Raw genomic sequence first — 139,750 nt, forward strand, 5'->3', positions numbered from 1 at the left:
ATCCAAATAATCAGGTCTTCCAATCACTTCCATAGCCACAGGTGTATAAAATCAAGCACCTAGGCATGCAGACTTCTTTCTACTTCTTTCTTCTTTCTTTCTTTCTACAAACATTTGTGAAAGAACTGATCACTCTCAGGAGCTCAGTGAATTCCAGCGCGAAACTGTTAGGATGCCACCTTTGCAACAAATCCAGTTGTGAAATTTCCTCGCCCTAAATATTCCACAGTCAACTGCCAGCTGTACTATAAGAACAACATATTATGCAAGTGTTTGAGAAGGACAGCAACTTAGCCACAAAGTGGGAGGTCACGTAAACTGAAGGAGCGGGGTCAGCAGGGGCAACAGCGTCTGAGACACATAGTGCAAAGAGGTTCCCAACTTTCTGCAGTCAATCGGTATAGACTTCCAAACTTCATGTGGCCTTCAGATTTGCTAAAGAAAAGTGCTCAGAGAGTTTCATAGAATGGGTTTCCATGGCCAAGCAGCTGCCTCCAAGCCACACATCACTGAGTCCAATGCAAGGCGTTGGATGGAGTGGTGTAAAACAAACCACCACTGGACTCCAGAGCAGTGGAGACGCATTCTCTGGAGTCAAAAATCGTGCTTCTCCATCTGGCAATCTGATGGATGAGTCTGGGTTTGGCAGTTGCCAGGAGAAAGGTGCTTGTCTGACTGCATTGTTCTAAGTGTGAAGTTTGGTGGACGGGGGATTATGGTGTGGGCTTGTTTTTCCGGAGCTGGGCTTGGCCTCTTAGGTCCAGTGAAAGGTACTCTGAAAGCCTCAGCATACCAAGACATTTTGGACAATTCCATGCTCCCAGCATGGATGAAAGAGTCTGGCGTGGATGAACTTGACTGGCCTGCACAGAGTCCTGACCTCAACCCCATAGAACACCCTTGGGATGGATCAGAGCATAGATTGAGAGCCTAGATTACTTCTTGTCCAACATCAGCGTGTGACCTCACAAATGCGCTTCTGGAAGAATGGTCAAAAGTTCTCACAAACACACTCCTGACCATTGTGGACAGCCTTCCCAGAGGAGTTGAAGCTGTTATAGCTGCAAAGGGTGGACTGAAATCATATTGAACCCTATGGACTAGAAATGGGAAGTCACTTAAGTTCATACGCGAGTCTAGGCACATGAGCGAATACTTTTGGCCATATTGTGTATGCAATTTGGCACCTATGACTTTCAAACTGGATCGTTCAAGGCCAGGGTTGACAGAAATTGCCACTGGTGCATAGTACCTACCTTCAGGGTACCAGTTGCGATTGGGCTACTGTGAGTTGGAAAGGAGAGGAAGAAGGCGAGTTCAGAAGCCGAGAGAATAAAAAGGAGGGGCAAGAATTGGTTGACATGCCGAGAGAGAAGGTGGATATACTGTGTGTCCAGGAAGTCCAGCTCGGGAGATGGCAATGCCAGAAACTTTTGGGCTGGTTTTAAGTTGCCATGGTATTAAAAGAAAGAGAAATGGAGTAGAAGTGATCTTGAAGGACCAATTGTCAGGACAGTTAGCTGGAAATGGAGGCCAAGGAAAATTCCAATGTGAGTTAGGTGACATGGTGCACAATATCTCCAGGGGTGAAAGAGTGGTGAACAGTGCCGTTTTCACCGGACATGTTGGTGCAGGCAATAGAGGTGATAAAGAAGTGATGGGTAGGTTTAGTATCCAGGATAGGTATCTAAAGGGACAAATCCTGTTGGAGTTTGCAAAAAACTCTGGACCATGCTGGTGATGGAGATGTCCTCTTGGGCGTGGATTTAGATGTTTTCTTGGGTGGGGTTGGATTGAAGGATGACCACCTGCTGCCTCATTGGGCGTTTCCACCTTTTATCACAGTACACCATCAACTGAGGGTGGCCAACCGCTGCCTTGGACCTGAGCATGTGTTACTCTGGAGGCACCATGAAGTAATTTGGCTGGCTGTCCATACCGTCTCCCTCAGTTTTAGCCACAGCCAGTGACTACTTCTTTCACTTGAATTCTCAAGCTTCTTAATTGTCCTCTGTTGAGCCAACCTCGTTCAGTAGCCTTGCTAGCGAAAAAGAGACTAAGAGACTGTCAGCTCCATGATGAAAACTCATTTGAAGTGTTTGGACCAGAGGACCAGGTCTGGATGCAGGTTGGTCACTGCAATTTTGGGTGGAAAAGTGAACTTCTGACTCAAGTCTACTTGCATTTCCCAGTCCCGGCCTGCATTCAGAGGGCATGAGTCTTGATGCGAACAGTTGGTTGTCCTTTTCTCCCCTTCCTGGATGAAGGTTGTAGGTTTCCAGGAGGTAGTCTTGTCTTCTAGGGGCATGGCACTGCTGGTTACCCACTTATTCTCCAATGCAGCAGCCAGGCACCTCAGCAGGACATCATATGTGGCTCTGGTGGTAAAGCTCAGTGTTTTGGCCTCCATGTTCCACATCTCGCTTCAAGCTATCTTGCTCTTTTCTACACCATCCCATCCCATCCAGCAGCCTTGCTTGGCTTGGAACACAGCTCTGGCACATCTGTGGCATTCAACCTCTACCACCAAGCATCAGCATTCAGCTTTCAGCCATGTGGTTGTTGTTGTTCCCACACCTCTGTCCCCTCTACCATGTTGGACCTGGCCCACTATTTCCCAGTGTCTCAAGGCAGACTTTGCCAGTGCCGTTGCTGTACCTGGCCTCCCTCTTGGCCCTGTGGCTAGTAGAAGTCGCACCTCTGATGAAGGGATCCCAGGACTCTGTGAGGGTCATCTGAAGTCTTGCTTTGGAACACTTATAGATATTGGCAGGGAGAGGGCTCCATTGCCATATAGTCCTAAGCTGGGTGGTCCAAGCCATTTCCTCACCTGCACGTTCACAAATTGCTCCAGCCAGCCAGGGTGGCCCTTAGCGGTAAAATGGCCAGGTGGGGCAGCAGGTCAAGCTGAAGTCACCAGAGCTTCAGCTCTCCTGCGAGAGCCGTGCTGTTGATCTACTTGAGGGAGCCCTTTAATGGTATCCTGCCTTAGTCGTGCCATCCGTTCAGAGTCTTTTAGCTGTGTGGTGTACCCCTGGCTTAGGTCTTTAATGAACTTTTGTAGGATTGGCGGAATCGGTTCACTGTTTATGTGGAACCCCTCATTGGTGAGACGCCCCCTGACAATGGAGACACTACAGGATTTGGTGGGTGTGTATTATAATCTCAGTTTCGTTCCCGTCCGATGTTTCCCTGAGTTTGTGCAGCTGATGTTTGGTGCATGCTTTGGTGCTGGTTGTTATTGTCACCATGTCCATATCCATACACGCCCTGATTGGAGGAAGCCGACGCTCGCCTCCAACCACTCATTGCGATGCTTCGATAATTGACTCCATTGCCATGGTGAGGGCCAGTGGGGAGATGATGCAGCCTAGCTCCAAGTGCTGCCAGACGGCTGACCTAGCCTGAGTTGTGACACAGAACTAAAGGTCCTGAAAATAGGCTTTGACCAGCCTTGTGATGCTCTCTGGGACTTGGAAGAAGTTGAAAGCTGTCCACAGTACCTCATGAGGCACTGACCCCAAGTCACTGGCAAGATCTAAGAATACCAAACACAGATCTTTCTTTTTCTGCTTGGTAGTTTGTACCTGATGCCAGATGATGGATGCATGTACCAAGAACCTGGAAAACCACTATCCCTGCCCTCTGTACTTCGGTGTCGATGTAGTTGTTCCTCTGCAGAAATCCTGAATCTTTGGCCCACAGCACTGCAGAAAATCTTTCCTTCCAGATTCAGTTAACTGTTCTACCAATGTTCTGGAAAGAATAAGGAATGGGTCCCATCAAAGGGGTGGCACATACTAGTTGTTTTAGTCAGAGAGGCCAGACCGAGAAGGTTTGAAGATGATACAGATGGTACAGAGTAGAGGTAGTGATTATGTGGGAAGAATGATGCTGAGGTTGAAGCTGTCAGGGAGCAGGCAAATGGAAGACCAAAGACCAGATTTATTGAAGGAGTGAAAGAGGACATGAAATTAGTTGGTGTGAGAGAAGAGGATACAGAGAGAGTAAGGTCAGATGGAGAAAGATGATTCGCTGTTGTGACCTATGCAACCGAAAGAGGATTGTTTATGCATCAAGAATTTCTTATTTTTTAAATTAATATTTTCCTTTTTCCTTCTTCTGACATTGATTTTTTCTCATCTTCTTGGTAATTTTCTTGTTAATTTTGGTAATTTGTTGCTTATTCTTGGGTTATGTCTGGAGTAAACAAAGAGTCAATGGTGGTCAAAGGCTGGTCAAGATCTGGTCCCTGAAAATACCTGAAATGGTTAAAGTCTGTGGAGCGCTGGAGTCATTTCAGGATCAACTTGATGGAAACAGTATGTGGCCTGGATGGTGGAGGCTCACAACTGCATTGTTTTGTGTCTTCGCCCCTTTTGAGCAACTAAGTGACCACATTTGACATCGAAGTTGACCAGGGCTGAATTTGTACAGTCCAATATCTAATCTGTCAGCTACATTTTCTCCTGATGAGAAACTTTAATTTCACATGAACAACTCACTTAGGATCCATCGGTCATCCAATCAATCGGCCCATCAAATTGGCTTTCAGCAAAAGGAGCTCAGTAGTTGGTGTGTAACTGCGTGTCAATTTGTGTGTGTGTGTGTGTGTGTGTGTGTGTGTGCCCCTGTGTGCTGAGTCAGCATGGTAGATGAAGGCTTCCTGAACCACAGCCTGGCTCCACTCCGCCGCAGTAGACTGATGTCCGCCTGCAGAGAAACATTAAACCCAGACTGAATCACCGCAGCAGTGCTGGTGCACAGGCTGATATTTATACCACCACATCTTCATTTCCCTGGGGGTTGATGCACACAATCAACATTCATCTATCAACACACACACACACTCAAACACAAATATACACAGATAGAGATTTAAGGTACTATGAAGAGGGAGTGGTTGGTTGGTAGGTTACAGTGAGATAGTATGTTAAGGTCAAAAACATCAGAGCTGGTAGGTTTAGATAAGATAACATAGGTAATAGGTAGGTTGAGGGACTGATTGAGGTAAGACAATGGGAAGGATTGATAGTTAAAATGAAATGTTATTCCAGGTTAAGCGTGGATGATAGGTCAAGATTAGATTCAGTGATGGACTGGTCAGATAAGAAAGATTACATTCCTAGGTTAGTAGGAGGGCATTTTGGTAGTAAGGCATGATGGTAGTCAAATAGGTAGAGAGGGTTGTATCTTGGTACCGTATGAGCAAAGAGTGTGCAGTAGCTGCCACTCCCTGAATTCCAATACCAACATGTACTGCATCGTCTACTGTCTCTTCACTGCAGAGAAAATCCTTTGAGGAGGGAGACAGTGTTTAACCATTGTCATGGTAAAAACTCAAAAATACTACAAAAACAAAAACAAGCGATTTTCAACCTTCATCAGGCTGCAAGATTTCGTATTTCTGTTTGATGTGACTGGATTCTGAGGTAAATAAGGCCACATTTTCACTTTATGAACTTCAGAGCTTCTCCATTCTCTGAGCTCGTTGCATCTTTTTACCGCAGTACCTTTATCCAACAGCACAGGCACTGCTGACTTTCAACATCATGGTTTTTGTTGTCTTGTATTTATATGTTTCTGCCGTTCAAACCACCAGATAGAAACAGAGTGGGAGGTTATTATATGAAACATCTGACAGAGTTGCATTTACATTTTACTTTTCATCACTCAGTATTGATCTTCGGTGCTGCTGATCCACTTAAAACGAGGGATTGTATTGCTCTTGTTTTTTTCAAATGACCCCAAATGAATTTTCATCTCAGGTTTTGACTGTTGGTGATGGAACTGTAGAAGCACCCCGATTTGTCTTTCCAGTTTGCACTGTCATCCTTACTGCAACAGCACATCTGCATTTCTAATGCATGGGCACCAGAGTGCAGTATAGACTTCCATTTGAGACTTCAGCCCAACTTGCACCGAGTCTACCAGATGTGTTGCCTCCAACCAGCTTTTAAGCAGTTTTGCCCCTTTGGATTTTTGGATGGAATATTGTCCAACACTATCTGATTATTGGTATCCACCAGGAGCTCTGTGATATGAAACATATATATTTAAAACTTAATAATGATATTACTGATAATGGATATAATTCTAGAGTACTTTTCATCTAAGTGCTGAACAAATGAGAAGGGTTAAGAGTAGGACACTAATGAAATGAACATCACACATTCAATAAATTTATTCCTATCCTTATCTTAATGTACTTAAGTACATTAAGTCAGTTTCAAAACATATCCATACTGGTCTGAGAGACAGATATAGAAGTATAATTAGTAAACTATCATGTAACTTTATGAATATTTATTGTGTTCCTATTTTTAGATAATTATAGGAAATCATTTTTGCTATTTGTTGATAATTCTGCAGTGATTTTAGAAATTTGTTTCCTGAAATTTTGTTCTTATTTTTCTTGCTGATTTGGGAGTAATTTCTATCTAATTTTACATAATCTGATTTTTTAAGGGTACACAGATATGATTTATCAGTGGCAATTTGCAGAATCTGAATTATTCAATAAATGTTGCATAAAAAAGGTCAGATAAGATATTACTTTAATAGTCCCAAAGTGGGGAAATTCATGGTCAACAGCAGCAAGGACAGTAAGAGCTGAAGCACGTTAGTGTCCACAAGATTTTTCAATTCAGTGGCGGTGCATTGACAACTATGAGTAGGCATGATTACAGAGACTGAGTTTACAGAAAAAAAAAATCACGTAGCATCCATGTATGTGCAAGGTATGGTTTTCAGTGTCAGTAATGTACCGTAAAATAATCTCCATCCGCAATTTTGACTTAAGTGGTTCTAAGGATGGGATATGATGTTCTGTGTTGACGATATCAGCCAGAATGTATATAAAATAGATTTTATATTTACAGTTTAATCAGTGATTGTGTATACTGGAGACAGCAATCGTCATATTTCTCATGGAACGAGAACCATTGTTGTCTACTGAGAACAGTGCTGGTTCATATGGTCTAACAGCAGCAGGGAGGAACAATACCGCTCCCTCTGACATTTTGGATGTTTCAGTCTGTTGCTGAAGGAGCTGCCCAGTGTGGCGACAGTGCCTTGCAGTGGGTGGGGCAGGTGGTCCAGCAGAGATATGATAGCTTGGCTATCATTTTCCTCTCTCCAACCACCTCCATCCCTGGTCTGAGCTGGCTTTCCTTATCAATCTGTCTGGCCTCTGTCCGCTGGTGGCATACACAGACTTTAATTTAGTTGCTTTGTACAAAATTATAAAATTGATTTCTTCAGTAGTCAAGAAATCTACAATTTAATATAACAAATCAGCAATAATCCATAGCTACTGATATATTGGCAAGCTCTACAGTCAGATAAAGAAATTGTTCACTGCTTTTTGACCATTCCTGTTCTGAATCAACCAGAGCCACCTGATGGGAAATATAATATCTGGAGAACTTTTCATACATTTAAAAAACAATAGTAAAGCCCAGGGCTGAACCATATTTTGACCCATACAAGGAGAACTCAGTAGCAGGTCACCTGACCTGCATGGACCCTGTCCAGTCTGGAGATCTAACCTCTAGCCACTGCTCAAAGCAGGCGGCATGGAACACTGGACACTAGATATTGTTTTTTTCAAAATCACCTCAAGCTGTGCTGAGTCATGGAGAGACAGAGACTCCCCAAAGCTGACGTCCACCCAGAAACACAGGGAGTGACTGAAAGCTTCGTATCTGATCTGCTAATGCAGAAAGGAGGCAAACGTGAGGCTTGTTGCTAATTTCTGTTTTACATTCATTCACATGAACAAAACACTCCATAAAATAAATTTCATCACTCATATAGTATCAATAAGAGGATATTTGGAAACCAAAATAAACTTTTCTCCATGTTCATGTTCTTAATGATTGTAAACACTTGTTTCATATATAGCACGCAAATTGGAAGTAAAATAATCCATTTTAACAAGGTAGGACACTGCTAATGCAAAAATACCCGTTTGAGGACATTGGGACTAGCCTGGATCCATGCTCTGGCCCGTTACATGAGTTTGGGGGAAAAAACAAAACAAACACTGTAATACTTAACCTACTTAACAATAACCTGCCCCTGTGTAACAGCACAAATGACTTCATGTGCAAACACAGTGTTTTGTTTTTATACTCAATAAGGTCCTACTGATACTAGATATCAGAGAAGTAGAAGAAATTCAAAATAACAAACAAAAGCGAGGGGTCTCAGGAGTTTAACTTGATCTCATTTCATTTTCACAGAAGGAGGTGAATCTGTCTTATCCCAACAGAAGACTGTTGCTATGGTAACCAGCAGCCCAAACCCTAAGAGCTTTTCATTCAAATTTTGCTCTGTGTGCATCTGAAGACAGTGACCCAAAGAAAAAAGCAGTGTTTAAGACCAGTGTGTTGCATCTGCTGACCTGGTACGGTGATTATAATGTTTCTCATCTGGCTTTCCAAACTACACTGGTCAGAAGCGTGCCTGTTATTACCCTATTCTTGTTGAAAATTAGGCTAAACAAAGTATTTCTAGGCACAGCCAGGGCGTCTAGGTGATCTGGTTTGGTGGCCATAGGATCGAGTCAATGCTTTTTTCAGATGGCGTGGTTCTGTTGGCTTCTTCGGGCCACAATCTCCTGCTCTAACTGGAGCAGCTAGCAAACGAATGTGAAGCGGCCGGGGCGAGGATCAGAACCCCCAAATCCGAGAGCATGGTGCTCAACCGGAGACGGGTAGAATCCCCAGTCCAAGTTGGGAAAGAGGTCCTGCCCCAAGTGGAAGAGTTCAAGTATCCTGGGGTCTTGTTCACGAGTGAGGGAAGGATGGAGCGGGAGATTGACAGGTGAATCGGTGGTGCAGACTCTGTATCTGTCTGCCATGGTGAAGACGCAGCTGAGCCAGAAGGCGAAGCTCTCAATTTACCAGTTGATCTACATCCCTACCCCCACCTATGGTCATGAGCTAAGGGTAGTGACCGAAAGAACGAGTTTGCAGATACAAGCGGCCGAAATGAGTTTTCTCTGCAGGTTGGCCAGACTCTCCCTTCGAGATAGGGTGAGAAGTTTGGCCATCCGGGAAGAACTCGGGAGTAGAGTCACTGCTTCTCCGTATAGTGAGGAGTCAGATGAGGTGTCTCGGGCATTCGGTCAGGATGCCTCCCAGGGAAGGTATTCTGGGCATGTCCATCTGGGAGGAGGCTATGAGGAAGGCTCTGGACACGCTGGGGAAACTATAATGTCGAGGCTTGCCTGGGAACGCCTTGGGATCCCTCCAAAAGAGCTGGACCATGGAGCTGGGGAGGGGGAAGTCTGGGCTTCTCTGCTCCGGCTGCTGCCCGACTTCGGATAAGCGTCAGAAGATAGATGGATGGATAATAATAACAACCTCAGAAAAAAACTGTAAAAAAGATGAAAAAAGATATATGACTCGTCTGTCAAGTTAAAGCCGAACCTCAAAAAAGACCCAGCACATTTTGGACTATTTGATCCCATTATTAACTGGAGTAATATTTGGGTTCAGTTACAGTCTGTCCACAAAGTAGAAATATTTTCCCCAAAAGTACTGTTTGTACTCCCGTACAAGATCAGAGTACTGCACTCAGCACAGGATAAAGGCGACACAAACAGCTTTTTACCAGGTTATGTAACAAACTGCTACAGGAACAAGCAAGAAACACACAGAGCACATGAAAGAGTATTTTACTGTATTGTTGAATAAAATCTATAAAATATTACACAAAAAATACATTATTTTCCTTCACTTATACTGATGTAATAATCATATCAGCAGACAGTTTGTGCTTTGTAGATCCTATAAACGCTCTTTCATACATTTATAAATAACAATGCAGTGTTTTTATCTGCTTGTTCTCTTTAGTCCAGTCCAAGAGATTACATTAAATCAAAGAAAAACAAGTGGTCTGTTTTTGTTTTTGTTTTTTTTTTCTTTTTACGTCTCAGCTGAAACCCAACAGCTTCTCACTGCTTCTGTCTCTGCGGGAGGGCGGAAAACAAGTCGCTGTCGAAGTGGCAGCACGCTCCTTGTACACCTAGTGCGATTGGTCGCCGGTCGGAGTCTGGAGCAAAACAAGCACTAAGCCACTCCCGTTCGACAAGTGACGCAAGAGACTTCGTCCCCTTTCCCCTCCCCCTCTTACTTTCCCTCCCAGCCCTGACTGCCACCTCCTCCCTCAGCTAGTTTGCTGTCAGGATACATTAAGCTCATATGTCAGTTGTGTTCACTGAACACAGGAGGGAAAAAATGGCAGAGGAGAGGAAAGGAACTTTTTTTTCCGCAAATCAGTGAAGCTCGGGTGAGGCTGACAGTTCAAAAGTAAGGCACAGTGTCGACACCTGACGAGGACGGACTGCTTCAGCCGTGTGTCGGACGTGTCAGCAGAAGCGTTGGATTGTCAGCTGAGATCTGACGGTGTAATAAATAGGAGATTGTTTGGATCAGCTCGCGGAAAATGGGAGTGTCTGAGTAAACAGACGTCAGGAGGTAGAACAGGAGTTAAACACATAGGGTGGGAAACACCTTCAGTGGCTGAATCTCGCATACTGTCAGGGGTTCTCACAAATACCCCCTCATCCACCCAAGCCAGGGTGGCTCTCAACAAGTCCCGGCTCCAGTTTAAAGTGATTTCGCTCCAAGTTGGACAATGACATCTGCAGATGTTGTTGACATTCAGGTGACTCTCACCTGCAGTTAAACACAAGAAACCTGATCCAGCATCAGCCTGAAATAAACCATTAATAATTAACTGCAGCATTTTGTTGTTTTTCTGGTCGTCTCTAGATGACTTTTTTTATTTAAAATAAGCTACATGTAAATTGCATTTTGTAGTTGCAGAATAACACTTTTTAATCCAGTGGATTAATATAAATGGCCTTACTTTTAGAATTGAATTAAGAATTGTGAACATTGATTCAGACAGTATTGACAAATAATAAAAGGTGTTAAAATTTGACATCTAACGGGGAGATTGTTGCTGCTGGGTTCAGTTTCTTTTGCTTAAATGCAATTGAATAAACATAATGAACAATTTCCCATTTTACCGGGAGAATACACTTTTAGAACCCCACTCCTCCTACTGGACAGGAGGCGATAGTTTCAGGTATAAACACATATAAAGCTGTAAAAACGAAAACACTTCTTATCATTGCAGTAAAAAATTATACATCATCAAGGCCTTAAAAATACATCTGCTTTACAATTCTGAGACATGGCAAGGATATCATATCCTGGTCCAAGTTTGGGTCCAGGGCTGGGCAGGGATTACATTACTATTAAAGTACATGTACTCTGCTGCTGCTGCTGCTGCTGCTGCTATGTTCAGGTTGTGTAGGATTCACCATAAATACAAGCTGCCAGTTAGGAAGCGAGGTGTCCTCTTGACAGTCCAAGGTTGCAGAGATCTGAATCATAAGTTACACTCAGGCCACAGCGGCCAGTGACCTACTGCGGTTTTCATTCATAAATAATAATAACAATAATAATAATAATAGTAGTGAACAATTCCAAATGACAACCTTTCCTCTGTTTCCTGCTTCATCAACATGGCATCTATCTGTAGAATTCGGGATTCGGCTCCGCAAACTTGGGTTCTCTAACTAGCCGGCCCTCCTCAAGACAAAGATGAATTCAGTTCCTCTGACAGGAGCCTCTCAGTCTTGACGCTGACAGGAAACCCAGGCCTTTGACCATCCAGGCTGCCTGGACTGGAACTCTGTCCTCTTTAAGTACTTAAATGGATTTCAATTAATAATCAACTCGGCTTTGATTCCTGCAGTCTGAGTGACGTGCCAACTCCGACAGATCAGATTCTATATTCATTGGGACTCCAACAGACACCAGAAATGAACGGCATTCCAGTGTGAGGTCAGATATAGAAGGTTCCATCTGCTTTGACGCTTCTACCCAAACGTTACCTTCGGGAGTTCTCAGACTCTTGTCAACCTGCCTCCTTATCCGTTACTCGCAACACACAATCTGCAGTGACTCCCCCTAGTTGTTGTTGTCTCAGGGCGTGTTTTAAAGTGGTTTCTCAAAAGCAGTAAAGTCCCTGGACGCAGCTGGCAGCTCGCATTGGATTATGGTCTAAATAACGACTCATAGCACCTCATTCTGTAAAAAGGAAACAGATCGACTAAAGGACAACAGGTAATCATGTCTCGTCCCATGCGGGTCCAGATTCTTCACAAGGACAGAAGAGTAAACAAACGTCATAAGAATCCAATTCTGGCTTGCCAGTTTTCAACGCGGCGGCGTCGATGTCACAAAATCTCTTAACGGCAGACAAAATTTCTATCCTTGAGGGTTGTAAAGTGCCATGTGCTCAACACTACAGTAATGAATATTTGATTCGATGACAAGCAGTTCCCTGTACCATGGATATCTGCTAAAATTACACACAGCGATGGAGGCAGGGTTTTCCACTCATCTACATGAAGAGCTGCTCAGTGTCAAGACGCAAATAACGGCTGGGCATCTTGCCCTAGTCTTTTTGGTGGTGGATCCACAGAGCAAGAAAACTCTGGATGCGTGCTTCTAACATCTGCTCTTTTACTACATAAAATGCAATCGAATTAGGATGGTTAAATTGGCTCAAAAAGAAAAAGTAGCGTCTTCTTCCTTAATGTCAAATCTGCAGAGAACCGTGCTGCGCTTGCAGTTCCAGGTTTTGGCCACTATCAACATCCAGCATCTCCTGTGTCCAGCTTCACTGATCATTTCATGATGTGCTGGTATTTTTTTTTTTGGTCAGATGGAACCTTGAAATATCTAACACCACGTGAATGTTGAGCCTGTGTTCCCTGTACTCTGTTCAACAGGAGCCCGTGTTTTGGATCAGGACTTCACTAGAATCTCCATGATGTGGTCCAGCTCATTCAGGTCCATCAGACACGACTGGAGGCTTCCTGTGGAGCCATGGCCAGCAGGGCGCACCTTCACGTCCTCCTCTGCCCACAGCGACACACTGACAGGCCACAGGGAACCTGCCGCCCATGCTGTCGGCAGGTCCGATGACTCGTACATGGACGTATCAATGTCCTCGAAAATGTCGTCCAGAGCGAGGTCACTGAGGTAGCCCATGGTGTTTACTGCGTCACTACAAACATTGATTGTCGCAGCAGGAAGAGGTTTCTGCGGGTCTGGCGAGCTGCTGGCCTCCTGAGAGGAAAACTCTGGGGGCGGCGACGGGTTTTCCAGGTCATCTTCTGCACAGCCTGGACAGGTGACCGACACGTTTCCCCTGATGGTGTCCCGGAGAAGACACGGGTCAGGATGCACGCTGTTGAGGAGCAGGTCCTGGCCGCAGGTCCCCTCCACATCGCTCTGCATGTCCTCCTGGATCTGCCGCAGTGTGTTAACAAGCAGCACCGACCGACGCAGACTGAGCTCCATCCCAGCCTGGTAACGCTGTAGTTTCTGAAGGCAGAGGCTGAGCACCAGCTGCCGCTGCTGCAGGTGGTTCATGTCCCCAGGAGCTACCGGGAGATCTCCCTCCACCGCTGCCTCCTCCTCTTCCTCCTCCTGCGCATTCTGCTCCTTCTCCTCCTTCACGGCTTGTAGCTCCTCCACACAGCTCCACTTCCGCTTCACTCCACGACCCAACATCGGCCTACAGACAAACACACAGGTCAGATACACCCGTCTGCACCAGCAGGTCTTCAGTGCCATTGCCTTTTATCAGTTTGTTTACTTCTTCCTTTATTTTAGTAAATCATGTTTGTTTTAAGAGAATTCCTTTTCAGTGACCAGGTCAGAACCTGCAGATGTTGGGATTTTTTGCTGGTCAAAATTGAATCTTAATATTAAACATTAAATGAAACCAAGAGTAGAGGTATTTCAGGAACTATTAACCGGATTCAACATAAAATCTTATGGCCCACAGTGTGTTTTATCATGTTTTCGTTATCCCCTGCCCGGAAAACAAAGACGTCCATATTTCACTCCATAATAACAGCTCTTTATAGTGTTTTCTTTCGGGGTGAATTCATGTCAGATTATCAAACGCTCTTCTTTTGTATCAACAGACAAACACCCACAGCTCCCTGCAGAGAGGTTTAAGTCGTGTGAATGGCAACCATAGTGAACGGGTCAAATATCATCTGATAATTATGTGGAAAAATTCTACGGCTACAATAAACATAGCTGTCAGCCTGAAAAAGGCTCCAAACTTTCGCTCAAATGCTGAAGAAAGGCTTCGCCAAAGAAATAAGTCACACATGATAGCGGGGATCTTACATTTATAGTTGTGTCAGTACACCTTTACAAGCTTTTCTGATTGCTGACTGCAAACTTTTAAGTCTTTAATTTAAGTCATTTCTAGGAGCTTCTTGGGTGAATACCTGGTTAATTAATACTCGTCTCATTTGTCTCAATTGGTTTTCCCCCTAATGTTTCCAGGTACCTACTCACCAGTATATTTTTGTTCTTTTGATATATTTTGGTTTGTTTCTCTGTTTTTTTTTTTCATATCATTCAGTTATAACTTGCTGACTTTGACTTTAATTCTGTAATTTCTTGCAGCTTCGTATTTCATCTTGAGGTAACTTCTTGCACATTTTTGGATGACACACACACACACACACGCATACACACACGCAGATTTTTTTGCAAGTATTTAACGAACTTTCAGGATTTTTAGGTAATTTATTGTCAAATAAATCAACGATTAGGTGAAAAAAAAAGCGAAATTATCATATGTTATTACTAAACGCGTCCGTGACGTCAGAGCCTGTCAGATCCCGTCCAACGCCATCCCGTTTACGTAACGCGGCCAACATGGCCGGTTACTCCTGCACTCTCTCACTCCCAACAGTTACAAACAATGCAAAAACACCTACCATGCCGGCTTCAGGAATCTAGCTTCGACTCGCCGGGCTATTTTTTAACAAGTTTTTTTCACCCCCATTTTAAACTTGGTCGTTTGGTGAGTCAGTGCGGGATGTCATAGACTTTACTCATCCCCATACGCACACAAGAACAGAAGGAGAGAGACATATAGACACGGGTGGAGGGGAGACAACGTCGATCGGTTGATGCCAAAACTGACCAGGTTAGACAAACTACGGGGAGTTGAAGGGGGCGTCATTTTGGTAGACCCCCCCCCCTTTCCACACCTCCCCGGACGAGTCTGTGGGCTTTAAAACCTCCTCGGTGTGACCGCGAACCGGGTCGAAGCGGTACTATTTGTTTCCGTTCAAAGTAGTTCCGATGTGAGACGCGACCCCACAGCCGAGGCGCCTCTCCGATCCGGGACCCCGGAGGGAGGGAGACCCTCAGCGGGCGGTCAGTCGGTAGCGGTAACTTTAGTGGGGGTAGGGGTGAGGGGGGGGGGCTTCGAGAGGTTTAAATCAAATATAAAGGCGGTTTTAAAACAACCTTACGTGTCCGTGGAAAGTGTCATGCGGCGTGTGAATCCGTGGGGTTTTTCTCCGGGTTTCGCCCGCGTTCCTCCGCTGTCGCGTCCGCGGGGATGAAGAACGTTCGCTCGGTCCGCCGCAGCGGCAGCCGGGGATAGGCGGGGCGTCCGCCCTCGGCGGCGTTTGATTGGTCGCCTCGCCTGCCACTCATCCATCCGCCTCCGCCACTCACGGGGCAGCGAATGTGCGGCCGCTTGTTCCGGCGGAGAGCTCCTGCTGCGTTCAGGATCCCCTCGGAAATTCAACAACCCAAACGGTCAACACGTGAGTGGGGCCACGGTGGTTTATCAAACCAGGAAAATCATTGTTTTTTTTTTTGTTTTTTTTTTGACGATTCGCTGCATCGTAAAAGTCGAGATTACATCTGATGATGGTGTTAGACATTGATTGCTCAGCAGAAGGAACAACAAAACATTAGACTCTTTGACTTTCTGTCTTCCTGGAAAATGAGGCTCAGTCCAAACCATATGGAAATATTTATCCATTTACTTGGATTTCTCCTACTCTCCACATCAAATATGAGAGTTGGTCAGCAGCTTACTTTGTCGTTTCAGTTTGGAAAAAGCTCCGATAAGGATGGTCACAGGATTTTAATGCCGGTCTCCCTATTTTGAACAAAGTGCTGTCCACCCCTCTGAACCAGTGGGTCGGTGTTGTATCCCCGAAAAAACAAATGGCCCTGCTCTCCACCTCTTCCACACATCGGGTCATATATACTATCGGAGATACTGGCAACCCCGTATTACAGCCATGTTTCCGTTCGAAGGAAAAACAATTGCTGTTTTTGCTGTATTTTGGTTGTTTGGAGGCAGAAATCTGGCAGATGTATGATGTCAAGTGAGTCCTGTAGGCCGGGGTGTTCTCATTTAGTGGTCAGTTTTTCACTATTGTGAACACAAACAATGCAGGAAAGCATGTGAACAGAGGTGTTGTGTCGCGATTGATTGAATTGATGCTTCTCGGGACTGGTCCCAGAGGGCCTCGTGTATCTTTGGTAGTCCACGGATGCATGGCACAGCCTCTCATCGGATCAGGAACTTATAGAGTGGTCTGTGTGTTATTTTGAGTAGATTGGACAATTCCTCTTTTCAAACTTTGATATTTTAAATATTCAAGGGTTTAGTCTGAGGGTCAGAGTTGCATCGGAGGGCGGAAATGAGGGTTCGAGTCAGATGCCCTGCTGAAATGACATTTTTAAAGTGTAAAACTTTAGTTGTGTTTTGGCCCTTTAATATTTGTATTTGTTTATACAATACATACAGTTGTGGGTCCCTGCTCCTTTCCATCATCAGCTTGGGGATTCTTGTCCTTAGCCAGAAAAATGTTAAAGAACTGTACTCTATATGGAGTGAACTTTGATCTCTAGTGCAAGATATTAACTTAGGACTTCTATGCAACTGGAAAACTCAGCAACAATCTAAAGGTATTTGGATTTCACTTGAACATTTTCACATTTTTCTACTTTCTACTTCATTACAAACTTTGTGGGTTAGGGGGTAAATTTTCCTTTCTACTGTATTCATTAATTCCTGGTTTTGGAATATTTTAGATAAAAATGTTGCGCACAATGATATATTTTTTATACTTTCAGATTTTAAATCATACCTATTTCTTTTTCAATATGTCATGCATTTTTTGAGGAAGACTCTTTCACGAACCAAAAAATATATAATGCATTGTGTAGCGAGTCACAAATTTTGGCGTTTATATTGATGCTTGTTTTCTGTATGATTTTGGGTTGCTGGGACTTTATGAATGTGGTGTGGCCTGCAAAGAATTCTGTTTTTTTTTTTTTTTACCTGGAATTCAGCAGGAACAGTCAGTTGTATTGCAGGCTTGTGTGGCCAACAACAGCTACCGCTTATTAAACGGACGTTTTACCGTCAAGCGGGTGTTTTCCCTGACTAAAACGCTACAATATAATGCAATGCCAAACTTTGTCTGGCGTTGCAAAATAGGAATTTTCTTCTAATTTTTGAAACAAATCATCCATAAATCAAAAAGAAATTGTCTGTCAAGTATGAAAGAAGTTGCTATGTTCAAGGACTTTGCCAAGAAAAACTTGAAAAGAAAAATAAAGAAAATAATCATCGCTAATGCTTCAATTCAAACAAGCAAGCAATTGGAATTGCCTTAATGATTACTCTCATGCCTTTTTATTGTTTTATTGAACAGTGAATATTTTAAAATCTCAATATTTACCTTTTCAAAAAAGCTGAGTGCAACAACAATGAGATACACACACCAATGACCATGCAGGGAGATATTTAAAGAAACTGTATATTAAAATCTGAACCTCATGACATATCAGCGTCCTTAGAATGAGTTTTTACAATTCCAGAGATGCCTGAACGCAGCGTTTTAAAGGGACAGATGGCTCAGAGGGGAAGAGGAAAGACGTGACCGGAAAGGCAACCACCAAATAAGGAGTGGCTTCGTTCACGTTTCTCTCTTCCTATCCTGGTTCTCTTTTTTTCTCTCTCTCTCTCTCTGGGCTGCACTTTAGATTCTTCTTCCTTCTCCTTTTCCTCTCCTTCCGTGTCTAAACTCATAGTAAACAGTCACAAACAAACAAACAAAAAAAATCATCTGATCTAGATTCCCTTAGGTTCGACAAAAGAACTCACTTCAGGCCTGCATTGTTGAGGGTTTGCGGCAGCCCTGAGGCAAAGGTTCAAAAATGGTGAGAATTAGACAAAGTGGAAAAGGAAAGAACCTTTAATTGGAAGAGCAGAAGTTTGAGCGAAATAACCGGTTTTCCAGATGCTGCTTAAGTCAGTAATGTGTCCACAGTCTTGTTTCCCCTTCACGAACTCAGTCCAGGTATATTTTTTTTAAATCCACTAATGGATTTGGCTCCATTACATTTTTTTCTTTCTGGTTTGCATGTCATTTTCGATCAGATCTTTTTTTATTTACTTCTTCTTTCACTCCTTTCTTCTGCTGATTTTTGACATTTTCCCTGTTATAATTGGACAATTTTCCAATGTGTGTGTGTGTGTGTGTGTGTGTGTGTGTGTGTGTATGCTAGAGTGTGAGCTTTGCCCTCCCCCTGTGACTCACTGGAGTCGCTGCACTTTAGGGCTCGATCTTTCTCCCTCTCTGATGATTCCACTCTCCTCGGGCAGTCTTTCTGCTGAGTCACCGGGAATCCATTAATCTTTAACCAGATAGTAGCTACACAGGGCAGCTGGCCAGCAGGCGCAGGATGCTTTACTCTCAACACCTTCCTTTTGTTTTCAGATAAGACCCCTTTTTTTTTGGGGGGGGGGGGGGGGTTCCAATTTTAAAATGCAAGAATACGCGGCCTACCTCCACACGATGGGGGAGCGGCGCTCATTAATAATGGAGGAGATCGAGACACACGAGACGCCCCTGTGGTCCACTCCATGTTCTGAGCTGCAGACAATAGTCCTGCTCTCTTCACTGTCACACAAACTGTATCTAATGCAAAATCTCACGCTTGTCATGTGAGAGCATGTGAGCATAAAGGCTTCGACCACCGCCGTTGGGGCCACTTCTCAGTCAAGCGCAAGTGTTTTTGTGTTATTGTCACAAAAAAACAACTCAAATCTGAACATAAAAAATTGCAAGTTTCACACATCCCCTCGACAGGATTAACACCAGTGTTCAGATCGAATCTGATCAACTGAATCCACAGCTGGATCGAGCAGTTTCAGTCTCTGCAGCATCCCGAGTGTGCAGCTGAAAAACAGTTCAGTCAACCAAATTCATCGAGGCAGGAAACTGCCATACGCCAGCAAAAAAACAAAACATCGTCTGCTTAAAATATTATCTAGGGTTTTCAAAGCAACCCTCAAAGTCTGAGATAGGTGACAATTTTAGCACAACCTTTGCCAAAAACTAGAAAGAAAAGTCAACAAGACAATCAGCCGGATCTCAGTTTACAGTTTTGATAATCTTTTCAGCAATAACTATTATTAACCTTTTAGTAAAGGCGTTTAAACACTTATTAGGGAAATGAAAGTTGGTTTTCAATTTTATTTCTTTTTTGGTAAACTAGGAGCTACTAGTTGTAATTTTGAAGATGTAATTGAGACATGATTATTTTCATTCTGTCAGAAAAAAAAATGTGACAGCCATCAAAAAGGATTGGTTACCCCAATGAAGAGGGTAACCAACCAAATAACCCACCAAAAGGGCCCATCAACTTTCAACTTTTTTTTCAAATGTTTTAATTTTTACAGTTGATGTTACATTTTGTGACGATCCTTGGGAAAGAAGGCACTTCTAAATTACTATGCTGGAAATGTTATTACTTGCATAAATGAGTTAAAATCAGGTTGCTTTGCTGATGTTCAGGTCATATCTTGTTGATTTAAGGTGATTTCACAACTTTTTGTGTTCATCACCATGGTAAATTCAAGAGGTTTTGCTTTTTTTGAGGCGGGGATGGGATTACCTAATTACCTATCATTTTCAAACAATCATGATGAGACAAGCATCACTTTAAAAACCTGTCCCACTGTCTGTGAAGATTATTTATTGTTAAATGAGGCTCAGTGGGCGAAGAGACGATCTCGGGTCTTTTGACACAAGTCCCACCCATGAGACTCAGATCGACAGGAAATTAACCTAATGCCTAAAACAGTAAACTTTCCGTTTGAGCAAAACTTTAGGACTGACTTTTACGTATCACATTTTTGTTTGTTTTGGTGTACAATCAAATTAATATGGAAAAAAACCAAAATTTTCAGAAAGAATAAATTTATCCTCAACCATATGATAGCAGACATTCAGTTTTGTAGGAAAACCAAAAAGATTTCAAAGTGCATTCATAAAATCTAAGAAAGGAAACCACAGGACAATCAATAGTTGCACCTTTTATTATAAAAAATATTTACAAAGATGCTACAATGTTTTTTTCCTTAATATAAAAAATGCATACATTTTACAACGGTAATAAGTCTTTGAAGTTCTAGCTCCCATTCAGACCAGTGACATCCTTCAGGAGTGTTGTGGTAAGGTATTCAGCGTGTCGTAATACTGTTTTGTTTTTTATTCAATACATTTTGTTTGCCTGAGTTAATCTCTTCATCACCATATAAGGAACAATTTTTGAAAAAAAAAAAATGCATTTGATTTTCTTCCACATCTTTAGGAGAAAGGCAACTGTTTGCATAAAAGAATTAAAGGACATTTGAGTCGTATACAATCATTTTGACACAAGTATGGCAGAGCTGCATAGTGATCGGAATAGTAACCCAGTTATTACTAATAATAAGAAAAAAAAAGTGAGGAATAAATAGGGACTGCATTCAAACTGGAGTGAAGAAATTATTTAAATATAATTTCATTAAGCCAAACGGTTGATTTTTTTTTAGTTAATATGGCATGTCTGTACCTAGATATAATAAATACAATAAATAAAAAAAAAATAAATTAGGTGGGTTAAAATACAGAGCTCCTCATTTGTTGCTGCAACAGACGAGAGAAAGAAATATGGCTTCTCAATGCAGTTATTACCCCGGGGTTTCTCTGACAATTCCAAAAAAAAAAGTTAATATTTGTTATCAGGTCTTTTAGAGGAAAAAAACATAAACAAAAAACAGCAGGTTTGTGATAAAGGTTTGTCCAGCTGAAATTGGGAAGAGCTGATGTTTTTTTTCTTCCCTCCACCAGCAGGCGGACAGTTGCTGGCGGCGGAGTTCCCTTCCCTGCATAAAGCTTTAGAGAGAATGGACGAATAGCGCCTGCTGAGAGTGACGATGCCGGTCCTGACACCTCGTTATACCAAAATACCAAACCATGGGAAGACACTGTCTTGAGTCTGGCTACATTTAAAATCTTAAAAACCGCTTGGGAGGGGGCGAGGGGAAACAATATTAATAACAATAATAATCATAATATCAAATGATATTTGCAAAATCCCCCAGCTGTATGATGCAAAAAAATATATTTCTATATACACATACGTACATATACATATATTCCATCCATAATCGCTCAAATCTTTAGGAAAATATGCATTGATTCATATATTTTGATTTTACAATTTGTTCCGGTTCTTATGATGCGTGTAGTGTGATTTTGAGCTTCAGTCCATGTAACAATAAATAGAAACAGACCCGCGAGAGAGATAAGAGATTGATAAAGAGAGAAAGGCGCAGAGTACGACCAGAAAGAGCTAGTATGACAGATGTAAACATGGAAAGTTGGTAAATAAAAATGCATCATGGTTTAATTATCTTTGCCTTCTTGTCTTGCAGACGTTGCTCAGTTTTGGATCTTTTTTTTTACAGTAGGAAACTAACAGGCAGCCACTGGTTTGGGGATCATGAATGGTTTTGTTTTGTTTCGTTTTTTTAAAAAAAGATATTTAATTGCATGTGTCAATAGAAAATGGAAGGCCTCGTTTCTACACAGCTCAGGTCTGTTCCTTCCTACAGGCACCTCCAAAATCCCTACGGTTAGTGAATTTCTGCTGTTTATTATGTCCTCCAATCCAGCAAGAGATGATAGTCAGGTGTTGCTTTACACAGCTTGATGGAGAAAGGCACCTGGCTTCAGGTGGATCAACCCGGACAGAAAATGCACTTGCCTGTATTTAAACATTGTTACACAATTCATCTATTATACAAAATGACCGAGGCGGAAACGAGGCTTTGGGGGTCTAGAACCAGCACTTAAAATTGCAGTGTCAGATTATCTTAAAACCACTTTGGCTCCCTGATAATTTCCCACCTTGACCCCAAAACTGCACCAATCTCCCTGTGTAACAAATACCACATTCAGAACACGCACGTGTCACTGTGCATAGTCTGCTAGGAGTAAGTGTGGGATCCTTCTGGGCCGGAGGAGAGTTCCATGTTTCAGGATCCCACAATAATCTCCATGATGTGGTCCAGTTCATTCAGGTCTGACCGACAACTCGAACTGGAGCTCAGGGCACCAGGCCCGTGGGAGGAGAGGCTCTCTAACAGATCGTAAGGCCCCATCTTGGGGGCGGACTGCATGCCGGTCAGCACCGTGTCCAGGTCGTAGTAGGACGGGTCCACATCAGAAAACAGTTCCTCCAGTGCAGGGTCAGGCGCCGGCGCCGGGTGCTTTATCTCAAAGGTCCCAAAAACCTGCTCCCCCGACCTGGAGTCTGCTACCGGGTGGTCCCGGTCCGCCTCCTCACACTCCGACGCGCACTCTTCGCTGTCCTCCTCCTCCTCCTCGCACTCACCGTCTTCCTCCTCCTCTTCCCAGCATGGTCCCATACCGAAAGGGCCCGCCAGGTAAGAAGCTGAGGATAGCTGCGGGGCAACGGGTGACAAAGCGGACATGGTGACCTCTGACTCCGCATCTCCCTCCATCACCACCTCCTCTGAATGGTAGCTTTCCTCCATTCCCACCACTGAGAAGGGCTTGGGGCTCTGGCCCACCTGGGCCGCCGCGTCTGTCTGTCGGCAGAGCACTTCTGTCGCCACTAGGCGGTCAGAAGGGCACTGAGCGGCCGCCAAGGCCTGGGTCATGATCTGCCAGGTGCCATCCTGGGTCATCTCTTCCTGGATCTGCCGTACGGTGTTGGCTATGAGCACCGAGCGGCACAGGTTGGGCTCTACCAGCATGTGACAGAGCTGCAGCTTGATCAGCGACATATCAAGCAGCGACTGCCGCTGCAGGCTGTAGGACGACGACAGCGTCCGAGCCGTGGCGGACGATGGGCCTTGGTCGCCACCGGTTGCCGCTTCCTCCCCAGAGTCTGAAAACTTGCGCTTGGTGCCTTTCGGAAACATGTTGCCTCTCTGGTGACGGTGAGGAGACAAAGAGACAGTCAGAAACGTGGCGCTAAAACTGGACTTAAATTAATCATCACACAGAAACTTACAAACTATTATAAACTTTACTAGCTAGAATTAGGATGGCATGTGGTTAAGACTGAGTGGTGCAGTGAGGCTATGTGGTGTTACATTTGTGTGTGTGTGGGAGCTACAGCTACAATCTGCTGAGTAGCAGCTGTGTCTTTGTAAACAGACTACAGATTAAGCTCTTTGTGGACTACAGTAAACAGTAAATTATCTGAAGTTGGTTTTTGCTTTAAAGTTTGCTATACCTTTCCTGTTGAGAGGCACAGGCAATAGCATAACAGCTTGGTCCCGGCTGCAACGCTCCTAGTACTTTTGTACGAGCGACAAGCAGCTTTTGTTCAGCACCATTTCTGCCCATTTTAGGCCAGTCTGAAGCAAGACTCCTGCTGGGCGGAACAACCACACTTTTAACAGACCACTGAGCCACCGAAAATAGCATGGTAACCATGTCACTGTGGACGCTGCATCAAAGTAAGCACAGACTAGAGAGACCTTTGTCAGAAAACAAACACAGCACTCAAGTTACATAATTAGTGTATTCTTTCCCACTGCCACCTGTGATCAAGAAAATATCCTAATCAATTGGTTGCTTTTAAGGAATAAAAAAATGATCATAGATTATTAAAAAAAAAGCATTTACAAAATTGACAGTACAACAAACCACCATGAGCCGCTAATTTTCAGAAGAGGTCTCAGGTTTCCGGGTCTACAAACACAGCACACGTCAAAACTAGAAAAACAAGATTTTTACTTTCTCTTGACTCTTGGGAGGGGAAGAAAATAAGAGTCAACTTCCTTATTACACGCCACTTCAAAATACACTCGTTTTGTAGGAATAAAACAAACTCCTGCCAATGACTGATGGTTCTCTGCCCCCCCACCCCCAAAAAAACAAACAGGAATCTGAGTAAATAGGAGACCAAGCAGCTTGGACAATTTAAAGTCCCATCAGACTGAAAAAAGGGGAGCAGCGGTCGGCTGGAAAAACCTGTTGGCAGGGTGATTGGGTGAATGATTCCACACCAGCTACAACTTCTGTTTGTGATACATTTTCAAACAGTGACAAAAAAATTAAAAATAAATAAATCACTAGAAACCTGGGATACAGTGACAATAGCAAAGGCAAAAACAGTGTTATCGTTTACAAGATGTGAAATCAAACATAATTTTACAAAATTAATGTCACACCAATGTCACTAAAAGCACAGTACAGTGCTGTTGTTGCAAAGAAGTTTTACTTTTCATTATAGAAATCAGCACTAAAAAAAAAAAAAAAACTATAGATTGTTCATAAAAGATCCCGTTTTGGGCAAACAAGCTGTACAGCAGCACACTGAGATTAAAAATCCAAAACATATATTCGACACACATTTGATCAATAAAGGAACATAGAAAAACGGTAAATTGAGTAATTTCTCTGGCGTTTCCCCTCACAGCTGATGGTAATTATGTGCTTCTGTACAAATTTCAACCCTTAAATAAAAAATTAAAAAGATGAAACAAATTACAGCTATTCCCTCAACATGTCAACTTGTGTCAATACCATCATTCAAGTGACTGTAATTCACACCAACAAAAAAGGGATCTAATGTGCACTGAATTGGGGGCCTAGAGGTATTTCAGTCCTCACTTGCATAGAACAACATTTCCTGTCAGTGGACAGAGGGAGGGAAGGAGGAGGTGGGGGTTCGGGGCATTTATGAAGCTGCTGGGAGATCTAAAATCCAAAGGGTGAGAGAACAATTATGGATGTGTGCTGTCTCCTTGTGTTTTTGTGTTGGGCTCCTGTTAGAAAACAAGAGACGCTACGGAACGCTACCTCTCTGAAGGAAGAACAACACAATGATGTGGACAAATCCGAGATGCAGAGTAAAGACAGCCAGAGGAAGGGGTTAATCAGGCCTACGAGCTGTGAGAGAGTAGAGAGCACCGAGAACAAAACAACACTTTTGGACATGACAGGTGTGTATATTTAGATTTTTTTTTCTTTACAATGTTGTTTTTGAACACCCAATAATTCAGCATTTATATGATTTTCTTTGCTTTTTTTTTTTTTAAAAAAAAAAGAAAACCATCAAGTCTAGGTCTAAAGATAACCAATGTTGGCATTGATTGGTCCGGTTTATGGTTTCACATGTCCCGATCACTCAGTAGGTTCATGGGTGGGACAAATACTTGCTGTTTCAACTTCCTTATTTGCTTGTTTAATAGTGACATACATTTGTGAAACATTCCTCACATAATAACGTATCTCAATACTTTAGAAAATTGTTAGGAGGAGGCCATTTAATCCTTTTATGTCCCAATGGGGAAAAAATATTTTCTAAATTCCTCATTTGAACATGCACTTTTTTCTCCGATTACATGTCTCTGCCTCCATGTGCCAATTGTACGCGGACTCGGTTTAAACTAAGTTTAAATATCTACAGTATATTCCAAGTCATTGAATTTTGTAATTCATTGTACTCTTTCACGACATTGGATATGACTGTTTTCCTTTTTACGTACCTATGAAAATATAAATAAGCTGAACATGGTCACATCTGTCAAGTTCAACACATTTTTAAATAAGTTATAATGCTCGAAAGTGCAGTTTGAACGGGACACTGAAGGGTTAAAACATCCAATAAATTAATAATGTTCCATGGCAAAGCGAGTGTAAGGCTTGTCAGAGATTAAGGATATCTCAGTACCATTTGCTCAAACCTTAATGATACCACATTAATAATACAATCAAGCTTTGACAAGGCTTAAATCAAAATTACAACAAAAACAAACAGGAGTTAATCTGCATGATTAAAAACATTCAACCTGATATCTTTCACACTGAATACAGTCAGCTCATGCATGTTTTTGTGTTTGAGTTGCTTTACACAGAGTGATAGAGATATGGAGGTAATTTATCAACGAGAAGGGGCATCTTAGGATGCCTTTTGAAATGATCTAACAAAAATGCTGACATATGAGGTGCTCAAAAACGCATGTCCGTCAGATATCAGGAAACCAATCAAGGACCACACACACAAATTTAAAAGACAAAACAATAGTCTGGTGAATAACATGCCAGGTAATCTGGGTATTACGGTTGTTGTTACACACGGTTGTCACATTAAACGTCAACAAACGTTGCTATTGATCAGTGACGTAGCGAAGTCGGCCGATTCACACCACGATCACCGTTACCGTGCACGAAAACACACCTACATATTTTTTGTTTGTTTCAAATAAAGCCACTATCCTCTACCCCCCTCCGTTCCTTTCTACCTACATAGCGAGAGCCGAAGTCTCGACGCCGCCGCGGCCGACCGTCTCCGCCGGGAGCAAGAAGCCAAACTGAATGCGGCCTTCGCTTTACGTCAAGGGATCCCAGCGTGGCCCATCCCCCACCGCACGGCTCCGCTACGATCAGCTAGCCGTCGTTAATGGATAAATAAACTCGTAACGCGGCAACTCAAACCCTTCCCTCCACCCCCGGTCGGACACCAAACGTTAATCGTTAAATAGAGAACCCCAATAGGTGGGGTCGCCGGTCGGGAGACGGTGGAGCGGGGCAGGTCGGCGCTCCCGGGGCCGTTACTGCCGCATGCTTTGTCTTTTCGGCGTCAGGACTGCCGAGCGACAATGAGGCCATTTTGCACTCGCAGGCTAACAGCTTACCGGCTAGCCTGGACCTTTACTTCATCGAGCCGCCGCTAGCTAACCGGCCTCAGGACTTTCATTGAGACGAGCTAACGAACCCCTTAGCGACGTAAGAAAGAAAAAACCGCCGAACAGCTGGTTTATTTACAAAATTATCAAAACAAACGCTTGCGGGCTAATTAGCTAAAAAGCGCCCACCCCATCCTCCGCGATCCCTTTCCTCTCGTCGAACCAAAAACAAGAGTTTTCTCCGCGGCGGGGCTGTTTAAGTTCCTAAAAAAATGAAAAAAATTAAATAAAAAGACGATGAGCGGGCGCTGGCGGTCTTTTCCTTTTTTTTTTTAATCTGAAAACGATTTCACACCGCGGCTGTCGGCTCACTCACCTCGTGTTTGAGCTATTTTATTCCGGTCTCGGTCATAGGATCGACGACGGGGAAAGCGGAGATCAGGTTCAGATGAGATCATTCATGCCACGGCTTCAAAAACTGAAGTACCTCTGTCCTCCTGCTGCTGCTGCTGCTGCTGCTGCTGCTGCGGAGCGGACCGGACGACAGGAGGGAGGGGAGTGGAGGGAAGGCAAGGGAGGGAAGGAAGGAAGGGGGAGGGGAGCCGACACAAGCCAGCCATATGCCCGAGATTCCTCGCTAATGATCTCTTCCCTGCTGCTCGCTCCAGAACGCTTTTATTTGGCAAATAAGTGAAAGGCAGTGTCTGGAATCCAGAACAATGGAAGGTCAGAAGCTGCACATTTTCCCTTTTCCCTTTAAACGGATTTACAAACTCGCTTGACGTTCAAACGTGCTGGGAAGTAATCGAGTTTGTAATAATTGTTCATTTAAACAAAACACCGTTTTTGAGGGGTATCGTGTTCCTTGTGCAAATTTTTTTTTTTGGGGGGGGGGGGGGGATTTTTACACCATAATGGTTGAAGTACATCAAATGTGTCATGGGGAGGTGAAGTGTTGATTGTATCTGAGAATGTCACTTTCGCGTTGTCTTTAATTTTCCCTTTTTATTCTCCAGAATTCTTAAAATGGAATTGTGCTCACCCATGTATCTCAGGGTTATTTACTAGTGTATCTACCCATGAACGTGACAGTTAAAATAGATTACCTTGCACTTCAATACATTTGTCACTTGGGTGCATTTAGCCTTCATCTAAACCTGCAGCTACCATGTTTTTAAACTAAAAAAAAAAAAAAACACAACTTGACTGTTTTGGACACTTTAAGCTCAGACACTCTGTTACCTGACTGTCACAACGCTCAGTGTCTTCCTATGTCCTATCAATTACATTGCCATGAAAGCAGTGTGACAAAGTAGTCATGTCTGATTTTCGCCATTCATCCAAAGTCATGTTTCAAGCCAAGTCAAGCATTTCAAGTCAAGCTTCACAATCAGAAAAAGGTGGTACGCCTTCTGTCTCCAAATCTTTGACTGAAAGTACTCCCCAAAATACTCTTTACAGGGGAGAAAACCGAGGAGGCCACAGAAAGTGGAGTGATTCTCAGCCCCGGGTGGACGGATGTGTAACTGAAACCACATACTAAAAGTGAGTTTTTTTGTCACATGGTGTCAACCGGGGACCAGAGTTAAGGTTCAGATGGGTGTATACTGGAAGGTTGGTTTTCTCTGTGTTTTTCTATTAAGTCCAAGGCCTCAACTACGTAGCCATCATCATAGCAAAAAAGCTGACTAAATGACCAAGATCCAGAGAACTGATCTTAACCCTGCTATTGTCCAGCATTACCAGGCTGAAACCTTGATAGGATTTCGATGCAAATGAGCAATAGAGCTATGAGCTCTTTTTAATTGATTGACACAATCAGAATCTGCTTAAGTGGGGAAATATGTTCGCACATACAAGGATTATGACTCGATTTTTTCACCTTGTACTAACGTGTAAGAATAACAACTGAGCAAATGAAGATAAGATAAACGCACAGGTGTATACTAGCAAATCTTTCATGCCTCTGGCACATCTAAACTAGATATAGTTTGTGAGCTTTTGCTGTAACGTGTCCAGGTTGAGCTGCACCTGCACTATTAAAAGTCAGGGTGGTGGTAGGGCTTGAATGTCTCTGCATTCTTTGTTAACTTTTATCAGGTCATGGCAGAAATATAGCAAATTGTTTGAAAAGTGGAGCCATTAAATATTGAACAAGGTTTCTGAGACTGAAAGTCAATGTCATGTTTATAGCCAATACTGTCATGTTTCACACACACAGAAAATTGAAATTGCATTACTCTAAGACCCACAGTGCAGATGTAGAAATAATTATTAACATCACGGGCAACAAGGTTATTGACAAAGTCCAAAAAAGTAAATACTGACTGACAGGTTTGGGCAAATAAGTTTGAGTAAATTTGATGTTACAAGTTGAATGAAACACAACTATTTGCAAAGTTTTATTTGTTAACCGTGTAAGTAAATCCAGGTCCTTGATTTCACACCCTAACGCTCTCTGTGCTCTTGCTTTAGATGACACTTCACAAGATAATCATGTACTCAGAGCTTTCTCCTTGGAGGGGGGAGAGGCTATTGTCCATTGGATCCTGAGCCCAGAACCGTCATTACTTGAGCATATATAGAACTAAGGTTCTACGGTTAGGTCCAGAACCAAAGGTCTTGCAGTAAACCAGGCATTAGTTATTACAGTCTATCTTGGACTGGACCATAGGCACTTGTATTGGTGGAGGTCCGGTTGATGGGTTGAGAAAAGTTACACTGTGGTCTGTTACTGGCAACGTGACATCAGATGGGCACAGGCAGGCTTTGAATGTAAACAGCAAGTGTTGCTCCAATTGGTTGTTCCACCACACATAACGTCGCTGGCTGGCTCTTTCATTTCTGGCTCTTTTTACTTCAATTGGTTCTACGTTTATCCAGTAGCGGTGTCGGCTCGTGTATTTGACATCTAGGCCTTCAGTATTTCTCCGAATCAATCCACCCTCCAATAATTAGTTTACGGCTTTAAAAAAACATCCTATTATGCAGAACTGCGGTACAAATAGATGTGCATCACAGATAGATAACTCGTGTAGCCACAATAAATGCCTTTACAGTAAAAAGCCGCAACACATAGAAAGCACTAATAATAACCTTAGAAACTTTCAGTATTATTTAGGAAAATAGCACCATTTTACTCACCAAGAGTTCTGATCGTTTGTAGACAAAATCCATCCTCCTTTCTTTCCTCAAAAAGCTCAATTATTCTGTTGTACAGATCATCCATGCGCTTCACCTCCATCAAGAAGTCCTTTTCTATCGCCGTTGAAGCTAATGCTGAAAGTCGAGCTTGTCCTGTCGTATTCCTAGCATAAGTTTTATGCCAGAATATATTAGCAATATATTAACAATATGTTAGCAACTACATCCGTTTCTTCTCCTCCGGCAGGCATCGTGGGTTGACAAAACCGATATTAAACAAAAACAACTATATTTCTGTTCGCAGCTCACTAGTTCGCTTCTTCTCGCTAGTACACTAGTCCACTCTCTGACGATGCAATCAGAGGGTGAGAATACGGTGACATTGCTGTAGCCTGCTAGAAGGCTTTGGATATTGCCGACTCAAAATCCGGTTGGTTGAAGCAACAGCGTCATCAACACTTATTTTTTTGCGTAAAGGGCTAGCAGAACTGATTGTGCAGCCCCACCCCACCCCCGGCAGATGCCTTTGACTTTCACCCTGCCAGGCAACAGATATTGGCTGAAATGTGATTGGTTAAATCCTTTAATATGAAAATGTATGTCTTGAAGCGCCACTACCAGGGGAAAAGCTATGAAAGGAAGTGAACCATCTCGAATTATTTTATAAGTAACATCTGTGACTCAGAAATTCTTTTAGGCCAGCAGAGAAGACCTTGCAGGCCCTGATGGCCCACCACTGTCCAGTAGTGCCCACTGTGGTGTTTTGTTGTTAATGGTTGTTTTTTGGTACCCAGTGGAAATTAAAACTCAGCAGAGGGAGACCAGATCTGGGACCTTGTGTGTGAACAACTGCGCTGCTTTTCATATGCTCAAAACTAAGTGTATGCCATTTTTCAGTAATGGGAAAGTACAACCAAAATAGCAAATGGTCTCCACTTATAAAGCGCTTGAACACCTTGCAGTTTCAAAGAACTTTGCACAAGATTGCGGCTGATCTGCCCTGCAAGGGGCTAACCAATCCATCTGGAGCAACTTGGGGCTCAGTGTCTTGCTCATGGACACTTAAGTGTGCAGACGGAGGGAGCTGGGAAATATTCCCCTGACCTTCTGATTGGAGGGATGCCCACTCTACCAGCTGAGCCAGAGCTGCCCCGAAGTTTTCAGATGTATGAATCTGTGCTTACACTTGTTTCTGTAAACCTGTCTTGCTGTTTCTTCACGGTGACTTTCCCCATTAATCCCAGTGACCTTTTGTCCAAATCACAATGCCAAACACATGAAGAATATAAAAAAAAAAGAAATTCACTGAATGTGCTCTTGATGTACTTAAATGGGAGGTGTTTTATTGAGTTGTGTTTCTTCCTATGTAAGTAGCAAAACAACATATACTGAGTGGGAGTGTGTGAATAAGGCTTTAATTGCAGGAGCATGAAAACATTGTGCCATCGCAGGTCTGTGTAGGTTCTTGGTCACCCAGTCATTGATGATCAACTGCATAGCAACTGGACTTGATTGTCTTCAAGGGAAGACAACCAAGTCTAGTTTCTATGAGAAGATGTTCACAAGAAGAGTATCATTGCCAAAATAAAAAGTGGTCAGACATCACAGTTAGTCTAAAAAGAAGAGTTGCTGGACATTAACGGAGTGTTGTTGCCACAGGAGGAGGCCCATGGATGACTTGATACCTGTCTGCCAGTTCCAACTGAAAGGTTCTTGTTGCGAGGAACCTGTGCGTAGTGAGGATTTGCACACGCAAGACCCAACTTCTTGCTGTCTCCCTCGGTAATGCTGGGGAAGGATTATTCTTGCCAATCTAAATCGGCTGGTAAAGCAGTTGCTTGAGCTGGCAGGTCAGGGTGGTCCCTGAAGAAATGTTCCCTCCAAGCTCTTCTGTTGGCAGTATCTGTTGTACATGCAACTTCACGCAAATAATTGGAGGCCATGCATGTGTAATGGATGTCTGTGGGCCTCCTAACCGAGCATTCGTTGATGTGTCATCTTCATGTGATATAAACAGCAAAAATGCATTAGTCCACTTTTGCTTTAGGTTGTGGCAATCATTTTATGATATTTGAATGTAATATGTGTGGGTAAATTAGGTTACGTGTGGATTTTTTTTGCCATCTCTGTGTAAATCATTAGTGGTCAATGAATAACGAATTAATGTTTTCAAATTGCTCTTCACTTCAGAAAATTTAGGGATGTATAAAGGCGAGTTTCAGTATTTTGCGGTTCGACACTGTCGTATGACATTTGCTTAGCGGTACTCAGCTGTTCAAAAATGATTGTACGCATCTATGCAAAATCTACGCAAAGTTGATATTTGTTTATCCTGCTGTGTTGTGTGCATGGAACATCGTGTACGCACATTTTGGTGTGTATGCACATCAAAAGTACATGAGGGATCCCAGGCTACAGATGATGCACGTCTTGTGTTGGGCGATCACGGGATTAAAGCTCCCCCTTTCACAGTGTGGGTCACAGCATCCCCCCCGGCTCCGATGCCCTGGACACACAAACACACACACACACACACACACACACACACACACACTCTTGTCACACATACACACATACTCTAGTCTATTAGAGTTTTAGAAAAGTAACCCTTCTGAATAAAAATATCAAAGCTTTTTGTTGTGTTTATCCATTATCTTTATCTTCAGGATAACTGAAGCTTGTTCCCCCCAACATCACTATTTTTGATTATGTCCTATTTGTGACTCCGCAGCTGCCCCTGTCACTGTGGGGGAGGGGCAATGGGTTACCCCAATATGGCGCCTCATCCTGGGATCTCACAGCTTCCCCTTTCAGCCTCATCACCCCACCCCCTCCTGCTTCCTGGACATGCATTAAGATTTAATTCAGTTTCTAGTACGGCAACATCAGCTATTTTGCCACAAAACAAATGGTCAATTATTGGATTGGTTTTGTGGATCTGCAGACAAGCATGGGCAACAACAGGGCAGGAAAACCACAGATCTGTATTGAATGGTGATCAGCGGGTAAATACTGAACTGTGCACAGAAAAAATGTTTAGTTGCAGCAGTGGGAGGGACTTTTTAAACATGTAAAGTAGATCAAATGTGTTCATATTACAGCTACAGAGAGTGACGATTTAGTGTATCGATACACTGATGGATCCAGTGATCTTCATGTAGACCACAGAGGTTGAGCTTGTTGACGTTCAGCAAAACACACATCTCACTATACAGGGCATTGTTGTAAGACTTGTTCACAGTGATTCTATGCCAGCAATGAAACAGGTATTATTTACCACTTCAGAAGAGATGAAGAAGAAGATAATGAAATCTCCAATGAATTTAATGCTGACTTGCAAGCACAGTTGATGGACATCAATAAGTAGCAGATGGATTTGTCCCTTTTTGGATTGTTGGTGTGTTGTTGACATACAGTTGCACTTCAGAATATCTACAACGGTTTTATGTTCCCGTTGGAAGAACAAGGGTGTCAAGGTGAGGTAGAAATGAGACGACTCATTAATGTGAAGCCCAACAGCTTAATTTGACCCTTTTTTATGACAGTTCGAGTACGACTCAACTCATACTGCTTGTGTTTCTATTGGGGATACTGCCTGGTATTCGGTCCTTTCTTAGTACCTGCTCTGGTAAGGTTCAAAGCAAGCCAGGCAGATACTAAAACGTAACATTAAAAGACTGTCTGCCCTTGATTGGCCTTAGAATGTCATCATTAAGCACTCCGCTTGACACAAGAATCAAACTCACTATATTTGAGATAACCCCTCTACATGATATGTTAGCATGGTTGCTGCTTCTGTTTCTCCCCACACGTTGCTTTCTCTGGCTGTCTTTTGTTGCTGTGTATGTGAAAAAAGGCATAGACCGACCAGCAAGTACATCTTTGCCTCTATTTCTTCAATTTGTGTGTTTAGCGTCGTGTATAAAATGACATCAGTCAGTTTCATGCTGTGCTATGATGACCCACATCAGGAGGCACTACAAAGTCACAGAAAACCAACTTAACCAAGTCAAAGCGGGGCGGAAATGTATAGTGGAAAGCAACATTCGTTTGAATGTAGCCGTGCCAGTGCTACATTGGATTGTTATTGGGATTACAGTGGTCAAGAAGCTGTATCTGTCTTTTTTGAGTCCAGGCTGTAAAGGGGTAGCCATTGGTAGACCGTGGTAGTTTTAGATGGACTCGATCATCTGTAAAGGTCTCCGAGTGCACAATGGTTAAAACCAGTGTCAAACTAAGTAAACCAGAGTAAAAACCATTGCCAACTCAAACTGCCTTCTTACCAGGGCTGGGACTTCAATCAACAAGGACAAAAGTGCCTCATATATTTAGTCAATGATATAAACACCATTTCATAAAATCCCTGTGCTTTTGCTGACACAATTGATCAGGGGATTCAAGTCTGATTTGTACGTGCATATAAATTTGATTTGTTTTCACACTGAAAAATTAATAGAAAATGAATTACCTACTAATACTCTATGAATAGATTAATCAATAGAAATCAATTAATGAGAATTAATTCATTAATAGTTGAAACAAATAAGAAAACGTTAACTTCAGTCTTGATGCGGAACCATTTTTCGGACGAGCACTTCCGGCAAACATGGTTCTGCATTTTGCGCTGTGTCTACACGGACGACAATTGCGTGAGCACCGCACCGCGAAACGGATAGCAGTAACTAGAGGCTTCTAGAAACAACTTGTGCCGGACAGACAGCGGCTCACACGCAGCCACAGTGAAGACATCCTTTCTGAGCCCAAAGTTAAACATTTGATAATCACACAACCGCACAAATGGCCAAGTGGGGTGAAGGGGACCCTCGCTGGATTGTAGAGGAGCGAGCCGACGCTACTAATGTCAACAACTGGCACTGGTGAGACACGTTTAAAGGACACTGGCTGCTAACCAGACGGCTAACTGCTAGCATTGCGTTCTTATACTATTTTATGAAAAAGATGAGCAGGGGTTGTTCACAACGTAAGCCGGTCAGTGTGATTGGTTTGTCAAAAGTCAGCTACCAGCGGACAAGTTTGATCATTATGATATGAAGAGTTTAAAAATAAAGAAAATCTAGCCGAGCTAATACGGTGTTCGTTTTCGAGATAGATGCGGCGGATGCTAGCGCCTGTATCCTCATGGTTGAAGTGCGGTCATGGTCTATAAGGGCTGAGACTCAGCATCGTTATCATCTTTCTGTTACAACAAACAGAATACACAATTTAGACCGAGCAATAACATAACTGCATGGTTCTGTTTCGCGGCAACGGGGTTCCAGGCTACTGATGTTGAACCGTCGAGGCAGCGCTTAGCATGGGGCACATGCCAAGCGTTAGATACCGAGCCAGATTTGGATGCTCTACTTATCTGTTTTCGCATACGATCATCACGAGGTCGAGAATTTTAGATCTTGTTAATCTGTTTGAATCACTGCTTTTTTCTGTGTAAGGGTTTCTGACGGCTGGCATTTGTGGAGTTTGTTCGATGATAGGATTCTCTCAAGTTCAGATTCCCATTGATTTAATTCTTGTTCTGATCGTCTTGTCCCTCTTGTTAATTTCAACTATTTTTTTGGGCTGAAGGTTTTGCGTATGTCTGTTATAAATTGACTTTTACCTCTATTGCCTTTGCCTCTGACTTTGACAACACTGGTTTGATGTCAACAGACTCCCCAGTTACCTGCTTCTGCATCTATTCTCTCTCCAGAGAGCACAAAATTAGCTTGAATCCATATGAAAGTGACCATTTTCACCCTTGTCTAACATTCTAGACTTACATACAGTGATTCTGCTTGTGTCATTTTATGGTATTTGGACTGTTGCTCTCAGAGCAGCAAGTAGGCCCCTACACAAGAAGCCTTGAAGAAATTGGGGGGAAAAAAGCCGCATCCACTGATTGGACATATTGGCTTCAGTGAGGATGGTACATAGCCAAAAATGTGTTAAATGTGAATAGGGCAACAAAAAAGGGTGAGTGCTCACAATGATTAAAGTTTAAGTTTAAAACACCGATGTTGGATTACACGTCACGTTGTGTTTCTGCAGCCCATTCGCGCTTTTTTGACATCAAGAGAATCAGCTGTACTCATCCTGAGTCTTTTTGATATTTGCCATTCTATGTCTATGGAACATGTGGTCCTTCGGGGAAGATCTGTGTACTCCTTAGCACAGACCTGCACTGTCTAGATTTGCACATCCACTGTTAATTATAACACTAAGTCACTCAAAATTTGAATTAGGACTTTTTAAAACTCAAGAGATTTTCACAGTCCACACCAGTAGTTTGCACATCCATCCAATACTTTAAATGAGTTTCTCCATGGCAAAACTTTGTGGTTACTTATCATTTACTGTACTCTGTACGGTGGCCTTGAGTGTTGAGAAAGGCACCTTAAAATAAATTGCATTATTATTGTTATTATTATTATTATCATCATCATCATCATCATCATCATCATCATCATCATCATCATTATTATTATTACAATTATTATTCCTCATGGTAACATTTACTAACTTCATCAGTGGAAAATCTGTAAGTGGATGGAATGCCAGACTGTATTACATCATAATGTGTATGTTCCTCCTTAAGGAATACAATAGCATTTACTATATGTACGTAGCTATGTATAGCTGCATACTATAGCAAGTCTCCGTGGGGGAGGGGAGGTCCAGAGTTTTTTCCCCAAATCATTAGTCAATTAATCATTTGAAAATGTCATATTGTTTAAGTAACACAATCTCAAACAGAAAATAGGAAAAAAAAACCTGCTAAAATCCTAACTTAATCCGTGTGTGTGTGTGTGTGTGTGTTTGTGTGTGTGTGTGTGTGTGTGTGTGTGTGTGTGTGTGTGTGTGTGTGTGTGTGTGTGTGTATGTATGTGTGTGTGTGTGTTTACCACATCATCTCCATCTTTTCAGGACTGAACGAGATGCAACAAACTGGTCGTCGGACAAGTTAAAATCCCTGCTTGTCGGGCCACTGCTAGATGGCGAGGAGGGCAGCTGCGAAGTCACTGAGGTCAAGCTTGAGGGGGAGGCATCCATCAACAACCGCAAAGGGAAACTCATTTTCTTTTATGAGTGGACAGTAAAAGCAACTTGGAAAGGTGAGCAAACAACCGGCGTCATTGTTAGATCTTTCTGTCAGTGCCCGACCCATTAACAGAAATGGTGAAATAATTTGCATTCTGGCCGAGGATTACCAACAGTCACAAGCCATCAAGCCGTTTTCCAAATTTGTGATGATTGAAGAAAAATTCTCTCGTATTCCAAAATGCATATAGTCACCTGCCCGCTATCATGGTGGGGGAAAGGAAGGAGAAAAGATGAAGATCTAAATCACTTGGCATCCTTTTTATGTATATAGCAATATGGATAATATTTGAGACAAAATGTCTTTGTTCTGATGTGATTTGCCAGTTTATATTTTGACATTCCTAATTGAATTAGTATGGGTTAGGGTTAGTCACTTTAGTCACTAGATTTTTCAGCACTTTCAAAAAATGCATATTGTTAAGCTAAGCCATTTAGAATGAGCAAAATCTGACCTTAAAAATCAGAAAGTCTTCCCAGACAAATTGTTTTCCACAAAGAGAAATTATCAAATATTCAAAAACTGACTTGTTAATGGCTGAGTCCTGTCTGTTAACGAATTTGTTTACTTATCTTCGCTAGCCATATCGAAAGATGGTGTGAAACATAAAGGATCAATAGATGTTGCCAATCTGTCGGACGAGAATGACATGGACGATCTGGATGTAAGTCATCACTCTGGCGCTGTAAGTTCAGGTGGCGGTAGTAAACGAACGGCATGGTGATGTGTGTTGTGTATTTTTTTTTTCTCCCCTCACCCAGATCAGTGTTTCTGTGGACAAAGAGGAAGGTCAGTCATCTATGATCAAACTTGTGAAAACAGCAGGAGTTCAGAAGTTTCGTGAAGCTCTGGGAAGCTACGTCCTTCTCTTAAAGACAGGTGTGTGGAAAAGCTTCAGATATGAGGAAGCAATTAGTGATAAGAGGCTGATCATTTTGACCTGTTCCAGTCCACATCATTTTCCATGTATGGCTTTAGGGGAGGGGGGGTAACCTGATGAATAGTTGAAGTTGAAGTTACTGAACAGAAGTTATTTGTTTAGAATGATGGCAGACTCTGTACCACAAATTGGGGGGCGCGTTCCTCAAGCAAAAATCGAACAGATAATCGCCAGAATTACCAATTAATGATTAGAATTTGGGAGAAAAATGTGAGAAGGGTCATCTGAACCAAAAAAAATACAATTCTTCTGTGCTGAATGCAGCCATGAAGCTGCACATGGGACAAAACCCTGGGCAAAATGAACTTCATATGGCTTTGGATGGCAAAGGAGTTGCAATAGCAAGAAATGACTCAACAAAACAAACACTAAACCAAAGCATCAGCACTCCACCATCTCAACCCAAAAACTGTTCAGAAAATATTCAGAGGACCTCTGTCCATGGTGATGTATTTGAGTTCAAGTGTGTGTGTGTGTGTGTGTGTGTGTGTGTGTGTGTGTGTGTGTGTGTGTGTGTGTGTGTTGTCAGAGTTCACACAGGGGATGATATTGCCGACAGCTAATGGCGTGAGCAACACTTCTACCACATCTCAGTCTAAAGCAAAGCTGGATAAAACTGTGGTCAGTTTCTTTCCCTGCCTCTTTCCTGTAGTTGACATAGTAAGTTGTCGCCACTGTGTCTCCCTCACCCGCTTATTTATTTGTTTTTTTGTTTTGTTTTTTTTCAAATTTCCCCGCTGAGCAGATTTCCTCTTCGGGCAGCACAGCACCTCCTCACAACGCAGGCGTCAAAATCCCCACCTGTAAATTCAGCTTGCGAGAAACTTTCCTCACCTCGCCACCAGAGCTCTACCAGGTGTTTCTCAAGCAGGAGGTGAGCCTTCCCCCATCTGTTGCCTTGGTTACGATTGAACAGAACCAGTCTGTTAGATGCTTAGACTTTTTGTCATCGGGCACGCAGATGGTGCAGGCGTTCACAGGAGGTCCTGCCACAGTGGATGGAGAGAGAGGGGGCAGGTTTCGGCTGCTTGGAGGGAACGTGATGGGGGAATTCACAGAGTTGGTGAGAATGAACCCCTTCATGCCCATGCTAAGAACAGACTAAAATGCAAATTGTTTTCAATGGCTTGTTCTGACTGTTAGTTTTGTGACGACTCAATAATTATTTGGGATTCGATAACATCAAAAGTCATAGAACCCAACGTGATAAAATTGTGTTTGTCATCAACAGCAACGATCCATTAGATGATCAATGTTACTTTAAGATCATTTTTAGGTTGAATGACAAAATGTAAAGGCATTTTTTTTTCAGCATGGATAGTTGAAATAAAGAGTTTTAAATGACTAAAATCCTTCTTTTGCAGACCACACAATTACTGCATAATTTTCTACCGGAACATTATAGGATCTGTGTGTCAATATATCCCAACTAGTTCAAACAAACAATGTGGCTGAAACTTTTTCATGAAACCTGGTCACTCTATTCATACTTGACTTTGTTATTCATATTTTCAGAACATTCAAGAAGGGAAGACATTCTGAAAAAGAAAAAAAGAACAGACTATGGTGTTATTTTGCTTTGAATTGAGTTTTATAACCAAATTGTTTCTTTTAAACTCTACATCCTGTGAGACGATGCTGACGGGCCGACAGATTCTGCACCTCAGCCGATGTTTTTGGAGCTATATTCAAATGTTCATAGAAATGAGTAAGTCATGTTCTCCCTCCAGGTTCCCGATGAGAAAATAGTCATGAAGTGGCGGTTCATCAACTGGCCCAGCGGTGAGTCCTGCTTCTTCCTCCAAGGCTTCAGTGCTGCGTCTGTCTGTAAATGCAGGAAACGGCACAAGTGCTTTCGTTTGAACATGAGTGAAATACTTTCAACCCTTTCTATTTTCTTTCATTCCTTTACATTTTTTTTTGCCTGGTATTGAATTTACTTCTCTCTGAGTTTCTTTGGTCATTTTCCCTGGGAGGGAATTTTGTGGATACACAAAATTAGCTTTCAATTATATGAATATTTTTCAAATTTGTAAATTACCAAACAAAATCTAAAACTACATGAAATTTATGTTGAACAACACAAAAATGAAGAAAAAAAATGAAAGATGAAAATAGCCTGGAAGTTACTTGAATTATTTGATTTTATATAATGTTAAAGTTGAGTTAATGATCTTGGCATTAATCACTCTTGTGTTTGTGCGCGTGCGTGCGTGCGTGCGTGCGTGCTTGTGTGTGTGTGTGTGTGCGTGTGTGCGTGCGCGTGTGCGCGTGTGTGTGTGCAGAGCACTATGCCACCATCACACTGAACTTCGTGGACCGGAGCAGTGAGACTGAATTAAAGGTGGAGCTGCGTGGCGTTCCGGACAGTGAGGAAGAGAAGACCAAAGAGGGCTGGAAGAGATACTACTTTGAAGCTATCAAACAGACATTCGGCTTCGGGGCACGACTCTACTGAGGTTACCCAGCAACTCTGTCTTCATTTTTCATTTTTTTGGATCTCTAACCTCTCTGGCACATGTTGTAAGCTCCTACCGTGACTCAACGAAAGAGATAAAAGGCCCCACCTGCCCATCACCGCCTGTCCGTGTAAATGTTTTAATTTCAACATATTTAAATCTAGATTTATTTCCCCCCTGGTTTTGTGGGTCAAAGAAGTGAAAGTTGGACTGTGCCTTTGAGATTCAAAACCACTGAATGAAATTGGCCCACATTTCTATCAATGTTGTCATTGCAAATAGCTTAAATAAAATGTTGATTTTTTTTTTTTTCTTTCTCCGTTTCTTGTTTTTTTCTTTTGGAAACTGATTGTTTTATTCAATTTCACCTTCCTCTGTAACCATGGTGAAGATGCATGAGGAGCAAGCAGCAGCTGGCTCACCAGTCGGTCACTTATAGCTCAGCATATCTTGACTTTTAGTTGTTCTGTTCAGACTCCTGTGACGAGCGCAGCGCCCTCTGGAGTGACCAGATGACTGGGACCCTCATCAGGCCAGGAATGGTTTGGTTATCAAATGTTCAACATCTAAAAAAAATAACTCTGGGGTCCTTAAACGGCCAGCTTGTAGCAACTAAAGAGAGAGAGACATTTGCTATATTTGACAAGGAACTGTTAAATAAAAAGGCATAGATTTCTTCATTTCAAAAGTATGTTAAAAAAAAAAAGAATTAGTTTCTTGGAATAAACCGATCCTTGTATGAGCTTGATTTGTTTTTATTTATGTGAGCACATCTTTAACTTCACATTAAATTTTTGGTCAAAAACACCGACCCGAGTGGAACTGTGATATTTTCTCCGTAGCATCTGTAGTACTTAGATGTCGCCTGTGTGTGTACTATTAGTTTTAGTCTTGGTTTTTTTGAAGCCCTGTCCAAAAAAGGAAAATGGTCGCAATTTTGTTGAATATGCCCCGAGTTCCTTCGGACAGGGACCTGCTTTTTGTCTGGATTTACAACTACCAAAAGAAATATCAAAACAAAATATCTGAAGATCCTTTAAGAAATTCCATCAAAAGTTCAATTCAAAATTATTTTCAACCCTTTTTTTTTAAATAGAAAAAAAAAATACTGGAAAGCCGTAAGATATGTGATCTACATGCCGTACTGTACAAAGGCTTTAAGAGAATTACTCAGATTTACAGACCACCCTACCATGTGGTAACAATAGGCAAAACAGTAATTAATAAACTTATAAATGTACTTTCAAGGAGAAGAAAGTCCAAGGTACTGCATCTGTATTTAAACACGAAAACCTCATCTGAAATACAGTAACTTTTCCCAAAGTAAGGAATCGGCTCACAAAAGCTGAGTGGTACTTTTTTTTTCCCCCCTACTTCCTTCTTGGGTCGATCACGTTGAGTCATAAGCACATGTAGGGCTCTGGCTCCTGGAAGAGCGACAGGAAGTGAGTCACTCAGACTCAAATAGGAGAAAAAAGGCAGGAATGTGATGCTGATGGAAATTTTTTTTTTTTTTTTCTAGGGTGGGTGGTTATGCATGTTACATCCTCGCGGGCGTGCTGCGACTGCTCAGGGGATCCCTCTAGATCTACGAGCAGCGTGTCAGGTTCTGACAGGGATCCTCTGAATGTGCCAGGAGCTTGATCTTAAGCTGGAACTTGAGTCCCGGTCCAGTGAGATACCTGATCCATCTTCTCTTTTTTCAAGAGGATTTCATGCTGATTTGTCCCAGAAACAAATCAAACTTAAAACAAATCAGGAGTGGAAGCATAAAAAAGCTTTTTTTTTTTTTTTTTTTTTTTTTTTCATAAAAACTGTCAGACAATCTCCCTCAAATCATGGGATTTTAAAAAGACATTTCTGTCCAATTAAACCTGAGTTCAAATTCTCCACTACTTTCCAAAGTTCCAACATCAATCCTGCATTCAGGGTCTATCCCTAACCCAGCTGTCATTGCACGAGAGGCGGGGTACACCCTGGACTGGTCACCAGTCAATCGCAGGGCCACATACAAAATTCAATCGCTCATTCGGGGCAATTTTTTACTATTAATCTGCCTAATTTTTTTGGGACTGTGGGAGGAAACCTATGCAGAAATGGGGAGAACATGGAAACGTCAAAAAGAAAGGTCCCCTTGTCGGAATCGCACTAGGGTCCTTTGTGCTGTAAGGCCGAAGTGCTAATCAATCGACCATCGTGCCATCTGAAGTTCCAACAGCTTGATTTTTTTTTTTTTTTTAGTGTTTCTTCTATTTTTCTGGTATTTATTGAAGCAAGGTTTCATGGTAGTTTGGAGGCAAATTTAATGAATGATTAGAAAGTATCTTGAAAGGTATTTGGATTTTTTTTTTAGTTTCAAATTTCATTTTGCAGTAAACAAATCTCATGTATCTTTTAACCATTTTGATGTCATTTCTAAATCAGTGTCCAGAAGCAGCAGCGCCCCCATCTGTAGACCGACCACATTCAGGTCAGCGTCCTGAGCCGCAGAATAGAAGGCTTGTTCTGCCAAAATTTTCAGGAAGTGGAAGAGCTTCTCTGACTATACACTCCTTACTGCGAGAGAGAGAAAACAAACCAGCAGGATTTCATCATCCTGGTCTCTCTGGGATTCCTAGGGAGTCCTGGAACTCTCCTGCAGTGCAAAATTCACTGTCAGCATCACCCTTCATGGTCTGGTAAAGATATTTGTTTCTTGCATTCTTGTATTCATTTAGTGATAGTTTTTTGATAACGTGATATTTTTTCCATGCATTTTGTTAGTTTATTTCTTTTTCAAAATCATGCCAAAATGTCAGTAAATTTGTTATTACTCGCCCGGTACAAATAATCAAGAACTTAATTGAAATGAACATAAAATAATCTGACCTTTGGAAAAAAATTCAAGTAAACTGCAAGGATTTATCTAAAAATGAACAAGAAATTACCAGAATAATCACAAAATAATTTCTGCAGAAACTGAAGAAAACTGACTAAAAGCAGCATAAACCAAGATTGTAGACTGCAGCAAATTACCTAAAAAATAATTAGAAATTGTTAAAACATAACTGATAATATTTACTCAAATCTAAAAGAAACTACCTGAGGACAAGCAGGAAGTCAGAATGCAGCTGCAGGGAACTGACCATAAATTCAGAAATTTTAGCGGGTTCAGTATCTTGCTCAAGAACACTTTGACACACAAAGACGATTTGCTACTACCGCCCTAAGTTCTGAGGCTCAGGATTCTGTCGACAGTGAATGTCACCCGTGAAAAAATAAGTGCACAAACACACAGGTGGTGGGATCTTTGCTCCAAGGCGGTCGAGGGGATTTGAAATGTTTTAATGACAGTTCGTCAGTTTCACATCAGAAAGACACAGCTGGGATCGGTCACATTGGCTTTAGATGTCCGAAATAAAAAGCTAATGTGAACATTCGGAGGAAATTATATTTTGTTTCATTAACAACTTAAAAACAGCCCAGTATCCACATTAGGATCCAAAACAAACAGTTGAAATCAGAGATCCTGACATTGGCATCACAACCTCCATCGAGCCAAATATCGTCTCAACAAACGCTGGTGTCTCTATGGGATTGTAGACACCACCAATCAGATTTTTGACGGATAAAATAATGATCAGAATTTTTTTCATACACCGGTATTAATCCGTATATATTCATTAATACACCATATATTCACAGTTTTGTTGATAATCAAACAGTTGATTGAATCAGAGAAGGCAGCAGCAGGAAAAATAAAAACACACCCCGCTGATCAATCAGGTATTTTAGCGATCACGGGACGGCCATCGCACACAGTCCTCCCCAAATCTGTGTCCCTCTGCATGATCCTCTTTATACAAAACTGTGATGACAGGTGTCCAAGTGGGAAATATAATCTTACATTTTAGAGTTGTGAATGTGTGTGTGTGTGCACATATACACTGTATGTACACAGTGTTCATAAAGACCATCTATCAAGTAAAATAATATGATAGAATAGAATAGAGTCGAACTTTATTAATCCGGAAGGAAATTCTTTGGCCGAAATGCTCCTACATTACATACATTGACTCATGGGTAGATAGCTTAAAATGAAATGACTTAAGACTCAACAAATTATATCTAAATTTACTTACAAACAATTATCCAATCAACTGATGAAAACTGCAGAGATGAGGTGTTTGTTTTCACTGGTAAAACAGGTTTTTCGTTCTGAGCCCCAGGTCAAAATTCAGAATTTAGCTAATTTCACTGTCCAACCATGTCCAACCTTTCCTGTCTTTGACCGGATAACGATCCTTTATAAGTCAGTCCCGGTAATCATGACAAACACAAGCAAATTCAACAAAGTAAAAGTTGAGTTTTTCTGCTTCGTCCAAGATGAAGTCAAATTTTCCACAGCCCCTGAAGGCAGCAAGCATAATTGACCTGCCTGCTAACAAGTTTGCCATTTCGCTCATGCTAGGGGACTCACTGGGGAGAAGCAAACGTTGTATCTCCTCCTCTGTCCGTTCATGTTTTTGTCACAAACCGCCGTGGCATCCTTTTGTTTACTTTGGGCATGAAAAAGTCCGAGGGATGTGATAAGAAAAAAAAGGGGCCTCACACACGTGACGTCAACCCTGTAATCCCGAGGAAGACGTTACAATGTGTCTATTTTTTCATTTTTTTATTATTATTTTTTTACTTAAGCAAACACTCAGGATTTAAAATCATTTTCTTTATTGTTATTTTTTATTGTTTATTATTACTGTATTATTATTTATCGGATTCTCTGAACCAAGAGGAGCAGTGGGGTTTTGTGCTTGTCATGGAACACTGGACCAGCTCTATATCCTAAACAGGGTTGTTGAGGGTGGATGGGAGTTCGCCCAACGAGTCTACATGTGTTTTGTGGACATGGAGAAGGCATTTGACCGTGTCCTGCGGCAGTCCTGTGGAGGGTGTTGGAATATGTGGTACCAAACCCCCTTATACAAGCTGTTCAGTCCCTGTATGATCGGTGTCGGAGCTTGGTAGGATTGCTGGTTGTAAGTCTGATTTGTTTCCGGTGAGAGTCGGACTCCGCTAGGGTTGCCCTTTGTCACCGATTCTGTTCATAACTTTTATGGACAAAATTTCTATGCGCAGCCAGGGCGTCAAGGGGATCTGGTTTGGTGGCCGCAGGATTGAGTTTCTGCTTTTTGCAGTTGATGTGGTTCTGTTGGCTTCATCGGGCCATGATCTCCAGCTCTCACTAGAGCAATTCGCAACCGAATACGGCTGGGATGAGGATCAGCACCTCCAAATCCGTCATCCTGGTTTTCAGCCGGAAAGAGATCCAGTTCTGACTCCAGGTTGGGTAAGAGATCCTGCCTCAAGTGGAGGAGATCCAGTATCTTGGGGTCTTGTTCACAAGTGAGGGAAGGATGTAACAGGAGAACAATAGGTGGATCAGTGCAGCGTCAGCAGTGATGCAGACTCTTCACCATTCTGTCTTGGTGAATTTACCGCTCAATATTCGTTCCTACCCTCACCCAGGGTCACGAGCTGTGGGTCGTGACCAAGAGAACAAGGTTGCAGATCCATTGGCCGAAATTAGTTTTCTCCTTAGTGTGTTCAAGCTCTCCCTTAGCGATAAGGTGAGGAGATTGGCCATCAGCGCGGGGCTCAGAGTAGAACTGCTGCTCCTCCACGTGGAGAGTATTATTATTATTATTATTATTATTACTATTATTACTATTATTATTATTATTATGTTCCTCTTTTTTTTCCTTTGTAAAATTTGTTCTGCATTATTTATTTGTTTTTTTTTCTTAAGTACAAGTTTATATTTCTTGTTATTTTATGGCTATTTTAAACAAATTTGATGCTAATTTTTAGGTGAATTCCAACATTTCTCCCCTCAGTAACTTGAGAAATTACTGGCTGATTTGAAAATACTTTGTACTGACATTATTGAGTTTTTATTCAAGTTTTGTATAGTTTTGATTGATTTAAAGTTTTGTATATTGTTGGTTAATTTTTATTTTATGCTCAATTTAAGATATTTCTGTATTATATAAACCCTTTTTTTTTTTTCAAAAATGATTTCCCTCCCTAAAACTTACAATATTTTTTTCCTATTGATTACAAAATATTGATTGAGTTCAATGATTGATGGAACTTACTCCAATTAAAGAGAATATTACATGTGTGAAATCAGACAGTAAAGAACAAGATGCGAAACTTCTTTTTGAGTTTTAAGACTCAGTCTAGTCTCAGCCTAGTCTCAGACTAGACTGAGACTAGGCTTAGACTGTGGATCTTACATCTAAAGACTTTGAAAAGATTTGGAAGAGACTCGTGGAAAACTACAACTAGATTCTTTCAATAAGTTTTTCTACCATGCAATGTTTTCCCCCGGTATTCGCAGAGCCTATGCTATTTCAGTCCATCGCTTTTCCTTTTCCATCACCTCCAGCGCCACCATCACCTCCTCTTTCTTGTCGGTCGATATTGATCGGAACGTCCTTCGACATTCATGTTCATCCATACTGCAAAGAAATATGTCTTTGTCGCCAATACAGCACTGGTGATTGTTTGTCTACCAGGGTTTCCTATTACAGTTTTGTTGGAGCTCATCTATTGGTTGTTCATTGTTGATTGTTATGTCACTGTAAGACTGAAAGACTTGCCATACCATCAGACACATTTGATATTGTCATGAGCCCGAAAGAAAAAGACTGAGCTACAACTGTAGACCCAAGACTGTAAGTTTACCACTTTATACCTAAGGACAGGATGCGTCGGATGCGCTCAAGTAAGATTCTTGAGATTTCCTTCCAACTTTTAGTTTTAAGTCTGAAACTGTGAAAATCAAAAAATGTAATCCTATGTCATGTTGTTGGACTTGTTATGTTAATGAGATGTTTAACAGAAACTAGGTTCAATTAGGTTGAAATGTGTCAATGGGAAACCTGTTTGATCACTGGAACTGAGGTCTGGGCGGTCGTCAGTTGGCCTGGTTTCGAAGGTGGATCTCCCCAGGTGGTTTGGAGGGTGAAGGTAGACCTAGGGACTGACGGTGACTATCGTCTCAGCTTCAGTCCAACTTAATAGGTAAAGGGTTTCTCTCCTTTGTTCCACGCGATCAAAATTTCAGTTTACCGATTCAAATTTTAACTCAGGTAAGTCCCCAGAAGTTACATCTAACAACACCCCCATCAACATACAAACCCCTAGTTTTAGTTTTTTTCCAGTTCCTGAAAAACAGCTCTCACTAACATTACAAGCCCAACAACTTTGACTTGCCCCAAAGCAAAGAGGAAAACTGCCCACTCCCTATAGTCCAGTCAAAGTGAAAAAGCCTCCCAGATGAGGGGTGAAACATCTTCAAGGGAAGAAATTCAAATTGGGTTGCCTTGGATGATTTCGACAAGAATCTGAGAATCTCCATAGACACAACTCTCATTAACGCGAATTCTTTGGTGCTTTGCTGACCTTCGCTGTTAAAGTCCAACCTGCTGGCAGGAAACGGAGGCCTATCGGTTCTTTATGGCTCCGATTGAACCTAAATGATTGCAGATCAAAGGTCTGAACGTGCGGCGGAGATAAATATAAAGAAGCAGCACCTGGCCTTTTTTGTAGTCTGAAGCGGAGCAGCGGCGGCAGGATGTTTCCCTGCGTGTGTGTGGTCCTTATTTTTACCATGGGGCAAACAGACGGTATGTAAATCATTTAAATTTTATATTCTTAAAGAATTCTATGTCATCTAAGGGATTTCGGGGGGGAATGAAGACTTAAGTGCGATCAAAAAGTGAAGGTTTGTTGTTGTTTTTCCCTGCAGGCTTCACATTTACGGATCAGGAAGCCAAATTAAACCAGGTGCTGTTCCTTCCCAAAGTCTAGGCGTCGTTTTCCTCCTTTCTGTGCATTTCCATGTGTACTTTCTGCAGCTTTTTTGGGCCCATGTTTGTTTCAATAATATATTTTCCCAGATCAAAGCATTATATGCTGAATTTTTGGTGCTTTTTAAAAGTAATGTCCAAGCCTGTAAGATTTTTTTTCTTCATTTCTTGACAATTTTTTTCACAAGGTTTCAGCCAGTATCTGCATTTCTTACTTTTTTATTTGTTTGGTTCGATTTGTTGTTTTTTTTTTCTTCCTAGATGATTTAATGCCGATTTTATTTTTGAGCGGCGTCAGAAAATTGTTTTTCATTTTCAAGGTCATTTCTTGCTATATCTTTAAGCTGATTTCTTTGGGAGGTATTTTGCTACTTTTCAGGTGATGTCCTGTCAAATTTTTTCACAGGACAATAACTTTCACGATAGTTTTAATAATAATAATAATAATAATACATGGGATTTTTATAGCGCTTTTCATGACACTCAAAGACGCTTCACAAGTAAAAAAAAACAGAGGGAACAGAACATACACAGAATTATTGGGAAGAAGTCCAAATTGGAGAGTGTGGCGATGAGCGCCAGTCCAGGGACAAGCTGGAGGGGCTTCGCCGGTGTGCAGCTGAGTGTCGTGCTGCTGTGAGGAGGCAAGTGTTGGAGCTGGATGTCGGAGATGGATTTTTGGTGGAGGGAGAGATGGTGGAGCAGGAGGAGTTTTATTTTGTTTATTATTGAGCTATTGAGCCAAAGATAATTCTTTTTTATGTTTGACTTCATTTTTTCCCCATGTAAACTTTTCAGATGATTCCTAGAACTTTCCCCCCTCGTGCCCCATCTTTGTTTTTTGATAGAGGAAGTTGCTGGTCCTCCTCGAGAACGGTCAGCAGCGGAACAAAACTGAATACTTTGATCAGACTGCAGGTGTGTTTTGTTGTCTGGTAGGACGATGTCCAGGCTGATTTTGATCCTGATTTGCTGCCGCAATCTCATCCTCCCTTCCAATGCCCTGACATGAGCCCATCTCCCACCGTCCCCACCTCAGGTGACCCCCGACCCCTCCATTCTGTTTTGAAATCACTCTTGAGAATATTATTAAGAATTTATCATTTCCATTATTGTCGTTTGACCCTCAACATGCCTCGAGACTCGGTTCCTGTTTGCTAACCCAGCTGGCTGTCGAATAGGACAAATCCTCTGTTTCAATCGAATCAAAATCTATGATTTTTTTTTTTTATCCAACAAAATTAAAACTGAACATTTCTTACATTTTGTTCCATCAGTAAAGCATGCCAGTCTCAGAATGAACTACCATTCAGGGATCAAAAGATGAAGAAGAAAATATGGAAACGTGATAGCAAAATGGTGAAATAAATAAATAAAGAGGCTTTAAATAAGAAGCTGCAACTAGATGCATTTTTTTTAGCTGGATATTGCCAAATTTAATGTGGAAAAAAAGAACTGATAAACATTTAAAGAAATATTTTAACATCCAAGACCAATATTGGACCAAAATACATAGCAACGATCTCCTTTGATTATTTCCAAAATGTGTCAATTTCTTTCAGATTTTCTTTTCTCTCAATGTCCTTTATTTTCTTTCCTCCTGTCACAGTCGAATACGTCAAACCGGCAGACGTCAAAGTCATCGCCGCCTTAGGAGATTCCCTGACAGTGAGTCAAAGACAAAAGTACAGAATTTATCTATTTAAAACAAACCTGGGCATTGTAAGGCTCGCGGGCCACATCCGGCCCACCAAACTATTTTCTTTGAATATTTTAATAAGTATTTTCAATCAATATTGAATTTGGAAACTTCTTGTTTTTTCCTTTTGTTTAATTTTGTATTGATGATTACATCCAAAATAATGTCAGTACATGTATATGATCATTAATGATTTTAAAGTTGAAATAAAATGGCAGAGAATTTAAATATTTAAATTGCAATTTTCATTTTGTTCAACTTACATAATACCGTGTTGGCCCGTGCATAAAAATTAAATAAGAAATATGGCTCGCCAGCCAAAATAATTGCCCATCCCTCGTTCAAAGGAATAAACAATCTCTCCAACCACAGAATAAAACAGCTCCTTTCGAAAATTGTTTTGTGCAAAAAATCAGATTAATCTAAGGAGACAAGATACACAAGGAAATGAAAAATAATGGTTATCACCCATCGTCATTAACCTGTAATATTTTTCTGTTGTGTACCTTTCTCCTTGGTCGTGTATGTGCTCGGCAGACAGCGGTCGGTGCCGGAGGGTCCACCATTTTAGCAATTCCTTTTGAGTATCGGCAGCTGTCCTGGAGGTAAATCCCACTGCTCAACACATTTGACTGCCATTACTTTTACTACAACATTAATCTTGGCCTCTTAATTTGTTAACTTTTACTTGCACAACTTATGAATGGAGAAGGTCTTTGATGAGTTCATTATTTTTGCAGTATTGGGGGATTTAAGAATTTCCAGAGCGTCATCACACTGGCCAGTGAGACCATTTTTCTATTTTTTCTTTTAATTAGAATATCTGCAACAGTTGAAGCAGTTATCCTGAAGTTATGGCCAGATGACGAGTAGAGTCCTCCTCCTTACTTCACTTTTGATATTCCTCCTTTGTCCCTCCAGATATTTTCAAGCTCTTCAACCCTGCCCTGTTGGGCCCGGCCCCTAATGCAACACTTCATGGAAAACCAGCGACTGTCAATGAGACGGGCTTCAACTTTGCCGTTACCGGCCACAATACACTGTGAGAGACATTTCCTCTTCACCACAAAACTTTATTTGTGGGAACTGGTTTTACACAATACAGAATACAACTAAAAAACTGGTCTAAATAAAATAGCCAGCCAATACAAAATAATGCTCATGGCATGAATGTCTTAAATATTTCACTTTATAAATTAAACAAGTATGAATGCCCTCACAAAAATGTTTTTTTTGTTTGTTTTGTCATTTGTCCAAAAGCTTTAGCGACCTCTGGCACTTGTTTAAACTATATATATAAATCCTGAACTTTACTATTTCAATCAAATCAAAGGCAGACGAGTTATCCAGGAGTTAAACGTTACAATCAAAGATGAATAAGTGAAAGAAAGAACGAAAGGTTGGAAAATGGTTTGTTGTTTGATGATTTCATTCCACATGGTTTCCATGAGACAAATACAGGAGATGAGACTGTAGGGATCATAGTTCAATATATCCAACCCGTCTAGTGACTTGATTATTACCTTGTTATTTCATGATAATGTTTTATTGAGCGGGATATTATTCTGCAGAACCCAAGCTGTGTGTTTGCTTGATATGCAGGAACATCTCCGACCAAGTCAGGCACATGATTGAGACCATGAAATCATATCCGGTGAGTCCCCGCTGCCGCTTTCCTTTCTCCCCTCAAATGAAGCACAATTGCGTTTTATCCCCTCCTTTTGACACAGAGCTTATTTTCCATCAGGGTCTGAGCTTCCATGACGACTGGAAGGTGGTGACAATTCTGATTGGCATGAACGACATTTGCGATTATTGTAAAAACAAGGTTTGTTCTTCTTTGGATTAGCAGTACCAGAAGATATTCTTTAAAATTAAGGAGTTTGACTTCTTCTCCTTTCGTCTTTTCCCTTCAGAGGTTGCCGCAGCGAATCAACCTTCTCCATCTAACCCTATTCTCTATATCCTCCTCTCTTACACCAACTACCTTCATATCCTCTCTCACTACATCCATAAATCTTCTCTTTGGTCTTCCTCAAGACCTCCTGCCTGGCAACTCCAATTCCAGCATCAGTCTACCAATATATTCTCTATCCCTCCTCTGACCATAAAAACATTGTGAGCAAAACAGTTTGAAACACAATTTTTGAGTAGCACCTACCTGTGTGTGTGTGTGTGTGTGTGTGTGTGTGTGTGTGTGTGTGTGTGTGTGTGTGTGTGTGTGGTAGATTTGTTTACAAGTGTTTCCAACAGTTAGTGTGCAAGTTTTTGTCTGATATGTTTTCACATCTAGTGTGAGTGTATGTGCTCAGGTTGTTTATGGACATATCCATCAGTGTGTGTGACTGCTTGTGCACACATGTGGACATGTGTGTGTGTGTGTGTGTGTGGATGATGTGTTCATTGGTGCATCCTGTGTGTGTGTGTGTGTGCATGTGTGTGTGTGTGTGTGCGTGTGTGTGCTTGCATAATAGGCGTGATTATTTGTGTTGCCACCATTGTTTGGGCTTGTATTTGTAGTACGTGTGTGTGTGTGTGTTTACTGCTTAGTCCTTTGTCAGGAGTCTCTGGATAAGCAGGTCAGAGATTAATCTCCCCAGAAACTCAAGACTTGATGAGACAGAAAAAAAAAATCCTGCGTCTTCAACTTCAACCATTTACCAAAAATTAAAATTTACAACCACCAAAAATGGAAGACAACAAAATAAATAAAACAGGAAGTCCCAGATGGAGGATTTTATCATCTTCTCCATCTTCTCCATCTCAGATTTGCTCTGTCTTAAAGTGACAGGGAAATGATTACAAGAATCTCATTTCATTGTTGACACACCTTGTTATTGATAAATCTATGTCAGTCACTTTTGCTCAATTATCACTTTAACAGATTTGATATCACCGCAATTTAATTGATAAAAAACGGTCATCTCATCTGCAGACTCTCTTCTCCCCTGACAACTTCATCCACTACCTGACGGCGGCCCTGGAAATGATGATGGAACAGGTGAGACGCTGCGTCAGAACAGCCCACTGTTCGCCTGTTCTCCAGACGGGAGAACCTGCCACTGCAAAACAACAACAAGAAGATAAAGAACCAGCTCTGTGCACCTAAAGGCCCTGCGACCATGTCTTTGTGTGTGTATGTTAGTGTGTGTATGTGTGTGTTCCAATATTTTTGTGTTTGTGCGTGTGAGCATGCCTGTGTGTTTATGTATGCTGGTTTTTATATGGTTTTGTGCGCGTGTGTCTGTATGTTTGTATATGTGCATCACTATGTATATGTATAGTTTTAAGAGTTCAGTGTTTGAGTTGTGTTCTAACAAAATGTTGTCTTTGACCTAAAAATTCTGATTTGATAGCCCCCCCCCCCACTGAATTCTGAGACATAAGATTGATTATTTCAAATTATTTCGCCACCAGCCACCCTGAGATTAACACCACACAACTAACAACATGGTAAATATTTGACTCAATCTAGTCTGAAATCTAAAGAATACAAACTTACATTAATATCGTGGAAAATTAGTTAACATGAAATCACCTCTTTCTTTTCTCCTTCCCTTCCTCAAAGATTTGTTTGATAATGAATTCATGTTTGTAGTGGTACGTGTGTGTCAGTGTGGGTTGTGTGTTGGTTTCAGATGCCGCGGACCATTGTCAATGTGGTGCAGATTCTCCCCATGAGGCCCCTGAGGGAGGTTCAGAGGCCGACCATTGGCTGTCAGCTACAGAAGTAACTCCTGATGTTTCAGTTCAGCTCTAATAGTCAACTGCATCTTTTACTTTTAAAACCAAAAGGCTGTTTCAGTCAGTTTTCTTATTATTAAAATCACAGTGAAAACTGCGCTGCCGCCCCTTGTGCCCATAGCAACAACTACATGTAGGGATTGAAAAGTTACCTACCTTGTAGATTTGAGTTTAAGCTAAAAAGAGCCAATTGCTGCTCACAACGTCAGGGTTAATGAGAGCTAAGATTTAATATAATAAAATAAGATCACGTAAAGGGGAAATGTTTAAATAATTGGCAAATATTGCCCAAAAAGAAAGAAAATACAAGAGAAATGAATGACACCAAACATATGACTGATAAATCAATATATTAATCAATCTATTCATATATGTTGTGGTTCTTTTCACCTGCTGCATGTCCAACATTTAGACTGACTTTATTATCTGATCATTTGCCTTGACCCGATAATCCAGCGGAGAGATAATCTGATAATCTGATGACAGGAAATTCTGCTCGTGTCTCACCAAACCCGAGGAAAACTCCACCGAACTGGAGGAAGTAGTGGGGATTAACTACCAGTTCCAGGTGAATCTCTGGTTTACACGGCAACTTTTTGCAGTTTTTGTTTCCTGCCTCAAACACAAGTGTGGTTTCAGTTTAAAATTCAACTTTTACTGAGATACACCGACAAAAGCAGCAGTCTTTGAGGATGATGTCCTCACATGGATGCAATTCATTTTTTAATGCATGATAATAGCACTAAACTATCGTGGAGTTTATTTTTGTAGCCTGCTGTGGGAAGTGGGGATTTAAATCTCAACATAATCAAATTGACGCTGCCTAATTTGCAATATCTGTTTGTCACAAGAGCTAATTTGGTTAAAAATCCACACACACACCATTACACTTTATATATTGATGAAAATGCTGTTATTGCTGAGCTGTTTAACTGAGACTTTTGACTAATTATTTCCGGTGATGTTGCCTTTCTTTTTTTTTTTTTTTTCTGTTTTTTTAGAGGAAACTGGAGAAGTTCCTGGAAGGTGATCGTTTTTTCAAACAGGACTTTGCCGTCATTCTGCAACCATATTTGGAGAGTGCGAGTCCACCAAGATTTCCTGTAATGTAGAAAGACACACACACACACACACACACACACACACACACACGTGCGTTTGTGTCACTTCCTCTCTTCAAATCACAACCCACACATGGCAATGAGGTTGAAGATGTTTCACTGTGAATCAGTCTATTTAATGGGCTGATAATTCTGTCACTTTCTGTAACATAAGAATGGTTCCATCGATCTGAGTTTCTTCGCACCCGACTGCTTCCATTTCACCCTGAAAGGACACGAGGAGCTTGCCAAGGGCCTCTGGAACAACATGGTGAAGCTTTTTTTTTTTTTAATTTTTTCACATTTCAGTGTCAAACTATGACAATTTAAAGTCATTTACACTAAAAATCGATTCATCCGGGATGGCATTCAAAAAGGTTACCGTCTATACAAAAGTGATACAAAATAAATGACAAAAGGCACTGAAAAAATATTTTAAAAACTGAAATAAAGGACAAAACCCACTCCTTAAAAACCAATAAGTCAAAGAATAAAACCCAATTGATGTTATTCTTTTGTAAAAATATATGTCAATATGTTCATGAAAATAATATAAAAATAGTTCACTTGATGTTATTAAGAATATTATGACTGCGACTTCTATGCGACTTCTATTTTATCTTAATTAGAGGACGTCGATAGCTCGAAATTGACGTTTATGTAAAGGTTGGTTTTAATCTTTATTTAGGTTCCGTGATATTCCAAACTTTACTCCCCTTTTTTTAAAATCAGATAGTAGATGATGAAAGCTTCATTCGGTCGATTCGTTCTAGTTCGGCGTTCACTTCCACGCAAATGAACTATTTCCTTTCCCGTCCAGTTCCAGCCGGCGGGCAGCAAAGAAAAGATCCAGACTTTCTCCAAACCGGTCAAACTCATCTGCCCCCCCAAGGTGCTGTGTGTGTGTGTGTGTGTGTGTGTGTGTGTGTGTGTGTGTGTGTGTGTGTGTGTGTGTGTGTGTGTGTGTGTGTGTGTTCACGTACTCATGTGTTTCCATGACGTAAAATAAAATTATCAATAATATAAATATGTATCCTTTAAGTGTATAAAGCGTGTAAAAATATTTTTATTTTATTTTTTTTATAGGATCATCCCTTTATTTACAGTCGACCCCTGTCTGGATCTGCGACGGCGATGAATCGTTTCTCAATGACGTCACTCCTCCTAACCTTTGTCCTATTTCATTGTTTTTAACTCTTGGTTTTAACGTATTGTTTAATTTTTCTGTTCGGGATTTAAGGTCAAATTTTGCACTGCGTGTAGGAGTTTTTTTTTTTTTGCTTTATTTTTCGCTTCACGGTGGCTTCCTTGATAAGCGTCTGTGCTATCCGAAGCACACGGTTGACAAAGTATGTTTTACTTCCTGTGATTTTCAAAATAAAGGTTCCCTCTTCCTGCTAATATATTATAACACGTGTTACTTCATGCAGGCCGCAATCTGTTTTTCTGGGAGGTTTAAAAGGGTAACATTCAAAGAACATCTTCGAATGTAACTGATAAATCCTTTTTGCTTTGACGATTGTTTTCAGAAAACAAAAATGTAATGAAAAGTATTACATCTTGAAGGTGCAGAGGCATCCCCTGAATTTTGATTTCAAGACGGAACACTAATAGTAAGTTTAATAATGATAATACTGTCGCGTTTTGGTCAGGGAAACCCCCGTGTGACTGTAAAATGTCTTTTTAATGAGTAATAGCTGTTGTTGGCCATGCAAGCCTGCAATATAACTAACTGTTCCCGCTCAATTCCAGGTTAAAAAAAAATCCAGAATTTCTTGCGCCCTAAACCACACCCCACACCATTCCCAGCAACCCCAAAATCACACAGAAAACAAGCATCGACATAAATCCCAACACTCGTGACTCACTTACTCACTCACTACATTTTACTGAAGGCACCATACTCAATACTCCAGGACAATGTACAGACATATCTATATACACAAAATACAGATTTAAAAGGAACAATGAACATAAAAAAACTGACGATGTGGTTAAAACACACACATACTATATATATTTATATTGTACTGTTTTAGTCAGGGTGACGGTAAAATGTCTGTTTATTGAGCAATAACTGTTTTTGGTCACACAAGCCTGAAATACAATAACTGTTCCCTCTCAATTCTAGGTAAAAAATAAATCCAGAATTCATTGCACCCCAAACTACACCCACACCATTCCCAGCAGGAGGATTATGAATTGAATACGGAACTGAATCGGTAGCCAGTGGAGCTGTTGTCGGACAAAAGCTAAAATCTGGACAAATTTATGAAGAGATATTATGAGGCAGTAGTCCAGACAGGAAGTGACGATTAATGTTACGAAGGTAGAAGTAGGCAGAGTGGGTCATGTTATTGACATGGAATTAAAAGAGTAGTGTACTGTCAAGGATGACACCTGGAGGTACGGTGAAATGGAGGAGTTATCAAGTGTGAGGGAAAAGCTGATGGCTTTGGATAAGGTGGATTTAGAACCGATAAGGAGAACCTCAGTTTTGTTTCTAGAAGGTTTTAACAATGTATACATTATAAATTTCTGTCGCTTTTAATTCAAAAGTTCTGCACATTCCCCCACTATGGTATTCAAATGTCTTTTTGTATTTGATATAATCAATGTAAGCGGCCATTTTATAGGTTGTTGTGTGACACTGCGACGATAGTAGTCATATCAGTGTTGCTTCGGAATTTTATCTCCTACATCACGTGTCAAACTCAAGGCCCGAGGGCCAAATGTTGCACGCCACATCATCTTATGTAGCCTGCGAGAACGTCTTAAAAGCTCTGATTGTGTTAAAATGAGTAAGTCAAACACATGCATTGACCATAAACTACATTTCCCGCAATTCATGTTACCCTCGAAGTGACGGCGTCCCGCCATTGGGTCGTAGTGTACCCACATCAATACAATTTTTAACAAATGGAATAAAGAAATACAAATGATCCCTAAATGTCCAGGAAGAGAAAATTTGATGCAGATGGAAAGCTGTTTCAAGATTGGAATGCATATGTAATATTTTGGATTTGAATGAGTAACAAACTCAGAGTTATTGAATATTAAGGAGTAGATACATTTATTTTACATTACATTTGGTTACATTTAGTTACATTTATACTGTAACCATTCTATGTGGCCCTTTGAGGGCAACCAATATGTGGGCCTTGGTGAAAATGAGTTGACATTCCTGTTCTACTTAGTGACTGTATGTAGGAAAGAAAAAATATATTTTTGAGCGGGTATTAGCAAACAAATAGGAACACCTCAGCACAAGATAACAAAGCAAATAGTCTTGTTTGGGCTGCCTCCACCTTCTGCCCTCTCATCGTGTGAAAGTACATCACGGGTTGGTGCATCACATGTGCACCTGCACAGTACACATACATTATACACCTCTGGCTTCCAAGAGTCAAACTACAGGAGGCCGGAAAAGTTTGGAGTGCTGAAGCAAAGGATGCTGGGAAGACTCTCCACAGTAAATACATTTTAAAGTAAACCACTTTGTTGTTAAATTTTTTTTTGTTTTGTTATTCAATGTATGCCGCAGGGAAATGGACAAAATACAGTGTGAAGGACAGACAATCAATAACCATCAAAAACATATTGATAACATTCGGTTTGATAAAATAAAAAATAAAAAATTAAAGCATCTGAGAAATAGTGAGATGACTTAAACGCACACTGTCCATGATCATCTGACACAATATCAAAATAAACATTCTACTCAATTATTTGAATTGAAAGTTATTCTAAACCTGTCACATTTTCTTTTTTTTAATTTCAATCCTTAACTTAATTACCAGTGATTGAAGCACACCTTCTAGTATTTCATGTAATTCTTTTATGTGGGTGATTTTTAATTACTGTTCTCCTCGGTGAATTCAGTTTCTTTTCCTTTTTTGAATGCCTTTTGTTCTTCTGTGGTCATCTTTAAATACTAAAATACGTGGCTAAAACTTCAAAAGAATGTCTTTTAGGGACGTCTTTCTATTGCCCAACGCATTCATTTTTTGATAACTTTTCACTCATCGTATTTTTTTATGTCGCCCCTGTCAACTATGTTAATATTATGATTATTATTTTGAGGGTTTGAGGACTTCGGGAACTCCCTTATTAAATATTTGTTGCAGTACCACCTACTCGCCGCTAGGGGCAGCAGAGCCACTGTTTACAGCCAGCGAGCAGTGAGGCTGCACGAGCTCTCGCCTGGTGGCGTGGAGTTGGAGGCAGTGAGGCAAGCAGACGGCAGGTCGCTGTAGTCAGCCAAAGTTGGAGAAACTCGCGTTAGGGACCGATTACTGTGTGTCGTTCTCGCGGTGACCGTCTACAGACTCGGTGCGGGCTGTTCGTTGATATGAGACTGTCGCTCGACGCGGGGAAACAACCAAATTTGGGTCGCCGACTTCTGCACCGTCGCTAGCTAGCTAGCTAACAGTTAGCCGCAGGAGCTAGTCGGCTAGTCGGCTAGCTGGCTAGCGAGGTCCAGCCCTCGAGGAAAAAAAAGAAAGTTGTTTACCTCGGGCTGTGGATGCGGTACCCCCCACCCCCACCCCGACGATTTTGACGACTTTTCTGTGTTTTGGAGAATCAGGACCCAAAAATCACACTGGATTTAACACCGCGCGCTGTTAGGGAACTAGCAGGATGTCCGCCGAGGTTGAGAATAGTCCGTTTGACTCAGGGGTGACAGCCGCCAGCCCCGGCTCGGCTCCGGAGAGTCTCCATAACAAGTCCGAGGACGCTCGCCTGCACGCATCACCCCGGGAGCCGGAGGAAGAGGCACCGAGGGACACGGAAAAAGAGCCGGCGGACGGCCGCGGCTCCGAGGAAGCCAGAGGTTCAGCGGACGCGCTGAGAAAATGCTACGAGAACGATAAAGAAAACGAACAGAGCCGCAGTGCTGACTCGGCTGTCGACGCGGTCAAGAGGAAAGTTGTTGAGGCTCCGCCGCCGAAAGTCAACCCGTGGACTAAAAGGACCACCGGCAGAGTCTCCGTCAACATCAGCTCCAGCGCCCATGAGAAAGGTGAGGATTTTATTCAGCTTTGTTCTCTCCGTACATCACATTGTCATGACTAAACTTAACCCTGTCGGCTGCTTCAGGCACGTTGTGTTCTGCCAGCCCCGTTTCTGGGAGGGGGGTTGGGGTCAATAAGAAAATCCAGTTTAAAAACCGCCGAGTCTCGCATGGAGCATTTTTTGCAATGTTCTACTATTGAATGAGCGCTAACATTTTAAATGTCAGCGCAGTCGAGGTGTTGATGGTGGCATATTTGCCCCCATCCCCCCTCTGCTGCTCAGGTTGCTCCGTAGCACCACGTGTTGATTGCTGACAACTGCTACTTTAGCATGTCATTTAGCTTACTACAAGTTAGCGCCACCCTCTCTCTCACACACACACACAAACACTGCACGTTGCGGCTGATTCTCCGTTCTTCGAACTAGCAGCCCCGGGATCCCAGACAATCCAGTCAACTGCGCAAGGAGCGTCATATTGAAGGCGATTTTGGGATCCGGGGAGGATAACGTGTCTAGGGGTGGTTAAGCGAAATGCTAAAGCTAATAGCCCCTGCTAGTGTAGAGACACGTTGTGCATGTCCAATGGCCTGGCTGCCTGCAGTTCCTCCCACATCTCGCTCTTGCTCTCCACTAAAAGAGCAAGTATGCGAGCAAGGTGGTTGGACAGGTCCAACAGTAGATTAGGACTGTAAAGCAATAATCGCATCGGTTTTAGATTAGCGTGATTGTTAATTTCGAATGACTGGCTGGCGTCCTAAATGAAAGTTTTGTTTCTCAAATCCACACTGACGAGTAACCGGTGTCTGAAGTGAATGATGAGTGAGAGTCACTTCTGTGTTCTTTTTCCTGCGTGATTTGTTCAAAAATGTTTTAAGAGTGTCTCCCCCTCGGTTTAAATGTCGTCTTTTCTGTCTTTGTAACGGTGAGACAAATAAATAACGGCTTTTGAATCTGATAATGTATTGGTGACATATTTTATGTTTTTTGTAGCTAAGAATTGTTTCCAAATTTGATGTGCTTCATCACAAAGTTTACCAGTCCAGGAATGCCTGGAAAATCGTTTAAATGTCAGTCTTTGTTTCCAGAGTCCAGAGACATTGTTCACAAATGTCCACGACCCAAATAAAATCAAGGTGCTGCACATAGAAACCAGCAAATATTTACATTTGATGAGCTGGAATCACAGACCTTTGACTTTTTTCTCTTTTTGGGGAAACATTTCTACAAATCAACAATTTGATTATAAAGTGGTAGCAAATTCATTTAAACGATCCATTGATTGATGCAACTCTCAAAATATGATTCAAGTTAACCCCTCATTTGAAAATTCCAGAATAGGCGATTGTGACAATTACTTTCATGACAATTTACTTCTTTGTGTCACCAAGAGATTTCCAAATATTTGACCAGGATTAGTTTCAGATCATTTATGATGTCACAAATCCGATGCACAGTCCCACCTCTTAATTTTTTATTTAATGAGCTGAGGCGGGGGGCTTAAAGGGAAAATACTTATACTGTCAAACTCTACTCAGGTGCCTTTCTGCTAAGTGAAGCGCAAGTGTTAAACAATGGTGGGGGGGAGTCAAGGTGGGAGTTTAAATTTCAAGTTCTTTAAAATAATGATGAGGGGGAAATCCCTCTCTTTTGAGGAGCCACAGTCTCATTGGATGATTGGCTTTTTCCCTCCTCTTTGGACCAAAATATGAAGCTATAGGAGACTGAATTTTCTGTCCACATGATAAAGAAGACAGAGTAAGTCCATTTCACTCCCTGAAACAGCAGTTTCAGTGGTTTTCAGTGTTTCATTCCAAAGAAACATTCAAACTTACAGATTTTTTTCTTTTGGGGGGGGCAGTTAAAAGCTCACAATTTAAAAAGAAAAATAAACACAGAGAGGAGCTGCATATCCTCATCAGACCCAAACATCTTTTTGCTAATTATTATATAATTTGTTTTTTATCTGCACCATTAACCCTTGGTTGGGAAGCTCCTTGCACATGAAAACAGCTTCTTAATGTCAGGCAAGGAGAAAAATATGATGGCGTTGATGTTGCCATTCCTCTCCTGGAGAACATTGCCTCAATTTATTGGTTTTTAGATCCCGACCTACGTGGGTTGTTTATATTTTGACTGAAATTGCCATTAACAAAGTTAATGAAGCATTTCATATTTCACTTAGTTGTTTACCACTTTGATGGAAGTCAAGAAATCAAAAAACCTGTGGTGTTACAACGGTGCTGTTTTCTTGTGATGGTTTATTACGCTGTAATATCTGCAGGAATTAAATTAAAAAGGTTAACCACTAGCTAATTGGATATTCTGTTAATCGGTCAGCTTCAAGAAACAAGTCAAAGTCTTGATTTTACCAAATGACAGTTAATATGAAGTTTCGCTATAGTTTAACTACCACCTTGTTAAACTGCAAAAAAATGTTCAATTAATTTTATTTCAACACTTTGGTAATTATTGTTGTCAAAATGGTGAACAATTTAGCGGTGTATGCGCAGCGAGAGAGCAGGTAAATTTGAGTTTAAAGAGTTTTAAGCTGTGCATTCCTCTCATTATGTTGCACAAACATACTGTGCGACTTATTTGCAGATTTTGCTTGCCAGAACAGAGTTGACTCATTGTGAGGGAACCCCCTTTTTAAAATAAGGTTTAATCAGGCCAGTTTGCATGTGTGACATTAAAAGAGGCCTGAATGCAGCAACTCAACCAAATTAGAGTTGTGAAATTGTGTCGGTGAGCAGAGGGACGGGACGGGGGTGAGGGGAGGCTATATTTGAATAGCACTGCCAAGCGCAGGCATCGTTTTACAGTTACTGTACAACCAGCTTGCAGGGCGGAAGCCTACCGGCTCGCCTGCATACACCCATTCATGTGGAAGCCTTGGCCCCGCGACTCTTATCAAGCCCACCATTCTCTGCCGAGTGATAGGCGCTGTCAGGCAGCCACTCCCAGGCTGTGGCTGCCCGCAGAGATGCAGCCACATACCGCCGCTGGTTGTACACAAAACACCCTGGATGAGTTGAGTGACTCAATCCTCTGGGGCGAGAATATTTATTCTCTCTACCAACAGAAATTCCCAATGCTACACAAAAACCCTGCTATAGAGTAGATACATATTTATTTTTGGGTGGTTCACTCTCCTGAACCTGCTGCTGCCGCTGACGTTCACTGTCTGAAGAATTTAATTCGTGGGATTTTGTTCTGTCCCCAAACAATGACGTCAACTATTGATTCTGTATCCGCAGATCAACCAAATGCTCTGAAAGTTGTGCGTGCCAGCAAGCCCAGGGCAAGAAAGTCCAGCAAGGTAATGTTCCATTTTCTTCCGCTCTTTTTCACGTCTTTTCGATGCTCTGTTAAAAAAAGACATACAAAAATTCCACACAACGGCACTCTGTTTTTGTGGTTTCCTTTACAGCCTGACTGACTATTCAGGAGGTTAAGAACAGCTGATATTATTCTACAAGTTTATAATTGTACATTTATCAAATGCCTAATAGACTGTCAGTATGATGTATAGGTACTCTGGTTTAGTGGTCGACTAAAGTGATTACTGTGACGTTTGAGGACCATTTCGATGTTTTCAACAGTATCGTCAGCCAATATTGGCTAATGGTTCTGTTGAATATCTGCAACAATAACAAGCTGCACCAGATAACAGCAGTTAAAGGGACATTACATTATGGTTGGGAAATTAAAATCATGTCGATGGAAAAACCCAACAACAGACTTGCAAAGTCAACAAAAGATACCAAGCGATGGACATCCGATGTCCTGACACACACAACCAAATACCACCGTCTGGACAACAGTAGCATCCAGGTGGGAATGTAGACATAGTAGTCCGATCAGGATGGACATGACGTTTTACTGTCCAGTTTCTGTACGCTGATAATTGTCCGCGAAGAACCAATATCGGATGTTTTATCTATTTGGTTTGGCAGGTTTGCCTTCCTCATCGTCTGTCCATTTAAAGCCACAAACAGCCCCTTACTCCTGCTGCCACTTGACTGCGACCGATATTTCATTGGTCTTTGTGAGTCCATGCCAGGTCTCGAGGCGCTGTGTGAGAGAACCAACATCTGCTGAATCCCCGGACGGTTTCAGACGCTTTAGTAGTTGTTTGCTTTTTCAGACCAGTTTTTCCACAGTGATCATCAAAAGTTAATCCCCACTCGTAGAACAATATAAGGGGGTCAGGGATAGATGGGTGGGGGAGGGGTTGATTTGGGGTCTTTAACCATGTGTCGAACAGTCTTCTCTTTAAATTTATAAGCTTTTCAAAGAAAAATATCCCTGTGGTCATGTATGTTACCTGAGTGTGACTAGACAGGTTTTGACCTTCCCACGTAAATTTTTTTTTGCCATTTTCCTAGAACACATGTCGACATTTTCATGGTCAATGTCGGAGTGGCTTGTTAAAGGTGGCAGGTGACAGTGTGCTTACACACTCCCAGAGATGCCCGCTACAAAGAATTACAGCAAAGCAAAAGTGCACAAAACTTTTGCTGTTGATGAGAATGAGGGTGGGTTGTGTTGGAAGATTTATGTTTGGGGGGAAAAAAAAAAAGTTAACCACAAAGTTGGCCAAAATAAGATTTAAATTGAAGCACTTATTATACTGAACAAGAGAGGGGAGAACATTTTTATCTTTTATTATTTCAAATTTTTGGCACAATCAGGGAATTTTTCTGAGTCGTAGTTACTATTTTTGCATATTTTAATCATTATTTCTACATATTATTTTATGTTTTGAAAAAGCACACACACACATATATATATTTACACACATACATGTATATATTGTGTGTGTGTGTGTGTGTGTGTGTGTGTGTGTGTGTGTGTGTGTGTGTGTGTGTGTGTGTGTGTGTGTGTGTGTGTGTGTGTGTGTGTGTGTGTGTGTGTGTGAGAGAAATAACATATATTCAAATTGCACATAATTGCCACTCTGACAGGGGTCTTGAACCAAAAAATAACTGAACCATTATTGATACGGTTATTATTATTTCCTGTCCTATCAAAGCCGCAATAAACCATTTTATCATCAAAGTAAAGTGCAGATTGAAATATCAGCATTTTGTTACTTCTCTCTGTTGCAGCCTGTAGTGTAACTGAAACCTGCCCGTTGCTAACCTTGATCCCATATCAGTTTGTCCAAATTTAAACCAGATAGTTTGTCGTGGTTGTTTGCAGTTTTCCCCACATAAGGAGCATTGACCTCTGTCTTAACCTCCCCCGCACGCTCAGCTCCTGATCCAAATCACCTAGATGGGGAGGTGGTTGACTTCTGAACGTCTGAACATTCTGTCACTAATTCTGCCCCCCCCCCCTTCTTCTTTTTAAATATTTTTCAGTCCAGTGACTTCAGTGACATCACAAACTGGCCCACACCTGGTGAACTGGCGAAAGAGGTATTGTTTGTATGTGTTTGTGTATTTGTTTTAGTAAAAGCAACACCATGATTCTCTGAATCCGACGGTGGTTCTGTTGTCTGCTCACTAGATGGAGCACTTAAAGCATGGAGGCACTGTGATTCACAGCTGAACCTCCCAAATTTTCGGCATATCTCTTAAGAGCAGGCACAGCAAATACCCACGGCGGGTTTCGGGTTGTTCAGTTTTCATTACTTTCACCTCAGTTTCAGGGATTCCATGTTACAATGCCTCTTCACACTTGGATTGCCTGACAAAGGCAACGACTCCCCATAAACCCATATGTAAGAGACCAATTGTAAGTCTTTATTCAAAAATAAAAGGAAATTAAATCAAAATGTCTTCATATCACCTGCAACTGAACAAGATACATCTTGAAACAGTTTTTAACAACTCTGAAAATGGAGGAGCTATTGGCTTTTACTTTTAAAAGCAACAATAATTTAAGTGACAATTAATAGAGAAAAAAAGCCTGAAACACAATCAGAAAATTTCCTTCAGCTGGCTCTTATCACCTTTTTTCATGCAGAACTTCATTGAAAATGAAGTGGAGTTAGCCTAGAGGTTGATTCCCCCAGCTTATTTATTGAATATGCTGACAGATCATCTTTAAACAGCAGAAGAGATTAACTTGAAATAAGGAACAAATTTAACAAAAAATGTCCATGGTGATCTTTATTCCTCTTGTTCTTGATTTTCCTCTTGCCTTCGCCTGGCAATTTTTAACTTTTACCTTTTACTGTCTGAGCAACAAGCAGCTGAATACATCTTAAAATAAAAGGGGTTCAAAACAGAAAGATTGTAGATGGTTGTTTCCAAAATCTCAAAAGGATTCCGCTTCTGCTGTTTTTTCTGCAGAGTAAGTCCCCCCCCCGCTGTAAAACAAAAAGCGCCTCACCACAAGCAGATGGCAGCGAATTATTGGCAACAAGAACATGGAAGAAAAGACCACACTGACTTTAATTATCCACCAGAAATAAAAACAAAGGCCTCTGTCCCTCTATTTTCTGCAGCAGCAACAGAATGTCCTGAACAACAACGGAAAGAAGCCTCCCTCTTCGCGCCGGGAGAAGGAGAAGAGGAGGGAGCGCCCGGATAGGAAGTCAGAGAGCAGCCATGACGGTGGCGAGAGTAAAGAGAACCAAGAGGCTCAGCCGGACCCGCTGGCAGAGCTGCCCAAGGACGGCGACGCCAAGTCCGTACACGATGCCAAGACGGGCAGCCCCAAGAAGAGAGGAGGTGAGGGCAGGGGGAGCAGGAGGGTTTGGGGTGGGGTTAACTCCTTCCGGGTGAAGCATGGCTGACCGCATACTGACTCTTTGTGGCTGCCGATCTTTATATATATTTATATGTGTGTGTGTGTGTGTGTGTGTGTGTGTGTGTGTGTGTGTGTGTGTGTACAGAGTGTATTTATAGTTCCAATCTCCTGTGAAAAGTTTAAACTCCAACATAAACATGCTGGTCATGTGACCTTACCAGGTCCTTCACTAAGCTGACTTTTTCAAAAGAAGAAATTTCTTAATCTCGCTTCATCAGAACTTTCTTGATGTTAGCAGCCTTCCCAACCTTTGACTGATTGATTTATTTATTCACTCATTCATTCTTAAATATTTTATCTGGCCCATGAGGTTGCTATCTCTCAGTCCTTCTCCAGCAGTGGAGTTTGAAGCACCTTGTAAATGCTAAAAGCTGTTTTCCATTGTTACCAGTCTGGAATGGCTGCAGGCGACGTTTTAGGTACCAAGGTGACTAAAATTACCTAAAAAAAAAAAAACAGCCCAGAAATTGTCTGGGGAAACAAGCAGAGTTTTCTCTCTGAGTGGCAGAACTTAGCTTGGAGCTCCGCCCCTGGGGTCAGGCACATTCCGCCCAGTCTTCCGGTTCTATGAAAGGACCCCCTCAGTTAGGAGATGCTTTTCACCAGGGAGCGGAAACCTGTGCTGGAGCCGCAGGTCCGAGGCTTCGGGTTGGTGCATGCCCTGACTCTTTCCACAGATTTGACACAAAGCTGCACTGCCTTGCACCTCCAGAAATGAGTCCCACACCAGTGACCAACACTAGAGCCTTCCTAAATTCACCACAATAATCAAGATATTTGTTAAATGTCGGTGTATTTGGGAGAGGGGAATCTTTAAGTGTTTGTGCTGATTGTTCTTCTGAGGACCCCCCAGTCCTCCTCCCAGGCTTTTCACTGCAGTATATATGGTCCTGCTTCACCATGGAAACACACACTTTAAGAGACAGTATTTAACCTGGTAGTATGCTGGGTTAATCTTCAGTTTTAAAATAGTGTTTTTTGATTGAAAGATTTTGGTAACTCTTAAAATTTCTACTGAAAAGTGAACGTCCCTGGTGAAGCCAGGATATTTACTAATACTTTCTAAAAAAAAAATTGGATAAATGCAAGCAAAGAGTGGACTGGCAGCAAAAACCACAAACACTTGGGCTTCTATCTTTTAGCATTGCGTATTTTTCTTTCTCTTTTTCCTCACATGTTTCCTCACATTGATTCAGAACAAGCGTTGCTTTGACAAAACTAGGATTCTAATAGTTCCACGTAAAAAACAGGTGTTTCCCATATTGTGATAAGTCTGTTTCACAGGACATTAATCAGAAATGATAATATTTAATGATTTTAAATTCCCTTTATTTTGAATGATAGATTATTTATTAATCACTGGCACAAATATGCCAACTATTTGCTAATTGACAGGCAACTGTTTGATAAAGGAACAAAAATGTGATGACATATTGCTGAGTCAAGGTGAATATTTGAGGGCTCATTTACTCTCCCTTATATAAGCACCTTCCTTCAGAGTCACTATCTATTTTGGTATTCTCATGTTATGGTCATTCAAGCCAGAGAGGTTAAATACCACGGTTTTATTTAGGCCTCCATCAAACCTGAAGGCACATCAGATGTTCTAGAGTAGTCACAAGCATCAAAAGGCAGCACATCAGTCGGAGAACAGTGAGGGTGTCATGGGGTGATGAAGGCACTCCTCTTAATTCATACGGCTTAAGATAATGTAGGTAAATGGGCAGGTGATGAAGAGCCACTGTGTAAATGTCGGCTCAGAGGGAGAACCTTAAAAACCAGCTGACTTAATTTGTCCTGTCGGGCATTCCATCGCTGTCTGTCGGACTCCTCAAGCTCTGTTTCCGATGTGCAATCACCGCCGTAGGTAACAAACGTAAGTGGGTTTCTCTGCCGCTGGAGGAAGTGTCCAGGGACGACGGTGCCAAGACGCCCGGCGGGGGGGTGCCGACTCGCTCGGACACAGAGCCCAACAGTGACTCACCTGACCCGACGTCGCCCAATCACACGCTCCATAATAACAGGGCGCATGATAGCAGCAGGAGTAAGTGTAACGCTGTCTGTCTCACTTGTTGCCGCCGCTGCCTTGGCTTCTCGCTCCCATGTTTGTTGGCTCACTTGTCACCGCCGGCCCGCTCTCTGTCCACATGCTTCTTCTATTTGATTGGTTTTTTTTTTTAGTTTAAAGACTAACACGTCCCGGCGGCCCAGCACACATCTTAGCTGCTGGTTTGAATGAGAGGTGTAGGCTTTCTTCTTGTCCTTTGAGCCTTTGCAAACAAATAAATGCCCCCCAGGTTCAGACTCTGTGACTCACCTGTTGCAGGGGACTTTGTGTTCTCTGTGTCTAAATGGCCACCATCTTCAGCAGATTTCTGGATACATCTTGTCTATTTTCATATGGATTAATTAAATATTTCCCCACTTTTTGTATACTGGTCACATGTAAAAGGATTAGTTTAAAAAGATAATGGTATCATGTTAAAAAGTGTTGTTTTTTTTCCCCGATCATAAATCTCGTCATGAAACCGGCTATCAACACATGGCGCTGCACTGCACTGAGGGCACAGTAATCAAAACTGTTTGATTATAATCTTTTTTGTTTTTGTTTTACAATTTTTTTTTTTCCCAGTAGACCATTTCTTTCTTGTCCAGTCATTTGTTTAAGAAAAACCGAGAAACCCTTTTTTAAAATGGCGCCACTGTGTAGTGGCAGTTTTTATGTTATATTTTTCAGTAAAAATCATTTTGACATTTCTTCATTATTAAAACGTCATATTGAGCGTCACCTTAAGGTTTAATTTAACTACTGAAGAGGAAGAAAAATCATGTTTTTTTTTTTTTTTCTTTATCTTTTATTTTTTTCTCTCTCCATGTAAATCTGGTCCTTTCTCCTTCTCTGAGTTATGAAAGCCTCTCTGACAGTGCGGTGTTCTGTCCTGCGGACATCCACGTTGTTTATCACCATCGGGTTTGTCGGTAGGTTGGAGACGGGAGCCACGGGACTTCGGGGATGACACCTCAAGTGTCCGCAGCGACAACGGCAGCATCCGGGGAGGAATACGAGGCCGAGGGAAAGGTCGTGGACGTGGGAGAGGTCGTGGAAGAGGCATGTGTTTGCTCTATATGAATTTAATTTAGGAAGAGACATGGCACTCAAATTCACATACACCAGGTTTAGCCATGCAGGCCGATATCATCTCAAATAGCAGTGTCCACAAAGCAACGCTAATCGCAATATTGAACTGGTCATGTAATACAAATTGTTTTTTAGATTTCCCAGGTCCTGGGGCTTCTGGGTTTGTTTGTTTTTTTTCCTCCAAGCAAAACTTAAAGTTACTAAATAAGCATTTTTTTCCTTGAATTTTATCCAGCTGGTGTGGGTTATTAATCCTCCTGATTTATTTGGATCAGCCAGGCATCCGCAGCTTTTAAGAGAAGTCTAGAGTGTTTGTAAAAAGTCTTAAACTACCACCAATCTTCCCAGCAATCAGATTTTTTTACTGTTTAAACCCTCACAATGTTTTTTTTTTTAGATTTTGATTTCGAGTTCTGACTTTTTTGTCACCTGAAATATCTTCTCTCACTTGTAAATGGGGTCCTGGAGAGAGTATGGGGATGCCAACTCTTGCTTCCAGACAACACCACAGTAGAGTGGATTTAAATGCAAAGTGAGTTTTGTGGCAGCCATTTCTTTTATTACAACAAGAACAGGAAAGAAAACACCATCCACCCCTCCAGGTGTTATTTAAATAGTTTCTTGAAAGGCAGCTTTAATCAGTTTTACAGGGCTCTGACCTAGAATGGCTTCAAAATCATAATATCAAGTCCTGCTGCAGGGAGGGTCTCCATTTGGCTTGAAGATTCTGAAAGCAGTGGAGTTTGATGGAAACAAGAAAAAAACCTTTTAAATTAAAAAAAAAAAAGAAGGAAAGAGAAGAACCCACTCTTAGCAAGGAGCATTGAAAAACGACCCCTGTACAGTTTGTGGATGGACGCCAGCACTAATACCTGAGACTCTGGAGTTTGAGTACGATGGCTGTGTAACGTGAGCCCAACACTTGCGTGCAGTTAAATCTTGATCGTCATCCAGCAAATGACTTTCAGCTTTTATTTGCTGACATGTTGGTTAAAAAACACTTTGAATTTGCCTGAAAACATCTCGAATTTCACTCATCAAATTCTGCAGGAAAGAAATATAAAAATATATATGTATATTTTTGCGGCTGAAAGTGTGAAAGTAGGGAAGATAATCAGATGAGCAGCACTGAATGGGACCTTTGCATGGGGGAAATCTCATTAGAATTTTGTGCATGTCTCTCGCGCTCCTCCAGGTCGTTTCGAGTTCTCCCAGAGCTACCGGGACCCGCAGGCCTCTGACGGCTCCTCCGTTCAGGCCACAGAGTTTGGCACCAACATGGTCTACTATTATGACGATGGCAGCAAAGTGCAGATGTACACGGTAGATGAGAAGCTCCTCAAGGAATACATCAAGCGCCAAATGTGAGTACAACGTCAGCTATCGTGCACCAGGTGCATCGAATAAACCTGTGGTTCCTGTAATCTCACTCTGACACTTTGAAGAAACAGGGTTATTTCAGTAGATTTTATTTTTGATATTCCAGACTCTACATTATAAAGCGGAACCTTTTTCTATGTAATGTAATTGACTTGTTTTTGGGATTTAATCTCTACAGTTCATTAGCAAAGTCAAACATTAATGTTGAATGAAGCGATGAGTTTTGTTTCAAAAACACAAACCCCATTAGGTTTTTTAAAGCCGCATTCCTTCAAAAAATGATTAATTAGATAATTCTCCTGTCCTCACTACCCAAATGGGCACAGACAATAATCTCCTGAGACGTCGGGTGAAGATTCCTGTCACTTTTACTCAAAGTAATGGAAGGAATGAGGGAAAACTCTTGCATGTTGTTTTTTTTTTTCCCCATGTTTTTTATTTTTTTTAATTGATCCGTGAGTAAATATTGAGAGCATTGAGAACTGACTCTTTGTGTGTGTGTGTGTTTATATATTAGTATACAAGAATATATTAGATATATAATATATATTTACACACATATGTTTGTGACTCATGAGCAGCCCGTGGCAAAAAAAAACAAACTAGTAACCAGTGAGGCCTGCAGGGGGCAGCACACACCCTCTGGAGCTCAGACACTCAGGCCTCCTTGCGTCACCCTCAGAATAGCAGTGTGAGCTGAAGTGTCTCCTAAATATAGTCCGCTTGCCTCAGAGGGGTCTAGTGGGTGCTAGGAGGGGGTGTATACCCAGGCCAGTGTGTTTTGGGGATGGGGGGGTGGCAGAAGTGGAGAAGGGAGGATGTTCCTGTCGTCTTCTCTCTCGTCTCGCTCAGCTTTTTTCGGACTGCTCACTCGGCTTCAATGCACACGAACACAGCGACAAATAACCCACTGCCCGTGGGCCCAGCTTGGTGCACATGCATGTGTGTGTGTGTGTCCCCCAGTCACTTTAAATGGAGTGACAAGGAAAGGAAAGAGTACTCCCATTTGTTTGAAAGGTTTGAATCTAGTTCTTTGCTGAAGCAAAAAAAAAAAAACATGTTCACAAAATTGAAATACTCATTTTTTTTGTGTCTCAGAAGATCTAACTCCTGTAAATGTCTTTTCAACATTATCATTTGTACAGCCTTTTTCTTTATTTTATCCCTTTTCATATTTTTCTTTAATGACATGATTTTATTTTACTTTGTTTCATATTCTAGCTCACACAACCAAAATTAGAACTAATTTGTCTAAAAGTTGACGTAACCACACTATTTTTCATAAGACTATATTGTAAAGTTGACTTACAGTAACACTATGCAGATTTATAGCTTGCAAGTTTATTCCAGCTTAGGATTCAGTTCATTAGGGGAAAATGGATGTATCGATTCAAAAAAGTCTGAAAATACATTTATAACCAGATGGCACGATGATGCAGTGCTTAGTTTCCCCTCACAGCAAGTATCCCCTGGTTCAATTTTGACAGTTGTTGAGTTCTAACCGTGTCTGCGTGGGTGTCTTCGACCATTCAGAAACATGTTGTCTCACTGGAGGCCATAAATTGTCCAGAGGTGTGAATGGTTGTGTTTCTTTCTAATGTGTGAATGAGATTGGGAATGGTTGATTGTCTCTATGTGGCCGTGTGATTGGCTACCAAATAGTCTAAGGTTAATTCCCACTGTTTTCTACTCAAACCCCAACTAGCAGCTAGATTATTAGGTTTTGTCTTTTCCACAAAGAGTCAGTTAATATAAAGAAAACTGGCATGACTGCCCTTTAACCAAAAATGTACGTCAACCAAAGTTGCCGAACAGGACTCCACTGCTGCCCCTTGGGAGATATTGTCGTATTAATTATTATAATAATCCTGATGTCTCCTGACAGCGAGTACTACTTCAGCCTTCACAACCTGGAAAGAGACTTCTTCCTGAGGAGAAAGATGGATGCCCAGGGTTTCCTCCCCATCTCCCTCATTGCCAGTTTCCACCGAGTCCAGGCCCTCACCACTGACATCGCCCTCATCATTGAGGTAGGCATAAGATACAGGTGCACTCATACCTCCAATTTCGTCCATGATGACATCTCACGATAACAGTATATTTGTGATATCATTGATTATTGGCTGTAATCAGTCTGTCATGATATCTGTCTTTGTTTTGCGTTTTTTATTTTATAAATCAGACCAGTGTTTATTTTAGGGTGGTGATAGCTGCTGAGCTGAGACTCGTCTGGACAGACTGTATAAATTGCATCACAGAGGCCTTTGAAATATCTAAAAGCTGTCAAAATGAGCAATGTTTAGTTAACCAACAAAAAAATTTGAAAAACCAGACTTTCAGCTCCAAAATTTCTGATTTAAAAAAATGATTGTATTTCAAGTCCAATCGTTTGTGTTATTATTCAGATAAGGTTAGATAACAAAACATAGAACCTTATCCAGCGGGATTGTTATATTATATGTACCTTTTATCTTTGAGTTTGGCCCGGGTAAACAATGATCCTTTATCAGTTGCACTGTGGACACCAGCATGACGTGTATGCAGAGAGCATGTCTCAGATGGTTTTTGTGTATCGGACGGCAGGACCAACCAGTGTTCAGATTCTGAGACATTTCTCGATCCCAAGGATTGACGTGAGCTTGCAGGCTGTAGACAATTCAAAATGTGATGCCCTCCCATGGGGACTCAGAATAGGGGAAACTCACTATTGACACGTAAGAACCTCTTAAATCAAAAAATAAAACCCTTTTTACAAAAATATTTTAAATCTTACTGATGTTTCTTTAAAATGCTGAGCCCTATAAACAGGTTTCACAAAGGCCTCCTTTGCTTTTGCTTCCTCAAAAGTATGTTTTCAACTTTTGGTGTTAAACAAACCTTAAGACATCTGGGTGGAGGTGGATATTTTTTATTTTCATTTTGATGATGGTTGATTGGAAAATACCTAAGGGGCCAGAATATTTTGGTTACTATCGCCATTATAATTGCAAACTGGCTGATTTAAATCCAGGTTGTTTGAAGTGAACTGAGCTCCACTCATAATCTGAACTTAACCACACTCAGCCTGTTTGGTTGTTTGCTCTCTTGCCAGGTGAATGTTTGTTTTCCTGCCTTCTAACTACATTCCCCTGCGATCAAACGGACTGTCAGAAAGTGCAATGTTTTGGAAGTCTTCTACCGCAAAAGTCAAACGATAGATACCAAGACTTCTGAAATGAGCACAAACCCCATAAATAGACTTTGATAACCCTTTTATTTCCATCTTCTTTACTTAGTTTTACATGTATTTCTGTGCAAGTTCACCTTCATGTTTACAAAGGTCACATTAAAAACTGATGAGGCTCTGAAAAAGCAGAAAATGTAGTATGATATAGTGACAAGTGCAGAACATCTTAAGTATATAAAGAAATAATGAATATCAAACTGTTTATTCTTCCCTTGTTACCCCCTTCCTCTCAGGCGCTGAAGAGCAGCACGGAGGTGGAGCTAGTGGATGACCGGATCCGCTGCAAGGTGGAGCCGGAGCGCTGGCCCATCCCCGTCCCTCCCGTCGTAGGGTCCCCCCGCACCGACTTCTCCCAGCTCATCAACTGTCCCGAGTTTGTTCCCCGGCAGACACTCACCTCCGTGAATGTCGGTCAGTAGCCCTGCCACTCAACACCTTCAGAAATAACCAAAGTACTCAGAAGAATCCTCATTAGGCTGGTCTGTTCATTTATTACCATTCATTTACACCCAGATACTTAGGTTTTCCTACTCAATACCCCTGATTCAATTTCCTTGATAAAATGAATAAACAAAAAATGCAGAATTAAGTAAAAAATGTAATATTATATTTTGTAGTGCAATTAAAAAGAAAATATAAATATATTGACCATGTGTTAATGAGGCAATTGTCTGTCTGACTTCCTCCCGGCACACACACATTCACAAATACCCACACCCCCTCATTCAATTCTTCTGCCTGTATTGTCACAGAAATGTAGACCGTAACACCCAAACTAGATCTGACAGCTAGATTTTTTTTTTCCTTTTTTTTTTTTTTTGTTTGACCTGACCCCTGTTTGAGTTTTACAATGTGATGGATCCTTTTAGCTTCATCACCTACAAAAGAGCTCCCCTCTGCACCTGTGGAGCCTCAGGAGTCCGCTGAGCCCACGCCCCCTGGCCAGGGCCCCCTTCTCAACGTCGACGCATCCAAAGACCCCCCCGACGCCTGGATCCAGGTGGAGAAACGTCACAGACAGCCCTCCGGCAAGGCCAAGGTACGAGACCCCCTGCATTTTAATACCCTTCATCTCCCCCTCCATCCTTTCCTCTTCATCACATCTCATTTCTCCCCATCTCTGTTTTTTCCACTCCTCCTCCCCTGTCTCTTTGCCTCTTCATCCGACAGCATGTCGATGACGAGGTGTCTGTTGCCGACCCCTCTCCTCCTCCTCCTCCTCCTCCTCCCTCCTCAGAGCTTCATCCTGACCTCCTCCTCCCCTCTGCAGTTGAGTATTTCTTTCTCTCATCCGCAGCTCACAGTATTGCATTCCTATCTCTCCTCTTGTTTTTTTGGTTCTCACTTTCTAACTTCTCCTCACACCATTTCCATCTCTAACCTGAAACACGTATGTTTCTCAGCATGTCTTTTTTTTTTTTTTTTTCTTCCTTTTTTTAAAATAACACTGTAAAAATTCTGTTTCAGCATAATGCTACCTTGGATTTAATATTGATAGTTTCATCTTGAAATTCGCCGCATGGGGAAAAAAAACAAACAAACAAACTCAATCCTCAAGACAATACTGTCTGTTTTAGTATCCGAACCAGTCAAAGCATGGAATGGATGAGAGGTGGTTCTTGCAAAGATTCCCCCTTCCCCGCTCGCCTGTTAATTTATTGACTTTGTCCCCCAGGAGCGTAGCAGCTCGCCTCCTCCCCGCCAGGCGGAGCCAGACCAGGAGGAGCTGGATTTCATGTTCGACGAAGAAATGGAGCAGATGGCACCCAGGAAGAACCAGTTCACAGATTGGTCGGACGAGGACGACTCGGACTATGAGCTGGACGACCAGGACGTCAACAAGATCCTCATCGTAACACAGACCCCGCCTTACCTGCGCAAGCACCCCGGTGGCGACCGTACGGGGAACCATGAGTCGAGAGCCAAGATCACAGCTGACTTGGCCAAGGCCATCAACGACGGGCTGTACTACTACGAGCAGGACCTGTGGAAGGGGGAGGAGCAGCTGGAGGCCACCAAGGTGAGACCAGGAGATCAAGAACTCCTGCTGATGCGAGGTTTACAACAGCTCCCTGGCTGACTATGTTTTTAAAGAAAATGAAGGGTTAAGGCTTCACTAATTCAAGTACTGTTGACTACTACTCTTTTCTGTAGTGCTGTCAGCCTAGCTAATCTCAGTTAATCCAAAGCACATGGCACACACATGTGTAAATTGAAAACTTATATGGCAATGCTTGTGTTCAGTGGCCATATTGGTGAAGAGGCAAATAAAAAATGAAAATAAGAAGGTAGAGCTTTTGATATACTAGTTTGTTCTTTTCATGGTCAGTTAAGAAATCCAGATTTTTCCAATGTGTATTATATCTAAAACTGACTCACAGTCCTGAGTTTAATCAATCATGTTTTACACATGAAAAATGAAAAATATTTGTCAAAATTACCAGAATTTTGCCGAAAAGACTGAAAAATTAATTTTAAATGTAAATTGACAAGAAATGTCTTGAGAATGTAAAGCAGGACCTGTGGTTGAGCTGTTTTGCATTCAAATGGATGGAAAAACCCCGAGGCTTTAATTTCCTATTTTGTCTTGGAAATTATTTTCCAGAATGAGGAAGAGCTGACTGCTTTCAGATGTCTTGGCCCATTGGAAAGAATAAATGAAAACCATTTATTTTCTTCTTTATTTTGCCCGTTTCATAAATCAAAACCGACTGATTTTAAAAAGAAAATAAATAACTACTGATCTCATAAGACTCGAAGAGGCTGACATTCTGAAGTTTTGTGCCCTCTTTGTTCATCTTTTTGCATCACCTAGCTTCTGATTGGTTGACGAAAAGCAGACACTTAGAGCAGTTCGTCACCAAATCATCACGCCAAATCAAACAGGAAATGTTGCTGTTCAGTCCCTTAGGGGTTGATGGGGCAAACCCTACAGCCCAAGACTCTCCCTGCCAACTGATAGTCACCCCTAGAGGATCTGGGGAGTTAATCCCAGGACCCCCCTATACACACATACACACACACACACACACACACGAACCCTCAGCCTCGTAGAGGAGGCCAAATATAGGCTACTTTTTATTATCCACTCTGCACATGTCCAGGCGACATGCATGTCAGGCAGCTGCTTCCTGGGAGGCCTGACCTGCTTTCTAAAAAGGCTGCAGAGGATCCTATATATAGATACCAAACAGTTATATAATCACTTTTTAGATCAGGAGTTGAATTGTGTCACTATGTTTTATGGCTTGGGAAAAGTGTCGTCTTGTGTTGCCCGCTTTGCCTTTGAGGGTCACTGTGTCTTGTTCTACTCACTGTGCCACTCATGGTATCAGTGTTTCTTGTTTCACACCACTTGAAATCGCTCTACCACAAAGGATAAATGTGTATCTTTTTTTGCAGCAGATTTATACACTTTACCACTGAGGATCAGTTATTTACTTATTTTCAGCAGTTTTATTCGCTTTACCGCTGCTGATGAGTAAGTCCTGAATGCAGCAGTTTTAAACACATAACCTCTCGCCATAAGTGTCTTAATTTGCAGCAGTTGTGCATGCTTTATGGCTCAGGGGACAGTTTATCTGTTTTACTCGCTATTTGTGGCCCCCAAAAAACAGCAGTGACTTCAAACAATAATCGTGTATATATATATATTTACATATGATTCCTGTTTCATGATTCTTAGCAATGTTTTTAAGGCTGCACGGTGGCACAAGGGTTCAGCACTGAAGTTTCCTGTTTCTGACCCAGTGGCTGATTGGGTTCTCTGTGTTCGCTTGCTTGGGTTCTCTCTGTTATCCTACTGCAGGTTCATCAAAGACTCTAAAATTGTCCATAGGTGCGAATTAGAGGATGTTTGGCTAGATGTTTCTATGTGTGGCCCTGAGATTGATTGACAGCTGACCTGCATGGGTTAAATCCTATCCCACATCCCAGGGCCAGCCAGAATTGCTTCCAGTGGCCATGGTACCCTGTTTGCAGGATAAGCTGTATAACCAAATGATTGAAAGATATGAAAATGCCATAAAACCACTGCTCTCTTCTGTCTTAACATTCTCTTCTGTCTTTTACAACTTCTCAGTAGAAGTTATACAAATAGAAGAATTGCTTTTCTTACACAGGATGCCTTTAAGTCAGCCAAATCACCTAATTTACAGAGCAAAGGTCACCTGCTCTGTCTCCACATGTGGGGAAATGTCATGCCTTGAACAAGTGCAAACGCACACACGCAAGTCTGAACAGACACTCATACCAAGGTCACCTGGATACTTTTCTTTTTTTTTATTCCGAACGTTGATGTGTACAGTTCAAAGAGCACCGTACACCTGTGTCTCACACGGATCAGTATGTGGCTACGAAGTTAAAACTTTCGGCCTCTATGGCGCCACCAGAGTTGACCTGCCATTTCACACCACGTTTTCTATACTTATAGAGGTAATATGAATAATAATAATGTTAATAAATAGAGGTAATTTCTGAATAAAATTCCCAGAGTGTACAATAATCAATTTGTTTATTAGTTGCTATCAGTGAGGTGAAGCTGAGAATCCACCTGCTTACTCTCCTTTCCAGAAGACCGAAATCATATGGCTTGAAAAATATTTTTCATTTTCATGTTTTTCTAATCTCAGTATCCATGTGTTCCCACACTCCCACCAATCAAAGCTCATCAATAACTGATTTTTCTCCCCCCCCGACTCATTCACATGTTCATTTCCCTTTCCCAGCACGAGTTAGAAAGCTTCAAGAAGCTGAATGTCATCACTAAGGATGAGTTTGAGACTCTTGCTCCCAAAGTGCCTGCGGACCCCATCCAGGAGGTCCCACCTCCCCCCATGCCAGGTTGGTGCCAGGTCTTAGTCATTGTTCCTTGAAGCCACGAGGTAAATGTTTGTGTCTGCTTTTTGTCTTCAGTGGAGAGTGGAGCCGAAATATCCCGCTCTCTACCCAAGACGGTCCCGGAGTCACCCAGCGCTCATCAACCCCGAACTCCCAGGACGCCGCGCACCCCCGGACGCCAAGATCCGACAAAGACTCCTCGATTTTACCCCGTGATGAAGGAGAGCGGCACAATTGACGGACAGGTGAGACACATGTCAACATGGATGAAACAACACTTTGTGTGCATGTGTCCGTCTGCCTGTTCCTCCGTCCCCAAAAACAGTCAGTGGGTTCATTGAAGAATAAATTGGTTGGGTGTCTATATTAGGCTCTCTTATTGACAGGTTAAACCCTGCTACTCACCCCCGTAACATTTGAGATTGGGTCCAGCCCCTTTTTACTGTGTCAGAGAATTTATTATTGAAAGATTGTGTTATCTTTGATTGTCTGTATCATAAACAATAGAATTCCAAATTCCCCCCTTGAGTAAATATTTCAAAATGTTCTTAAGAAGTTAGAGATGTTGTTATTACTGATTTTTTTTTATTTTTATCGTTCTGTGGCTTTTCATGTCAATTAAGTAATTTATTTTGTTTTCATTAATAAGAACATCTTCACAGATTGGTATATATTTCCTCTGTGGTGTCTGAAAAGCTCAGCACTAAACATTTTCTCTGCGTCAGACGCCAAGGAAGAAGAAGACCCGCCACAGTTCCAACCCCCCCCAGGAGGCTCACATCGGCTGGGTGATGGACTCCCGTGAGCACAGGCCGCGCTCGGCTTCCATCAGGTCTGTCTGCTCCTTTACCCTAACTCAGACAGTGGTGACACCGGCCACTTTGTGCTTTATGTGGCAACAGTGCCATTCAAATTAGTGTTCTCTAGAAAGACTCACAAACTGATGTCATCATTTCTGGAGGTCTTTGTTTTAAAAAAATGTATGAATCAATTCAACAGTGTCAAGCTATCCTTTGCCTGTTCTTTAATTGTCCAAATATTATTTAGCACTGTGCCGGACAGATGTAAAATGATAGATTTCACTAGAATATTAGTAAAAAACGTGAAAATGATGGAATAAAGATGAGAGGTATGAATAGGACTGAGTTAAACGGGCTTTTCCTGGAGCTGTAGGCGCAGTGCAGTTAAGTTTTATCTGGAATTCTGTTATATCTAAGTTGTCATTATACTTTGGTGCCCCTCCCGAGCCCTCCATTCATGTGCCTCCTCCTTCCTCCCACAGTAGCTCCAATGCCTCTCCATCAGAGGGTGCGCCACTGTCGGGGAGCTACGGCTGCACCCCCCAGTCTCTGCCCAAGTTCTGGCACCCCTCACACGAGCTGCTGAGGGACAACGGCTTCACCCAGCAGGGATACCACAAGTACCGCAGACGCTGTCTTAACGGTGTGGGAGCTGGGCCAATGCCATGGCGTTCTCGTGGGCCAATGTACACCATCACCCGGGAGCTGTTTCACTCTCTTGCCTCACCAAATTCTGTTGTTTGTCTTTTTGTCTCCCCCCCTCCCCCAGAGAGGAAACGGTTGGGTGTGGGCCAGTCTCAGGAGATGAACACCCTCTTCAGGTTCTGGTCCTTCTTCTTGAGGGACAACTTTAACAGGAAGATGTACGAGGAGTTCAAACAATGTGCCCTGGAGGACGCCAAAGAGAACTACAGGTGAGGAGCAGCTCAGGAACAGAGAACAGTAATTATCAAATCATTTGAAATGAATTTACAGATTGCTTGAACTCATACACATGAAATAATTATATGAAATTATCTAACAGCAAAAAATGTATTTGATTTTGATTACAAACTGCAACAAATCACTTTTTAGATACCCAAGAAAACCTTTACGCTGATCGGATGATTGTATGAATGTAAAAAAATGAACACTTTGAATACTGTCTAGTTTGTCTTCTTGGAAAAGGTTTATCACCACTCTTCGCAGTAATTTTCTTGGGTTGATGCGTGAACATCTTTGAGAGGGGAACAAAAGGGAATATTATTAAAATGTAAATTCTGTGCGCTGTTTTTTGACTTGGCGCACTCTTCCTCATGGCTACAGAGAGACTGTGGGTCTCCTCTGGTTGTAAACATCATTACTTGGGTTTACACTCTCTGGCATCTGCCAGGCAGTGGCGCTGTTGTCACTTCGACAGCCACAGCAGGAACACTTGTCAAGGCCCTGCCAATCGCTTGAGGTGCATGACAACAAGCCTATCTCATCATAGTTGTCGGTGCCACACCTGGCCCCACCCCTGGATTCCTCCAACCAGTTATGTCGGTGCCTAATGAAAACCCTAGATAACCTCGGAGTCAAAGCTGCTCTGACAGGTCCGAATGCTAATTGCAGCTGTGAAAGGAGGTCGGAGGTCAGCTGAGTGTTTGGCTTGTCGCCCCCTGCAGGTACGGGCTGGAATGCCTCTTCAGATACTACAGCTATGGTTTGGAGAAGAGGTTCCGGCTGGATCTATTCAAGGACTTCCAGGAAGAGACTCTCAAGGACTTTGAGAAAGGTAATAAACAACCCTTTTCGAGGGATCTCCTATTAAATCCTAACCATTTAAATCCTATTAAATCCAAAATGGTTAAAAATGTGTTTAAATGTTTGAAAATGTTTAAAAAATGTGTTTAAATGTTTGAAAATGTTAAAAAAAAAAAACATTCTTGCACTTTCACATCAGTGGATATTCTCGATATATGAAGTAAAAGATGGAGGACATAACACCATGCTGATGGTGTGCACAATGCAGGCAGTGGAATAAAAAATATTCACAACAAAAAAAAAAAAAAAAACAATAAAAATAACAGTTTGCCTAGTAGCAAACCTGCATGTTAGTTCTGTGGTTCTCTTCAACATCAAACCACCAGAGCAGCAGGATAAACTGCCCATCGTTCATGCCCCACCCTTGTGTTCACGGCAGCCATCACACCCAAATAAAAGCTTCAACAAAGAAAGTAGAAACATCAGCTGGTCATCGTGACAAACACAAGACGCCACAGCCTACACAAAACCAAATACCACTGTCTGAACGCCAGCCAGGAGTATAGACGCAAGAAACTGATCAGTTCTTTGACTGAAAGGATATTGATCGGTGAAGTCCTCAAATTTCCTAAATATAAAACACCCACCACATAATGATTCGATTCACTATTTCACTATTTGAAAATAAAATTCAGTACTGACTTGTCCTGACAGGAGGAGGGGGGCTCCATGCTTCAGGAACCCCCCTGCAGCCAAATTAACAGGGGTGGGGGCATTAAGTGAGTTTTCCATCCTAATTTTTGTGGAGTGAAGCTGAAGGACGTCCTGCCAGTGGAGCTCACTGACATTTATTTCCAGATGAGTTATTTTGGTACTCGGTGAGACACTGGGAGTGGAGATGTCAGATACCAGAGGAGACACCGGACAATGTCTGAATACTCCATTATTCATCCATCCATCCATCCTAGAATGAAACCCAGTCACCCTGTTTTATTACTGTTTGAAACAGTGTAATAAATCCCCTCCTTGGTGAGACTGATTCTAACATTTGGTTGGACGTGTGATGTCGATACTGGGCTGTTTTTGTTTTGTAAATAAGCTAAAATGAACCAAACTTTTACAATCTTCGCAGTATTCATGTGTGTTATCCCCCTCCCGCCCTTTCCCTGCGCAGGCCAGCTGTACGGCCTGGAGAAGTTCTGGGCCTTCTTGAAATATTCAAAGATGAAGAACCAGCCCATTGACCCCAAACTGCAGGGGCATCTCTCGCAGTTTAAGAACCTGGAGGACTTCCGGGTGGTGGTGAGTTCTCCATGCATGTCTAGCCACTGTCAGGGTCTGTTTTTGATTGCATGGAACAAAATCTTTTTTTATGTCTCCATAGTTCTACACCTGGCCCAATAATATTGAATAAAATATCAAAAATGCAAGTGCAAATAAAGAATTCTAATTTTGATGTTACTTTTGAGTTGAACTTCCAAATATTTTTTAAAATATCTATGTGAAGGGGTGAAGTTGGCCAAAAAAGATAGTAGTAATGTAGTAAAAAGAAATTTCAAAAAACAATAATCTTAATTATCCTGCAAAGACAAAAGAATCAAAGTAAATCTGACCACATCTGACATTTTGTTTTCTTTTGTTCTCCACACGATGAAAATGTTGCCTGTTGATGTGAGGTCATATGTAAAACCAACCTATTGCTGCAAAGAAAACCTTTAATCAAAAAAAAAAAAAAAATTTAAGAGTATTCTCTCCTTTTCTTCAAATCGTAACAAGAAAAGGGGGAAAAGTCAAGATTCATTCTTTTGGTTGCTAAAAGGTATAGGGAGTGATCTTACACCTCCTGCGTCCACAGCCTCCAATGGGAGATGAAGGTGGCAGGAGGAGACGCCACTCATCCTCAGCCGGGGATGATGGCCGGCGCCGACGACATCCTTCCAACACTACCTCAAAGCCCACACAGGCCTCCAAAAACCCCAGCAAACCTGCTCCGCCAGCTGCCCCTGCCGCTGCCACATTGGGCACCGCTCAGAAAGATGGCACTCAAAAACCAGCTGCTCCCGCCCAGACCAAGAAGGCAGAGCCCAAAGCGGGGAAGAAGGATGCTGTGCCACACAAATGAAGCTCCTCCTCATAATCTGTGAGGGTGATGGGGTTGAAGACACGCAGAGTGAGGCAGCGGCCGCTGCTCCTCCCTCTCAGCGTTTGCTCTTTTTTTTTTTTTTTTTTTTTTTTTTGGCAGCAAACTGTTTGGGTTTGAAGAGAGACTGAGCGTGGTTGACTTAATTAGATTTTTTTTTTTTTTTAAAGCAGTGTATTTCATTTAAAAAGGGGGGGAAGCAAGCCAAGGCTGTGAGCTTGAATCTGCACCCAACTGCTCATAACGTTTACACAGAGAGAAAAAAAAAAAATGCATTCCCCGCATTTTACGTCTTTATCCTCTCCGATGCCAAAAGTTTGCCGAACCTCAGCGCTCCACGGCCATACCCCACTGTGGCCCCTTTTTGCCAAGATAACCGTCTCGTGTGCCTTAATGGGACTCGACAAGGACGACAGGAGCGAAAACATGACAAAAAACTCCTTCCGTTTTCCCACTTTTAGAGTCTTCCCGATCAATCGGTGTGGGGTGGGGTGGGGGGGGGGTCATCTCTGACATTGCAAGATCTGTAAACACTTCCACTTCAATGTGACAATCAGAGTACGCTTGTAGACCAACCCCAAGGCTGCTGCTATACCATACACACACAAACAACTTGAGGTATTTCAACACAAACGCAATTTAAAAACCTGCAGAAAATATCAAAGAATTTATCTGGGAGGGGTTTAAGTTTTGCTTAAAAGAATAAGTTGATGAATCCCATTGTTTTTTTTTCCACACAGAGATGGTATAATTTATTGTTTCATTTCTATTTTTTTTTTCCATTTCTTCTGATTGATGGACTAGTCTTAGGAGATCACTGCAGTTTTTTAATGGCTTTTCACAATACAAATATAATTATCTGCTGGAAATCAAGGGTTTGAGCTGCATTGCAACGTAATACTGCAGATTACTTTTAGCTTGACGTTTAATTCATTTATGTTTGAGGCTTGGTGCTTATAGTGGCACTTCAATCTGTAAACTTTCCCTTCTCTCTCTATCCATGGACGTTGAGGTTTTAGAGTTGAATTTTAAGAAAAAAAAAATGTAAATACTATAAAAATCATTTGCTATTATTCAATTAATCATTTTGATTTTAAGAAGTGATTTATTTTATCTGTAGTGTGGTTGTTGTTTATTGTTTTTCTTTTTCTTTTTCTTTTTTTGAGTGTGTTTTAGGATTAAAGCAATGCATGTTAATGCCAGAGTCTTGAAATTTTAAAATGCGAAAAAAAAAATATAAAATAACAGTTGATTGTATGAGTGTGCCTCAGTGTGATTTGTTTGTCTCCTCGCATTCCACATACCTTTTTAACTGATTAGAAGGTTTTTCTTTCAGCAACCGTCTAAAATTAAGTGGTCGATTAAAAAAAAAAAAAGGAAAAGGCAGCTTTGTTTCTCCTCGTGCTTTTCATTGCCTGTCGCCTGTGAGAAAGTAAACATGCCAAGTACTGAAATGTTTTGTTTGCTTTGTGCATATATGACATGAGGCGGTGAAGGAAAAGGCTGCTTGAGGCCACAGCCAAAAAAAATAAGACGAAACTTATCCTAACTTCAAGGTGAGCGTCTTATTCTACAAAACGCCTTTAATCCATGAGATAATTTTTTTGAATAATATAATATAAATTTAACATCAGGGAAAAATCATGGCAGATCTGAGTTTCTTTTAGAGAGATGTTTTAATTACTAAAACACTAATTATTGCCATGCTAGGTTTGATTTATCATTTTATTATTGATAACGAGGGAAGTAGGCAGGGGGATTCTTTTACCCTCTGCCACACAATAACTTCACTTATCCAACTCCAGGGTTTAGAATCGAGTCTAGTTATTTGATTTACGAAAGGCGATGTGGCTGATGTGACAAGTACTGGGCCTCTCCTCTGAAATTTGAATGTAATTTAGTTTTTTTTTTTTGCAAAGACGTAAAAAGACGAACGCTGTCTTGGCAAAGACGAGAACTCGAATGACGTCAGTGTGACGTAATGAGCTTCTCATACGGTAGTGTGAGACCGAAAGTAAGAAACCTTGAAAACAATTTTCTGCTTTCTCGAAATAAAGACCCCTATAAGTGGGGATAATAACCTCAAATGATTTCGCAGTTTTAACTAATGCATGTTGCACGTCAAAACTAAAAGGAAATATCAGAGATGTTTATCTCTCCGAAAGATTATCAGTAGTTACGTTAGATGATAGCATGGCAGTCATCAACGACATCTAAAAGTTTGTAGAAGTTTGAAACACGATGAAGGTTATTGCTTGTATTTCAAATTTAACCCAGACAGGATAAGTCTTATCAATTTGGAGGTGAATTACCAGTTCAGCTCGCAGATATATTGCCAGCATAGAGAAAACCTATAAAAAAAATCCGCGGCAGGTTTAACATTAACTGTAATGCGTTTTAAATTATGACATCTGTTCAACGAAAAAAAACTCGGGGATTCCTCGCTTTTGAGTCGAAACTATCAGACAGCGATGACTCGGTACGTGAAAAGCATTTTTACGACGCTCCCCGGAACACAACGTGCTCAACTAGTGGCCTTGCTTCTCCCAGCAGACAGTGAACGCATCATCCGTCCAGGGGCGGGCAGGCTAGGCGCTAACCGTGCAGTATGGCGGACGATGGAGACAGTTCGAGCGGCCCAGTTGACAACAGCGGCGGGCAGGGGTCGGCGGATGAGTTCGGTGGACTCGGCCTCGGCGGAATGTTGCTAAACATTGGTATTTTGGTCGCGGTGGCGGCGCTCTGCCTGGCGGCGTACCGGCGGTGGGGCAGGCGGCTGGTCTCCGACGCGGCCCACGGTGACGAGGCCTCGGCGCTTCCAAAGATGAGGAGACGGGACTTCACTCTGGAGCAGCTGCGGGAGTACGACGGACTCCAGAACCCCCGCATCTTGATGGCTGTCAACATGAAAGTTTTCGACGTGACCAGCGGCAAAAAGTTTTACGGGAAAGGTGCGTGTGCGGCGGGCAAACGGCTGCGTTCCAGCGGCCGGAGTTAGCTTGGCGTGTTGTTGTTACTCGTCCTGGTGGGCAAAATTTGGGCGCAAACCTTTGTGAATAGCTAGCGTCGTTGTTTGGCTTCGGGTGTTTGAATGGATCCGCTAACTGTTACCTCTACACCTGCCTGGGGCGCCCACCGATGTTTGCTCACTCCCATCTTCGTATTTAACCAACCCGCTAAACCGAACAAAACTGGAAAGGTCGAGTTTTTCGGGGGGTGAAAAGCACACTTGGGGTCGAAAAGTGCTCTAAACGTTAGCTAGCCCTCTTAAGCTAGCTTGCTAGCTTGTTGACGTGCACAGGGAGACACTGCAACGTCTCGTCCCGCCACTTGTTTACTGGACGCTACTCTCAGCTAGAGCACTGGCAACTTTCCAATGTGTTTAAGTTTTACACCTTAATTACTACTAAATCTCAGCAGAAGCAGATCTACATAAACAAACTCTTGTTTTCTGCGTTTACGCGCAGGTGCGTCAAGAAATGCAGTTATTTCTAGATAACCCCGATCAGTTAAACAGTCCAGCATCTGCCTAGCCTGCTTTAGATTTTCGGGAATATTCAAAAAGGACTATATTTTTGCTGATCTCAAATTGGAAGCTAAAGGAAAACATTACACAGCAACACAATGGTTTATGTCATGAGCAAAAACTAAACATGTTTAAACACGTGTTTTCAATAATATTTTCACCAGTTGTAAGTATTGTAGACCTGGCTGTTTTTAAGATACCAAGGGGCAAGTATGCAGAATTTTAAAACATACACAATTGAGAATGTTGTGCAAAAGAAATCGGAAGAACTACCATGTGGTTATCAAACGCATTCCGATATGAGAAGTGCTGAACTGACTGATGATGGATAATGCCTTCACTGCTTTGGGTGTTTTGGCCCTGAAGGAGTTTTTCCCTCAAGTCATCTCAGGTTACAGCTCATTGCCGCAGTAACCAATTAAACCCATATATCTTTGCAACACAAATCAGTTTGGAAGTTATGTTTCATTTGTCCGCACAAGTAGACAGTGGTTTAACTTTACTATAATATCCGTTGGAAAAATGTTCATGAGCCTATTGTCACACCCCTGCAGACCTTAGGGTTTGTAGATGGGGTTGCTTGGATTGATCCCAATGTCTTACTAATCACCTTACTTTGCAGTGCCGCATCTTATAAAAAATTTTTTCTTTGTTTGTTTTTAATGCAACAGAAATATCCTCACATGGTGGTAGTCATTTTTTTCCTTGAGAAAATTATGCAGAAGTATTACGTGATTGTTTAGTATGTGATTGATTGACATGACAGGAGGAAGTGAACCATATCATTTATTTTCTTTATTTAATATTATTTTCATATTTTATTATTATTTGTTTTAATTATAGCCAGGCTAATTTCTGTGTTTCAGTTTATTTTCCAAACTTAGAGTCATGATTGTCTCAGCCTTATTTGGGGAAAAAGAACACGCTCTTTTTTTTCCTCATAAAAATATCTGAAAAATGGGAGGAAATCAGGTGCATCACCTGATTTGCCTGACAGTGGTTGAATCCAGGGGTAACATAAATTTTAAGTCAAATACTGGTGTTAATGTTTATGAAAAGTATGTTGTAAGAACTTGGGGACGTCGGCTCAGCAGCATGCTGCAGGCACATTAAGTGCTGCATTTAAAAGTCATTGCATACTTCTTATTTCCTTCCATTGCTTATCTCGCCTGCTCAATCTGTTTTTAGTTTTTTTTTCTGTAGCATTGGTTGTCATTTTCTGTGCACAAATAAAGCGAAGGCATCCGGAGGAATGGGGTCACAGGGACTCGAGAGCAAACAGCGGCTCACTCCTCTCTGCCTTTTTAGCAAATAGAGAAAGAAGCACTTATATAACGTTGTCGGCTCAGTCTTTCTGCATTTTTTTCCTTTCTCCTTTAATTCAGGTCGATTTACTTGAAAGGCTCTGTAGTTTAACTCCAGGAAACTTTAACAATGAAAAACAATCCTGACAAAATAGTTGCCGTGTAATTTTCTCAGATGTTGTGTTCAGACGGAGATTTTGATAAAGCCCACTTTAAGGTCCACTTTATTCATAAAAGTCCAAATGAAGAACATTTTATCAGCATTTTTTTTCTGGTTAGAACATAAAACAGAACCTTTTTTGCAAAACAGTGTCAGAAAATAGGGTCATTGAGTTTCATGCACAATCTCTGGTCTAATATAAAAAAATATCTATCTCTCTATCCTGAAACTCATTGTGTGGAAAGTATTTTTTAATTTACTTGGTATATTTATTCATTTATTCTCTTAAATCTTTGCTCCCCCAGTGGCTGATATAGATTTAATAGAAAATGAGAAAACCATCTTGGAGTTCCCCCCCCAAAATTATCTTGAATGGCCAGAAAAATAGGAACTAATGTTAAATTAATAAAAGGAAGGAGACATTCTTTTGCGAAAATAATCCCACTGCCAGAGCTTTACAGCAGACAGCCTGGTCATTGAAGGTGGGATTAACAAGTACAGATGGCACAAATTGATTGTCTGACCTGTGATTTTTCACACCAATCGTTTTTTCGAAAGATTTATGCCGATTCAAGCTCATACATCAGCCTTTGGTAATTTTCACACATTGACTTTGTAACCCTTTTTTGGTCTCTTCATATTGTGTCAGCGTCAGAAGAATTTTCAGTTAATTTCGGACCTCATGGTTGTTTTTCCCGCTCACTTTTGCCTCATTGGTCTTTTTTTTTTTTTTAACCATTTCTGTGCTTTTTGTCAGTAAATTCAACTTTTTTTTTCAAGTTTTGGCTATTTTTTCTTTTTAATTTTATTTGTTTATTTATTTATTTTCTCCTCACCCCTTTTCTGGATTACCTGACATTTGTGTAGTTTCATTTTTAGCTTCTTTTTATCTAAGCTAATACCAGCCTCATTTGTGAGTCTTTTTTTCTTATTTATTTCATTGAAAAGTCTTGACAGATTTTCATCATTACTTTTTTGTACTATATTGTCAGGCAATATCTAACAGGGTATAAACACTTATTTTAATTTCTTGTTTTTGTATTGGTGTTTGTCAGATCCAGATGGGGATTTGGCAGGCAACCTTCCAAATAAACCCTGTCACTCAACATCTTGATGACTCACTCCACTAAAATGAACCGTAATTATTCAAATGCCGCCTCAGTGGCATCAGATGTCATCCTGTCAGACGGCAGCCAGAGCTTCGACCTCCTAACAGTGGTATTTGTCCAGTCGACTTCAACATCTGACGAGTCACCTGACAGGATGTCAATCAGCCTGTTAGAATTATGAATGGCCCCAAAGCATTGGCACGTTACTTCATTGAATATTTACGTTTTAATAATCAGAAATGTTTAAAATGAACGATACTTTGGAGTTTTTTACTGCCAACATTTTCATCTGTTTTTGTCCGTTGCTAATTTCAGGCTTATTTTTAAGGTTGCCTGGCAGCAGCAGGTTCCATTCCCACTTGAATATGAATCTAAAGATAAACCCTTGTCATTTCCTATCATGGCAACTGGACTTATTTGACAACGATTAAACATTACCCCGATGACTGAGAACTCTTACAGATGTTGTTCAAGATAAGGGGGGGGGGGCAGGGTTGTGTTTTTCAGGTAATTTTCTAAGGTCTAGTATGTATTTAAAGTGGGTATGTTGCAAATTTTGCAGAAATATTTTGATGTGTTTTTTTTTTTTTGTCAAATAGCCTGTTGTTTCTTAAATGTTTATTTTTAACATTATCATAATTTTTTTATCATCATTATTCGAGAAAAAGACCTGACTACCATACTTGCAAATTGTTAAAAACCTAAACAAAAACTAAATGAAGAAAAAAGCCCAGATGTTGACAGTGAAGTAATTTTCTCACAGCTTGAAATAAAAAGTAATTCATGACTAGTTTTCAGACAATTAATAAATATCAGTCATCATTAATGAACTTTTAAAACACTGGCTGTGCTTTGTGATACCTGCCACTGAGGAAGTACCTACAGCTTTTCAAGTCATGGGTTGAAATGAACCATCCTCAATTCGTGTTTGGGTTCAAATAGGTAATAACAGACGCCCAGGTCAAGTTCAAACACAGACTTGGCGCTGACACATACACCTGATTTATTACACAGTAATAAACCCAGTATAGAATGGGGATGCAGGTGGCGCAGCGCCATCTGCCGTTTTATCTTCAAGGTGAAGTCAAAGCACATCTTATCTCTCAGCCGATAAGGCTCGCTGTTTTTTTTTTTGTTTTTTTTTTGCTCATCTCCGTTGCTGTGTTAATCGGAGTGTTTCTCACATGTCGGTCAGATGATGCTCGGTGGGTGATCGGACATGTGACCGCGACCTCGGGCCAGGCACGGGGCGCTCCACTCGCATCATGCTATTTATTTATTTTATCGCTGTTATTATTGTCATCATTCTTCTTTTCAACGCATTCAACCAGGGGTGACTTCCCTTGTTTTTGCTGCAACTCGTATCATGAAGTCAGTGAGGCATTTTAATTTCTACACAAAGAAGACAGAGAAAATACAAAATTTAAATCAAATGAGGGTTGACTGGGTCATCATTGACCAGACACGTGGGTTTTCCACCTGACACCTCAAAGTAGATGAGGACATTTTTATTAAAAAATTAAATAGAGATTGAAGTTTGCCGCTCTGAGTCAGACACTTTTAAACGTCCTGAACAATTGGATTCTGTTATGACATTTTTTGATTTAAATTTTTCTCTCAGTTTCTTCTTTCTGTTTTTGGATTTCAGGTAATTTCCATTAGAACTTTTTGGGGGTGATTTCCCACTGATTCCGTTTTTTTAGAGCATATTGCGAATCGTGGATCTGACAGAAATGTTCAATGTAATGGCACAAATTCAGACCCCTGACCTATGATCAAGTTTCTGGATGTGACTGAGCTGTTAACAATCCTTCAAAATGGATTATGTCGTTTTGGTGAGGTTTGGGTATGGAATCAATTTATTCCCCGATTATGAGTTTAGATCCGGAATTAGAGACATCCATATAAAACTTTATTAACAAACTCAGTAAAACAACCTTAGTTCAACCTCTCCAACCAAAACTCCAGCAGGATGCTAGTACTAATATTCTACATCCTCCTGCCAAGCGAAATGTCCTGCTCGCCTTGTTCTCGAGCAGTAATCCGATCCAGGATCTATTTCCAACCACCTCGAAAACCCTCTTTTAGTCGGGTTTATTGACCATTTCGTCAAGGAAAACCCAAATGCGATGTGAAGAGATAACTTCGTGCTCACCGCTGCCTGACAGGCCACCAGCCCAAGTTGAGCCCCGCCTCTCATCGGCCGGCAGCTGTGATTGGACAGACAGTGGACCGATGATGATGCTTTTAGAGACAGGAACACCAGTGGGATGGAAAATAATCCAAAGGAACTTAAAAGAAACAATTTCAGGAAAGTTACTATGCAGAGGCTTTCCTCAGTCTGATCAGAAAGGACATGCAGATGCATTGTTTTTATTCAAGGTTTTTGGTGCTAAGATTGTTGTCACTGAGACATTTAATGTGAAGGAGCTGTAAGACCACTTGTTTTGCTAAAAAGATAAATAATCTACTGTTTAGAAAAGGGGCGTTCTTTTTCAGGTTGTCACCCTTAGAAATCAAATTTCCCTATGGCATGCACCACTGGAGAGACATGTTTCCTATTCTATTTCTATATATATATATATATATATTTAATATTTCAAATACACTTGTGGTTCAAAATGTTGACATAAGAAGTATGTGATTTTAAATGTTTTTAACTGTAAATCTCTAATGAAAGAGTAAGATTGGTGTTCCAGTGAGTTCATTCTGATGATTTTATATTTTTATTCTTCCCTATTGATCTCAGCTCTTGAATTTACAAACTTGTCCCAGGAGTTTTGATCAAGCATGTGCCTTGTCGTCCCCCCACAGAGGGTCCATACGGTATATTTGCAGGCCGCGATGCCTCCCGAGGCCTGGCTACCTTCTGCCTGGAGAAGGATGCCCTGAGGGACGAGTATGACGACCTGTCGGACCTCAACGCCGTGCAGATGGAGAGCGTCAGGGAGTGGGAAATGCAGTTCATGGGTAGGCACACATCCCTCCACCACAGAAAATAGACCTCTTACACATCCGTTCAGCTCCTGTTACAGACTGAGTGCCCTCAGCTGTTTCATCATGTGTGCTTCTGGCCTTCTGTCTTTGTTTCGGTATACAGTACGTGTCAGTGTGTGTGTGAGTTTGTCTGCTTTTTGGGATTGGGGGTGTTGGTTTATTTTAGTGTGCGAGTGTGATGTTTGTTTGGTAATCAAACTGTTTCCTTCTGTTATGCTGTGTGTGATCGCTGTCACATTGAAGCAGGACCATGTTGGTTTGACCTTAAGAGGTTGTTGAGGTCAAAGCGGCTGGAAACCTTATAGAATTGGTTGATTCTGGCGCTCTTGTGACTGTTTTAGATTTGTGTGAAGACACAAATGGCTCCGTCATGTGACTGGTCACATGACAGGAATCGAAGAAAACCTCCATGCCTTGAATTTTATGATAATTTCTGTTAACTTGGTACATAAGGGTATATTTTTGAAATACTTGCCTGGGGCGCCTGCCGATGTTTGCTCACTCCCGTCTTCGTATTTAACCAGCCCCCTTAACCGAACAAAACTGGAATGGTCGCGTTTTTTGGGGGGGGAGCACACTTGGGTTTAAAAAGTGCTCTAAATGTTTGAAAGGTAATTGATTTATTTATTATTTGTCAAAAAAGTGTTTTGAGAGTTTTCAAGCATGCCCCCTCCTTTTTTTATCCCTATTACAGTCGTATGATATTTGAACGGCCATTTCATTTTGTATGTTTGTTGCAAATTCTTTTTGACATTTGACATATTTTGATGATTTTTATTTTTTTCTAATTTCCCTCTCTGACAAATGAACTGATGACTTCAAATATTATAACTTTTTTTTCTTTTTCTTTTTCTTTTTTTTTTTTTTTTAAAGAAAAGTACGATTATGTCGGCCGGTTGCTGAAGCCTGGCGACGAGCCGTCGGAGTACACAGATGAGGAGGACATCAAAGATCACCTGAAGCACGACTGAGCACCTCTGTCGCCCCTCTCCTTCCCCAAAAACGCCTCCAACAACCAATCGACCAGAGCCTGGACAGACCCGACCCCCTTCCCGAGCCCACCCCATCCATCCACCTGCCCCTTCTGCGTCCTCTGGGAGGGAAGGACTAACTAGTGTCACCCTCATCCTGCAAAACTACAGTTGGGGGTGGAGGTTCTCGGGGAGCCGTGTCATGGGGGCGGGGTTTCTTTGCTGTAGAGTATTTGAATAAATGCCTTGAGGGGCGGTGGGGGGTGGGGGAGGGTCAGGGCGGTCTCTGTGTTGGTCAGACACCTGACCGATGGGAACGTCAGGATGGGGGAAACATTTTATCTGGTTTTTGTCACGTGGCGACTGACACTGCTTTTCGGCTTCGTTGAATGGCTTATCAATCAGTAAATCTATCAATCGCTTCTTCTCGTGTCTATTCACGATCCAACCCCCACCCCTCCAAAAGGCAGTGTGGCCGAACTAAAGGCAACTGGCGTTGAATTTTCCTGTTCTGTTTGTAGTGTTTGCACTACTGGTTCATCTTCGTTTGTCACCATGTGATTGTATTTGTAGAAAAGGCAGTAGAAGGGGGGCGGGGTGAATTTTTTCACAGGGGCCATTTTTTTTTATCACATCAGAAGGGGCTGGAGTCACTGATGGGGAAAACAAAGGGAAAAAGGTGATTTAAGTGGGTCCCAAATCGAAACAACGCCATTGTTTACACGCCTTGCTAACCAGCTGCGATATCTGTAGTCCCCTCCCCACCCCATCTCCCAAAAATGGTCCAAGTATTAATTGTGCCTTATTTTGTTTGTTGTCTGTTCCGACCCAGGAGAGCTCAAAACTCGGCCCCTCCCCGAGACTCTTTACAAAAAAAGGCGTACTCTCTGTCACAAAGTCAAAAGTCCCGCCCCCCCCCATGTCAACGACAACCCTGTAAATAGAAATACTCAGTGTTACTGCCATATTTATGTAGTTGATGAACTCCATACAATAATGCTACATCTTTTTGTTTCCAGCCAAACCTTTATTTTCTGTTTTGTTTTTGTTTGTTTGTTTTTTTTTTTGTTTTTTTGTTCCTATTTCAATTCCAGGTCGTCTTTTTAAACAGGGGTCAATTCCCTTCAAGGTAATGATTGAAAAATTAAATTGAAATTGGAATGTAAAAAAAAATGTTTCGTAGTGCTGCAGGGTGGGACCGAGAGATGTTTTTTTTTTGGAGAAGCTTTTTTTTCCAGAAAACTAAATGATCCTGTAAATATTATCTTTCATTTTATTAAAGCATGTGCAACAACACCGTGAGCTGCGCCCGATTCCCACCATGTGCTCATGTATTTAAATGTTGTGTGTGAGCGTGTGTGTGTGTGTGTGAGTGTGTGTGTGTGTTGGAGAGAGAGAGAGAGAGTCTGTTTTTGTGTGTCTGTATGTTCGAGGCAGGAAGGGATTGTTTCATGCATAATAAATCGATTTGGTTAATAATTGACGATGTCCGTGGGTTTTATTCGCCATATTGGTGCCTGATTTATCCAGGAAATTTTAAACGATGGATTGGGTTTTGTTTAATGGAAGTAGATCCTTTTTATGGATATTCCAGAAATCCACTGAAGAAGTAACACACAAGCAGTTCTAGGTTCTATTTGTCCCTTTTGGGGTATAAATAGAACTTTCATAGATCTTTCATTGAACATTTCATTCAGAGGAATCTCCTCTGATCAAATTCACCTTTCCTATGTTTCATGTAATTTTTACCACGTTTTTATGGAATGTCTTGTGTTCCAGAAAATCTGAATTTTTGGCTTGTTTTCTATCCTTTTCCATCAATTTTAAGTATAAATCAATACTTTTCTATGATGTTCAGTTATATCATGTAGCTTTCTAAAATTGTTCCTCATTTTGTTGTGTTTACAGACCAATGTTTTTGAGCTTTGACACTGTTCCCTGTCTTTTTGGTGTTGAGTTTGTTAGGGGTTAGTTGGGGACAATATTTATGGAATTATCGTCTTGAAACTTGATTTTAGGGGATTTGAGATTTACTGAGCTGATTAGAGAGAATAAGCAACACATTTCTGAAACAAAAGTAGATTAAAAATACCATTGTTAAAAGATAATGCTGTATGTCCTTTTTTACCTACATCGTAAGTAAAAATAACCACTAAATAATCTTACCGTCTTTGGACAACAGATAACAATACTTGTTGTATTTGACACTGGCACGAGGCAGTGTCTCCCTGAGCCGGTCTCAAGCCCGGATAAATGCAGAGGGTTGTGTCAGGAAGTGCATCTGGCGTAAAACTTTTGCCAAAACCAAACATACAAGTCGAGGACCGGGTTAACAACGACCGCCATTGGTACTGATGACCTACAAGGTACCAGTCAAAATTAGGCTACTGTTGGTCAAGAGGAGAGGGGAGGAAAGGAAAGAGCCTGGGACTGGGAGTAGGGACTTTGAATATCGGGACTATGACATGAAAAGGTAGAGAGTTGGTCAACGTGATGCAGAGAAGGAAGGTGGATTTACTGTGTATTCAGGAGACCAGGTGGAAAGGTAGTAAGGCTAGAAGCTTAGGACCAGGCTTTAAGTTGTACTATTATGGTACTGACAGGAAGAGAAATGGAATAGGAGTTATCTTGAAGGAGGAGTTAGTTAGGAACGTTCTGGAAGTGAAAAGAATGTCAGATAGACTTATGAGTCTGGAACTGGAAATTGAAGGTGTGATGCTTAATCTTTTTAGTGACTATTCCCCGCAGGTGGGATGTGAATCTGAAGAGAAGGAGAAGTTCTGGAATGAGTTAGATGAAGTGATGCAGAATATTCCCCGAAATGAGAGAGTGGTAATTGGTGCAGACTTCAATGGACATGTTGGTGAAGGCAATAGAGGGGATGAAGAAGTGATGGGCAGATTTAGTATACATGATAGGAATGCAGAGGGACAGATGGTGGTAGATTCTGCAAAAAGGATGGAAATGGCTGTAGTGAACACCTTTTTCCAGAAAAAACAGGAACATAGGGTAACTTATACAGGGAGGTAGGAGTACGCAGGTAGACTACATCTTGTATAGACGAGGTAACCTGAAAGAGATCAGCGACTGCAAAGTAGCTGTAGGCAAGAGTGTAGCCAGACAGCATAGGATGGTGGTTTGTGGGATGACTGGTGACAAGGAAGATCAAGAGGACAAAGGCGGAGCAGAAGACAAAGTGGTGGAGGCTGAAAAGGGGGGAGTGTTGTATGATTTTCAGGGAGGAGTTGCAAAAAGGCTCTGGGTGGTCAGGGAGAGCTTCCACATGATTGGACAACTACGGCTAGTGTTATTAGGGAGACAGGTAGGAGAGTACTTGGTGTGTCATCTAGAAGGAAAGTAGATAAGGAGACTTGGTGGTGGAATGGGGAACTGCAGGAGTATATACAGAGAAAGCGGTTGGCAAAGAAGTGAGATACTGAGAGGACTGAAGAGAACAGACAGGAGTACAGGGTGATACCACGTAAGCTAAAGATAGAGGTAGCAAAGGTAAAACAAAGGGCGTACGATGACTTGTATGCTCGGTTGGATAGCAACGAGGGTGAGAATGATCTACAGTATACAGGTTGGCAAAACAGAGAGATAATGATGGAAAGGATGTATAGCAGGTTCAGGTTATTAAGGATAGAGAGGGAAATGTATTGACAGATGCTAGAAGAGTGATGAGAAGATGGAAAGGGTACTTTGAAGAGCTGATGAATGTGGAAAATGAAAGAGAGGGAAGGGTAGACGACGTGACTATTGTAGACCACAAAGTAGCACAAATTAGTAAAAGTGAAGTGAGGAAGGCATTGAAGAGGATGAAAAGTGAAAAAACAGTTGGTCCAGAAGATATAGCCGGGGAGGTGCTGAAGTGTCTAGGGGAGGCAGCGGTATCCTGACTCGATTATTCAACAGGATCTTAGAAAGTGAGATGATGCCTGAAAAATGGAGACAAAGTGTGATGGTGCCTATTTTAAGAATAAAGGGGATGTGCATAATTGCGGCAACTATACAGGGATAAAGTTGATGAGCCATACAATGAAGTTATGGGAAAGAGTAGTGGAAACTAGACTGATAGCAGAAGTCAGCATTTATGAACAGCAGTATGGCTTCATGCCTAGAAAGAGTACTACAGATGCAGTATTTGAGAATACTAATAGAGAAGTACAGAGAAGGCCAGAGGGAGCTGCATTGTGTTTTTGAAGACCTAGAAAAAGCATATGACAGGGTGCCAAGAGAGGAGCTCTGGTATTGTATGAGGAAGTCTGGAGTGGCAGAGAAGTTTGCTAAACTGGTGCAGGACATGTATGCTAGCTGTGAGATAGTGGTATGGTGTGTTGTAGGGGTAACAGAGAAGTTCAGGTGGAGGTGGGACTCCATCAGGGATCAGCTCTGAGCCCCTTCTTGTTCGCAATGGTGATGGACAGGCTGACAGATGAGGTTTGACAGGAATCTCCATGGACCATGATGTTTGCAGATGACATTGTGATCTGTAGTGAGAGGAGAGAACAGGTTGAGGAAAATCTAGAGAGGTGGAGGTATGCACTGGAAAGGAGAGGAATGAAAGTTAGTCCCAGACAGATGGAGTAAATTTGTGTGAAGGAGAGGAACAGGAGGCAGAACTAGAGGTTACAGAGATGAAGATGTTTAGGTTCTCTTTGGGAGTGACCAGGATGGATAGGATGAGGAATGAATCTATCAGAGGAGCAGCACATGTTAGATGTTTTGGAGAGAAGGTCAGAGAAGCCAGACTGAGATGGTTTGGTCATGTACAGTGGAGGGATAGTGAGTATATTGGTAGTCGGATGCTGGAATTGGAGCTGCCAGGCAAGCGGTCTCGAAGAAGACCAAAAAGAAGATTTATGGACATAGTGAGAGAGGATACGAAGGTAGCTGGTGTGAGAGAGGAGGATACAGAGAATAGGGTTAGATGGAGAAAGTTGATTCGCTGTTGCGACCCCTGAAGGGAAAAGCCGAAAGAAGAAGAAGAAGAAGAAGCTTCCAGTGAGTGACCACTGTCACAACTTGATGTGGTTTCCTTGAGTGTCAAGAAATGCACCTTCAAATAAAATGAATTATTATTATTATCTTAAAAAACTATGTAAACGGCCCATTTTTACACGAGACATTTTCTCTTCAAGTGAGATGGACTTATACAGCAGGAAATGAAATGTTTTTTTTAGAAAATGTGGAAGAAAGTGAGTGACATGAAAGTTTAGCAGAAGATGTGGAAAACGGGAAATGAAACTTAAAAAAGAAAAAAAAAGCAGTAAATGTTTTTAACTAGAAATAGACGAGGTGACTTCATGGTTTCCTGGATTTTGACATTTTGTCTTTATCTTTTTTTGGAGTGAATAAAAGTGTTGGAGAAGGTGGAAAAACCCGTAGGGTTGAGGAGGAGAGAGAGGAGAACATTGGCGTCCACTTTAGAACGTTAGGAAACGTTTGGATTTTATATAACTGTCTTTATTAACCGTTGACCTCTGACAGAAAGCGTTGTGAAAGGAAGAAATTCAAGTGAGAAATTTGTTCAATCTGTGGAAAATGCTAATTTAAGGACAACGCAAGTGAGAAATTAGCAAATTCCGTTTTTTGCCACAGTAAAATGACACCCTTTGTCTCTACATGTAGCCCTGCTATTGACTAGTGGCTGGTCCAGGTTGAACACACCCTCTTACCCAATGGACGCTAGAGATAGTGAACAAATGGTGTACAGGATAGTTGAGCGACCATTGATTATGTATGGTTTAGGGGCTGAGATTATTTGGACATGTAGATAGGAAGAGGTAGTGAATATATTGGTAGAAGGATGCTTAGGGTTGGAACTACCAGGCAGGAGGCCTAGAGGAAGACCAAGAGGAGATGTATGGATGTAGTGGAAGAGGACATGAAGTTAGTTGATGAGAGAGAGAGAAGAGGGTACAGAGAAAAGGATTAGATGGAGGAGGATTGTTTGCTGTGGTGACTCCTGGGGGCAGCAGCTGAAAGAAAAAAGAAAGATAAGGAATAAATGCATATAGAAACGGTTAAAACTACAAATGGATATATAAGAAATAAGAAATGAGATACACTTCATTGATCCCCATAGGGGAAATTCTTTTGTCACAGCAGTGCAACAATGACAAAATTAATAGATATGAGTATAAATATAAATACAAGAGACAATTAAAATATAGCAAAAGACATCCACAAATAAATAGACAGCAGAGTGAACAACAACAAGGATAAGAATAGACAAAGGAGTGACAATAGCAGACAAAAATAAACATGATGCAAGTGGAGGGACACCGACAAGGATTAAAAAAAATAGACGTCGGAATTTGGCTGAAGGAGACAATCAGCCATCGCTCATCGTGCAGGGGGTGGTAAGGATTGTCCAGGATGGCTCCCGGTTTGTCCTTCACCCTCCCTAATGCCACCGATTGAAGATGGTCCAGGTTCAGTCCCACCACCAAGCGGGCTTTTACTCACTTGTTAATTGAGCCCATTGACCTCACCAGTCCTGGCACCGCCCCACCAGCACACTTTACAGAAGAAGAGTGCGTTGGCTACCATAGACTGGTAGAAGGTCTTGAGGAGCCGGCTACAGACGCACAAACGACATCAGTCTCCTCAGAAAGAACATCCTGCTCTCACCCTTCCTGTTGAGTGCGTCAGAGATGTGTGACCAGGCCAGTTTGTTGTTAATGTGGACCTCGAGGCTCTTGTAAGAGTCCACGATCTTCACCTCTTCATCCTGGATGGTGATCAGTATTTGTCTCCTCCGATTCTTCCGGAAGTCCACAACCACCTCTTTGGTCTTGGAGATGTTGAGTAGGAGGTGGTTCTGGTTGCTCCACTCAACAAAACTTGCAATCAGACCTCTGTACTCCTCCTCGTCGTCATCGTTGATGCGTCCGACGATGGAAAAGTCATCGGAGAACTTCTGGAGGTGGCGGTGAAGAGGAACGGAGATAGGAAAGTACCTTGGGGCACTCCTGTGCAGCATGCCACAACCTCGGAAACACAGACGCCCATTCTAATACACTGCAGCCGTCCTGTGAGGTGGTCCAAAATCAAAAATTCGGCGACTTGTCTTTGAGGAGGGCAGGTTGGACACTGTTGAAGGCAATGGAGAAGTCAAAGAAAGTGACTATCACAGTGCTCCCTATGGTATGACACATCATATGGCAAGAAGGTAAGGCAAATAGGTCAATTCAACAAAATTATAGGCAATATATAAAAGCTGAAAGTTACAGTCCATAATTTTATCACTTTTATCACTTACTACAATGATTTGATATAGTGATTGATATTGGAGTAAATCCCTGTAGCTATTTGACTGTTTCACTTCTGCAACCAATCTCCATAAAGCACAACTTGTGCACAGATGGATATGAAGAATCTTTAAAAAAAAAACGAAAATACAATCTATTTTGAAACGTCAAACCGCAATGAACTCAAACGTTTAAAAATAACACGTTTCTATTCATGCTTTTCGTTGTGGTTTTCATGTAGTGGAAGATCCAGTGCCGAGTCACCCAAAGCGGTGCGACGGCGCCCCTTGTGGCAGGAAGAGGAACTGCAGCGCCGCCCCCGAGCGGACGGAGCGTTGCAGCGCCAGTGAAGAGGTCGCGGCTGGGCCACCATCATCTTCCTCCTCCTCCTCCTCCTCCTCTTCTTCTTCTTCATCTTCATCTGCGCTGAGGGAAGGAGCAACGGACGTCTTCACCTCCGCAGCCGAGGCGTCGACAACCTCACTTGAACCCCACCGTGAACGCTCACTCCTGAAACACCGGCGACATCTTGGGTTCCAGTGCAAAAAAAAAAAAAAAAAAAAAGGAAAGAAAAAGAGCCCTTCCTCCTCCCCCTCCCCCCAAAAAAAATTGGAGTAACGAAAAAAATCCGTGGATTTTTTTTTTTTTTCTTTGAGCGAGTGTGCGTGTGCACGAGAAGGCGAGTGTGCGTGTTTGCAGGCGTGATGGCCGAACATCTGTCCCAGAGCGAGCTGGATTATCCCTTCAGACTCCTGGAGTATTTTAACGGATACCGAGTTTCCAAGGTAACGACAGGCTTTTTGCACCTCCTGTTTTTTTTCGTCTTCTTTTGTCTCTTGCGTGTCGACGTGATTATTGTTAGGACGAACCAAAAACTGACGAGGTCATCAATAATCCAGTCGAACTGGGATCCTTAACGTCATAAACTGTGAAATTGCATTTTCACAATGCCTAAATATCTATCTATCTATCTATCTATCTATCTATCTATCTATCTATCTATCTATCTATCTATCTATCTATTACTAATGGATTGACTGACAAGTCGTTCAATATTATGTTGATGAATGTCTATATTTTCATTTGATTGACTTAATTCCCATGTGTTCATTATTTGGGAGCTGGAGAACATTATTTTGTTTATTTTTGTTTAAATGATAAATTCATCCATTTCTTGTTTTCTTTTCAACTACATTTTTTCCTGATGGCACCCATTGACTTTTACTTGAATGCATTATTTGAGATAAGAAATTCCATGAAGACCTTTATTTTTCATCTTTCTTTTTTTTTTGATCGGCATTTTTAAATCACTTGCTTAGAGAAGACATTTCCGAAATTTGTTTTTTTGCAAATGTCCTGACTCAAAATAAAAAAATAAAATAAAAAAAAAAAATCCAAGAAAGGAATAGGAAAAGATTATTACTGAAACCACCATATCTTTGTACAGTTATTTATGTCCAAAAAAATATCAAGAGAGGTCGTCACTTCTGCCTTTCAGTTAAAAGGTCCCTGGTTGAATTCTTTTCTGTGTGGAGTTTCCCATGTCTGCGTAGTTTCTTTCCTCCCACAGTCCAAAACATGCAGTAGATTCCTTGGAGACCCTAAATTGCCCTGACATGTGAATGAGCGAGTGAAGGGTCGCCCCCTCCCCCGTGCACAACCCTGAATGCAGGATAAGCGGTATAGATAATGAATGACTAAAAAAAAAAAATCTCCAAAATGTTTCATGTAATAATTTAACAATGACTTTTTCAGTTCCTTATAATCATCTTGAGTTCACTGAAGTTTAACGACATCAGGAGTTGTAGAGTTTATTAGTGCTGTTTTGTTTTCCAGCAAATTCTCGCAGTAAATGGTTTTCATGGGGCCAGACGCCACGTTTCTGGCGTATGTGGGCACAATGTGCGACATTTGTCGGTTCTAAAGAGTCAGTTGTGGCTCTGCCTTGTATCTGAATCCCAGGTGATCTTCTCGGCCTGCGAGCTGGGGGTGTTTGACCTTCTCCTGAAGGCCCCGGAGCCTCTCAGTGCACTGCAGGTGGCCCAAGCCCTGGACACCAGCGTGGATGGGACGGAGAGGCTGCTGGACGCCCTGGTCGGCATCGAGATCCTGGAGGTGGAGACTGCTGACGGGGCAGGTGACGACACAGGGAAATTTTCGGTGAAAAAAAAAAAACAAAACAGAAAATACAAAAAGTCAACAGACCTGCGGGTTCTCTGCGGTTCCTTCATTAGATTGATCAGTGTGTTTTTTTTGTGTGTTTAGTGTGTAAGGTTTGACTTGAAAGTGAAACCGGGAGGGATTTGGTCATTTTCAGAATTTGTTCATTTTGACAGTCCCTCCAGATTTGTTTTTTGCAAAATTCATAGTTTAGATTTATAATTATTTTGCATATTTTTTTCATTTCATTCTAATCCTTCATTTATTGCTTTTTCCTAGGTGTTTTTCATGATATTTGACACTTTTCTTGTACAGTTCATTTCACTGTAATGTGATGATATTGAGGTTGTTTTTTTTTTAAATTTTGTCCCTCGTTCTTCCAAAAAGACAAACATAGTTGATAACGTGTTCGGTCTGGCCCCAATTCTCACCTCATTTAACCTGAAATTCGGCGCAAGGGCCAATTCCGTGGCAACAACAAAAAAAGATGTTTGTTGATGCCCTACCACAGCGAGCTACATGCTTATGCGAATTGTGACGTGTTCTGGATGTTTGGAGATAGAAAGAGACGTTAGTTTGATGTTCCTAGGATTATATATCGGTCCATTCTTCTCTCGTCCTTAGTTGTTTACAGCAGCACCGACGTAGCCAACCTCTACTTGGCCAAAGGAAGCGCTAAGTCTCTCCACGACATGATCGTCTACCAGTCGCAGACCATCTACCCCCTGTGGAAAAACCTGGCCAACGCAGTCAGGTTAGCCTCTCCTAAGTTAGCCTAGCATAACCCAACCAAACCAATTTAGACGGACACAGCCTACCCGAGGCTTAGCACATCTTAGCACAACCTAGGCCAGCTTTGCCCAATTTGGCAAATCCCAGTCCAGCACATTCGAAAGGAGCCAAGCCTACCGTGGACTAGCCTACCTTAGCCCACGCCTATCTCAGTCTAGATAAGCTTTCCTAAGCCTATATAAAGTAAGGCCAGTCTAGGCAAGCCCAGATTAGCCTCGTCCCATACTGGGCTGCACTGTTCCTTTGCCAAGCCTAGCAAAGACTAACTTGGCCCAGCCTAGTGTATCTCCACCTAAATGAATGTAGCCTAGCCTAGCCTTGGCTAGTTCGGCAGAGCCTAGCTTTGTTCCTTTTGTCCTAGCCGTGTTCCTCACAGAACACTTTCAAATCTGTAGTATTTCAAGAAGTCACTTAAACATTTTCCAACTGGGTTCGGTGCAGGGAAGGGAAGAACCAGAATGAGAAGACTTTCGGCCTCCCGTCTGAGGAGATTTTCCAGGCCATTTACAGGTCAGTGATGACACACAGCTGGTTTGCAGCTGAGGTTATGTGTCTGACCTTTGCCCTTCTGAACCCAGGTCTGAGGAGGAGATGCTGAAATTCATGGGTCTGATGAATTCCACCTGGGTGCTGGATGGACACGACGTGGTGACGGCCTTCAACCTCACAGACTTCCAGACGATCATCGACCTGGGAGGTAAAGATGCTTTAGTCTGTCCCACAGAGTTTAAATCAAAAATACAAATAGGAAACAGATTGTTAAGTAAAGATTTTAACCAGCAGGAGTTGTCATAAAGGGAAGACGGGACAGACACGCTGTTTAGTCCCCCTTTCAGAATCATTAATTCTTAATGCAATTATATACAAGTGTTTGTACAAATGTGCAAATGTATGCGTGTGTATATAATTTAAGTATTTAATTTAATTGAAACTTCAACGGGATTCAAAACTTTTACTGCATGTCCCTTTTATAATACCCAATAAGTATGATTAACTTTGAGAAAAAATGTTGGCTAATTTTCATTTCCTTTTCTTGGTGATATTCAATCAACTGTTACTGATTTAAATATTACTTTTTATTATTTTGTTGGAAGCTTCTTCACTGTGTCCATGGTCCTGTCAAACTAAACAATTGAACAGTCAATAATGTAAATATTATAAAAGCAATAATCAGCATCACAGTTTACATTTATTCTCGAATTATTACCATCAGGATGTTTCTCTTTCTGGCGTTCTGTCACACAAAGTCTTCATGTTCTGATATTTTTGTACGGCCTGAACGCTGATTTTCAGGATGCACAGGTGCTCTGGCCCGGGAGGTGGCCAAGGCGTATCCCTCCTCCTCCGTCACCGTGTTTGACCTCCCTCAGGTGGTGGAAACGGCCCGGAAACATTTCTCCCAGGAGAACGACATGGTGACTTTTCAATCTGGTGAGTTTCGATTGTCAGTAAATCATTCAGTTGTTATAAATCTGTAATCTTAAGTCAGAATTAATCTTTAATTTATTGTCAAGCTTTATTGTTCACATTGTAAACGTGGAATTGGTTGCTTTGATGAATATCCGCATTGGTTTAAGGTTCCTGATAATCTGTCAACAGGCCCACTTTGGGCTCACTGCACCTTCTAGTGGCCTATTTTCGAAATGCAAACTAATGTAAGAGTTTGTTCGAATCGCATCAATCTAGGCCAGGGTGGATATTTTTTTTGATCGGCGGGCCACATCTCTTATTTTTTTTTATGTGCGGGCCAACTAGGTATGAAGTAAATTGAACAAAATGAAAATTGCAATATAAATATTGAAACAATTTGGCATTTTATTCCAACTTTAAAATCATTCATGATCATATAAATTTACCGACATTATTTTGTATGTGATCATCCATACCAAATTAAACAAAAGGAAAAAATTAGGAGTTTCTAAATTAAATATTGATTGAAAATACTTGTTAAAATATTCAAAGAAAATAGTTTGGCGGGCCGGAAAGAAAAGCAAAACGGGCCAATGTGGCCCGCGGTGCGGGCCGTAAAATGCCAAGGTCGCAACTAGGGAAAGGGTGTCAAAACACTGAAAATAATTAGTACAATTTACTCAAATGTTTACGCATATTTGAAGGTTTGAAAGTTGTAGATGATTTTCAAAAACCTGCTCAAATGTTGGGAACATTATTTCATGAGGTAAAAAAGAAAACGAGTGTTGTGAAACTGTCGAAGATGAGAAACTCACTGAAAATGGTTTCACCACATTTGAGGGAAAAAGCAATATTCAGTTTAATCTCACTTTGAATGACAACAAAACATTTTGAAATGATTATTACTTCAAATGGGCTTCAGGGGTTTATCGTGAGACCCCGGCCATTAACCTCGACTTGTGTTCTGTAGGGGATTTCTTTGGCGGTGAAATACCTTCCGCCGATTTGTACATTCTGGCCCGGATCATTCACGACTGGTCCGAGGAGAAGTGCCTTGCTCTGCTGAAGAAAATCTACGACTCATGCAAACCAGGTGACCATGACGCTTGATTCGCCGACGTAGGGGTCATATTCATATCCGAGGTCATGATTCGGACACCGTCCGTTTGTCAGCCTGTCCGTCTACGTGTCTGTCAGCTCCACGGCTTATTTTGTTTATTTGGAAATAAACTTAAATATAAAACATAAATAAAAAAAACACCTGCTGAAGAGATGATGAGGTCATGGAACTCCTTCTGAAAGCAGGTATATACAGTGTCTAGCACGTGTTAAATATTTGCCATACTTTAATTACTGAGATTGTAGTGAGAGTTCTGTTAAAAAAGATCATAGGAAATTTAAAAAAAAAAAAAAAATTCTGAAAGGAAAGTTGGAATTCGGAGAGGAACTTTTCTTTTGAGATTAAATTCGGGTTTTCCAAAATCTGAGGAGAAAATTAAAATCAAATTCTAAATAAAGATTAAACTCAGAAGTTTTTTAAACCCAGGATTCTGACTTTAACCTCTGCATATTGACAACATTTAGAGTACAAAATTTTGACTTCCAATCAAGAATTTTGCCTTTTTTTTGTGACAGATATATATATTTTTTTTTTCAATTTCTCAGAATAGTGGGAAAAGCGATAATTCTGGATTTTTTTCTTCCCAAAGAATTCTGGTATTTTCTTAAAATTGTGATCATTTTTAGATGAAGAGGGAACTGTTTTAGGTACTAGTTGATCACCAGTCATTTGTTAAACTCCACGAAGAGTGTTCTCTGTGACGCCTGTGTCCCCGACAGGTGGTGGCGTCCTGCTGGTGGAGGCCCTCCTCTTTGAGAACAAGCGAGGTCCCATCATGGCGCAAATCTTCTCCCTCAACATGCTGGTCCAAGCCGAGGGCCGCGAGCGCCCACCGTCCCAGTACGTCCACATGCTCAGCCAGACCGGCTTCCGTGACGTTCAAGTCTGCCGGACCGGAAAGTCCTACGACGCCATCCTGGCTACCAGATGAGGGCAAAGCAGCTCCTCAGTCGGGTGGGAAAGGCGGCAGCGGCGGCCGCTGCACGGTGCAAACCCTCCGAAGGTTTGAGACGGCGGTTCAGTTGTGGCGCGGAGGGACCTGTTTGGTTTGGTTTGATCCCGTTGACCCAGATGTTAACCACTAAAGGACCAGTGTGTAGAACCTAGAAGCGTCCTCCTCATCCTCAATCCTCGGACATCTGCCTTCAGGCTAAATTCCCATTGAAAAAAATCTCACCGGTGTTTGCTGTTGTTTCCTGGATCCTTTTCATTTGTTCATCTTTCGCTCCATGGATCGTTTGTTTTTAACCTGCAGAGAAAACAAACCTCAAGAGATAGTGGACAATTAGGTAGCCACTGTTTTAAAGTAAGAAATGTTGGGTTGTAAAGAATCAGCCAATGTTTGATCCAAATTTCAATGGTATGATTGTGGCGCCTGGTGTCGACAGGTGGTGCCATTGAGTGTGTCCGTTGCTTTTAATGTCAGAAAAACACCAAACCTCCATTAATTTGTACTTTTAACATTGACATCTACAACAAGAGCTGGGACGCTGACTGAATTTCATCACCAGACAATCCAACATCCCATTGTGTGATCGTTTCCGTCTGAAAATTCTGAAGATGTCTTTTGGTTAGATAGCAACGTCAAAACAACTCCATATTGACTCCATCAGGATCTAAATCAAATAGTCGGCATCATGTGTCCTCACAACCTACGTGCAACTAAATAGGAACTTCTGAACAACACTTGTGTCCAGCTGGGAGCATAGACACGACAAGCTGATCAGATCAGTAACTGACAAACTATTTTAGCAATGGTTTTTACAGTTATTGATCAGTTCAAGGCTGATATTGGCTGACTGATTTTGTCAGTCGTGATCTGATATTTACCGTTTTTATTGTCATTGTCTTTTTTACAAAATACTCCAGACCAAAAACAACACAGTTAAAAAAAGCAGCCAAATAGAAAAGACAAATAGCAGAGAAGCGGGGGTGGGGTGTATTTTTATCTGTTGTTGCCTGTGGCGGGGAAAAAAAGGATTTCCGATTCAACTGTGGGATAACTTTATCTTTTTTTGTTCTCAGATTATTCTAAGAAAATATAATTTGAAGGACACGAGATTTCAGATTAGAAATTAAAATTAGGAGTTTTAATTTCATATTTTGTCCCATTTAACACAGTTTATGTAATAACAAGTGTGGAAGGGTTTGTACATCAACACTTTTATTGTGTTATTTGTTGTTGTTTTTTAACTTCATCTTAAAGTTGGATTTATTTATATTTGTTTCTTCTTTTTTTAAACTGGCTGTCGTAACTCAAACTCAAACCTCAGTATTTGACATATGATTCCAGTAATAAAAGAGAATCACCTCAAATGAAAGGATTTGTCATTGTAATTTTTTTTCTTTTTTTTTTCTGTGTAATAAATCCATTTTTTTTTTTTTCCAGCTACTTTCTTGACAAATTCACCTCCATTATCGCTATGTGTCATTGCTGGGACAAGGATGACTGCAGAAAGAAAGAAAAGAAGCCCAAATTTTAACAATTTGCACAAAACAAAAAAAAAGAAAATCTGAAACATAACCAACAAACAAACCAGGAAAATATTACCAAACGTAACGTTTTATACGTGTCAATATTTCTTTTAGGCGCAGATCTTGATACTTGTCTCTATTTCTTGGGTCAAAATGCTCTTGAGAGGCATCTGGACGTCAGCTAAAACTTCTTTTATTCATCCTTATTTTGTTTTCTGAACTAAACTACATGAGACCCTCCCCAGTGGAAGTGGCGGTCTGTCCCTTTAAGTGATAACGGTGCGTTCACTTGCCAAAAAAGGGTGGGGGCTGTAACCGAACGGGACAATTGCGTCACGTGTACTTTAGCAAGAATTATAGTAGGGGAAAATATATGTTGTTGTCTCGGATCGACTGCCAGTCAACGACGACTTCAATCTGATCATAAATGAGCCATGATGCATGATTTCCAGAATTCTTTCTCGGGCCGCACCGTTCTGTGCAACCGACACGGCGGGGGTTGCTGCCCTCTAGCGGCGCACAGGTGCAGCTGCATCCCGAGTTGGGTTGCCTCCTCCCGGCCGCCGCCGCTTCGTGTTTGTGTATGTGGAATGCGGGTCAAGCGGAACTCACAGCACAAACTGCGCCTCATATCAAACTCTAACACCGGCTTGCATCGTCCTGGCGTCCTCTGTATGTACTGTCCAATTTATTTGAAACTATATAGTTCATTTAGTCTTGAGAAAAAACGCCAGAATGTTCTTAACGGGCTATTTGTACGAGTTTATATTTCCAGTATGGTCGCACTAGCAGTCCGCTAGGAAAACGCGACGTCGTCATTTAAAATGGCGCCAAAGATTAACCCCAGCCAGTGGCTCGCCGATACATCCACACTGTGCACTGCTGGTTAGCATTCCAGATTATCAAACATTCTGGAATAATTCGATGGGGTTCATGCGGTGCCCTTGTGTTAATTTCACTGAGCTAGCTTGATTAGAATGCTGACCCGAAAGCTTTGACAGATAACTGACTGAGACTGGGACGACCACCTAAGCTAATGTTATGTTAGTAGCATGTGCTAACGCAAGATGCCAACTACCGTTGGGCGCTGCTAACAAGTTAGCCGATCTTGCTAACTACCAACGTCATCTAAAATAAATGTGCAGACCGATGATATCACGATTGTAAAAAAATACACAGACCTAGCGCATTTCCATAGGATTTTATCTGAATTTGTTCGTGCGATTTTGTGAAACGGCTTTGCAAGTAACTTGGCGCGGAGAGCGTGTAGAAAACTGTCAAAACAAAATTTCCACTGGAGTGGGTGGGCCCGCATGTTGTATAACGGGGCACTCGGAGATTAGCGATCTGGCTAGAGTTAGCAAGGTACATTTTGCTGCCGATTCTACGCAATTTGTTGTTTTTAACACTGTGTGATTAGAGTGCCTAGCCAATTAGAACGATCACAACGTGTCCCGCTTGTCAGAATGTTGTCCCGGCAACGATGGCAGCAGCAAATGTTTTGGCGTTAATGTGCTAGCGCACGTTAGCCGCTAGTTAGCAGATACTTTTCTGTCGGTGGAGGACGGGCCGTCACTCAAACCGTTGCTACCCTGCTGTTAGCCTAGTCGGCTAAGTTAGGTTAGTTGTGCTCCTCCCTCCCCACACACATATACTGAGATATTTCCGTGTGTCTAGAGTGTCGGGTTCTTCGTTGTATTTTTTTTAATTTATTTTTTTGTTTATTTTGTGCACGTCGACAGCTGTGCCCGCTGCACTGCAACGTGTTGTTTCCCTGTTCTTGTTGCATGTGGCTTGCAACGGCTTGTTTTCATCGCTGGAACTGTGACAGCGGTGTGTACTCGTCTCTACAGGCGTAGTGTAACTGTCAGTGCTGCAAGGTTACCGATGCACATGGAGAAGTTGATCCAATCTTTTCGTTGTTTCTTTTTCTGCTGTAGCATAACTAGAAGGGCATAGTTTAAGTTCAGTTTAGCGAGTCAAGTCAGCATCACGTTTAAAACATGGCTATGAGACCCATGTTTGGCTTGGACCACGTTTATCCCAATGGACATTTCTGCGTCCTCATATCTTAATACTTGGATTCAGGGCATGAGCTAAGTCCTGTCAGTATACATTTAGCACCCTCTAACTGTGATATCGATACACGATTGGCAATATTGATCACTTATGTCATAATCCTACGTTTATTTACAGTGGTAAATAATGGGAATCTCATTTAAAATTAGCTCAATCTAAAAATGCAATCCTAAATAATATCACTGATATCACAGAATATCTGTGCATGTGTCCATTTATGACACAGACTTCTTATCAAATTCAAAGTTTCTTATTTATCATTGCTACAGCTCTCTCGTTCTCTAACTTGTTTCTTTCTGTTTTTTCTTTAAGGATTCCTGCGCCGGAGCCCCACGGACCTACGATGAAGAGAAGCAGGCACCCCAGTAGCAGTGATGACTCTGACAATGGAAGTAAGTAAAACATTTTCTCTGCTGACTCATTCATGCCAGACCCAAATATAGAGCGGAAAGAGGTCAGTTGCAATCCTGCTACTTTTCCCAATCTGACAAGTGATCATGCAAAGAAGTAAGACACTATGTGGCCAGACCAGCTGAACTTTTTTCCTGAGGCTACCCCAAAAGGCAAATACATAGACAAGTAATGTTTGTGGTTTGATTCGTGTGCATTTTTGTGTGTGTGTGTGTGTGTGGGGGGGTTTGGCAGCAAGTAGTAAATAGTTTGTTGTAATTTGCCTTTCACTACAGTATTTAGAATAATTGCAGTTTATTTAGGGATCCATCAGTTGTCGGTAGCCCTTCTTCTCTAATTGTGACTCCTTCCTAAAATCTAATAGTTATGATAGCCATGTGTTTTCATGAGATCAGATAGTCATGAACAACCCTAGAATACTTTTGGTGGATGGCAGATGGACTGTCTGCACTGACTGTTTGCCTGCCAGTTCACTCTCTCTGTATTTGCACTTCTAATTAGCAATTAGCTGAATTGCAAAGTTAGCATTTCTACTGCATCTTTCATTCACTTCCCTTCTATTATTATTTTTTCTGTAATAATTTTTTGTGCCCTTACTAACCACTTTGTTCTCTTCTATGTTACAAACACCCTGTCATACAATCTGGCACTCACTGCACAGCAAAGTAAGAATTTCATTGTACAGGGAAACATTTTTCCTATCAGTGCATATGACAATAAACACTTCGAATCCTTTTCACTAACTCTATTAGCTTGCTAACATCAAATGAATCATGTGCCGCCAATGATACTAGCAATGAGAATAGGGAAAATTGTATGCTTAATGTCACAAATATTTTTAATTGAATTTGTAAATTTAGATTTATGATATGCTGAAATACTTCAAAACTTTAGCTTTACAAAAACCTTTCATTGGATTAGAATTTCACCATACTAAATACTAAGTATTTGCAAACATTTCTCCCCCCAATCTTTCTGTTGTCTGCAAACCAGTATGAGGCCTTTCTTGTTTTAATGAACAGGATTGTATTTCATTCTGGGCGAAGCCATCCTGACTGTGGTTTTATGATAAATGTCTGCGTAGTTGCAAAGCGAAACAGAAAAGCTTGTAACTTAATGCTCCTGATTTCCAGGTAATTCCACCTGCTGGTCCCAGCATTCATCGCAGCCCAGGAGAGGCACTGGGCAGAAACCCTCGGAGGTATGTATAAGACTAAGCTTGTTTGAAAGTCCTGAAAACACACAAACATGACACTTAAGAGACTGGAAGCAAAAGGCACAGACATGAACCAAGTTAACCTGGAAAAAGTTCCATATACCCTCTGCTTTTATACATTATTTATCTCTTTATATTCTTAAATGATTTTACCCTTTTTCAGTCGTAATGGCTATATTAACTATATAGCTATATTAGCAGTCAATATTAGCATCAGAACGTACATAAGGTCTCGAGGAAGACCAAAGAGAAGATTTATGGACGTAGTGAGAGAGGATATGAAGGTAGTTGGTGTGAGAGAGGAAGATACAGAGAATAGGGTTAGATGGAGAAAGTTGACTCGCTGTAGCGACCCCTGACGGGAAAAGCCGAAAGAAGAAGAAGATGAAAGAAAATGACAGCTTGGAAAGATGATGTATACAATTGTGTATTTTTTTTAAAACACATAAATATGATTATTTTGACCAATGGTCCTACTGCAGTATAATGTGCAATACTAGAATTTCAAGTTTAACTATGTTTGTTTGGTATTCAATCTTTTGTGAAAGTGGTCATCAAGATGCAGTTGTTGGATGTTGTGAGGCTGATAAAATTAATTTTACAAATAACTGCTTGCTGTGCTTTTTGAGACATGATGCATTAAAGTCAATATAATTCTCACAAAGACATTGGGCAGATTGTCTTTAAAATTGAGTTAACCCCTGAGTCTTTTACATGACACGTGTTTGAGCGGGTCCTGGACAATTTGTGCTCCAATCTTTCTTCACACTCTATGAACTTGGTCCCTGCAGGCCCCTGTACACGCCCTCCTGCCAACAGCCAGTCAAATCAAAGCAAAACAGTCATTCTGGACAGAGCTGAGCCCTGATTGGCTGGCTGCTGTTTAGCTTGCCCAGGACAGACTGAAGAGGGGTGGCCTTTTTTCCCCCTCCCAACCTGTGCAAACACTGATAATCCGTGTGTTTACTGCACAAAAAGACATTTTAGGTCGGAAATGATTCTAAATCATTTTGAAATGAGGTAATAATATTGCTCCCAGATGATACATTTAGCACTGTATAGGAACAAACACTCACATGCCTGTTATTTTCTGCATCTTTGAGACCTGGGGAAATAATTACTCCTGAAATAATACATATAGGATGACAAATAATCTTTATTGATAAAACAATCAAAATATGATCAGTTTAATGTTCTTATAAGATCATTTCAACCCAATATCTCACAGATAATTAAAATTCCTGCTAAAGAAAAATACAGGCAATTGAATAATACTCAGGATGATTGAAGTTGTTTCTTTTACCAGCCTCTACCAAAAACCTCTCCTTAAGAGGCAGAAAAGCAAAGCTACATCTCCTTTTTATTTGTTTTGATCATAATATAAACACCAAAATCCAGGGCTGCTGTGAGAGCATTAATGTTTTCCTTTCTTTCAGTGTTTATTCTCTGTCTCGCAGTTAAATTGCCATTGATTTCTCCACTGATTCAGTCCAGATTTTTTTCCCCTCTGATAAGCAGATATGGCACAGCGCAATGCTGAGCTGCAATGACTTGGTAGATTAAGATTTCAGCCTTTCAATTTAATCCCCAGCAGTCTGACTTGTATTTAAAGAGACAAGACGTAATCCCCTGAGCCCAGCTCACTGAACATATCTTAATCTTTCTGTGATGCAAAGTTCAATATTACTAGGACATGTTCTACACACCCACTAGGTAATATATTGTTGAAAATAACTGACAGTCCTTGATGATTAAGATAATCTTTTTTAAGTCCAGTCGTAGTAAAGTCTATGAATGTCCTTTTAATTATATAGTGTTTAGTGCTCCACCTGTCTTCTTCACAAATGGGGATTCCCCATTGTCTTTTTTCTTTTCAATTATTATTTATCTATTTATTTTTTCCAATTACTCACTTGTACAGATTTGAACTGCTGGGGAAATGCAGAGGATGTGAACTCTATAACCGCTGTATTTCCCTGGTAATTGGTAAATATTTGCACACAAGATATCTGGGAAGGTCATCCAGATCATGGTTAAATCTTCTTCTCATGGCAACTCGACTTGGTTTTATTCCCTTGAAAACGTTTCACCTGTTATCCGAGAGGCTTCTTCAACTTTTTTCAGAACTGAAAAGCCCCTTGGATTAGCGGTGAAACGTCTTAAAGGGAAGGAAATCAAGATTTTGACAAGAATTTGCACACAAAGATTTTTTTAAACTCCTGTGAGGGAGGAGGGACATGTAGATTAAGGGTCTCAATCTCAGGTTGTTTCAGGGTCTTGATTAATTGTAATTATCTGTAAGTGGAGCCACTGAAGTAATTTAAGAAATTTACGGAAAAAAAAAAAATGCTGATAAAACCCAGAAACCTGCTCTGTCTTTATTAAGTGCAGCCTATTTTGACTTCTGACCCACTTTTACAGCAGATGATTTGTCATTTGTTTATTGATTGAATTTTTATTTCTGTCACTGCAGGTTTTCAGGACAGACCTGATCACAGCCATGAAGGTCCACGACTCACACCAGCTGAACCCCGAGGACTACTACATCCTGGCCGACCCCTGGAGGCAGGAGTGGGAGAAGGGGGTCCAGGTCCCTGTCAGCCCCCAATCTATCCCCCAGCCTGTCGCCAGGTACGAGGGGTCATAATAAAAACAATATCCTTATTTCATGTGCTTAATAAATTCTCTGAAAATTTTGTAAAAATGCTGCCTGGCAGAAACGTCCCTGGAAATCTACAAAAAATTACTCAAATAATTAAAAATGAATCAGGAAATTTCTTAGGAAGTTTTCAAAAATTACTGGGAAAAAAATAAACCCACACTTCAGTAAAAAAAGAACCTTCCTAAAATCTTTTACAAACCTTTTGAAAATCAGTAATAGATTGAAAGTCAAAAGACCTAAAAACACCTTTTTATTTGCCCCAAAATTTGCTGTAAACATTTTCAAATGCAGAAATGTAATGTAAAAAGACCTATGAAGCATTAAGGAATTACCAAAAGAAGAAAAGGAACTATAAATGTAAACCAGCAATAAATATGAAGAAACTATAGCAAAAGCAACAAGAAATCTCCTTAAATGGGTAAATAAATTTCCTGGAAATTAGCAATTCAATAAATTACTTTTAGAAAGTTATTTTGTGTTTGTAGGTGTTAGTAAGCCCTCTGAGGGGGGTGAGAGCTTGAGTCTGGAGAGAGATGTGGTCTGTGTGTGCCGCAGTCTTTGACCTGGTGTGTGTTGTGCAGAGAGATGGCCGAAAAAGGGAAGGAGGTGATGTTTGTCAGGCCAAAGAAGCTAATCCGGACGTCGGGCGCCGAGGCGCTGGGGTATGTTGACATCCGGACGCTGGCGGAGGGCATGTGCCGCTACGACCTGAACGAGGAGGATGTTATTTGGCTGCATATCATCAATGCAGAGTTTGCAGAGATGGGTGAGGCCCTGTGTGTGTTGTCATGTGAACCAAGTCAATCTTTAATTCATGTTCAAAGCTTTTTAATTTCAAGCTTGCTTATCTATATTTGTTAAATGGTCACCTGCAGTTGTCTCTGATCATTCTGTGCTCTAGTGAATTCCTATGCCAAATTACAATGTAAATGATGCTTTTTATGGAATAAAATGCGGATTCCATTTTGATGCCATTTTGTCCAGGATTTTTAATAGAAAATGTGTGGAATAAGAAAATAAATTATAAACTTGCATCAAATGTATGCAAATATTTAATATCAAAGATTATTAAAGGTTTTAATTATTTTTCATTGCCCTCTGTCTGTTTACAGCCATGCCACTGCTGGATGAGATCACCATGGAGCGGGTAATTGAGGAGTTTGAGCGCCGCTGCCATGACAATATGACACATGCCATGGAGACAGAGGAGGGGCTGGGCATCGAGTATGACGAGGACGTGGTATGCGACGTGTGCCAGTCGCCCGACGGCGAGGACAATAACGAGATGGTGTTCTGCGACAAGTGCAACATCTGTGTTCACCAGGTCAGAGTTCAAGGGTCAGGCACTGGTATCTGAACGCACCACAGGATCAAGTTCCCTCCAACATCTCACATTGGCTCAATGAGCCACTGTTAGTAAGAGCGTGACATATCATCATAATAACAGGACTCTTTACTTGATGTATGTCGGTCCTCTTTGTTTCTAAGGCATTATGCGACCTTGACCAGAAGGGCTGTGAATCCCCGGTTTCATCAATATTATATTAAGTAGTTCTCATAGATTATTCTGTGAGGATTTGATTTGACTGCCGTCCGGTCCGAATCTATGATATTTACATTCAGTCACAAAACTTGCTGCATTTGCTGGCCACATTGAAACAGTGAATTTGGATTCATTCATTCAAATTTACATTTAAAGCATTGAAATGGTAAAACTGACTACTTTTTGCATTTTTCAATTGGGCTGTAACCAATGACAACAAGTCATCGACTACTGTAACAACTTGTCAACTAGTCTGATTCTTATGTTAGTGACAGTTAGTAACAACGTTAACTAAAACAACTAGAACATTTCAGAATTGCAATAGGCATAAAATAAACATTTTATGGCCATGTACAAAATGCTTCCAAATTTTGGACCATTTGTTTTCTGTGAGCTTTGCTCCAGCCACGTTCATTCTTCTGCTTCCCCCTCTGTTCCCAGTCGCAAGTGGACATTTTATCAAACATTTTGGAAATATGAGGCGTCTCACTCAAGAAAAAACAATTAACCCCAGCCCTGGGCCTGACATTAGATAATTTAGCTCATTAAAGGGAAATCACCTGGGAAATTTAGTCAGGTTTAATTACTTCCACAGAGAATAAATCTTAAAACACTTAGATCTAAATATGCGCCTTAGACCTCACCATTTATATTTAATAGCAAATATAAATTATAAATATAAATAATAAATATAAATAATAAATATTATTTGCTTGCTTTGACGTGAAGCTCCTGATGAGTCTGCAGCTCATCTGGGGGAAAGAAGAGGCAAAGGTGAAATTGAGTCACCTGGCATTTGAGCTGGCTGTTTATCTGACGCTAGCCATGGCTTGTCTCTACAGGCGTGCTACGGCATCCAGAAGGTACCGAAGGGCAGCTGGCTGTGTCGGATCTGTGCCCTGGGCATCCTGCCAAAGTGCCAGCTGTGCCCAAAGAAGGGCGGAGCCATGAAACCCACCCGGAGTGGAACCAAGTGGGTCCACGTCAGCTGTGCCTTGTGGATTCCAGAGGTAAAACTTGACGTTTGTTTGTTTGTTTACTTGTTTTGTCTCAAACTCAAAAATTTTAATTTCCATCACCCATTTCACCAAATTTTTTTTTTCTTTTATAATCCAGTTTCTGAACAAATTTCCAATCACATTTGGACTTGCTGGCAATGATATATCTGTCTGTCTGTCTGTCTGTCTGTCTGTCTGTCTGTCTGTCTGTCTGTCTGTCTGTCTGTCTGTCTGTCTGTCTGTGTGTGTGTGTGTGTGTGTGTGTGTGTGTGTGTGTGTGTGTAAGTGGAAAAGCCAGCGGGCATGTTACACAAATCAGCTGCACACTCGCACTGCCTCATATCTACTCACACCTTCTGCTCTGGTGTGCCTCCTGCAGGTGAGCATCGGGAATCCGGAGAAGATGGAGCCCATCACAAACGTGTCGCACATCCCCAGCAACCGCTGGGCACTGATCTGCTGTTTGTGCAAAGAGAAGACGGGAGCATGTATTCAGGTAGAGCCTTGGAGATAATCCGTTTGTATCGATTTAAAAAGAAAAAAAAAAAGAAGAGGAAAGTCTCATATTCGTGGGGAGGGAAAGTGGTGTCTGTTAAAAAAACATTTTTCTTCCAAGAATTAAAAAAAAAATCAAAACAAAACCATCAACAAAAACAGTTCTGTTCCTCGTAGTGGGGACGTTAAAGGATTTAAGTATTTAAGTGACAGCAGAGATGGAAGACAGTCAATCATAGTTGGTGTGTGACACAGAGGTTACAACCTGTGTTATTTCATTGTAAATACTGAGACAGTGAATAAATGAAATAGTCTGACAGCTGACCTTGGGTTCGCGAGGATGTGTGTGTGTGTGTGTGTGTGTGTGTGTGTGTGTGTGTGTGTGTGTGTGTGTGTGTGTGTGTGTGTGTGTGTGTGTGTGTGTGTGTGTGTGTGTGTGTGTGTGTGTGTGTGTGTGTGTGTGTGTGTGTGTGTGTGATTGAGTGTCTGTGAGTGAGAGTGTGTGTGTGTGTTGCCACTGCATGTTTGATTTCAGTGAAAGCCTGGTGATTGTCTTGAATGCTGAGCTACATGTGACCCAATTTTACCAACATGGATTTTTGTTTCATTGTACTGGTGTTACCAGATGATTTACAAGAGGGCAAAAAGGACATTTCAAGAAAGATTAAAAATAGGCTCTGACAAAGAAAATTAGAAAAAAATAATGGATATTTTGCTCCCAGTGAATTAATCATGTCTGGGCAGATGCAGGGATGGGGAGGAGGAGGAGGGGAAAATGGTTCTTCCCTCCTCCTTCGTGTCCCAGGTGTTATTGAAACGCCTTAATGAGTCACCATCCTGTGGGCAGTCATGCTCCTTCTTTCATAAACACACACACCGGTGTTTCTGTTGGCTCCAATCTAAATCATCCCTCCTGCAGAATTAATAAAAAAAAAAAAAAATCTTGTTTGAGAAAATTGCAGAACCCAGCGGATAAAGAAAATGTCTTCAATCCCCATTTTTGGCTGCTAGAAACACACATATAGTCTGTAATACTGAGGTGTTTGAGAGAAATCAACAAAAAAAAACTGCTTAAAATAATCCCACACAATAAAAGCATAAAAGAGCTTAAAAATAAACAAGAAATCCTGGAGAAAGATTTGTATAGACTTCATGTGAGTCTGTCAGCTGTGGCTGGGATTTTCTGTTTATACCAATTGGCTGCGAGATATCTTTTTTAAGAAGTTAAGAATATTTAAAAAAGCTCCTCTGCTGCTTCTGGAGGGTTTAATACCCTTATTTTCTCAGAAGTCTTAAAATGTGGACAGAGACTCATCTGGGAAAATAAAGTGGAGAAGGGAGCTCATCCTCAGACCCTAAAGGAGCAGCTCTACCAAATATTTACATTGATATCAGTCAGTAAAAATCCACAGAAATGTCTTGTCCCTGAACCCCGAACAGTTTAGCATCCACAGGCTTCCTTTTCATCAGTTTTTTGTAAAATCTTCACATCATATTGTTCCAGTTGATGAAGAACAGGGATCACATGGTGCTCAGTGACTGATTCTTTGGTTATAAGAAATCGGGCTTTTTCTCCCCAAAATATTTTACCTTGTGAATGTCAATGCCCCCTGCCTTGAAAGCAGCATGTTTCTGATTATTTCAGCCCTGTTGTCTAAAACTGTTTAATCCTGTGTGTGTGTACACCAGTGTTCTGCCAAAAACTGCCGGACTGCCTTCCACGTGACATGCGGCCTCCAGGCCAGCCTAGAGATGAACACCATCCTCACTGATGATGATGAGGTGAAGTTCAAGTCCTACTGCCCCAAGCACTCGGGGCTGGAGGGGGCCGAGTCCAGGGACCGGGACTCTGGGGGTGAGGAGGACAAGGAGGCGGTACGAGACAAGAAGGGCAGGCGGAGAGGAAGAGTGAAAGAGGGGGAGGAGGAGGAGGACAGCGAAGCTGCCAGCAGTGAGCAGCTGGAGCTTAGTAGCCGGCAGCAAGACAAGCGGGTCAACCTACGCAAGCTGAAGCTTCAGGAAATGGAGGAGGAGTTTTACCAGTTCGTGGACTCAGAGGAGGTGGCGGCACACCTAAAGCTGCCGCCCGAAATGGTGGACTTCCTTTACCAGTACTGGAAACTCAAACGCAAAGCCAACTTTAACCAGCCACTGCTCACACCCAAGAAGGACGAGGAGGAGAGTCTGGCTCGCCGCGAGCACGAAGTGCTGCTGCGGCGCTTGCAGCTTTTCACCCATCTCCGCCAGGACCTGGAGAGGGTGGGTTTGCCTCTACTGCTGCGCAAGATGGCAAGCAGCAGTGCCATCAGTTATTTTACCAATCTCAGAAACCATAACGATTAGAGAACTATATTAAAATTTCCTTGTGATTTAATTGAAAAAAACATTAATTTTTGTTTGGCTAGAAACTACCCTTAACATGAACTATTTGCCTTATAATAATAATGAATAAGAGTAATGATTGTTTTTTTTTTTTTTTTATGGCGACGAATGAGGTTGGAATTGTCCAAAATGAAAAGATCAGAATATAAAAAGTAAACTACTTGAAAATATTTTTCTGTAGAAATCCAAGAAATTAATATACTTTAGATTTCAGAAGATACCTTTGAAATTAGTTAGACCTTAGAATTACCTTTCACATTTAAAGACTGGAAGATGTGAAAATGAAATTGAAAACTGGAATGTGAAAACTAATTTAAGAAATTACATGTAATTTGTGTTTTGAAAATTAACAAGAACAACAGCTCATAATGAAAAGTGACTCAGCATTATAATGTGAAATACATTTCTACATAAGATAAAAGCAAATGTGAAATAGTGTTTTAAGAACTGATAAAAGGAAGGTTTGTAACTGAGAAGGAACGTGTTTAATGGAACATCCTCCCCCCCATTGACAAGCCCCTCTACCTCCTCTGACAGGTGCGTAACCTGACATACATGGTGACCCGGCGGGAGAAGATGAAGAGGTCCCTCTGGCGGGTCCAGGAGCAGATTTTCCAGCACCAGGTTCGCCTGCTGGACCACGAGCTGCTCACTGGTAAGTCCCTCTCAACAGATCCTCTAAAATATTTGGTCTTAATTGTCATTCAAGTTATGTTAAAAACTGGTAAATGCCCCTGCAGGGATACTTGACGTGGCATGGGAACGAAGGAGCCCAGTCCTTCATGGATATTCAGTGGAACCTCTGATGTTTTGATTTTGCTTTGTTTTTTTCCAGGCGACCCATCGTCTAAGGACCTGGAGCGGCTCTTCTCCTTGGACTGGTTCTCTTCCCAGAGCTCGCAGTCCCGCCCACCCTGGAGCCATTCCGGGCTCAAGACCAAGCGGGCCTCTTTGAAACTGGAAAAGAGGAGAAGCGGTGACAGGAAAGGTGTGTCTGATTCGCTGCACGCTCACAGGAAGGACAATCTTACCAGGCCGCCTGACGCCAAGGAGGCCAGGGGCTCGCGGGTCAGAGAACTCGGGCTCGCTCAGACCCCAAACCACGAGGAGGCTCAGAAACAGGAGGTCGTTCAGGAAGCTGTCCGGCTACACAAATCCGAGAGCAGGAAAGGGGTGAGGAGGGACGACCATGAGGCACTTAGCCGGCGGAGGCGAGACGGCGACCATGAGGAGCGGAGGAGGAAGAGGAGGAGTGAGGCAGAGAGGAGCCGCTTCGGATCCAAGCATCTGGAGAAAACCGTGTCCATCCGGCTGGTCGACATCAGAACCTCCGACTCGGATGTCCCAGATGAAGGACCGACCCGAAGAAGCCCCTCCTCCCCAGATGGCGCCGCCGCCAACAATAAACTGGGTGACAGATCCAACGGGTTCCTGAGGAGGCCCAATGGATCAGCGAGTGCTGCCCACCTCAAAGGCTGGGGGAAGTTCAGGATCCCCAAGAGGAGCGAGAAGCCACCGTCAACGTCGCTTTCAAAGGAACAGGAAGTGCCGGAACCCCGCAAACTCCTGCTGCAGCCACTGACCAACACGCAAGAGCCAACGCAGCCACGTACCAGGCTGCGCAATGGCACAGAAAACGACGAGTCAAAGGTGGGCGATGGTGAGGTGGAGGCCTGTCTGAAAAGATGCCACTCCCACCAGCTGAGGGGCGACGCCACCCTCAGCCGCCGCTACGGCTCTGACATCATACGGCGGGGGGTGCTGGCGTCCTGACGGCGCCGCAGGTGACGCTGCAGGATGCCAGGATGAATATTTTTATTTTTCTGGATGAATCATTAAATGCCTAGATTGAAAAAAAAACAAGAAAAACAACAAAAAGAGAGCTGATATTTATTTTTTATTTGTATCATATGTAAAACTGGGAAATATTTTCTTTATTTTGAGCTAGTTTTTATTTTCCTTTATTTTTTTTTCCTCCTGAGTAGAACATGTCGAGTTGCCACTTAAAACACTTGCTGATATTTTACAAGCGGAGAAATTTGTGATCGTCGCTCGGGACCATAAGCTTGCAATGTCTTTTTCTTTTTTATAGTATTAAACTCGGCCATGAATCAGTTGCACATATTCGTAAACAAACGAGGAAAAAAAATAAATGCTGAATTTTGATGCTTAAAAAAAGGGACTTTTTTTTTTCCTTTTCTCTTTTTTTAAATGAAGCTTCGTCAAAACCTGGGGGAAACAAAATGGAAACTAAGGCGCAGGAAGCAGAGGTGTCCGCAGGGTGGCGTCGGACCGGGTCACGGGTCAGGGGTGGTGGGGTTCTTTCATCAGCACTTAAGTGTAATTGAACTGCATCATGTGCCTCCTTTTATTTGAAGCGTTTGCACTACGAGAGATGGCACACGGTGTGAGGTCTGACCAGAGATATTTTTACACTGAAATAGAAAAACAGAAAAAAAATGTTAAACTCCAAGCGTTTTGTACCCTCGGCCGCTGCTGTACTACTGTTATGCAAAATGAATCTTTCTTTTGTCTTTTTTTTTTTTTTTTTTTAATTGTCTGAAGGGGGAATAAAATCTCTGGAGGACTGAAGGGTGTGATGGTTGGTTTTTGACGGGACTGGAATTGAAATCTAGACAGTTTCATACTTTAGGACTGAGACAAAACAAAAGTCAAATGTAAGAGGAAAAGTGGCAGGCCATTTTCTTGATAGTCTATAGTGTCTATGAGAACAAAACTTTTGGGGGGATTAGCATGAAATAAATGTTAAAACGTCAAAGGTTTGTGTCACTTTAATTCTTCACAGCAATGAAGGGAAGTTTTAAAGGATTGTTTAAATGTATAGAAAAGATATTTGCATAGGGCCCTCTGCCCTTTTTCTACCACATTTTTTTCTAGCTAGCTTGGGGCAGTGATCCAGTATTTTCCCACAGAACGTGCTTGATGATTTGATCATCTTGGTTTAAAAGACTACCTGTTTAATTCCAGTATTGGATGTTTTTACTCCTATTTGCTCATGTTTCTCCAAGTTCTCCAGAGGTACTGTGCATGTTCTCAGATATTCAGCCAATTATAAACCAAGGGAAGAGTCATTTTAAACATTTATTAAATCCTACATAACGTGTTTGTAAACATTCTAAATATTTTATAACTATTTTCTTACAGAAGTGGATATGAGGGGGCTTAGATAGAAGCATCCTTGAAGGCACTTTGAAGAATTGAACCAGGTTACTGATCCCACATTGTGACCAGAAGTTTTGACCTCGCGGTGGACTGTCCTTAGCCCAGATGACCCGGTGAGGATTGGAATTATCGTGGTTTATGACTGACACCCCCCATGCAGGAAGTTATCCGGTGCTCCTGTGACCAATGAAAAAAATCCCTTTAATACTTTATCATGACGTAATTGTAATTGTTTGTCCAGTGCAAGATGACGCACTGGATTATTTGTGTTTATGTTTGAAAGCTAAAATGCCAAACTAAAATTATCAAAAAAATAAAATTGGAAGATTAATTGAGGAGCTCCTGAAGGCCAGCACAAACTGGTGGAGGAAGTAAAACCTGCTAAGTTTTGCCGGATCTCCTCATCTTCAGTGTCTGAATCGGGATCAATCCGCCCACACCCGGATGTTGGCTGCTGCAAGATCCTGCTTACCGCCCCCTATGTTTTACTGCAGGTGCTGCAGCTTAGGGCTTCCCTTTGTGTACCGGCCTCTAAAGCAGCCAGTGATGCTGCTGCCTGGCAGTACCACGTATGAGCAAAGTTGTATTCCTATTTTGACTGCTACAGCTGGAGACAACAATAATGATAGAAATAGCAATAAAGGGACGATTTATTCATCTAGGCAATTTAGTGTGTTTCCAAGTCATTTCATCTCATTAATCTATGTAGTTGCTTCTATTCTAATTGTTTTCCGATTTATTGTGATTAATTGAAAAAAAAGTTCAATCTTTGATTTTAAGTGAGTGCGTCTCAACTCCAATTTCTGCATTCATAGTCTACATAAAGTGACTGTACTGTATTTTGAGCTATCTGTGTTATCATGGCTACTGAATGCTATTTACATTTAGCCTGTGATATTTCTTGCACTTTTACATCATGTTTTCCAGGTTTCTGACGTGTATGTCTTAACTACGGCCTATTTACTGTAGTAGAGGATGCGTACGGAAAGTGGCGAAGGGGACAAGTAAACTCATTTACTTTAACACTACTTCCACTCCACGCTCTTTTATATTTCCATGCCACTACATCTTACAGGAAAATACAGTCATCACATCAAAAAATACTCTCGCGTTACTTTTGGTACTCTGGAGTATTCCTTTGATGAAAATGCGCTGTGACGTGATTTTTTAATTTAATTTTTTTTTTTTTTTTTTGGTATTTTGATTTAATAAATGGTGAATTTGGATACGATGATGTGTTAGCCGCTGCAGGCTCGGGGCCACGGAGCGGGCTGGACGGCGTGGACGGGGCCGGGAAACACCGGGGTCAGCGCTGCCTACGGTTGGTTTTTTGAAAGGACCGGTTGGATCCTCTCTCAGCCGCCGACCAATCGGAAGTGAGTATTTTTCGCGCTGGGTGCCTTCAGAGTTTGAGTTACCCGCAAAGCCTTCGATGCGTCTTGAATGAAAACCTCCGCACCACAGTATGAACTCGGACTTTTTGCCCCTTTAACGAACAAGAGGAGATTTAACAGGTAACCGGGGAAGGGCTGTCTTTCATGTTGTTGTCAACTCCCGGGGATATTTACCGGTACGAGCGTTGTGAGTGTCCGGGCCGAGCACCCATTTTAGCAAGAGGGGACTTGCTAGCGGTGAGCTGGCTAACAAATGCTAGCGCACTTTGACTAGGTTTCAACGGAGTAATGGCGAGCTTCGGCTAGCTCGGGTTAGCATTTTTTGAAACGAGCTGTCATGGCGCCTACAAATCGTCTATTTCAGCGAATCCTCGGCGGAACACTATAAGTGGACCGTAGCAGCCGGGCAGCCACGTTTTCGGTTCTCCACTGGCGTTTCGCGGTGATAGCACGGCGGAGCCGAGGACCTGTTAAGTGTTTCGCCTCCGAAGCAGTGGCTTTGTCTATTTGTTGGAACGCGGTTAATGGCTGACTAGGAGTGAGATGCGGTGGTGAGGAATATCGCTTGACCGCATCTCCATAGCTCAGGTCCATTAGACTCCCCGCATCGTGGCTTCCGTTTCAGGTTGTAGTCGGAGCCCGTGGCGCGACGCTGCAAATGGCAGCGAAAGTTTATTCACACCGACCCGTGGACGAACTCCCACGGTTGTCCTTTCTCAGCCCCGGTGACTCTTATATTACTGTTAATAGTTAGATGACTTAAGAGTCGATTTACGCCGCGGTCGATAAGAAGAGTGGCTGGGACCCAGCAGGGACACGGTCTGCTGCGGTCCAGCCGGGCTCCGGCGGCTCTCCCCGCCGACTTGTCAGCTGCTTCCATTTCCGCGGCTTTTCGAGCCGGTGATGCGCCGGATACGCGGCACGGCAAGCCACCCACTCATTGGGCATTTGCTATGTGCGGTGGAGCCTACAGATTACCCCCCCCCCCACACACACACACACACACACACACACTCTTCCTACTCCGTGCCGCTTTTCCAGAAACGACAGCTAGCAGCTAGCTTGCCCCTTTTTCCAGGAGATAGCCAACTTGGAAGTTGCCGCGGTAAGAGGACCTCTGCCCGCCCAGAGCTGCCCCACCTCTCACATGCATGGATGTTTTAGGTTTAATTATAGGCGTCGTTGAAAAGCGACAGGGATCAACGTTTGGGCCAGGATCTCAATTCGCGTTCTAAATTATTCCGCTTCCACACGGATGTATTGTTGCGTTTGGACTTGCTCAATAACATCCGAAAGTATGGAAGGTGATGTTTTGGTGACAGGTGCAGTTTCTCTGTCGCCCCTAAGGTTTCAGTTCATGCTCCATTGCTGAAAAAGACCAGGGCCATTGTGTTATGCGTTTAATTGATACTCTTTGTTTCATATTCCAAAATCCATTTGGCAAAGGCTAAAATACTGATAATGTGATACCTAAGTGTTCCTTGATGAACCGATGAAGTGAGATGTTTCTGTGAATTCTCTTCTGAAGCTCAGCGAGCCTGGAGGGGGATAGATGGGATGGACAGTAAAGGTAGCTCCCTGCCGTCAATGCCCGAGCCAGCCAACCCCATCAGCATGAAGCAGCCGCCAGAGTCCCTCAGTGTGCGTAAAGGTCACGTGGACATGGGCAGTGACCCCTCTCTCCTGATGGACAAAGCTGCCGCTCAGCTGGCCGCCACGCTCCAAGACGGTGTCCTGCAGAAGATGTCCGGCCACAGTCACAGCAACCACGGCCATGAGCGGCTCAAAAACCTCACTGCTCGCGTTCTGAATGGGGATCAAGATGCCATGCCTAAGATCTGCACTCCTGAGGTGCCTATGCACAAAGGCGCTGAAGCCCCAGCCACGAATGGAACCCACCAGCACAACTGCACTCCACACCCTGAGCCTGAATTAAAGGTAACGATACCTCAGGTGGCAAAGCTGCCTCTGTGTGAGCCCTGCAGTGCTGGCCAGACCACTTTGTCCAGAGACATCGAGGATACGGCACCTGGACTCATGAAGAAAAGAAGGGGGAGACCTCTGAAAACCCAATCTCAACTCACGCACAGTTCCTCTGACATCCCCATGGAGACGCTGGATGGCACACTGACGGTTGAGGCCACAGGAGCTGCAGATGAGGTTCAGCATTTAATCCAGTTTTTTTTTTTTTTTTCTCGGGAAGTGGGGCGATGATGCAATTTGTCTTGATGATGTTGACTGTCAGTTCCACTGGCAGATGGTGTTTTAGACAAAAGGGCCAACTATAAAGACCAGAACACCACAAACAATGTAAGGCCCCTAGCTGAATACATTAGGCAGTCACTTGATGTCTGTTTTTATTATTATTATTGTTATTTTTCAGCTGACAGTATTTTAGTGAAATTCATTTTTACATTTTGACTGAAATATAGGTCTTAGGTTAGTTTTCAACAACAGGAAGCCCAAGAACACAGCTAGAGTGATTGTGGGATCATAGTGAAGGCTGTCAGGATTCACACAGTTCCAAGAAAAACTTAAAAAACCCAGAGAAGTGACGTGCACAGCATATTGTTGACCTTGAATATTTCTGGAAGCTTTCGGTTCGCCCCTTGGAACTCTCGAAATTAGTTAAAAATACGCTGCCAATGGGTATGGAGTAACTTCATAACTAACTGCAACTTGAATATTATTAAGGAAACTTGAATAGTAAGTGGAGCAGAAAGAGGGGAATAAGTCAGTATCGAGAAAGTGACTCTTGAAAAACCATGTAGAAAAAAGTGGTAACCCAGGGAGAAAAATGCAAGGAAAATGGTGATGCAGGTGTGTCTGGAAACAAAAGTAATTTTTTTCTGCCAGCTAAGTAACTCTCTTTTTCAGCTTGATCTCATTCCCAAACCGGCTGTGCAGCCAGAAGCACCTCCATTTCTGATCCGTTTCTCCGTGGGTGATGTGGTCTGGACCAAGGTGTCAGGATACCCCTGGTGGCCTTGCATCGTGACCACAGACCCAGAATTAAACAACCACATAAAGCAGAAACCCCATGGTGAGCTAGCAAGCACTCACGCACGCACGCACATATAGACACATAACACGCTCATATATATACACACGCACTCCTCCATTTAGGTATTCACTGCTTGCAAGCAATGGTCAATGTTTTATTTCAGCATGTAACTTATTGAAGCTGGTTAAGCATCGTTGTATGTACAATATCATTAAGATGGTCACAGTAGTTTTTTTTTTCCATCAAAAAATTCTGATCCTAAATTTCCACTTAGATGTGGATCACTGTTTGTAAACATCAAATTATTTCAACAGACAATTAGACAATTTTTACCTCAAAAACATTATATAAAAATTCTCTTTCACAGAGCAACATGAGGATAACCTTCAGAAACTGTAAGACCAAGTCCAAGAAATTGTCAGTTATTAAAATGACAAGGAATCAATGTCCTCAGTATATGTTAGAAATCAGTGGCCTGAGTATTGCAGGATGGCTTTGCACACAGATACACACACCCTAGATCTACATCCCACCAGCCAGAAATTCAATTTTTCTCATTAATTATTGAATTTGAGGAGGTGCGGGAAGCGGACACTTGAGTTGAGTACAAATATTGCCACTGGCTAGATTTGCTGCAGAGTCTGCCTAGCACTATTATACTGCATCTGACAATGGAAAGCAGTATGTAGCACATAGCTGCAAGATGGGCTTGTTTGTGGTTTTCATGAGGCAACATTGAAAATGACCCCTCAGATGACGGGATGGAACCATTTCTATGAGTCTCCAAAACCACCAATTGGTCACGTCTGTGTGCATGCGTGCGGCAAGACTGTGCCACGTTAATGCCTGATATTTAAATTCCAAAAATAATATTTTTGTCAACCTGGCCAGCAGATTGACTCAAATTTTGAAGTTGTAATGAAACTATTCATTGAACGTCTGATAAGAAAAGAAAGAAATCAGAAATTATTCACTCAAACTCTACAAGAATGACTGCCCCCTTCTTTCATCCAGCTTCAAACACTCCAACACAACCGGCAGGCAGTTACTGTGTGTTCTTGTTAAAGTTGGCTGTTTTTTTCTTTTGAACCCATGTATCACAGCACATGAGTGAATATGTAGGGCAGGGTCTTATTTGTGACACTTCTGAGAAGAAGATGATGTCATCCTGTCGCTGTGTGTCTTGATCATTGGTCTTTTGGCTTTTGCTGTGTGTTGATAGCCAACAGCAGGTCGGGCCTCCTCTACCACGTCCAGTACTTTGGCGACGCTCCAGAGAGAGGCTACATCTTTGAGAAGAACATGGTGTCCTTCACTGGGGAGAGGCAGTTCCAGGATCTTAGCCAGAGTAATAAACAGCTTGCCTCCCGTCTCCTCTGCAAAAAGGTAAAGGAGCTGCCGCTTCCTGCTTGTTCACCCTGAGTAATTTTGCTGAATTAAGAGTGTAAAAGCAAATGTCACTGGTGACATGTTTAATATTTGTGTATCACAGAGTGTGATACTTGGAAATATTCATCGTGTCATTCTCCTTCTGTCGATCAGACATTTTGTTGGTTTGTTTAGGAAGAAAAAAAATCATCAGTTACTGCGCAGTCAAGTGTTTTCTCTTTGATTTTAAATCTTGTCCTGGGTGTTTAGGTCTGCAAACTCACTGCTTGTGTTTAGAAATGGGCATCAATAAGCATCTACTAATAAAACAAATGAAACGAGAGAGCTGTAATATGAAATGAACGCAATATTTTAGTAGTTTCCATCCGACCACAGATCACTTTATAATTAATGTTTTGGAAAATTCTCAGGCTACTAGTCACTTCAAATATTTCACATCCTTCAAAATTATGGTTAAAAAAAAAACAAGCATATGTCATCAAAAATTGGTTGCAACATGTGAAAGTTATGATGTCCTTCCTTGACATAAACAATTTATTGTGCAATAATGAGGGAGAAATGGTTAAACATTCAAACTGACCAGCAAAAGCAAAATAATTTCCGTTAATTAGTTCAGTGATGTGTGAAACATTTCTGATCGGTGACACCAGATCTGATTTCTCATTTAAATGTAGATGAAAGACTGCGATCGGCCAAACAGAAACAATTTAGTTTATGACTAGTTTGTTTCTTCGTATGAAAACATGTGTGACTCTTCATGAGGAGGCCGATGGATGGGATATCCTGATGCATTTTGACTCTGGTGTTTTGTTTTGTTTTTTTCTATCAGACCACAGCATCTATTCCCCGGAAACTCCGAGCTCAGTGGAACATGGGCATCATCCAGGCCAAGGAGGCCCTCAACATGTCTCTGGATGAGCGCTTGGCCAACTTTAAGTTCATGTATGATGACAACGGGCCTCACCTGAACCCCCACATCCTGGAGAAGCTCAAGCCGGTGGAGGGCAGCAAGGTGGTCCAGGAGGCAGAAGCACGTCTGGCCTCAGAGCTTTCTCAGCCGCTGTCGGGCCCTGTCGGCAGTCCTGCGGCGGCTCCTGGCACCTTGAAGATGCATCTACAAAGAACAAAAATCAAGGCGACAGAGTGGCAGGAAGGGGGGAAAGGCCATGCAAATAACTCCACATCGAGAAAGAAAACAAATTCAGTTCCTTCCAAAGGGACGTCTCTGCTGCTTCCATCCACACAGGTTTGGAAATACTTGACTGTCAAAGCTGTAGTCAGGAATCACAGCTGGCCCTTACCTTTAGATTACAATCTTGAATCCGATTCAACCATAGAATGCCTTTTCCCGCTTTACTGAATACATTACTTTTGTCAAATTTCTAGGAAACCATCTCCTCCGATGTTCGTGTGGAACTGGGTCAACCTCTGAAGGCCAAGAAACAACCCAATCTGCCCCAGTCTCCCTCCAAGGCTGTCAGGAGGCTGAAAAAAACAGATGCGTCCAATTCAACCGGTAAAAGTAAATTTCAAGGTTCCAGCTTGCAAAAGCTGCTGGTGTTAAAGTTAGTCTGAAGTGAATATTTGGTAATTCCAGCATTCAACTTACAGATACATTTTATTTATTAGAAAAAAAACTGCCTTCTCTGCTTACTCCCAGGTAAAATCCCAACTTTTATGAGTAGATCAAAAAGTCCGTTCAGTTTATCTTTCTGGTTTCTGTGTATTTTCGATCAGTCACCCGGAGGAACGTCTCCCCACATTAGTAGATGATGAGATAGTTTTAGCTTGGAATAATTCTATTAATGCGCTATGGTGAGAAGTTCCAAAGAAAGCCCAGATTTAGGCCTGGCCCATAGCTGCTTGTAAGCTTGATATTTCAGTCAGGATATTAATTCATGTTTCAGGTGTCTTTGAGCTGTAAAATAATACATTTCTTCAATTATGAAATGAGCAATGTACTTTTTTCTGCACACTAATATGATATTATCTGGGGGGAAACGTCTTGGTTTATCTTCATGGCAATTCTTTACTTTTTAATTTTGTTAAATCCAATCCATTCACCCACCCTTTGTTCTCAAAATGTTGGTATAACACCCCACTGTCATCAAGTCACCTTTATAAATATCAGCAACTTCTGGCTGAAAAAAGATCAATTTCCCTCAATTACCAGGAGTATTGGAAAACCGTGAATTTCAAAAATAATTTTTCCCTTATACGTCCCAGTATAGGGGAACAATAGTGATGGTTGCATAAATCCACATAGACGTCATTGCATTGGCTGAGCCATTTTCAATGAGTTTTGATCAGAAAAAAGGAAAAGGGGAAAAAAATTCTAAAATATCCAATTTTAACATGCCATTAAATGACTTAAAGCTGTTTAATGCAGACCTTTTTTCTGACTTGGGCTCTTTAGTTAATAGAGAGCAGAAGAAAAAGACGACCTCCAAAAAGCCACTAATAGGCGCTGCTGCGGATAAAGATCAGCAACCCAAGAAGAGACGCAAAAATGCCGAAAAACAAGTGAGTTTCCTGTTTGGGCTCAGACACAATCAAGTGGCAAAGCACTATTGCGGCGTCATTGAATTATCCAAAAAGACATTGTAGTGAAAATGACTCTTCCTTATTTTAGGCCAGTCTCCTGACTGCATCAGCCTTAGCAAGAACAGACAAACCGGTAAAGAGGAGAAAGAAAACTGATGCAGATGTTAAAGAACCCAAGAAGCGCCAGAAGACGAAAGCACCAGCTGCAGGTAACCCACCAAAATCTACAGATTTTCCCTTCCACTCCCTTCTTTTTCCCACCTGCAAGACACGTCATTGGACTTGAGTAGCTTCTAACAGTTGTTTGCAACCATTGGCCTATTCCCCCATGCAGACAACCTGGATGCTAAGAAGCCAAAGCAAATGAGGAAACGGAAGCGGGATGGGGAGAATGAGGTGGAGACCTCCAAGGCGAAGAAGAGGCGGACCTCACCTTGTCTGGAGCCCGAGGTTGGGGCTTTACAAATTTCAAATTTCATTTATGTGCAATGTAGTGTTTGACTCTCTGAATAGTCATAACAGTTAAATTGACAAAATTTTTCACCAGGAAAACATTGTTGTGCACACACCTGATATAGGATTTTACACACCTCCTTGAAATTTGGCGACTTTCAGCCATGGAAATAATGACAATTGTAAGCCAAAAAATGCATGTTAAACTTTAAAACGCATGTGTATTTGTTGTCCCACTTGATTTGAATCTAAATCAACCCTGTGAAACTGAAAAATATATCGGTAAATAATTTCAACAATACACTAAAAGGAGAAAAAGGGGACGATTTATTGGTAGCTCAATGATTTTTAAAGTTAAATTTTAAAATGTTCATACTGATTAAGAAGTTTCTTGGATGTCTGTTTTGTATCTGACAATAAAACGTGTAAGAAAGGGAAAGTATGCCTTTATAACTTGTTTGAACAGTAAATTTGGCTTGGAAGTATTTTAATTTTTATTTTGTTCGTTTATAACCAAGATTTTCCTTGCAAGAAGGAACAAATCACCGGTAGTAGTTCTAAAAAAAGGCTTGGAAAATAATCCTGAGGTGCTGGAACCCTCGATGCAGTATACTGTAATTTCCGGACGATAAGCCGCGACTTTTTTCACGTAAACAATGGAGCGGCAATTCTGAGTCCGTTCACCAAAGAAGACGACTTTGACGGTTTTAGTGTGCAGGAGGAAGCTCAAGATAGCGATCGGCTAGCCGGTGCGGCTTATATTGAGGTGCGCTCAATAGTCTGGAAATTACGGTAGTTTTCTTTTATACATTTTTGAATTTAATCGACTTCCCAACCAGAGTTGGTAAAAAGTCAGTTAGCAACACTTTGATTCCTTCTAATCTGGCCATTTTAGATGATTTGTTTGAGTTAATCTCTAAACCTGCATGACGTCAGCAGGCCTGAGATTATAGTTCCCTAAGTGCTTCGAATGCCTGTTCCACTCTACAGGGATCAGGCAGTGAGGGTCGTCCTGACTCCCCCAGTGACAGCTTGGACGGGACTAAGAAGGGAGAACGGAAGAGGGAGTTTGTCTGCCAGGTGGGCGTGATGGACACCTCCTCGGATTAGACACCTGTTTTAGATGAACACACGCACGCGCGCGCACACACACACACACACACATAGGAAGCCCTCTTCCTGCATCCAGAGTCCACAGTGTCTGCCTTATTCTGTTCTGTTCACACAGTCTTTGACCAGTGGTGCTCCATCTTACTCTTTGGTGTGCCCCCCCACCCTCCTGCAGGTGTGCGAACAGGCTGGCGAAGACCTGGTTCCCTGTGAAGGCCAGTGCTGCGGGATGTTCCACCTCCATTGCCTTGGCCAGTCCTTCAAACCAGAGGACAAACTGCTGTGTCAGCAGTGCAGCTCAGGTGAGTCTGCATCCCAGAAGCCGTGCTACCGTAGTCACTGAGAAGAATTTGGTGGAAAAGGGTTGCATTTGACTATTCAGGGGTTTGACTACAAGTGAATTATAGAGAATTGTCTTCAGATAGGGGCTTTAAAGGATCAGACTCGAAAATGGATCCTAAGATATTGATTGTTTTAAAGGAAAGGGTCCATATGAGACAAAGAGGTGCTATTAATATGGAGTAAAGCAAGTATTTCAGGAATTCTAGAATCTCCTCACGTCCCCCCAACCAACTGTAACGCAATCTGAGCATTGTCTTGATGTCGCTGCAGCCAGGGCGTCCTGATGGGATTATTTTCACACACAATCTCTAAATCTGCACTCCTGCAGCCGCATTTGGGTGTGTTGATTGTAACTCTGGATTAGTCTGCGTTCCTCAATTTTCAATTTATTTATTTTTATTTACTTTGTTTAAAACCTTTGGTCAGGAGTTCACCTGTGTTTCACCTGTAAGCGGTCGGACGGCGAGGTGCGCCGCTGCCATGTCACTCACTGCGGCAAGTTTTACCATGAGGTGTGCGTTCGTCTCAGCCCCATCACCGTATTTGACAATAAGGGCTTCCGCTGTCCACTCCACGCCTGCCTGAGCTGCCACTACGGTAGCCGCACCAAGCACAAGTCCAGCAAGGGTGAGGACCGTTACCATGGAGGTGCTCTGACACTTGGAGTACTGAAATGAATGTAAAATGACATCTCACTCGATCAAAACTTAATTTGTACGCTTTGCTGAGTTATGAAAACAATCTGCAATCAAAAACAACAATCAGTTATTAATTCAAATTTTACTGTCACAATAATATTTATTATTATAAATTGTTTTAAGCTTGATATGATTTGAGTCAACAAGCTGATGGCTGATATTAAAGGTTGACCTTGTGTTGGAGTCAATGTCATGCTACTGCTAGTTATATTGATTAGAAAAATTTACATGAATTGTATGATCATTCATAACAGCTGCAAAGGAAATGATTTCCTTTTATTCTGGCTGATACTTTTTTATCACACATTACCCCTGAAACTTTTCTCTACCTTTCCCAACCTGCTTGACCATGTTTCTTCACCTCTTCTGCACACTCACCATTGTGCTGGACTGTTGACCCTAAGTTCTTAAAATCCTCCATCATCTTTATCTTCACTCACTGTAGCCTCACTGTTCCCCCTGGTTTGCTCTCATTGACTCAAACATTATGTCTTGCTGCAGCTAACCTTCATTCCTCTCCTTTCAAGGGCATACCTCCACCTCTCTAGATTTTCTTCCGCCTACTCCCTGCTCTCACTGCAGATCACACTGTCATCTGCAAACATCGTAGTCTGTCGGGATTCCGGTCTGTCAGCCTTTCCATCACCACTGCAAACAAGAAGGGGCTCAGAGCTGACCCCTGATAACCTCCACCTTGAACCCCTCTGTTACACTTACAGCACACCTCACCACTGTCTCACAGCTCGCATACATGTCCTGCACCAGTGTAACACATACATCCATCACTCCACACTTCCTCATACAGTACCAAAGTTCCTCTATTGGCACCCTGTCGTTTGTGCTTTCTATTTATTTATATGTTTGTTTGTTTGTTTGTTTGTTTATTTGTAGGTTTATAAAGGCACAATAACATCTCCCTCCGACCTCTGCACCTCTCCACCAGCATTCTTAAATCTAATACTGCATCTTTAGTACTCTTTCTATGCATGAAACCATACTGCTGCTCACAAATGCTGACTTCTGCCCAGTCTAGTTTCCACTAACCTTTCCTCTAATTCCATTGTATGGCTCATTCTCTCCCTTATTCTTCAAAATGGGCATAATCACACTTATTTTCCATTCCTTAGGCATCTTCTAACTTCATCCTCTTCAATGCCCTCCTCACTTCACCTTTACTAATCTCTGCTATTTTGTGGTCAACAATACCTCTTCTACCCTTTTCTCTCTTTCCTTTTTCTCATTCATTAGCTCTTCCATCTTCCTATCTTTTGCCTAGCACCTGTCAGTACATTTCTCTCTCTATCCTTACTAACCTGAACCTGCTATACATCCTTACCATTTCTCTATATAAATCAATCTATCGCTGTTTACTCTCCAACCTAGTGTTCAAGTCATCATATGCCCTTTGTTTTGCCTTTGGTACCTCTGTCTTTACCTTGTGTTGCATCTCCCTGTAGTCCTGTCTGTTCTCTTCAGTGCCCTCAGTCTCCCTTTTCTTGTTTTCCATGTATATACTTCCTCATTCCACCACCAAGTCTCCGTATCTACTTTTCTTCCAGACGACAAACAAAGTACTCTCCCACAGCTAATCACATTAACTGTAGTTGTCCAGTCATCTGGAAGATCTCTCTGACTACCCAGAGCCTTTGTCAATGCCTCCCTTAAAATCATACAACACTCCCCCCTTTTCAGCTTCCAGCAACTTCTTTTTCCATCACTCTTCCTTTGTCCTCTTCATCTTCCTTTTAATGACATCCATTCTACAAACCACCATCCTATGCTGCCTGGCTATACTCTTACCCTCCTCTACTTTTGATAGACTAGACTATATTTATCTAATGTTTATTTATCTAGACTATATTTTCTACAGAAAATATAGTCGAGCTGTGTGCTCCTACCTCCACTCTTGAATGAGAAAAGGTATTCACTACTGCTCTTTCCATCCTTTTGCAAAGTCCACCATCCTCTGTCCCTCTGCCCTTGATGCAAAAGGTGCCCATCAGCATATACATGTTTTCACTCAACTAACACTTAACAAATTGAATTGTCAAAAAAGATTGCATCTAGAGTGGATGTTAAAGGACTAAAAAAATGTCTTCACATCCAAAATAAATCTAAATTACTTCCACCGAGGGATGAACTTGTGGTTTTGAGTTCGGCTTCCTGTCTCATCGGGTGGGTCTCGTGCCACAGGGAGGTTGATGCGCTGCTTGCGCTGCCCGGTGGCCTACCATGTCGGAGACCAGTGCGTGGCTGCTGGCAGCGAGATGATCACAAACACCGCCATCGTCTGCACCAACCACTTCAACGCTAAGAAGGGCTACAGCCACCACAGTCACGTCAACGTCAGCTGGTGCTTCGTCTGCTCCAAAGGTCCGACACTGATGTTTTTATTCCACCAAACATCCATGCCTAGAAGGGAAAATCAGTTTTGTGAGCAGAAACAGATTCACAAGTAGTTTGAATGGAGTTCAGAATCTGTTCATTTGACCGCCGGCCATCATTGCAGAAAATGTCAAACATGAGTGCATGTGTCCACTGTTTCCTTTTGTGATTTATGTTTGAAGGCGGGCGGCTGCTGTGCTGTGAGTCCTGCCCGGCAGCCTTTCACCCCGACTGCCTGAACATCGCCATGCCTGACGGCAGCTGGTTCTGCAACGACTGCTGGGCTGGAAAGAAGCCCAAGTACCGAGACATCATCTGGGTCAAGCTGGGAACGTACAGGTGAGGGAAGCTGCTGCCTGTGCTGTTTAAAGCGTCACATTTTCTTATGTTGTTGTTTTGATTTGTTTTAAACCCCCCTAAAATGTTGGCTACAGATGGTGGCCTGCAGAGATCCAACATCCCAGGAACATCCCCACCAATATCCAGCACCTCCGTCATGAGATCGGCGAGTTCCCCGTCTTCTTTTTCGGCTCCAAAGACTACTTCTGGACCCACCAGGGCCGAGTCTTTCCCTACATGGAAGGAGATCGGGGTAGCAAACACCAACGGACCGGTATTGGCAAAGTCTTCAAGAACGGTGAAGATCTATATATCTAATTGTCCTGGGCCTTGCATGTTTTGAGGTTCAATGCGGTAAAATACGCTCAAGAGTACAAGCACGATATGAATGATCCATCCCTCCATCTTCCCCCGCTTATCCGTCAGTCGGGTCACGGGGGCAGCAGCTGGAGCTGTTAGGCCCAGACTTCCCTGCCCCCCGCCACATGGTCCGGCTCCTCTGAGGGACCCCAAAGCATTCCCAGGCCAGCCTGAAGACATAGTCTCTCAAGTGTGTCCTGGGTCTTCCCCATGGTCTCCTCTCAGATGGACATGCCCGGAATACCCCCCCGGGAGGTGTCCAGGAGGCATCTGACTCCTCTCTATGCAGAGGAGCAGCGGCTTTACTCTGAGCTCCCCCCAGATGACCGAACTTCTCAACTTCTCACCAATTAACAGAATAACTGATACTTTGATTTTTGTGTTTCTGAGCTAACAATTGACAAACACAATGATTCTCTCCTCAGCTCTGCTAGAGGCTGAGGCTCGATTCAAGGAGATCAAAATGAAACGTGAGGCCAAGGAGGCACAAGAGAAGAACCGCAAACCACCCCCGTACAAATTTATCAAGGTGAGTGTTGACATGGCTGCCTTTCTGTACATGTGTGTTTGTTCTGGGTAGGAGAAGAAACTAACCACTCGAAAGATGTGAATATCCCATTGTTTTGTTGTCTTCCCGGCGAAGTACTTGCAGAGTATTTAGTAAAGACCAGAACTGTGGATACTGCGAATGGTAATGGCCAAAACTGTTTTAAGACTCCTGTCAGGGAATGTTGTTTTGTTATAACATATTAATAAAAAAAGAAAAAAAAAACTCAACTATAATCAGAACCAGTCAACACATACAAAAATGCATAGTTAACCCTTTTTTTTGACAAATATTGCCTGTTTGGTATCCTCTTAATACATCTTTATCTCAAAACACCAAAACATCTCACATGTGCTGTCCCTCTGATGGACTCATTCCTGATTCTCTCTATCCTCACTCCCAAAGGGAACCTGAACATCTCCATCTCGCCTTCCTCCTATTCTGACTACTTTTTGTCTCTAAACCAATGAACATCACTGGTCTCACCTTTGTTTTTTACACCTTTTCTTTAGTTCTAGCTGATTGTCTTTTATCGCACATCACACTTGACATTTTTTTTTCCCATGTTCCAACCTGCTTGCACAATTTCCTTTACCTCATTTCCACAATCTTTGGTGCCCTGGACTGTTGAACCTATTTACTTGAAATTCTCCACCTTCAGTATCTCAATTCAGTATCACTTCAGTATACCTTCAGTATCACTGTAGCCTTTCCCCGCATCTCCCTGTTCTCCTGTCTACTCCCTCCAGTCTGTTTGTCTATTTGGTGCCGTTCTCACCCCAGAACATTCAGAAGAAACCCTTCCTTCAATATAACTCTGGTTCCATTTCTCTTCCTATCAATACAGTGAAAGAACAACTTAACTCCTGGTCCTTTCTTTGCTCCCTTTCCACCTGATCTCCTCGACAAAGTATATCCTCCTTTCTCCTCTGCATCATATCAACCAACTGTAGTTTTTCCTGTTATCATCCTGATATTCAAATACTGATTA

The 139,750-nt window shown here is 41.8% G+C and overlaps 9 protein-coding genes and 2 long non-coding RNA genes across 20 annotated transcripts in view; 9 read left to right on the forward strand and 2 right to left on the reverse strand.

Annotated features, from left to right (window-relative positions):
- Positions 1-7,791: 7,791 nt before the first annotated feature.
- LOC147237662 (cell division cycle-associated protein 4-like) lies at positions 7,792-15,695 on the reverse strand. Of its 3 annotated transcripts, XR_015106574.1 has the most exons (3): positions 15,383-15,695; positions 11,519-13,611; positions 7,792-9,383 (listed from the first exon to the last, which is right to left on the reverse strand). XR_015106574.1 is itself a non-coding variant. In XM_086152010.1 (2 exons), the coding sequence occupies exons 1-2, from the start codon at positions 15,571-15,573 to the stop codon at positions 12,837-12,839; spliced, it is 966 nt and encodes a 321-aa protein (XP_086008136.1). In that variant the 5' UTR covers positions 15,574-15,695; the 3' UTR covers positions 9,674-12,836. The 3 variants fall into 3 exon arrangements, 2 of the variants coding, with proteins under 2 accessions (XP_086008136.1, XP_086008151.1); XM_086152010.1 differs by lacking the exon at positions 7,792-9,383 and having other exon boundaries at positions 9,674-13,611; XM_086152025.1 differs by lacking the exon at positions 7,792-9,383 and having other exon boundaries at positions 9,674-13,611; positions 15,378-15,474.
- On the forward strand, positions 13,493-25,307 carry LOC147237663 (uncharacterized). The gene is made up of 2 exons (XR_015106584.1): positions 13,493-13,629; positions 25,028-25,307. It is a non-coding gene; the product is annotated as an uncharacterized LOC147237663 (long non-coding RNA).
- Positions 20,250-27,418, reverse strand: cdca4 (cell division cycle associated 4). 3 transcript variants are annotated; one of them, XM_086152051.1, is made up of 3 exons: positions 27,260-27,405; positions 23,481-23,618; positions 20,250-23,172 (listed from the first exon to the last, which is right to left on the reverse strand). In XM_086152051.1, the coding sequence occupies exon 3, from the start codon at positions 23,161-23,163 to the stop codon at positions 22,252-22,254; it is 912 nt and encodes a 303-aa protein (XP_086008177.1). In that variant the 5' UTR covers positions 23,164-23,172; positions 23,481-23,618; positions 27,260-27,405; the 3' UTR covers positions 20,250-22,251. The 3 variants fall into 3 exon arrangements, with proteins under 3 accessions (XP_086008177.1, XP_086008170.1, XP_086008161.1); XM_086152044.1 differs by having other exon boundaries at positions 23,481-25,144; XM_086152035.1 differs by lacking the exon at positions 23,481-23,618 and having other exon boundaries at positions 27,260-27,418.
- A 97-nt stretch (positions 27,419-27,515) lies between these two features.
- LOC147237665 (uncharacterized) lies at positions 27,516-32,571 on the forward strand. The gene is made up of 3 exons (XR_015106585.1): positions 27,516-27,609; positions 28,345-28,428; positions 31,687-32,571. It is a non-coding gene; the product is annotated as an uncharacterized LOC147237665 (long non-coding RNA).
- Positions 32,572-34,686: 2,115 nt separating this feature from the next.
- LOC147237666 (activator of 90 kDa heat shock protein ATPase homolog 1-like) lies at positions 34,687-41,262 on the forward strand. The gene is made up of 10 exons (XM_086152082.1): positions 34,687-34,904; positions 36,949-37,136; positions 37,705-37,787; positions 37,885-38,002; positions 38,593-38,684; positions 38,809-38,937; positions 39,025-39,126; positions 39,794-39,845; positions 40,349-40,522; positions 40,997-41,262. The coding sequence occupies exons 1-9, from the start codon at positions 34,825-34,827 to the stop codon at positions 40,519-40,521; spliced, it is 1,017 nt and encodes a 338-aa protein (XP_086008208.1). The 5' UTR covers positions 34,687-34,824; the 3' UTR covers position 40,522; positions 40,997-41,262.
- Positions 41,263-48,132: 6,870 nt separating this feature from the next.
- On the forward strand, positions 48,133-56,307 carry LOC147237667 (phospholipase B1, membrane-associated-like). The gene is made up of 16 exons (XM_086154078.1): positions 48,133-48,192; positions 48,315-48,352; positions 49,315-49,414; positions 49,985-50,043; positions 50,612-50,679; positions 50,815-50,858; positions 50,996-51,116; positions 51,677-51,728; positions 51,822-51,902; positions 53,010-53,075; positions 53,713-53,804; positions 54,305-54,386; positions 54,820-54,921; positions 55,094-55,189; positions 55,739-55,810; positions 56,005-56,307. Exons 1-16 carry the CDS (start codon positions 48,141-48,143, stop codon positions 56,110-56,112), a joined length of 1,233 nt encoding a protein of 410 aa, XP_086010204.1. The 5' UTR covers positions 48,133-48,140; the 3' UTR covers positions 56,113-56,307.
- A 2,815-nt stretch (positions 56,308-59,122) lies between these two features.
- Positions 59,123-85,202, forward strand: larp1b (La ribonucleoprotein 1B). 4 transcript variants are annotated; one of them, XM_086152095.1, is made up of 20 exons: positions 59,124-59,941; positions 63,192-63,253; positions 65,301-65,357; positions 66,392-66,617; positions 68,564-68,740; positions 69,680-69,805; positions 71,031-71,199; positions 73,101-73,245; positions 74,675-74,852; positions 75,311-75,480; positions 75,612-75,710; positions 76,117-76,461; positions 79,169-79,283; positions 79,356-79,525; positions 80,006-80,112; positions 80,563-80,723; positions 80,850-80,994; positions 81,727-81,836; positions 82,980-83,107; positions 83,661-85,202. In XM_086152095.1, the coding sequence occupies exons 1-20, from the start codon at positions 59,560-59,562 to the stop codon at positions 83,925-83,927; spliced, it is 3,339 nt and encodes a 1,112-aa protein (XP_086008221.1). In that variant the 5' UTR covers positions 59,124-59,559; the 3' UTR covers positions 83,928-85,202. The 4 variants fall into 4 exon arrangements, with proteins under 4 accessions (XP_086008230.1, XP_086008221.1, XP_086008239.1 ...); XM_086152104.1 differs by lacking the exon at positions 75,612-75,710 and having other exon boundaries at positions 59,123-59,941; XM_086152113.1 differs by lacking the exon at positions 68,564-68,740 and having other exon boundaries at positions 59,130-59,941.
- Positions 85,203-86,521: 1,319 nt separating this feature from the next.
- pgrmc2 (progesterone receptor membrane component 2) lies at positions 86,522-95,491 on the forward strand. The gene is made up of 3 exons (XM_086152133.1): positions 86,522-86,896; positions 92,859-93,014; positions 93,915-95,491. Exons 1-3 carry the CDS (start codon positions 86,554-86,556, stop codon positions 94,010-94,012), a joined length of 597 nt encoding a protein of 198 aa, XP_086008259.1. The 5' UTR covers positions 86,522-86,553; the 3' UTR covers positions 94,013-95,491.
- Positions 95,492-101,708: 6,217 nt separating this feature from the next.
- On the forward strand, positions 101,709-109,074 carry asmt2 (acetylserotonin O-methyltransferase 2). The gene is made up of 8 exons (XM_086152147.1): positions 101,709-102,053; positions 103,231-103,405; positions 104,053-104,182; positions 104,662-104,730; positions 104,799-104,917; positions 105,514-105,651; positions 106,601-106,723; positions 107,470-109,074. The coding sequence occupies exons 1-8, from the start codon at positions 101,973-101,975 to the stop codon at positions 107,679-107,681; spliced, it is 1,047 nt and encodes a 348-aa protein (XP_086008273.1). The 5' UTR covers positions 101,709-101,972; the 3' UTR covers positions 107,682-109,074.
- A 701-nt stretch (positions 109,075-109,775) lies between these two features.
- On the forward strand, positions 109,776-123,189 carry jade1 (jade family PHD finger 1). 2 transcript variants are annotated; one of them, XM_086152170.1, is made up of 12 exons: positions 109,809-109,897; positions 110,968-111,058; positions 111,617-111,696; positions 112,849-112,916; positions 115,405-115,562; positions 116,175-116,359; positions 116,706-116,917; positions 117,979-118,146; positions 118,514-118,630; positions 120,319-120,888; positions 121,549-121,666; positions 121,847-123,189. In XM_086152170.1, exons 3-12 carry the CDS (start codon positions 111,648-111,650, stop codon positions 122,782-122,784), a joined length of 2,583 nt encoding a protein of 860 aa, XP_086008296.1. In that variant the 5' UTR covers positions 109,809-109,897; positions 110,968-111,058; positions 111,617-111,647; the 3' UTR covers positions 122,785-123,189. The 2 variants fall into 2 exon arrangements, with proteins under 2 accessions (XP_086008288.1, XP_086008296.1); XM_086152162.1 differs by lacking the exon at positions 110,968-111,058 and having other exon boundaries at positions 109,776-109,897.
- A 2,420-nt stretch (positions 123,190-125,609) lies between these two features.
- The window catches only part of nsd2 (nuclear receptor binding SET domain protein 2), a 23,593-nt gene continuing 9,452 nt past the window's right edge, over positions 125,610-139,750 (forward strand). Inside the window, exons 1-16 of one of the 2 annotated variants that reach the window (XM_086152184.1) lie at positions 125,610-125,708; positions 127,117-127,748; positions 128,466-128,631; positions 129,815-129,978; positions 130,811-131,227; positions 131,368-131,497; positions 132,398-132,504; positions 132,614-132,734; positions 132,860-132,975; positions 133,969-134,058; positions 134,264-134,390; positions 134,857-135,057; positions 137,322-137,501; positions 137,696-137,852; positions 137,948-138,150; positions 138,638-138,741. In XM_086152184.1, the coding sequence (XP_086008310.1) occupies positions 127,146-127,748; positions 128,466-128,631; positions 129,815-129,978; positions 130,811-131,227; positions 131,368-131,497; positions 132,398-132,504; positions 132,614-132,734; positions 132,860-132,975; positions 133,969-134,058; positions 134,264-134,390; positions 134,857-135,057; positions 137,322-137,501; positions 137,696-137,852; positions 137,948-138,150; positions 138,638-138,741 (2,886 nt within the window). In that variant the 5' untranslated portion in view covers positions 125,610-125,708; positions 127,117-127,145. The remainder of the gene's footprint in view (positions 125,709-127,116; positions 127,749-128,465; positions 128,632-129,814; positions 129,979-130,810; positions 131,228-131,367; positions 131,498-132,397; positions 132,505-132,613; positions 132,735-132,859; positions 132,976-133,968; positions 134,059-134,263; positions 134,391-134,856; positions 135,058-137,321; positions 137,502-137,695; positions 137,853-137,947; positions 138,151-138,637; positions 138,742-139,750) is intronic. The other variant, XM_086152193.1, reaches the window with a different exon arrangement.

The sequence above is a fragment of the Fistularia commersonii genome, chromosome 1, assembly GCF_037954325.1.
Source record: "Fistularia commersonii isolate RoL2024-O1a breed Wild chromosome 1, RoL_Fcom_v1.0, whole genome shotgun sequence".
Taxonomy (NCBI): domain Eukaryota; kingdom Metazoa; phylum Chordata; class Actinopteri; order Syngnathiformes; family Fistulariidae; genus Fistularia; species Fistularia commersonii.

What these genes read in the sequence shown, in the direction of transcription:
- larp1b (XM_086152095.1), top strand. Translation starts at nt 59,560, where the DNA reads ATGTCCGCCGAGGTTGAGAATAGTCCGTTTGACTCAGGGGTGACAGCC. An exon ending in GACGCCAAAGAGAACTACAG is followed by an intron (nt 80,995 to 81,726) that starts GTGAGGAGCAGC and finishes CGCCCCCTGCAG; the next exon opens with GTACGGGCTGGAATGCCTCT. An exon ending in TGGAGGACTTCCGGGTGGTG is followed by an intron (nt 83,108 to 83,660) that starts GTGAGTTCTCCA and finishes CTGCGTCCACAG; the next exon opens with CCTCCAATGGGAGATGAAGG.
- cdca4 (XM_086152035.1), bottom strand. Translation starts at nt 23,163, where the DNA reads ATGTTTCCGAAAGGCACCAAGCGCAAGTTTTCAGACTCTGGGGAGGAA.
- jade1 (XM_086152162.1), top strand. Translation starts at nt 111,648, where the DNA reads ATGAAGAGAAGCAGGCACCCCAGTAGCAGTGATGACTCTGACAATGGA. An exon ending in GCAACATCTGTGTTCACCAG is followed by an intron (nt 116,918 to 117,978) that starts GTCAGAGTTCAA and finishes TTGTCTCTACAG; the next exon opens with GCGTGCTACGGCATCCAGAA. An exon ending in AGACGGGAGCATGTATTCAG is followed by an intron (nt 118,631 to 120,318) that starts GTAGAGCCTTGG and finishes TGTGTACACCAG; the next exon opens with TGTTCTGCCAAAAACTGCCG.
- asmt2 (XM_086152147.1), top strand. Translation starts at nt 101,973, where the DNA reads ATGGCCGAACATCTGTCCCAGAGCGAGCTGGATTATCCCTTCAGACTC. An exon ending in ACGGATACCGAGTTTCCAAG is followed by an intron (nt 102,054 to 103,230) that starts GTAACGACAGGC and finishes TCTGAATCCCAG; the next exon opens with GTGATCTTCTCGGCCTGCGA. An exon ending in CTACGACTCATGCAAACCAG is followed by an intron (nt 106,724 to 107,469) that starts GTGACCATGACG and finishes TGTCCCCGACAG; the next exon opens with GTGGTGGCGTCCTGCTGGTG.
- LOC147237666 (XM_086152082.1), top strand. Translation starts at nt 34,825, where the DNA reads ATGGCCAAGTGGGGTGAAGGGGACCCTCGCTGGATTGTAGAGGAGCGA. An exon ending in AATGTCAACAACTGGCACTG is followed by an intron (nt 34,905 to 36,948) that starts GTGAGACACGTT and finishes CCATCTTTTCAG; the next exon opens with GACTGAACGAGATGCAACAA. An exon ending in TGGGGGAATTCACAGAGTTG is followed by an intron (nt 39,127 to 39,793) that starts GTGAGAATGAAC and finishes TTCTCCCTCCAG; the next exon opens with GTTCCCGATGAGAAAATAGT.
- LOC147237662 (XM_086152010.1), bottom strand. Translation starts at nt 15,573, where the DNA reads ATGGATGAGTGGCAGGCGAGGCGACCAATCAAACGCCGCCGAGGGCGG. An exon ending in ATGACACTTTCCACGGACAC is followed by an intron (nt 13,612 to 15,382) that starts GTAAGGTTGTTT and finishes GTTTGTCTGTAG; the next exon opens with GCCGATGTTGGGTCGTGGAG.
- LOC147237667 (XM_086154078.1), top strand. Translation starts at nt 48,141, where the DNA reads ATGTTTCCCTGCGTGTGTGTGGTCCTTATTTTTACCATGGGGCAAACA. An exon ending in AGGAAGCCAAATTAAACCAG is followed by an intron (nt 48,353 to 49,314) that starts GTGCTGTTCCTT and finishes GTTGTCTGGTAG; the next exon opens with GACGATGTCCAGGCTGATTT. An exon ending in TCCCACCGTCCCCACCTCAG is followed by an intron (nt 49,415 to 49,984) that starts GTGACCCCCGAC and finishes CTCCTGTCACAG; the next exon opens with TCGAATACGTCAAACCGGCA.
- pgrmc2 (XM_086152133.1), top strand. Translation starts at nt 86,554, where the DNA reads ATGGCGGACGATGGAGACAGTTCGAGCGGCCCAGTTGACAACAGCGGC. An exon ending in CAAAAAGTTTTACGGGAAAG is followed by an intron (nt 86,897 to 92,858) that starts GTGCGTGTGCGG and finishes GTCCCCCCACAG; the next exon opens with AGGGTCCATACGGTATATTT. An exon ending in GTGGGAAATGCAGTTCATGG is followed by an intron (nt 93,015 to 93,914) that starts GTAGGCACACAT and finishes TTTTTTTTAAAG; the next exon opens with AAAAGTACGATTATGTCGGC.